This window comes from Saccostrea echinata, unplaced genomic scaffold (genome assembly GCF_033153115.1).
Source record: "Saccostrea echinata isolate AGI-Se365-2 ecotype Australia unplaced genomic scaffold, CSIRO_AGI_Sech_v1 ptg000033l, whole genome shotgun sequence".
NCBI classification, from domain to species: Eukaryota; Metazoa; Mollusca; class Bivalvia; order Ostreida; family Ostreidae; genus Saccostrea; species Saccostrea echinata.
In genome coordinates, this window is record NW_026889782.1 from 18455471 (window position 1) to 18574877 (window position 119407).

Genomic DNA, 119407 nt, shown 5'->3' on the forward strand with positions numbered 1-119407 from the left:
AGAATTGATTATCGATTTAATACGAGAATTCTAGTGAAGGACCTGATCAAGCCCGGGGCCGTGGGGTAGCCACACCGACGATTGCTATTCAAGTTTCATGTAATCATGAAATGAGGACAAATAAATAGTGATACTTAAAGAGTTCGTTTTATTTATTCAAAATACGATCATTGCTGTTGAAATCAAGTGAATTACCTGTAAAATACGAATGAAAACGTGCTATGATATTATCAACATATACTTCCTGTTTTATAATAGAACAATGATGATCGGAACTGAAAATTCCGGATTTTATTCACTTTCTATCTCTCGAACCCTTCGATCTCTCGAACTTTTTCTTGCGGTCCCTTGAACTTCGAGAGATTGAGAGTCACCTGTAGTTAGTTAATAACTTCATGTAAACTGCATTTTCTAGGTGATATGGACACAAGGAAGTAGAAAAAACATGCATTGTGAGACGAAATCTGTAATGTACCATGTGAAAATGTATTTTGTGTAATGTCTCGTATTTATGAGCTTATCATACATGAGATATGGAGAAAACGAACAATTTTCAGGCTCAAAATCCATTGTTCTGTAATTACTGATCTTAAGCTTGTAAAAGTTTAATTTACTCTTTGAAATGTTCAAAGAGAACTTATATTTTTTCCTCGTCATAGATGATTGGTTACCTTTTTAATAACATTTTATTGCATTTAATGTAAACATTTATTGCATTTAATGTAAACAATCTCTGTGATTTCTTTATACTTCCGCACATAAACTATAATTACAAAATCTTCATTTTTATTTATCAATATGAACTCAAGATACTGGTTTGTCTAAAAATAAATCCACGAATAAATTACTACAAATACTTACTTCTGAAAGCTACATTCATTATAACCCGTTTGATTTTTTTGTAACAAATTAATTAATGCTATGAATAACAATGTCATAGAAATCGCGTATTACATAAATCATACTGCGTTTACCTGTACACATTTCTGTTTAAATTTTTGCCAACTTGATTTTTTTTTATTTACTCAAAAGTCCTTAATTTGTTTAATTTACTCGAAAAACCTTAATTTGATCCGCTTAAAAAAGATGCAGTCAAGCACTCAGCCTTTGATGAACTTTTCTTTACACAATTCGTTTATGGACAAAGCAGCGTAAAACTATACCTGCTGCATGTCAATAAACTTCCTGCTTTCAAGCCTCATAAAAACAGTAAGTTTATCTCCCTACTCGATTATTTGTGACCTCTGCAGAGACGCAAAGTATGCCCTCAAGGGTAAGATTAATTATATATTTGTTAAGGCTGTTTTTTGAAATTTTTATGCTGTAGATTAGAAATCTAAAATGACACTTTATTTAAGATTAAATTTTAAAAAGCTCTCTTTTCTATATGCAGTGTCATATTCGGTACTTAAAATTTAGATTTAAAGCATTCAAATTCTATTTAATTATTCACATTACATTTATTCACATTTACTTTTAAAGTCATCATTTCGTAAGTTCTGTGGTCGATACAATGACCTTGTGAGCAAATACAATTTATCATTGAGTCAAATGCTGACTGACGTTTTTCATACTAATTGTTAGACCATTATTTACACACTGAATTGTCGACGGATTTTTCCGTTGTTTCCCGATCGTGACAAGGAGCACACGGCGGGTGTGACCGGTCGGCAGGGGATGCTCACTCCTCCATGGCACCTGATCCCGCCTCTGATGTTTGGAGGTCCGTGTTTGCTCTGCTCCTATTTTGTATTGTATAATGGACTTTTGAGCTTGAATACTGTTCGTTATCTCCATATGTTTCATTACACAATATTGGTTAATTTAAATTATCTACAGGAAGCTAATTTATACGTTTCGGCTTTTATCTGCATTCCACATAATTATGTGTGAGAGTCTCCATTTGTATAAGTATTTTAAGTAAAACTGAAAAAAAGTTTTAAAAAGCTTATTCAGAGATTCTATATACCTTGCTTAGGGAAAAAAGAAGAGGGTAGAACTGGAAAAAAATTGCAGAATGAGAAAGAACAAATTTAACATGACCTTTCAGCTTTTGGCCTTAAATTCAATAGGAGTCTTTTATTATAGTTAAAGAAATTCATGATCACAAAGCTTCATTGCAAAAGTTTGCAGAAACGGTGAAATTATTATTTAAAATATACATGTGATGTACACTGTATATTTGTAACCTTGTCCTTTGGGTTTTTTTTAAGGCCATGGGGAGTTGTGATATAAAATTTCATTACAAAATTTCAAAGTGCATGTAATATTATTAATTAAGTTTACAAAAAGTTTTACAAAGACAGGCTAAATAAATTTGTGACCTGGACCTTTGAAACTCAAAACAGATAGGGGTCTTCTTTATGCCAAAGGGGGTTATTAGTGATATTAAACATTTTCGAAGAAAACAAAGTTTATTAGGAAAGCTTTAAAGGTGCTTAGACACAGATTTGAAGTTAATATTTTCCTGAAATTTTCTGTATAATATCACGACTTATATATTGCAATAGCATTTCACACGAAAATATAATTAAAAACTTATTTTATTTAGAAATTATTGGAACTACGAATTCCTAGACGCGTTTGATTAACACATCATTGCACTTTCACAAATTTTATCTTTATCCTTAATATTTAAGAAAAGAAGCGATTTTGTTGTGTATTAATGAAAAACATTACATCTATAATTCAGAAAATTCAGAGTAGAAATGTGCGAAAGCAAACCCTCTCACTAATATCGTCAGCCCGTGCTCAGTGTTGTGTACAGAGTTTAAAAAATTGAATACACTCGTGAAACGTAAACTGTTTTTGTAAACAGGGCACGAGCTCTGTTACTGTTAATGTTTACGATTCACCGGGTGTGTTCAATTGTTAAAGTCTGCACACACCACTGAGCACGGACTGACAATACTGTGAGTGGGTTTTGCTTTCGAACATTTCTACTCTGAATTTTCTGGATTATAGTTTTAATATTTTTCATTAATACACAACAAAATTGCCACTTTTCTTAAGTATTAAAAATAAAATTAAAATTTGTGAAAGTGCAAGGATGTGTCAATCAAACGCGTCCAGAAATTTGAAGTTTCAATAACTTTTTTTATATAGATTTTTATTTTATTTTAGTATGAAATGCTATAGCAACATATAAGTCATGAAATTATACAGAAAATTTGAGAAAATATTAACTTCAAATCTGTGTCCAAGTACCTTTAGAAAACTCAAGTTATCATCTGGAAACTCTTATTTGTAATGTATGATTTTTATCCGTACCTTTGACTTTATTAAAATCAAAAGAGAACTTTATAGACCACAAAGATTTGTGTTATAAAATTTCACTGCAAAACTTTTTTTTTAAAGAAATTGCACAGAAATGAAAAAAAAATCACACACAAACATAATGAAAGAATTGATGACCTTGACCTTTGAATTGGGCTCAAAATCAATAGAGGTCTCCCTTAGGCCACATGGAGGTGTAGTTGAAAATTTAATTGCAAAAGCTTAAAGGCTGCTTTATTTTACGGAAATGAAAGTGTTATACAGCTGTACACTAAAATATGTTTGATTTTATGATCTTTACCTTTCGACTATAAAATGAAAGGTGACTTCTTTGAACCATACGGAGTTGCGGTATAAATGTCCTTGCAAAAGCCTTTTCAAAGGCTTCCTAAGATATCGTCCGGAAGCGAAAGTGTTATAGAGACGGAATGAATGAATTAATAACCTTGACCTTGATTTTTTTAAAAACTCAAAATTGAGTTTTTTTTAACCACAAAAATGCATAAATCAAAAGGGGTCTTCTGTAGTCCAAAATAAATTATGATATATAATTTCATTGCAGAAGATTTTTATGATACCATAAGGAAACGAAAGTGATACACATAAAGAGGAAGTAAGAATTTATGTCCTTGACTTCTGATATTTTGAGATGAAGATCAATAGGGTCTTCTTTAGGCCATAGGGAGTTTCAAATTTCATTGGAAAAGCTCAAATGCTTCTTTAGATCACTAACAGAAAACTATAGTAAACTATCGTCAATAATAGTTAACTATAATATTAAAGTTTTCACTACAGTAAATCATTATTAGAAAATAAAAGTATTTTACTATAATTTTAATGAAGCTTCTTATATTTTATTTATTTAAATTTCTACGAGCATTTTCTTATATTAAAAGGAAATTTTACTGGTATATTTACATATCATTTTAAAAACTTGCATCAATGGTGAATAAATTTGGGAAATATTAGGGGTCAAGATCTTCAGATATATTCTAGAGTAAAGTTTCATAGTAAATCAAAGTTTTCACTATTGTAAACTAGTTAACTAAAATAATTTTTTGTTAGGGTATATATATATATATATATATATATATATATATATATATATATATATATATATATATATATATATTGTAAACTATAGTTAACTAAAAAAATTTTGCTAGGGTATATCTATCTATCTATTTTTATCTATCTATCTATATATATATATATATATTATCTGGAAACGAAAGTGTTATATACAGAGAGATGTATGAATTTGTGACTTGGACCTTCTGATCTCAAAATCTAAGTGGGTTTTTTTTATAGGTAGTTGTGATGTATATTTTCAATGCCATATACCGGTGAAGGGCTTCAAATTTAGACCTTTACTGGCACTTAGGGCCATTGAGCAGTGAGGCTTTTTATCGTGCCAACGCCTACCGTGACACGGAGCTTCGGTTTTTAAGGTCTCATCCAAAGGACCCGCAACTTTCACTTCAAAGTGCCGAGCGCTTGGCGAAGGAACAGTTGCTACGTATTTTTTATCGACTGAAGTCAGTCGCGGCCGTGACTCGTACACACGACCTTCCGATCACGGAGCGAGTTACACAAAGACAAAATGTATGAATTTATGACCTTGATCTTTGACCTTTTTATCTTAATCAATAAGGGTCACCTTCAGGTCAAAGGGGATTGTGGTATAAAAATTTTATAGCAAATGCTCAAAGGCTCCTTGAGATATCATCAAGAAACGAGTGATTTAAACAGACATCAATGTAGACAGACGGACGGACGGATAGACATTCCCAAGTTCATATTCCCAAATTCATTGAAAGCGGAAGGCAATTACTCGGTGTTTTTATTTTCAACTAAGACTATATTATCATTGATTGCTTTATTTAATGCCGAGTCGGCAATTTTTCAGCCATATTTCGGCGATAAATAAATCTCATTATGTGTTCAGTTTTGAAAGTTTTTGCGTTTCTGTGCGGGCCCGCAGTGAACCTACCCTTTCGAAAACCAAAGAAATGATCTTTTACTTGCAAACGGGATTACAATTCTTCACACGGGGAACTATTAAACGTTCCATCCATCGAACCTTAAAAAATATGAAAAACAGTTCAATTTACAATTACGAACATATGCTTATTAAAATATACACATCTACATTTTATTGTAAAAATCATTTTTCTTGTGAGTATTGTATAAGGGAATAAGGACTAATGTTTTTAAAGAGATCATGCATTGGTTGCATATTATAAACAAGCCTACTTCGTAAAGGCAAAAAATCTGTACATTCTAAATAATGTGGTGTAAGCTTACTGCACAGTCACAAAGTACAACAGATTGGTGAACAACATCTTTAAAGCGGAAATATATGTTGAAAACAAATACTACGGAAGTTTATAGTGAAAGCTATGACTATAATACGGAAGTATATATTGTGAATACAGCGTGTGCTTCTTCATACATTGTTTTCCTATTTATGTTCACTTTTAACATAGATATGATTATTTCACCATGTCGATTACTTTGAAAGCATTACTAATGTAATTATACAAATGAGATACTATTACTTTCTTGTAATATCTTTTAAATGGTCAATACAAAGCGAAGTTAGAAACAGAGACATTGTTTTCTGCAATAAATTTTACCCGATTACTAGAAAGGCATGATCTTTTATTCCAAATTACATAATACACATATGTTTAAAGTTCCTTTTCAGGGAAATGCGATGGAGAACGGTTATTTACTTTTTTCTTGTACGATAATTTATAAATTATGCATTTATCGTCCCCAGTTTGCATTTACAGCGACGAAATAGTATTTGCCCACTGGAAGCTTGTTTAACAAAAACATTTTTTATATGGGGAAAAGTCCATAAAGTTGTACACTTAATATAAATTCAAGAGATATGAAAAACATATTTTAATTAAAAATTTCTTTTCTTTGGAAGAAGTCCATAAAGTTGTACACTCAATATAAAATTCAAGAGATATGAAAAATATCTATTAATTAAAAATTTCTTTTCTTCGAAAGAAGCTCATATGTGAAGCAATTAAAAAAAAGGTTATCATTTATGATTTTCTATGAAAATAACGGTTATCAATACATATCTCAATATGTGTTTACTTCCATGTGTTTGCTTAAGTTAATAAGTTGTTACATAAGCTCGGGTCAATCTCGTGTTTAAAATAACACCGTATTGACCACAAATCATATTTTGTAAAATATAAAGTCTTTGAGGTTCTTTACAAGTATTTATTAACAATATATACAAACACATATACAGATCCGTAGGTTCTGGTCCGGGCCGACTCCCCGCTCCGCTGCTTTCCCTGACACGTCCTGTCAGCTCGGCATCCACGTGTAGAAGAGGTCCGTGCGACTGTCCCGCCGTCTGAAGTAATACAGACAGTAAGTCGTACCACGGGACAGTCGCACAGATACTACAAATATTTGCAACTTACTCATACGCAAACATTTGCTGCATTTGAATATGTTTGAGTGATCTTTTTGATCTCATGAATCACATACGTCTTCATTTCAATCTTCACAAACGTCTCTAAATATGCAATAAATAAATAAATAAATAAATATGCAAAAAAAAAACAAAAAACAAAACAAAACAAAAACTCCACACATGGGACCTTAAACTGCATACAATTAATCACCAGCTGATTAAAGCCACACTTCATATGCGATTTCTTTAAAAAAAATCACGATCCATTGATTTTCTCGTGTTAGGCTGATAACCCTTACCCTGATTTTCTAATAACATTTTCACTCAGGGTTAATAAGAATAAAGACGTCTCTCTGATCTTAATCAAAACTATAGTTAGTTAAACCGTAACAATCATTTACTATGTACAGTTAACTATAGTTTACAACAAATTGTTGAGGACTGGTCCCCAAACACCTCTAAATGTGAAATTCGGGCATCCTTTTAATATCGTTTTCAGAGTACTTGTATGTAAAATCAGAATGATTTTAACAAAGTGATTTTGTAGAAGACCAATCACAAAATTAGAAAATTTACGAGTTTAATTTTTATTAAAGAATCAGTTGTCTTGATGCTCTCTTTTATCATCCCCTCTCAGTGGAGTTGGAGGGGATATATTAACGCCCTTTGTGTTTGTGTGTATGTTAGTTTGTCCTTGTGCGAAACGGAAGTGACGTAATTTGCATCTGGATCGATCTCAATGCTGTCTTGATTTATAGATATGCTCTTTGCGATGGGATGCTCCGCTTTGTGGTGCATCTGTTTATTTAGATCTTGAGGAATTGTTGTAAAAAGCTAAGAGTCAAATGTTGTGATGCTCTTGATGTTGAAAAAGTTTTGAGATTTTATAATTTCCTAAAGTTCTTTAAAATACTTTAGAATTTGCATTTGATTTACACCACTTCTAAAATGTTAAGTTGTTCAATACGTCATAAATTTCATCTTAAAAGCAGGTCATATTTCTGAGAGGAGTAAGGATAGGGAACATTTACTGAAGCCTTGTTTGTTTGGACTTTAGTGTCATTTTGGAATGCAGTATAGGTACGGTAAATCAAACTCACTTTCATTAACTGGAATGTAAAAAATAGTATTTAAAACTGAAAGGTGATTTTGAAGAATTTTACCTCTTGAGAGGGAGTTTCGAATAAAAGGTGGGCTATCAGATAGAGAATTAAAACAAGTTCATCTAAAATGCAGTTGTATTAATAAGACTTACAAAAACTATATTGTTGCAAGCCTTGCCAGCTTGAACAAAAATATTTATGTTGTTATGTAGTCTTCCTAATTCTTTTATAACTTCCAGTGTACTAAAAATGGAAGGATACATGTAGAAAGCTGACATTAAGCACTTTATCTTATGCAATTCTTTAATACATAACTGCTTTATCCATTCTGACAGAGTATCAAGGTCTTCCCTTTCAAATTCGGCCTATCGTCTAGGATACTCCAAAACAGAATTCATACTAGAAATGAAGTTTTTTTTCGCCGTTTTGAAGATACCCTAACAAAAAATACTATAGTTAACTATAGTTTACTTTAGTTAACTATAGTTAATCAAAGTGTCAAAGTTATCACTATAGTAAATCAAAGTTTTCAAAGTTATCACTATAGTGTCAAAGTTATCACTATAGTAAATCAAATTAAGTTTTCACCATAGTAAATCAAAGTTTTCATAGTGATCACTATAGTAAATCAAAGTGTCAAAGTTATCACTATAGTAAATCAAAGTTTTTATAGTGTCAAAGTTATCACTATAGTTAACTATAGTAAACTATAGGTAACTATAGTATTTTAGGGTATGGCCTCCCTAAATTTATGACCTTTTAAAATCTAAAAATGTTGGCTTTTTTAGGTTGTAAATTCGAATTATACTTAAATCACTAGTGTGACAAATGTAGTGACAGCGATATTATAATTACGATGTTTTAACTTATTACTATATCACTTGAATATTTTTTTTGTGAACTGTGCTTTGATATGACCCCCCGATTGCTGTCAGACGATGTGCATTGCCAAATACAAGTTATTTTCTTTGCTATTTAAGACTTTAATGCTGATATGATGTTGAACTAATTGTTATCTATAGTTTCCTATATTGTTTACGTGATCGCCTAATTAAACCGGTGTTCATTTAGCTATTATTCGGTAAATATTGTTACCTGATCTGTTTTCGCCGCATGGTTGTTATTCCGGAAGTGCGATTTCCCATAATGCATTATTTTTGAGATGTGAAAAGTTGTAAGCGGCGATTTATTTAATTAATTGTATGGAAATATTTTTTTAATTATTTCAAAATTTACTTTGTTCATAAAGTAGTTCTAATATTTTACTCGTTTTAATTTTCTGGTGAAACATGTTCACACTTTTTCGTTGCCGTGGGTATTGGGGTATCGCGCATCGCCTGTGATTGGTTGATGATCAGGTGCGCGATGTTTCTGATTGGTGAACGTATTTTACGTCATTTCGTAGTATTTAATGACGTATCTATAGTAAGAACGCGGAGTTGCAGCGTTTGAACAGTAGGCTACACCACTGTATCAAGGTGTGTGCTTAATTTAGTTTAGGTTAATAGTTTGATAATATTAAGTGATGTCGGGGAGAACGTTATTCAGAGATTGAATAATATTTATTTACCAGTATATTACTGGTTTAGATTTTCACGTTTACTGGTTTATTACCAGTTTGGGATTATACTTAGGAGTACCAGGATTTTTATTAGGTCTAAGAGAGTTAGACTTGCACATGAATTATTATTACTGGATAAGACTCCAGTTATAGAGGTTTTTATTAATTTATGAAACATCAGAGATTTTGAGAATATTGAACAGTATTGTTTTGTGCCTGTGTCCTGTGAAATAAATTCATAAACTTTCAATGGAGTTCTTGACTTGTTGAAAACAGTCCAGTTAGCGCATCCGCACGTTACAATTTGGCATCCACGGCGGGATCTGTAAAATTTACAGATCCTGTGATTGAATTCTGTACCTCTACAAAAGTTTTTCATGTACCTGTAATTTACAGGTTATTTTAAAGGAAAAAAAAAAACATTTGGTTTACAATACTGTTTATTTGCATTATCTTGGTGTTTACAAAGTAAATTTGTGTCATGGGCTCAAAGAGAAAAGCTCGAAGTCGCGCGGGAAGAAGAAGTCGAAATAAGGATTCTCCTGTAAGCAAACACATAGAAGAGGATATGCTGGTTGGTAAAAACTACAGTACTGACACATCTGTCCAGTCTGAAAAAGATGAAAGATAACTGATAGAAGCATCTGCTAATCACACAATTATTAGCTCAAACCCTACTCCACAAACATTTGTAGAGTCTGAAATATTTGCTACAAATACAAGTAAAATACCTGTTGCAGAACATACAGGTTTTGTACATGTTACAAGCAATACCCTATCACAACACAATTCAGGTGATGTACCTGTAACATGCAAAAGCTCATTTACACCAGTGAGTTTTACTGATGTAATCCAGATACCCTGCTCACATACTAGAGCTCCTAGCTCTGTAACAAATGCATATATGGTTAACACCTCAGTGCACTCACCATTTTCACATGGAGTAAGTGCTAGACCACCATTACTTTTACCAGGCACTGGTCAAGTAGCTTCACCTTTAGTGGGCTTAAGCAACACATTGCCAGAGTATTTACAAAAGCACAACACTAGTTATTTGGCAACACTCTCAACTGCATATTCTGTACCTCTGAACCATAGTCCTTCAATGACTGGCACTACATTCATGCATTTTCAAGAGCCACTTCACACAATTCAGTCAGATCATAAACCAAATAGTTCAAAACCTAGTATCATTGTTGGCACATTAGGACCAGTCAATTCAATGTCCAATGTACACAATACAGGTTATGTCATATCTCATACTGGTCAGTTTTTACCAGTTTCTTCCTCAGCAAGTACTTCACCTGCTGTTTGTATAGGTCATATTCCTGTTCTTACATCTTCAGGTAGCATACCTATTGCTTCAAATATGGGTTTCCCTTCTAATTACCCATCATCTGACGGGGTTCAGAACGCCTCTGCCACAAGTTGTGCCTTTGGAAGAAGTCAAAATATTGCTCCAAACAACAACGTCAGCCATCATTTTCCAAACTATCAGGCTCCACCTAATGATGCTCCATTGCAGATCCATAGAGTGTCATCAACCCCAAACATTGCTCCGCTAATTCAGGCCGAGGTGGAAAAAGCAGTACAGAAACTGTCAACCAAAATGCAGCACGTGAGGCCAGTGACCAAGAAATTTCAGCATGAATACAATTCTGACTCAAACCTAGAAGATATAGAGTCCAGTGATGATAGTTCTTCAGTCATATTTCATGAAACCAAATCCAGAGTAAAGTTACCTGCCTTTAATGGCAAAGAAGACTGGAAAAATTGGTTCGCAAGATTTGAGGAGACCGCAGAAAGGAAGAGATGGAGTGAAAAAAGGAAACTAGACGAGTTATTGCCACGTTTTCATTGGGTAGAAGCAGAATTTGTTTATGGCCAATTAACCAAATCAATTCGTGGAAACTACAGGAAACTAACAGAGGAATTAAACAACAGATTTCGGGTTGTGGAAACTAGAAAGACCTTCATATCCAAGTCTAGTAACCGACAACAAAAACCATGAGAAAGAGTTGAGGATTACGCTGCTGAATTGAAACGCTTGTATGACAAAGCTCACCCCAAGAGAAACTCTGAGACGCGAGAAGAAGATCTGTTACGCAGATTCTTAGATGATCTACCGTTCACGGTAGCTCAGTCGGTAGAGCGCTCGCTTCGTGATCGGGAGGTCGTGAGTTCGAATCTCGGCCGCGACTGACCCAAGTCGATAAAGATGGGTAGCAACTGTTCCTTCGCCATGCGCTCGGCACTTTGAAGTGAAAGTTGCGGGTTCTTCGGATGAGACCTTAAAAACCGAGGCCTCCGTGTCACGGCAGGCGTTGGCACGATAAAGATCCCTCACTGTTCAATGGCCCTGAGTGCCGAGTAAAGGTCAAAATTTGAAGCCCTTCACCGGTATATGGTGACGTCTCTATATGAGTGAAAAATTCTCGAATGGGACGTAAAACAACATACAATCAATCAATCAATCTTAGATGGTCTAGCAGACAGCGATGCCCAGTTTCATGTGGAATATATTAAAGAGCCGGAGAATATAGATGAGGCCGTCTTACAAGTAATAAATTTCGAAGAGACTGGTCGAGCACAGAAAACCAAGCACAAAATTGTGGGACAAATCAAAGTACAGAAAAATGAAGCCAGAAGTGAAGCCTTTAGGAAATTTCCAAAGGGAAGTCAGACAAGAAGTACAGCAAAACAGAGAGAAGAACAACAAAGAAACAATGAATTATAAGTACAGCTGCAAAAGTTAAGCAAGGAATTAGATTTTATACAAGCAGAAATATGGCCTGAAAGAGGAGACTGACATTTTAGATGACGAAGAACCACAGCAAGTGACAAACCACCTGAAAACTGAAAATGGTGACAACAGAATACCTACCACTGTCTGTTACTACTGTAAACAAAATGGACACTATGCACGGGAATGTCCCTTGAAAATACCCCACAACCACACTCAACAGCCTGTTGTGAGACCACATCCTTTAAATGTCCATTAGCCATTTCTGAGGGTCGAAGGGAGGTTATAAAAATGACTACTGAGGACCGACAGACGGGCAGTAGAGACCCTACAAAAGAAGAGAAGCTAGATTTAACTACAAAATTAAACAGATTACCGAATACCACAGGAATTATCTAGAAGGAACGATGAATGGATATTTTGTTCATTTTACTACAGATACTGGAGCTTCCACTAGTATTCTGTTTCATAGAATATACAAATTGAAGGATGATCAAAAACCTTTGTTAATGGGAAAGTCTCAACTCCGAGGTGTAGGTGGGGCTAATATACCTGTTTATGGCTGGGATCCTTTGAAATTCAAATTGGAGAAGTAAGAATAGAGAACGCAGCACAGTTAAGGCTGCAGTAAGGAGGCGGGGCCTAATTTATACTGGAAATGCTTACTATGACATCACACAAAAATGTAAGTTCTTCAAATTACCACAAAATGAAATGATTTGCTATTTTAAACTGTTGAATAGCTTTAAACTACGTCAATACTAACTAGTGCATGCATTATTGTCGTTGGTTAAATCCCACACAGCAATATAACAATTCACTGATCGCAATGCACTTGTCAATGTGACGTCTTATCGTAAAATTTGACGCAGTTTGTATGCAGTGAGAGGCGGATCAAGTTATATTTATACAATGAAAAAATGTATTTTGTAATTAAATAAAATATAAATTGTAGATATATAAAAGGCCATTAACTTGGATGCGATGCCTATTTTATGATTTTATTCATATACTTCCCGTACATTCCCTAGACAAGCGATACTGTCGTATATTTGTATGCAGATTCATTGAAGGGTAATAGAAGGGTCGTATTAAATCGATATATTGCAAGGGCATACCCTCAATGAATTATGACAAGCTTCTACACATAATCTCAAGAAGTATGAAGATATTTGAAAAGTGCTGCGAACCTGTTGAAATCTTGCAAATGAATTAATTATATCTGTATTTAATGTAATTGACCAGCAAAAAATTCAACATACGGTCTAACAAATGTAATTTTAGCAATTAGATAGTATAATCTATATAGGTTCGCAGGACTTTTCACAAACTACAAAGAGTGTTGAAAAGAATTATATGTTAAACTTAGATTTTTAACTTGGTTATGCCCTTGCAATATTAGAATTTATAGATGACCTCAATACTTCAGGTATATTTGCTAAAATCACGTATATGCCACATCAAGTGACAAGTCTAAATAAGAAATCTAATCGTCCTCAACATGTAGTTTTCAACCACATTGCATTTGTCCGACAATAGTAAAGTCCTAAAAAGAAACGCCCATCCTTGCAAAAAAAATGTATTTTCTATCTAAAGAATTCGCCGATATTTCCATTCGGCACCTTAACTGTACTGCGAAACCACTTCTGGTAGCAGAAATCGAAGATGATGCTCTGTTGGGAATGGACATTTTAATGGACAAAGATAGTAAAGCAGAGATTCTTCTGGATAGAAAGATAATCAAATTTTATGGACATGAACGTCCATGCATTTCGGCAAATGATAATGAATCGAAATTAACTTTTAGATCAGCTGACCAGTACAATGTACCCCCTATGAGTGAAATGCTGATCCAGGCATTCGTGGGACGCAACATCTTCGCTAGCCAAGGGTTTCCGATCCGAAATCTACTCTACAACCCTTGGCAGATTTAGTCCTATCAAACGGGAACTTTAATTGCGCCGCCTATCGCCGTAATTGAGTTAAGTCCCTTGAAGCTCTTTAATATTTGTCCAATGAAAATAGCTGTAACATACGTAAATCAATATGACGTTTGAAACAATATGGCGACCTACATGCAATTTGATGTGGAATATAACCCAGCAACCTCATACAGCTGTTGGCACACCTCAAAAGTGGTAGAAAATATCGTTCGTCGTGATTTTTTGTCAAGAGTTTGACAACACTTTCTACATAATTCCGTATCAATTATTATCAATAAGCCGTGACATTTGATTGGCTTAAATTGATGCACCTAAAATGCGGAACACGGACTTATGTGGTCCTTTCAATAATTCTTGAAAACGTATATAATCAAAAGAAAAAATTTCAAATTAATTACTCCCTTGTTTTTTTTTTTTTTTAGCATATATCAAGTCCTAACTTTCATCCCTTGTAAATAATACTCTTCTTTTGCATAAAACACGAACAGACTTTAATTCAGCCGAAAATCGTCGATTAGTAAAAACCTTGCGTAGACTGGGACTTCGCAGCCAATCAAATTCGTTTGCACGAGTTCTAAAATTTTCAGCCAAATCTGCCAAGGGTTGTAGAGTAGATTTCGGATCGGAAACCCTTGGCTAGCGAAGATGGGGACGCAATAATGAAGAAGCTAAAGAAAAAATTTTCTTTTTCAACCTTCACCACAATTTACAGCTAAATCTTCGTTGCTTGTGGCGCCAGCAGCGATTGATATTGTTAAGAGAGTTACAGTACCCTTGAGAATCATGAATCCTCTGGAAGAAACGAAAACAGTGTACCAAGATACAGTTCTGGGACTTGCTGAGGTCTGTTTGGAGGTTTCAAGATTGGGTTTACAGGTAGCTGGTGAAATAATGTCAGAAAAGTAGCTGAAAATAGAAAGGGGTTGGGAGGTCAAACTGAAGAGGAATCTTTAGCCCACTTAACAGATCTGTATGAGAGGTCTTTAAGCAACTTTTTCAAAGAAGAGGTAAAAATCTTCAAAAACCTGCTACAGAATTATAAAGATGTCTTCTCCAAAGATGAATATGATTTAGGCAGAACTCACCTCACAGAGCATGAAATACATGTAATAACTGAAACTCGCCATCCATTGGCTACTTATGGCGAGGAAGTTTCTTCATGTGGGGCATCTGTGGAAGAAATTAGTTCCAACCTTTATGAAGCTCATGAGATTTGCCGGAGACACTTAAAACAAGCTGCACAAAGACAAAAAGATGTTTACAACACAAAGGTTTTGACTAACAAATATACAACTGGTGATGTTTGGTTGTTAAATGAAAAACTTGGAGAAAATGAATGTCCAAAATTAAACAAGCTTATGTAGGACCTTGCATTGTCACAGAAGTTTACTCTGGATTGGTTTTCAAGATTCAGATTGATGCTAGAGTATTGTGTCGAGTTGTTAACCACAACAAGTTGTTGCCTTATCGAGGTGATAATCCACCCAAATGAATCCAAAAAGTTGCACTGGGTATGAAAAGGAAACAGAATTAAACTTACCATTTTTTTTATTCTCTGTCATGCCTTTGCAACGTACAAATAACAAGTAATTTATTATGAATACAACAAGAGTTGTTGTTTATCATGTTCATTTTACATGATGCAAGTCTTACTATTGGTTCAAATAAATGGGGTATTCTTCTCATTAAAACGGGACAAATTACCCGTTATCAACTTGCAGGATGTCGTTGATGACCACAGCCGACAGAAGAGGCAGAGTGTGGAGTTGCGTGGTTTGCCAGTACCGAGGAGAGGGACACACTGTAATGAAGCATGTTTACTCAAACACTTAACCATAGAGGAGTGGCCTTATCAATGTACCTTGTGCCAATATAGTCAATACAACTATACCAACTTCATTAGCCATATTAAGTGTATGAGATTCATCGTTCTATGGCATCATCTCTTTCTACCGACACCCTGCAGCGTCCAGAGGAGATACGGCTGGAGAGCAAGGTGGTGTTCTCGATGATGCGACAATGGTCCATTGAGGAGTTCAGGAGATACTGGGAGAGTAAGAGAAGGCCTGTGGTTCCACCACTTCCCCAGTTTCCCTGTTCATCTGCCAGTATCAGCTACCCTTCCATTGCACCACGTGCATCGCTGCCATTACCTTCTGTGCCATCAGCTCCTGTTACTCTTGTGATTTCACCTACAGCTCCTCCATCTGCTGTGCCTGTCTCATCTTCTGCTGTGCCTCTTCCATCAGTCTCCACGATCACACTTTCATCACTTAATACAGAAGAAGCATCCATCCTTGATGAGTTTCTGATCATGGAAGACACCAGTGAGTTCGATCTGGAAAATATACCTCCCAAAACCACCAGGGACATAGGAGTTAATACCTCTCCATGGAAGGATGATGTGGCAGAGCTGAAAGCCATCATCGATAGGCAGGGCAGGGCCCGCAGAGCTGAAAGCCATCATCGAGAGGCAGCGCAGGGCCCTGAGGAATAACACTCTTGCCACCAACCGGTTGGAGGATCTTCTCAAGAAATCCCAGACACAGCAGGAGATGAGGTCCAGGGGAAGGTGAGCGCCCTAATGTGTCTTACCGGAAGGTCTCCGCCACCCTCCAGATTGAAATCTATCGTGTACCAGATGCCTAGACGACAATCTGCTAGGAAGCCGGAACCCTACAGAAGACCATCTCCCCTAGATTACCTGTTCAAACTAGAGGAAAACAGTAAACATCATGGACATTAACTTTAGGCTAGGTGTATTTCTCCTTAGATTAGATAACATATTATAATAGATTATTTTATTGTTAATTGTGAAATAAGGTTAGGATTGGGATGGGTGGTGGACCTTCTGTGTAATTTTTTTTTTATTGTAGTTTGAAGCATCCATTATATTTGCTTGGATTTATTTTATCATGTTACTATATATTATACTTACAATTTAATATATATATATATATATATATATATATATATATATATATATATATATATATATATATATATATACTTGACAAGTACCTGTGCTGTATATGAGGTCGATTTCCTGCCGAAATACAAAATTTATCTGTTAAATATGTAATTGCAATACCTGAATGTGATACTGAGTAACACTGATAATACCTTTTTTTAAAGATCCCTCACTGCTCAATGGCCGTAGGTGCCGAGCATAGGACAAAATTTGCAGCTCTCCACCGGCAAGTGGTGGCGTCTCCACATGAGTGAAAAATTCTCGAGAGGGACGTTAAACAACATACAAACAAACAAAAAACCCTTTTTAGATCACCTGAGCTGAAAGCTCAAGTGAGCTTTTCTGATCACCCGTTGTCCGTCGTCCGTCCGTCTGTCCGTCCGTCCGTCTGTAAACTTTTCACATTTTCAACTTCTTCTCAAGAACCACTGGGCCAATTTTAACCAAACTTGGTACAAAGTACCCTTGGGTGACGGGGAGTTTAAATTGTTAAAATAAAGGGCCAAGTCCCCTTTCAAGGGGATATAATCAAGAAAAGACAAAAATAGGGTGGGGTCATTAAAAAATCTTCTTCTCAAGAACCACTGGGCCAGAAAAGCTGAAATTATGTGGAAGCATCCTGAGATAGTGTAGATTCTAAATTGTTAAAATCATGACCCCCGGGGGTAGGGCGGGGCCACAATAGGGAATCCAAGTTTTACATTGAAATATATAGGAAAAATCTTTAAAAATCTTCTTCTCAAGAACCACTGAGCCAGAAAAGCTGAAACTTATGTGGAATCATCCTGGGGTAGTGTAGATTTTAAATTGTTCAAATCATGACCCCCGGGGGTAGGGCGGGGCCACAATAGGGAATCCAAGTTTTACATTGAAATATATAGGAAAAATCTTTAAAAATCTTCTTCTCAAGAACCACTGAGCCAGAAAAGCTGAAACTTACGTGGAAGCATCCTGGGATAGTGTAGATTCTAAATTGTTCAAATCATGACCCCCGGGGGTAGGGGGGGGGGCACAATAGTGAATCCAAGTTTTACATTGAAATATATAGGAAAAATCTTTAAAAATCTTCTTCTCAAGAACCACTGAGCCAGAAAAGCTGAAACTTATGTGGAATCATCCTGGGGTAGTGTAGATTGTATATTGTTCAAATCATGACCCCCGGGGGTAGGGCAGGGCCACAATAGGGAATCCAAGTTTTACATTGAAATATATAGCAAAAATCTTTAAAAATCTTCTTCTCAAGAACCACTGAGCCAGAAAAGCTGAAACTTACGTGGAATCATCCTGGGATAGTGTAGATTCTAAATTGTTAAAATCATGACCCCCGGGGGTAGGGCGGGGCCACAATAGGGAATACAAGTTTTACATTGAAATATATAGGAAAAATCTTTAAAAATCTTCTTCTCAAGAACCACTGAGCCAGAAAAGCTGAAACTTATGTGGAAGCATCCTGGGATAGTGTAGATTCTAAATTGTTGAAATCATGACCCCTGGGGGTAGGGCGGGGCCACAATAGGGAATCCAAGTTTTACATTGAAATATATAGGAAAAATCTTTAAAAATCTTCTTCTCAAGAACCACTGAGCCAGAAAAGCTGAAACTTATGTGGAAGCATCCTGGGATAGTGTAGATTCTAAATTGTTAAAATCATGACCCCTGGGGGTAGGGCGGGGCCACAATAGGGAATCCAAGTTTTACATTGAAATATATAGGAAAAATCTTTAAAAATCTTCTTCTCAAGAACCACTGAGCCAGAAAAGCTGAAACTTATGTGGAAGCATCCTGGGATAGTGTAGATTCTAAATTGTTAAAATCATGACCCCTGGGGGTAGGGCGGGGCCACAATAGGGAATCCAAGTTTTACATTGAAATATATAGGAAAAATCTTTAAAAATCTTCTTCTCAAGAACCACTGAGCCAGAAAAGCTGAAACTTATGTGGAAGCATCCTGGGATAGTGTAGATTCTAAATTGTTAAAATCATGACCCCTGGGGGTAGGGCGGGGCCACAATAGGGAATCCAAGTTTTACATTGAAATATATAGGAAAAATCTTTAAAAATCTTCTTCTAAAGAACCACTGAGCCAGAAAAGCTGAAACTTAGGTGGAATCATCCTGGGATAGTGTAGATTCTAAATTGTTCAAATCATGACCCCCGGGGGTAGGGCGGGGCCACAATAGGGAATACAAGTTTTACATTGAAATATATAGGAAAAATCTTTAAAAATCGTCTTCTCAAGAACCACTGAGCCAGAAAAGCGGAAACTTATGTGGAAGCATCCTCGGGTAGTGTAGATTTTAAATTGTTCAAATCATGACCCCTGGGGGTAGGGCAGGGCCACAATAGGGAATACAAGTTTTACATTGAAATATATAGCAAAAATCTTTAAAAATCTTCTTCTCAAGAACCACTGAGCCAGAAAAGCTGAAACTTATGTGGAAGCATCCTGGGGTAGTGTAGATTCTAAATTGTTCAAATCATGACCCCGGGGGTAGAGCGGGGCCACAATAGGGAAACATTGAAATATATAGGAAAAATCTTTAAAAATCTTCTCAAGAACCACTGGACCAGAAAAACTGAAACTTATGTGGAAGCATCCTGGGATAGTGTAGATTCTAAATTGCTCAAATCATGACCCCCGGGGGTAGGGCAGGGCCACAATAGGTATTACAAGGGGGGAAGTCTGGTAATGAACAGCATGGCCAAAGTTACTCAGGTGAGCGATGTGGCCCATGGGCCTCTTGTTTTATATATAACTTGGTGTCTTTTGGGATTAGTATCATTGGAATTGGAAATTCATTAATATGTATTTAATATTCTTTTGAGGCATTTAACTGTGAAATTAGTTTGTGTACTTACCTTTAATATTTTTAACCGAGAGCTTAGTAGCATGAATTGCATCCATTATCTGTTCTGAATGACTCTGTGAGTCATAGTTAATAGTTTATAACTCTGTGAGTTATAGTTAAGCTTATGATAAATCAAAGTGTCAAACTTATCAATATAGTAAATCAAAGTTTTCAAAGTTATCACTATAGTGTCATAGTTATCACTTTAGTAAATAAAAGTTTTCAAAGTTTTCACTATAGTGAATCAAAGATTTCACCATAGTAAATCAAAGTTTTCATAGTGATCACTATAGTAAATCAAAGTATCAAACATCACTATAGTAAATCAAAGTTTTCACTATAGTAAATCAAAGTTTTCAAAGTTTTCACTATAGTAAATCAAAGTTATCATAGTGATCACTATAGTAAATCAAAGTGTCAAAGTTATCATTATAGTAAATCAAAGTTTTCATAGTGTCAAAGTTATCACTATAGTTCACTATAGTTAACTATAGTAAACTAGAGTTAATCTAGTTTAACTATAGTATTTTTATGCCCCCGTATCGAAGATTCGGGGTATATAGTTTTTGCTCTGTCCGTCCGTCTGTCTGTCTGTTTGTCCGCAAAACCTTTAACATTGTCTATAACTTTTGACTGGTTGGAGCTATGGCATTCATATTTCACATGTGTATTTCTTGTGAAAAGACCTTTCTTTGGGTACCACCATATTTGACCTTGACCTTGGAGTTTCACCCAATTTTGCAAAATTTTACCCAACTTTAACCTTGGCCATAACTTTTGAACAGTTGAGGCTAAGGCTTTTATACTTCACATATGTAATTCTTGTGACAAGACCTTACTTAAGATACTAACAACTTTGACCTTGACCTTAGAGTTTGACCTACTTTTGAAAAACTTAAACCTTGGCCATACCTTTTGAACCGTTGATGGTAGGGCTTTTATACTTCACATATACAATCCTTGCGACAAGACCTTCCTTTGGATGCCAACAACTTTGACTTGGAGATTGACCTACTTTTGGAAAACATTAACCTTGGCCATAACTTTTGAACGTTTGGTGCTAGGGCTTTCATACTTCACATATGTAATCCTTGTGACAAGACCTTCCTTTGGATGCCAACAACTTTGACCCTTTGACCTTGACATTGGAGTTTGACCTACTTTTAGAAAACTTTAACCTTGGCCATAACTTCTGAACGGTTGGCGCTAGGGCTTTCATACTTCACATATGTAATCCTTGTGACAAGACCTTCCTTTGGATACCAACAACTTTGACCTTGACCTTGGAGTTTGACCTACTTTTGGTAAACATTAACCTTAGACATAACTTTTGAAAGGTTGGTGATAGGGCTTTCATACCTCACATATGTAATCCTTGTGACAAGACCTTCCTTCGGATACCAACAACTTTGACCTTGACTTTGGAGTTTGACCTACTTTTCGGAAACTTTAACCTTGGACGCAACTTTTGAAAATTTGGTGCTAGGGCTTTCATATTTGACAGTTTTTTTCCTTGTGACAAGACCTTCCTTTGGATACCAACAATTGTAATCCATTGACCTTGACCTTGGAGTTTGACCTACTTTTGAAAAACTTTAACCTTGGTCATAACTTTTGAACGATTGGTGCTTCGGCTATCATATTTCACCTGTATATTTCTTGTGAAAAGGCCTTTCCTTGGGCACCTTTAATTTTGACCATTTGACTTTGACCTTAGAGTTTGACATACTTTTGAAAAACTTTAACCTTTTCCATATCTATTCAATGGTTGCTGATAGAGCTTTCATGTTTCACAGGTATATTTCTCGAGACAAGACCTTACTTTGGGTACCAACGTTTTTGATTTGCATTTGAGAAAGTTTAAACTTTGCTGTAAGTTGCCATACGGGGGCATCAGTGTTTCACAAACACATCTTGTATTGTTAGGGTATGGCCTCCCTAAATTTATTACCTTTTAAAATTTAAAAATGTTGGCTTTTTAGGTCGTAAATTCGAATTATACTTAAATCACTAGTGTGACAAATGTAGTGACAGCGATATTATAATCACGATGTTTCAACTTTGTTACTATATCACTTGAATACATTTTGTTTTCTAAATTGTGTTTTGATATGATCCCCGATTGCTGTCAGACGATGTGCATTGCCAAATACAAGTTATTTTCTTTGCTATTTAAGACTTTAATGCTGATAAATTATCTATAGTTTCCTATATTGTTTACGTGATCGCATAATTAAAACGGTGTTTATTTAGCTATTACTCGGTAAATATTGTTACCTGGTATGTTTTCGCCGAATGGTTGTTATTCCGGAAGTGCGATTTCCCATAATGCATTATTTTTAACATGTGAAAAGTTGTAAGCAGTAAATGTAATTAATTGTATGTCAATATTTTGTTAATTATTTCGAAATTTTCTTTGTTCATAAAGTAGTTATAATATTTTACTTGTTTCTATTTTCTGGTGAAACATGTGCACACTTTTTCGTTGCCGTGGGAATTGGGGTATCGCGCATTGCCTGTAATTGGTTGATGATCAGGTGCGCGATGTTTCTGATTGGTGAACGTATTTTACGTCATTTCGTAATATTTAATGACGTATCTATAGCAAGAACGCGGAGTTGCAGCGTTTGAACAGTAGGCTACACCACTGTATCAAGGTGTGTGCTTAATTTAGTTCTTTAGGTTAATAGTTTGATAATATTAAGTGGTGTGGGGAAGAACGTTATTCAGAGATTGAATATTTATTTACCGGTATATTACTGGTTTAGATTTTCAAGTTTACTGGTTTATTACCAGTTTGGGATTATACTTAGGATTACCAGGATTTTTATTAGGTCTAAGAGAGTTAGACTTGCACATGAATTATTATTACTGGATAAGACTCCAGTTATAGAGGTTTTTATTAATTTATGAAACACCAGAGATTTTGTGAGTATTGAACAGTATTGTTTTGATTCTGTGTCCTGAGAAATAAATTTATAAACTTTCAATGAGTTCTGGACTTGTTGAAAACAGTCCAGTTAGCGCATCCGCACGTTACAACTAGCAATGGTATGTCAGGTTGGTTTAAAGAAAAAAAAAACTTCGAAGCTTTTTTTTTCCTTCAGATATTCAATATCTGTGCAGCGTAGAGTTTGATAATTATTCTTTTTTTTTTGGATCCAAGGTTTGCGGAAAGAAAGTTTAGGCACATGAAGGACAAAGCCTCCTTTTAAAAAAAATAAAATAAGCTCCCTAGCTTATTCTAAAACAATGCTTGTCAAACGTGTCATATTTGAATATAACAATAGAACTACATATTTTGTATTCCCAAAGAAGTAAAGGAAAACAAATCCTCAAACGCTCTAAAGAACTTTTAGTAAATTTAAATTTTTCCCAGATTTTTCATAAGTTTAAAACAGCAAATCGTACGACTTTTCTGCATCTCATACAACCATTCCTCCAGATAAATTAAAATCTAGGCTTTTTGATAACATAGACAACTGCATTCTCGATAGAAAGTAAATTAACTCGGAAATTTTTACATCTTGTGATTGGTCACTAACAAAATGAGATCGTTAAAAATCACTCTTATTCTACAAACTTGCACACTGAAGGTGATATTGATATAAAAGGATGCTGGCGTTTTGACAACATTTATGGAGTTTTCGCAGACAAAGTCTTCTAGAAAACTGTTGGAATCCCAATGGGTAATTATTGTGCTTGTTTATTAGCTGTTTTCATATTCCTTTGAAACAGAATTTATTCAAAAACTTCTGTACACGGAGAGAAAAAAAAAACAATCCCCATGGCTTTCAACTCAACATTCAGATATATCGAGATCGGGAGGTTTTGAGTTCGAATCTCGGCCGCGACTGACCCAAGTCGATAAAAGTGTTCGCTATGCGCTCGGCACTTTGAAGTGAACGTTGTGGGTCCTTCGGATGGGACCTTAAAAACCGAGGCCCCGTGTCGCGGCAGGCGTTGGCACGATAAAGATTACTCACTGCTCAATGGCCCCGAGTGCCGAGTAAAGGTAAAAATTTGAAGCCCTTCACTGGTATATGGTGACGTCTCTATACGAGTGAATTTTTTTTTATCTGGACGTTAAACAACACACAATCAATCAATCAGATATATCGATTAGAAATAGTTATTTCCATTCATATGTCTACTCGATATATCCAACTGAATTTGAAATAAAATACACCACAGAGTCTGCCACATCTATTTTATATTTGGATGTTTAACTGACTATAGACGACAAAGGCCAACTAACAGCTAAATTGTATGACAAACTAGATGACTTCATCTTTTCAATCGTCAACTTGCTTTATTTATGTACAGGGTGTTTCGTAATATATGTTACATTTAGAATCGTCAATTTGACAAAAAAGAAAAAAATACAGACAAGTGATTTATCAATTTGATGCAGGTTTCCATAAGATTCATTATGTACAATTACCAACTGAAGTATTAATCACTGGACAAATCTCAGACATTAATGAAAATTAACGAAATTTCTAAATTACGTCATTTTTGTTACGTCGAATTTCACAACGTCAGAAGTCACATTACATATTCTAAATGATCTCAACTATTTCATCTACAAAAGAAAGTTGCTTCTCGAAATTTATATAACCTGGTCACAATTTTTTGCTTAGACACTCCTCATTTGAATGTGTATGTTTCTTTTTAGCTCATTCAGAATCTGCGATCTAGGATTAGAGACCCTGTTCCTAACGAACCCCTACAGAAAAATGCCCAAATATTGGCGAATGCAGATGTCAAACTCTTTTCTTTGGGTATTGCATTATTGAAAATTTGTACGCTGATACGTCATATTATTTTCAAAGTTCAATATAATTATGCCGAGAATGCTGATATTGCCAGCATCAATTTCTGAAAACATCCATCTGACACTTTTCTCAGGAGTTTTTTAAACTATCTAAGAGTCTTCGCTTCACCAACTAAATCTTCGGTTCTTGACGCCCTTAGGCTTTCTGGAGTACAGTGTCATTTATTGCATTTTGCCCGTTCCTGTCCTTTAACTTTGTTTCAGCCTTCTGATAAGCATCCTAAGAAGCTTCTATTCCTTTAATATATTTCCTTCCTGAATTAACTTCTAAATGAATGAACATTGGCGACACGTATTAAAACAAGCTAATTCGGAGAATTTGTGTCCCCCGCTTAGGGAAAAAAGAAGAGCATGCGCAGTTCCGGGGGGGGGGGCTCCCCCCCCCCCGGATTTGTGGAATTAAAAAATGTATACAAGTATATTGAAGCAAATAAATAATGCCAATATGGGTATAAAGATTTGATTGCTTATTCTTTAATATGTGTATAGAAGATTCTTTTTATATAGAATATTTATCACAGAATATTTACATCCACTGAATAATTCCTTTATTTCATATAAAAAAAAAACATTGCTGTTAATCAGTCAGTAAACAACACTAAGCAAGCCACCTGCATAGATTTCTTGAGCAACGGCTGTTCCATCAATTATGCATACAATAACATACAGATCTATAATACAATATTTAACATATTTAATTTACTTTGAATGTTTTTTTTATAGGGATATAAATATAAACAATAAAATGTCTTTCTTTGTTATTACGGGAATTAACGTCGCAGCTTTTGCAGAAAAAAAAAAATTCACACAACCCGCTCACGCAGGTTATGTATTTTTTCTGCAACAGCTGCGACGTTAATTCCCGTACTAACAACCAAAGAAAGTATTTTATTGTTTAGTAATAATGATTTTACGAATTTGTACACGCCAGGCGTCAAAACTTTTCCATTTCACATGTTGAATAATATCATTTAGTAAATCAAAAAAAAAAAATAAAAAAAAAAAAAGAAAGGATCGCCCGGGACGTCTCATTCGCTAAGCAAGAATCATACCACTAGACTACGGGGGCACTTGATTATACCGTAAATTAAATGCAAACATAAGGTCACATTTAATGTTTATATTCACGTTCGATATTGTCAAAATTTTAAACAATACATGGTGTCTAATTTAGCCTTTACTAAACAGTTCTCATAGATGCAATTAGAATATAAAGTCCGCCGACAACCTGTATTATACGTAATAACTCTCCACATGCCCCTATGCTAAAATTACTTCCAAGCGACTTTTAATACAATAAATAAAATGGGGCGGGACACTTTGAGAGGGACGAGAGAGGCCATAGGGAGTTATCGTATAAAATTTCATTGCAAAAGCTTCTTGAGATATCGCCCGAAAACGAAAGTGTTACACACAGACGGAATGTATGAATTTACGACCTTGAACTTTGACCTTTTTACCTTAAAAATTAATTGGGGTCTTTCTTAGGCCACAGGGAGTTGTTATGTAAAATTTCATTGCAAAAGCTCAAAGGATTCTCGAGACATCGCGCGGAAACGAAAGTGTTAAAACAGAGAATTTATGACCTTGACCTTTTGACCTCAAAATCAATAGGGTTCTTCTTTACACCATAGGGAGTTGTTATGCAAAATTTCATTGCGAAAGCTCAAAGGGTTCTCGAGATACCGTGCGGAAACGAAAGTGTTACAGACAGACAGAAATACGGACGGACGGACAGACAGACCCAAATTGATATCCCCCCACTTTCAGTGAAAGCGGGGAAAAAAACAGCATTATTTTGATTTTGGAAAATATTCAAATTATGACATCGGCGTTTATGAAAAATTAATCATTGTAATACAATGATTTCCTTGATTTGTTCACATAGAATCAAAATGCAGTATTTGATGTTTAAAATGATGTATAGTTTGTGATAGAAAAAAGATAAGTAAGAAAGTAATCAGACTTAGAAATTAACATACATTATGAAACACCCTGTATTATAATTCCGTTATCACCTACGAAAGCATGGTCTGAGTATGATAAATTTTTTAACGAAGGTTTGTTACTCACACTTAAGTTGATGTTACAGGAATTTCAACAACTTCGTTTCAAGTCAGCATTTCGTAAATTCTGTGGTCGTTACAATGACTTTATTAGGAAATACAACCTATCATTGGGTCGCATTTTGGCTGACTTGTTTCATACCAATTGTTAGGCCTTTGTTTTGTAATAACTTTGACTACGGAATGTTTCGTCTACTTAATTAATACATAGGGCTTTCGGAGGGTGTGACAGGGCAATAGGGGATGATTACTCCTTATAGGCACCTGATCCAACCTCTGGAATTTCCGGGAGTCCGTGTATGCCCTGTTCACATATTTATTTTGTTTGTACCTTGTAGATTTTTTAAGACGATCACTCTATTATCGCTACTTTTTTTTCATATTTCATTGTTTGTTTCTAAATTAATGAATAATTGTACCTAAATGAACTGAAACATTAGAAAAATCAAATTAATTACATCGAATTTACACCCCCTCCCCCCCCCCAAAAAAAATAAATAAATAAAAGAAAACTTGTGACAAAAGAACAGTCCGACTGGTGGTTGAAGATAAGCAATATCGTTTCCCAAATCATATAAAATTTATCAAAGGAATAGCTTGGAATCTGAGTAGATGCAAACAATGTGTCAAAGGCAATCAGTTATATCAATAAACCGATTTTAAATAGTGCAAGTCTTGCATATCTTAATAAAAGATATCATGATAACAATTTCAGAAATATGATATTTATATATTTTTCAGGTTGAAAATGATGAATTTAAGAATTTTGCAGTTTCTCTTATTTGTGACATGTACCTGTGCGTATGGTAAGAAGATTAAAACAATTTTGTTATAATTATTTAACTACTGATTCAATGGGTTTTTTTTTTCATTGAGGTATTTCCACCCTTACAATTTTTATGGTTCAAAGTAGAAATACTGCATTTATTTTCATTGAATATGGTTTAAAATAACTAATACTAGTAATTGCAAAAGACGTATTTAGGTTGTATATTCTTTAAGATACAGGACATGAATAAATAGAAGTATATGACAGTATAAAAAAGTCGAATATTTTAGTAAATAATATTATAAAAATTATGTAAAAACTGTTTCAAATACAGTATGCTGATGTTGAATGTTCTAAAATAATAGCTTCTTCATAAATATATTTGAATTATGAATAGCCGGTAATCCATTTTATGTTAGAAATACAGGAAAGAAAATGCCTGAATGACGATACAAGAAAATTATCGTCCTTAGCGACATTTTTAATGATTGAAAAATCGATTAAATGAAGAAAAAATATATTTTTAAAATTCTTTTACTTAACAATATGTTTCATTACACCTATTGAAACATAAAGCATTCTTCCAAAAAGATTTTTTTTTCGACTGGGTATGAATTAAAATTAATAACATCATTGCAAAAACCTATGACATCACAGGAGGGTTGAAATACCTTAAATTGTAACCTTTTCTGACCTTATATCTCTAAAGAGGTAAGGTAATAGAATTGCAATGTCTTAAGCCCATTTTGTGATCAATCTGCATCTCTTTCTCTTTATTGTTCAAAAATCTTGTTAATTTGTTGTAAAATGTTGTAAAGGTAACCAAAGGAAAACCAAATATCAAAACTATATTATAATTGCTAGAATAGTTGAAATTGAATTAGACCTTAATGTATGTGAGTGAAAGTGATATAGGTAGACCATGCTCATCTTGAAGTGTGCACCTCAAGAGACTAAATTTATACTTTCAAAACAGCGTGCAGAATGAAAATTGAAAATAAAAAGTAAAGTGTTCAAAGGAAGGCTTGTGTCGCCTGTTTTATAACGGCATGGAAAAAAATAAATCTCAGGGTGTCAGATATTTATTTGCTAATAGTATGAGAGCAAAGGAATACAAGCTAATTCAGAGAATTTGTGTCCCCCGCTTAGGGAAAAAAGAAGAGCGTGCACAGTTCGGGGGGGGGGGGGATCACACTGCCCCCCCTGTATTTGTAGAATTATTAAATGTATATATGTATATTGTAGCAAATTAAAAAAAGCCAATATGGATATAAAGATTTGATTGCTTATTCTTTAATATGTGTATAGAAGATTCTTCTTAATATACTATATACAGAATATTTATCGCACTGTTATAATGATTTTATGAGTTTGTACAGGCTAGACATAACTTTTTCATTTCACATGTTGAATAGTATCATTAAGTAAATCCAAAAAAAAAAACATTTAAAAAAAAAGAGAATCGTCCTGGGATTGAACCCGGGCCTCTCGCTTGCTAAGCGAGCAACATACTACTAGACCACGGAGGCATTTGATTATAGAGCAAATTAAATGAAAACATTAAGTCACATATAATGTTTATATTCACGTTTGATATTGTCAAAATTTTACACAATAAATGTTGTCTTATTTACCCTTTACTAAACAGTTATAATAGGTGTAATTAGAATATAAAGTCAGCCGACAACCTGTATTATACGTAAAAACTCTCCACATGCCCCTGTGCTAAAAATAGTGCCAAGCGACTTTTAATACAATAAATAAATTTAAAAAAAAGGGGGCGGGACACTTCGTGAGGGGCAAGAGAGGCCATAGGGAATTATGGTATAAAATTTCATTGCAAAAGCTCAAAAGCTTCTTGAGATATCGCCCGGAAATGAAAGTGTTACATACAGACGGAATTTATGAATTTACCATCTTGAACTTTGACCTTTGGACCTCAAAATCAATAGGGGTCTTCCTTAGCCCACAGTGAGTTGTTATGTAAAGTTTCATTGCAAAAGCTCAAAGAATTCGCGAGATATCGCTCGGAAACGAAAGTGTTAAAACAGACAGAATTTATTAATTTATGACCTTGACCTTTTGACCTCAAAATAAATAGCGTTCTTTTTTAGGCCATAGGGAGTTGCTATGCAAAATTTCATTTCGAAAGCTCAAAGGGTTCTCGAGATATCGCGCGGAAACGGAAGTGTTACAGACAGACAGAAAGACGAACGGACGGACGGACAGACAGACCCAAATTAATATCCCCAACTTTCAGTGAAAGCGGGGGACAAAAACATACACAGGATCGCTGCACGCAGAGAGGGGTGGATGGCACTTTTTCCGAGAATGGTTACTATGTAAATTTCCATTTGGAAGCTTGCCCTCTCCCCACTTTTTGTTCCTGTGCGGTCGAACATGCACTGGCAAAATCCAGCATTAAAAAATGAACCGAGACTCCACCTTTGGAAAACGTTGTAATGGACCTTAATTTTTATAAAGTAAAAACGACAGAGTAGCATGTAAATCATATACAGTACCAATTTCGATGCACCAGAAACTATTTCGACAAATTATATCTTTTCAGTGATGTTCATGCCAAAACGTTGGAAATCCAAAATATTGAGAGAAAAAACTTTGAAGAGCTGGAAAAAAAATTGGAGCCAAACACGTCATTTATTATGTAAAATCTGACAATCAAAAAGAAGTATGATTTCCCAACCCTCAAATCGGAAATGAATAACTAAATTGAAATGATAAGTGATTAATTCTTATACTGAAATAAGTGTTTAATCCAATTCTTTCCCAAAATAGATTTCAGTCTTTTTTATTATAATTGTCAGTCTACTTCTATCTTTCTGGTATACCGATCCCAATTCATTTTCAGTGTCTTTAAATTTCAGTTTGTGTCGTAACTGTATAGCAAACAATTTCAAAGTACAGGGCCTTGGACTCAAAAACAGGTGACATCAATGTTAAATATTAAAACTTTGTTTCTCGGAATCAAAGAGACAGTTTAATTCAACTGTCTGGAGTATTTTTGCAATGTAGGTGAAAGGTCAAGTGGACTGTAACTCTTGTATTTGTCATGATGTTTTATGACAAACAATGCACATGTTTTATAGAAGTGACGTACATCTTAAATATCAGAGGTCTACTGAAAAAAAAAAATACTTAAATTTTGCAAAAATAGGTCAACGATCAAGTTCAAAGGTCAAGCAACTGGTAACCCTGGTACTTTACAAAAGCCAAAATTCTAAGCAATATATGTGCAAAATATCAAATCCATATCTCATTTTTCTCAAGATATAGGCTTTCAAAGATGGACGGACAGACAGAAGAGAAGAAAGATTAAATTGATCAATTCAATTTACAGAACATTTTTTCTTCAAAACGCATTGTTTTTTAAATACTAGATGCCTAGGTGCTATTAAAAAAGATCGGGATTTTTTCCTTCAGTATATTAGTCATTCGTTTTTCATCAATACGAAAGCTTCGAAAAAGACTCTCATATGTCTGTATTTTTCGTTTGGTATTCAGAAGAACCAAGATATTCGTGTCTGGTGTGCCAACGTAATTTTCCATAACCAGACCGTATTTTCTTTTAGTATTCAAGACTTGAAAACGGAATAGACTAGGTTCAAAATAATTATTTTCAATTTAACCTTGACAATTGAATTTTTTGTCACAGGCAATGATAATGAAAAGCGACAGTTTTCATTGCCCCCCTCCCTTTCTCTCTCTCAAAAAAATAATCATAAACAAAGCCTAAACACCTTATGCAGGTGATGTTAAAATATTACCGCATAAATAAAGATGATTACGATGGAAAAGCTTGAGTCACCCTATTTGTGGGTGTCTTTTATTTCATCGGGATATATGAAGTCGATTTATGAACGATAGTAACTATCGTTAAATGTGAAACGTCGATAGCACACCATTCCGTCCTTTTTTGCATTAATATAGATTTGATCTATTTGTAAATGGATAAAGCAAATGTTTGGATCAGAACAACACTAATCTGGATTTTAAATGTAAAATTCATCCCATCGTTCACATGACTCTTACTTTTAGATATAGATGAGATATAAAGGAGTGTTACAGAAAAAATACAAGATAAGCAAAATAGGGATACAAGCTATCGCATTCATACAAAAAAATTGCAACATGAATGGAATCCAAATGAAACTATTTTAGTCCAATTGTGTGTAAAAATCAAACAGATTGGAAGCAGGCTTTCCACGGCATTTCTCTGATTCCCTTCGTACTTGGTATCTCCGCGGTCAAAGCCATTTTACACCATTTGTGAAAAGATACATGGGCCTCTGTTTCTGAACCAACAACTAAAATAAATAAAATAAAAGATTAAAAGTAAATATTTTCCACTATTTGATTTATCGAGGGAACGGTATGACATTGCCGATGTGCGAATATATCTTATACATAAAAGTTCACATCTATAAATTAGCGTTAACTTGTATTTTATGCATATGAAATAGTTTAAAATCATTTTGGGTATTCTATTCATATAGAAAATTTAGCTCTTGGAAAACCTGCCTGGCAGGCAAACAACTGGCCAAATGAACCTGTAAACTGGGGTGCAGCAAAGGCGGTCGATGGGAAGTATTCAGATCGCTCACATTTAGGTAACCAGTGCACTATATCAGGAGACAAAAAACAAACAGCAACTTGGAGGGTTGATTTAGGGAGAGTGGTCAGCATCAGCTACATTAATATCTTCTACAGGACGGATAATAAACAAGGTATGTATAAACTATTTAAAACTGGTTTTCACTAGATAAGAGGAAAAAAAATGGATTTATGAAATAATCTATTTTAGACTAGTAATATTGATTAAGAACTCAGATCCCTTTTATCTAATAAAGGTGTAGACCTGAATGAGCATTACACAGTTCACAGACACTTATTTTTTTCACGTATTTTGTTTTAAGTGTTTTAGAACTTACCAAGTACTGTTTTCTAAATTGAATTACTTCCTGCCGCCCGTGCATGATCAAAAAAAAATATGGGAGGGGTGGGGGTGGGTGTTCTAGCTCATACACCTCCATGTGACCAGCAATGGCGTGTCACTTAAATTGTTAAGGAAAACAGTATTCGTATGTGTACATTTTCTAATATGTTCTAAAAAATTTTCTTACTTTAATTCAATCTGCATTAAGATGTAAGAAGACATTATCTTTATTAGAGTTCGCAAGGATTCGAGGATGCCCTATTGTAATTACTCTATCAGTCTGTCGGACTCTCATTGTATGTCTGTCCGTCATTCTTCCTTCCACAATTTTTTTGTATTTCTTAATAGCTCTTTTACAATTTTCCTTTTAAGGGCAAATTTGGAATCTAGATTGAATAGGCAGCAAGACAAATTTTGATACCGATTTTGATTCTGGATCTAATCAGCTTTTGAGCTGGGGTGATGGGATATATTCCTTATTCATAGGATTATTTCCATCAGTTATCTCTCTTCGCCTATTCAATCTTATGTTGTAAACTGTGAAAACACTGTAACAAGTGAAAGCTGCAGAGTCCCCTGTTATTAGTTAATTTTCCTGCTACAGAAAATTGAGAGCCTAATTTACACCTCAGTCTGATGGTGATTACTCTGAACTTAGGTGATGTTTGCAATTCAATCTGGTTGAAACTGTATTGTATTGCAATACAATTTCATGGAAATAAAATAATTCGAAGAATTGGTTTTTCTGCCTATAATCAGTAACAAAATTTTGAAAATCAACATTAGCATTTTTGTTGATTGCAGCAAGGCTGATATAACAAAATTTTAAGTCAACATATCGGTAATCGTATTCACTGCATCAGGGCAGAAATAAATTATAAAAGTAATCAATTATACAGTGAAACTTGTTTAATTCGGACACCACTGGTTCCAAAGAAATATGCCGTATAAGACAACATTCCGGATTAGACAACATATTTAACCGAATTTACTGAAAGGGACTGAAATCCCTTACATCGTTTTAGACAAGATTTCAGAATACACAACATCTTGATAAGACAAGTTTTAATGTTGCTGCAAAGGATGGCACTTGTTTTCAGTTAGAACTCAGAAATCATTCATAATAATCGCTTCTTTAATAGATTCTCACTGATCAATTAATCAAACTGTAGCAGAGACCCAAACTGCGGTTCACATAGCTTATGACATGGAACGTATAAAAACTCAACATGCTCAATAATCAAAAACATAGTTGCAACTTTAAATTTACTTAGAATTATAAAAGTATTCTCCAAAAAAATATAAAAGAGTAAAACTGTGATTCCATTGAAAAAAAAAAATCATCTCGCAACGAAGTTGCAGAAGATATAGTAACGTATGTGTGTGTGTGTGTGTGTTGGGTTGTGTTGTTAACAGAAATTAAGCAAGAAATAATTCACGTCAGGAACGATATGTTCTTTTTTGAAAGGAAATACTCCGTTTCGTGATGGCTTTGTTTTTGTGAAATAAAATGGATGATTTTTTTTAGATACATAAACTCTTATATTTTAGGTCCCACTGTATATGTGCCAAGATTTGCTGGGTTTTTCCTCTTCATTTCAAATACGACCTCAAAAGAAGACGGTTATCTTTGTTTCCATGAGATACAGAATGTGAGTGGCACACCTATAGAGGACCAGAGGATCAACTGTTCTCTTTATGGACGATATGTGATATATTACAATGAACGGAGACCGAATGTGACTTATCCTAGTTACTACTCTACGTACGCATTCAATGAACTGTGTGAACTGGAAGTATACGGTGAGGTGCAACATGTTTCTTAATACGTGTATATTCAAAAATGACAAATATTCTGTGTTCTTAATTTCCTGATTATAAATACATGTATATTCTTTGATGTTAGAATTACTGATTAAAACCAGTAAAGGGGCTAACTGTTCAAATTGTTAAACAGGATGCTCAGATCCTGGTTATTTCGGGAAAAATTGTAACCGATTGTGTCCAGAGAAATGTCAGGGAAGGCAGTGTGATGCAGTGACCGGCTATTGTGTGAATGGTTGTTCGTCCGGGTATCATGGTCTACACTGTAGTTATTGTAAGTTTTCTCCCTAGTCATTTTGTTTTATGTTAACCTTATTATCTAATTAATAAGTAACTTTTTTTGGTTCTTTGCGATCGTTAATACTTATTTAATGACCAGCAATGAAATACTTTTCATGATGTTGTTTTGCTTCATTCTATCATGATGTCAGTATTAAAAGCTTTTACTCTCGTAAATGCTATTTAAACTTCTCAAAATGCAGAGCATTTTTAATGAAGCAATATGCAGAAAATAGAAAATTGCTGTAGAATATTGCTTATTTTTTCTGCGATTAAGCATTTTTAGGTCACATGAGTCACTCCGTACTCGTCCGTCGGCGTGCGGTGTGCGTCGTGTGTTAACATTTGAACATTTTTAGCTTCTTCTCTGAAATCGCCCAACCAATTACAACCAAATTTGGCATATAGCATCTATGGGTGAAGGGGAACAAAAATTATGAACTTCATGGTCCCTGCCCCCCTGGGGCCTGAGGGGTGGGGCTAAAACCACCAAAAATTATGCAATCCTTAAAAATCTTCTTCTTTACTCCTGGACATCAAGCAGTCAAACTGTTGGCAGCATTGTAATAAGCAATGAGCCTTCTACCAAAATTGTTAAATTCATGGCCCCAGGGTCAGGGGTTCTGGTGCTAGGGTGGGGCTATATAGATCATATACTGAAAGTGCATTATTTCTTTGAAAATCTTCTTCTCTGCTCCTGGTTATCAAATAAACTAACTAAGTACATAGTTATGAAGATCAAGAGTGCCTCTTCCAAAATTATGAATTTCATGGCCCCAGGGTCAGGGGTTCTGGTGTTAGGGCAGGGCTCTATTGATTATATAGTGAATATGCATTAATTCTTTAAAAATCTTCTTCTCTGCTCCTGGGTATTAAATAAAGTAACTAATGACATAGTTATGATGAGCAAGAGTGCCTCTTCCAAAATTGTGAATTTCATGGCCCCTGGGCAGGGGTTCTCGTATTTGGGCAAGGCTCTATTGATTATATAGTCAAATTGCATTAATTCTTTGAAAATCTTTTTGTCTGCTCCTGGGTATTAAGTACATAATTATGAAGATCAAGAGTGCCTCTTTCCAATTTGTGAATTTAATGGCCCCAGGGTCATGAGTTCTGGTGTTAGGGCGGAGCTCTATTGATTATATAGTGAAGATGCATTAATTCTTTCAAAATCTTCTTCTCTGCTCCTGGGCTATAAAATAAAGTAACTTAGTACATAGTTATGATGAACAAGAGTGCCTCTTTCAAAATTGTGAATTTCATGGCCCCAGCGTCAGGGGTTCTGGTGTTAGGGCGGGGCTCTATTGATTATATAGTGAAAATACATTAATTCTTTGAAAATTTTCTTCTCTGTTCCTGGGTATTAAATAAACTAACTTAGTACATAGTTATAATGAGCAAGAGTGCCACTTCCAAAATTATGAATTTCATGGCCCCAGGGTCAGGGGTTCTGGTGTTAGGGTGGGGCTCTATTGATTATATAGTGAAGATGCATTAATTCTTTGAAAATCTTCTTCTCTGCTCCTGGGTATTAAATAAAGTAACTTTGTACATCGTATGATGAGCAAGAGTGCCTCTTCCAAAATTGTGAATTTCATGGCCCCTGGGTTAGGGGTTCTTGTATTTGGGCAAGGCTCTATTGATTATATAGTAGAATTGCATTAATTCTTTGAAAATCTTTTTGTCTGCTCCTGGGTATTAAGTACATAATTATGAAGATCAAGAGCGCCTCTTTCAAAATTGCGAATTACATGCCCTCAGGGTAAGGGGTTCTGGTGTTAGGGTTGGACTCTATTGATTATATATTTCAAATACATTAATTCTTTGAAAATCTTCTTCTCTGCTCCTGGGTATTAAATAAAGTAATTTAGTACATAGTTATGATGAGCAAGAGTGCCACTTCCAAAATTGTGAATTTCATGGCCCCTGGGCAGGGGTTCTCGTATTTGGGCAAGGCTCTATTGATTATATAGTAGAATTGCATTAATTCTTTGAAAATCTTTTTGTCTGCTCCTGGGTATTAAGTACATAATTATGAAGATCAAGAGTGCCTATTTCCAAATTGTGAATTTGATGGCCCCAGGGTCAGGGGTTCTGGTGTTAGGGCGGGGCTGTATTGATTATATAGTGAAGATGCATTAATTCTTTCAAAATCTTCTTCTCTGCTGCTGGGCATTAAATAAAGTAACTTAGTACATAGTTATGATGAACAAGAGTGCCTCTTTCAAAATTGTGAATTTCATGGCCCCAGGGTCAGGGGTTCTGGTGTTAGGGCCTGGCTCTATTGATTATATAGTGAAAATGCATTAATTCTTTGAAAATTTTCTTCTCTGCTCCTGGGTATTAAATAAACTAACTTAGTATATAGTTAAAATGAGCAAGAGTGCCACTTCCAAAATTATGAATTTCATGGCCCCAGGGTCAGGGGTTCTGGTGTTAGGGTGGGGCTCTATTGATTATATAGTGAAGATGCATTAATTCTTTGAAAATCTTCTCTGCTCCTGGGTATTAAATAAAGTAACTTTGTACATAGTATGATGAGGAAGAGTGCCTCTTCCAAAATTGTGAATTTCATGGCCCCTGGGTTAGGGGTTCTGGTATTTGGGCAAGGTTCTATTGTTTATATAGTAGAATTGCATTAATTCTTTGAAAATCTTTCTGTCTGCTCCTGGATATTAAGTACATAACTATGAAGATCAAGAGTGCCTCTTTCAAAATTGTGAATTTTATGCCCCCAGGGTAAGGGGTTCTGGTGTTAGGGTGGGGCTCTATTGATTATATATTGCAAATACATTAATTCTTTGAAAATCTTCTTCTCTGCTCCTGGGCATTAAATAAAGTAACTTAGTATATAGTTATGATAAACAAGAGTGCCTCTTTCAAAATTGTGAATTTCACACAGGGGTTCTGGTGTTAGGGCAGTGCTCTATCGATTATATAGTGAAAATGCATTAATTCTTTGAAAATCTTCTACTACTGGTTATAAAGTAAAGAAACAAGTATATAGTTATCATGAGAAAGGGTGCTTCTTCCAGAATTGTGAGTTCGTGGCCAATTGGTCAGATGTTCTGGTGTAAGGATGGGGCTTTATTTATTTAATAATATTGTGAAAATGCATTTCTTTGGAAAATCTTCTATGCTTCTGGGGATGTTCAAGGCAAACAGAGGAAAAGTTTTAATATACAAGGGTATTTTTACCACAATTTTGAAGACTGGATCATTTAGTCAAGTGTTCTGGTCCTGGCCAGGGCTTTATTAACTTGTATTCTGCTGAGCAAAGTTATTCCCCTTTGTCATTCACCTTTGATAATAAATCAATGTAAATAATGTATTTGAAAGCTTAATAGAATAAGAGAATTATACAAGAAAATTTACTGTATAATTAAAAAAAAAGTACTTTCATAGATTTAATGACTTGGAAATAATAGATGAATTAAAATGAGACAAAAATTAGTTATCTTTTTAAATGTTCTTCAAAGGCCAAGAGAGGCCATTGTGAGAAGTAATAATATGGGGTTAAATAATAGACATTTTGTTAATAGTCTGCATGGGAATACATGTAGTGATAGATGGGGGGAGATAGATACTAGACCAATTATTTTGATGATGCTAATCATACTATTTTTCTTGCTTTTGGGCAACAAAGCTTCATTCATCAGTTTATGGATCCTATAAATTGTTGTACTGTACTCAGGTGACCTTTAAGGCCGTTGGGCCCCTTGTCTTTAAAGGAGAAGATGATTTTATTTGACATACGGCATTAAAACAAAAATACTTTGGAAGAGTTAAAATTTGTACATAGATTTGAATAAACTGTAATAAAAAATGCGAACTTAAAACGCACCAGTTCAATTGTATGTCTGTTAATATGAAATACAACACTAAGTGATGTTGAATACCATGAAGTATGATACACGTATAAGTAGAATATTTATGTTCTTATAACTCAAATTGCACCTTTTTTTTCAAAAGCAAATTTAGCATTAGGTAAACAAGCTTGGCAGAAATACAACTATTCAAATGAAATCTGGGGAGCGGAAAAGGCAATTGATGGACTATATACTAATCGATCAGCAGGAGGAAACCGTTGTACAATATCGGCAGATAAAAAAGAAACAGCTGAGTTGAGAGTAGCTCTACAGAAAGTGGTCAGCATAAGTCATATCAACATCTACTACAGGACTGATGATAAACCTAGTATGTAGTCACTAAGTTTCTATCTTTCAAATGTATTACTACGCATTTATAGAGTCGCGGCTTAAGGAGTTGATCCTTACGTCGCGGGTTCGAATCCCACTGGGGGACGTGGAGACCGGTCCTTCGGATGAGACCGTATAAACCGAGGTCCCGTGTCGCAGTAGGTGCTGCCACGAAAAAGATCCCTCACTGCTCAATGGCCGTAAGTGCCGAGTATAGGACAAAATTTGCAGCTCTCCACCGGCAAGTGGTGGCGTCTCCATATGAGTGAAAAATTCTCGAGAGGGACGTTAAACAACATACAAACAAACTACGTATTTGTTTCATTACCTTTATTGCGTTTGGGCTGATCTTCATGTAATTAGATAAAACAGGAAGCAACTATTACTTCGCCAAGCGCTCGGTTTAGAAGTGAAACTCGCTGGTATTTTGGAGGAGAACCTAAAAACTGAAACTCCGTGAGTAGTATAAGGAGCCTAGATAGCCGGGTCAACTGAGTGCACTTTTGGGCCCCTGGGGGGATGGCCGGGTCAACTGAGTGCACTTTTGGGCCCTGGGGGGATGGGGGGGTCAACTGAGTGCACTTTTGGGGCCCCTGGGGGGATGGCCGGGTCAACGGAGTGCACTTTTGGGGCCCCTGGGGGGATGGCCGGATCAACGGAGTGCACTTTTGGTGCCCTTAAAGTGCCTGAAAAAAAAAAAATCCATGTGAGATCCTACCTAGCCCTAAACTTGGCAGTGATTCAAATCTTGATTATGATGTCATTCTAGTCCTTCATCGCCTCTCTGGCTGCTTTAATTTTGATACTTTAAAAACACAGCTGATCTCCAGCTGTTATTCTAAAAAAAAAAAAAAAAAAGAAAAACAAGTCAATGTTAAAGTTTAAAAAAACTCTTTTTATTTAAGTATGATACAAAATCAATTCTTCTTTTGAAGTTTCAGAGACTTCTTGACCTCTTCCTTGTGTTTTCTTTTCTTAGGCTGGTCCAGTGGAATCAGATTTTCTTTGTTCTCCTGATGTACAATAGCTTCTACAGGAATGTTTAATAAATTATCCTGTTTGTCCCCGAGACTCATGTTTTCCTGCGTCTTTTTTTTTCCTTGGGCTTGGATGGTTTCTTCTTCTTCTCAGACAGTTTGTTTTGGTCACACTTATCGGCCCAATGTCCAAATTTTCCACATTTGTAGCATAGGTCTTTCTTGGGACATTCAGGGGCCCAGTGTCCTAACTCTTTGCAGATGAAACAGGGGTTGGTCTCTCTGGTTTTCTTTGGAGCTTCTGTGTCTGTGTTGGGACATTCAGGGGCCCAGTGTCCTAACTCTTTGCAGATGAAACAGGGGTTGGTCTCTCTGGTTTTCTTTGGAGCTTCTGTGTCTGTGGGTTCTCTACCTTTTTCTTCTTCTATTTTCCACACTTTATCCTCCAGTTGGGCCATTATTTCTCTCAGGTCAACGAATTCACTCATGACTTTCTCTTCAAACTTATTTGCATTCACTTGCATCTGGTTTAGCATGTTGACTATCCCCTCTAACCTGGTGGTTAAAATACCAAAGTCCTCTTTGGTCATGGGCTCTGGGAAATTATACAATCCCAAGTCCAGTCCTACAGGATCCTGAGTCTCTGGCATGGGGGCTATGACATAGCCTTCAGGTGTCGCATAATTGGGGTTGTCTTTGGTATTCATCATTGCTTGTGCCATGGTATACACCTTCTGACTGAAAATGATGACCCATACACTCTCTGCGCTGGTTTTTATACTTTTTTTAAAAAGGAAGGGGTCCTGGAAAAACCCACACGCGCTCAGCACCTTCTGAGATCTGGAAATTCCTGAGATGTGAGATGTGAGATTGGTTTTTCCAAAGTCTAAAAATAGATTTAAAAAAAAATTTAAGTCTATTGGTTTTTCCAAAGTCTAAAAATAGATTAAAAAAAAAAATTTTTTTAAAAAAATTAAGTCTATTGGTTTTTCCAAAGTCTAAAAATAAATTTTAAAAAAACAGGGGGTATAAATAAGACAAAATATCATGTCTTCTGTTCATAATCAATTGTCATGTCCAAGCAATACCACTCTTTGATTTTAGAAGGCTATGATTTGTTAATGCAATGGATAGAACAACACCAACAACCTCTTCCTCCCGAGGCAGAACAAGTGTTTCAGAGAGCCACTACCATCATAGAAACCATTCAAGACTTATGGTTACAATGCCTGGCCCTGTTACATCCTCCCAACCTGGGGAGACTAGCTACACTGCATTTTCTATGTCAACGCATGAAAGAAACTCTGCCCCAGAAATGGTATGGGTTAAGCCTGACCCACTATCTAGGAAAGCCTTACACTTTTTTATGCTATCCCCAAGCAAGGAAAGTGATTTTACTCTACCAGGAAATAGAATCCATGGAGAAAATATGCATTCAATACGGGATGAAATATCTGGAAATTTCAGAGAGACTAAGAAATGTGTGACTTTCAATACAGACTTGAATGAAACTCATTATTTACCACCCGAAGATCGGAAAAGTGAATGGATGACTCTAGTAGCCGATCGAATGAGATTTCAACGCAGAATTCAACATTTGGAACAATTGTTAAACCAAAAAGAAAAATAAAAGAATGAAAAGACACTAAGCTTTTTTGTTTGTTATTGTTGTTGTTTAGTAATGACGTCATCATGTATCCGTTAGACGCTGAGTCTATAAAATCTTGGTTTATTTAAAAATCTAAACCTTCCCACTGCAAATAAAGGGTATACAATTTGTTTTTAGATCAATCTGATTCTATTCATCTCAAAATTTTTATCTGAAAAGGTCTGGATCGAAAAGATTCTTATATTCCCTATACAAGTCTATACATTTAGACGCTGGGATGTTTTGTTCTTATTTATAAAAATCTAAACTTTCCCACTGCAAATAAAGTGTATACAATTTGTTTTTAGATCAATCTGATTCTATTCATCTCAAAATTTTTATCTGAAAAGGTCAGGATCGAAAAGATTCTTATATTCCCTATACAAAAGTCTTATACATTGATTTTCTGAAAATGGCTGACCTTTGACCTCCCTTGTGTTTATCCCGAAACCGACGCTAAGTTTATTTTTACACTCCTAACGATTCTTTTGATCTGAAAACTACATAGACACTCTTCCCTAAGTTCAATCTTATTGCCTGCCATAAGTTTTCTTTGTGTTACACTCTCAAAAGTCTAAAACGACTTATTTTATGTATTCAGGTCAGTCAAGGTTAGCCCTTCGCTTCGGCATGAATGAGCCTGTTCTAAACAAGGGAACAATGTCATGTATGAAAAATACTGTGAAATCATTCTCGAAACTTACCTTCATTCTTTTACTATAAGGTTTGAATGTATATATGATCCCATAATATGTTATTTACTCCAATAGAGGTATTCACAAAACACAAATAACACAATTTTGATGTTTCCATGATTTTCTGAGCTCTTCGTCATCCGGGCTTTTAGGGTGCTCTCTTTTCGGCTCGCGCTGTGTGTATAAATACCGACGCTGATCAGCTGTTAACTGTCATTCGTTAGTCAGCTGTTCAAGCTACACTACAACTCGACATGTCTATTTTTACCGAGAACGTGGCCATTCAGCCGGGAGTGGAGGTGATCCTTCAGATGGTGGTGCGCAACCAAGACACCGGGGAGGAGTATGCCATCTTCAACATGGGGAGGATCAGAGTCGGAGACCTCAGGACTTTCGTGGCAAGTAACATCGCCCGAAGAGCCGCCAGAGCCACCCCCTATGACAGGCCTTCGCCAGCAAGGAGAGGAGAGGAGCCACCACGCCCCGTCTACCATCCGCGGCCGGAGGAGGAGGGCAGGAACTTCGGCCTGCCGGACAGTCCTGAGTCCCCCCCTTCGTCTCCGGCCGGAGCAGCAGTCCACCGCCTCCTCGACGGGACACAGCCAGCATCACCTCCCCAGGATCGAGCCCTATTCCAGGGGTGCATTCCGCTGTGGGGAATCCAGGCTTCCGTGGCACAAGGTTACTGCTGTCTCTGCCTTTGCGAGGATGAGTTATCAAACTTCCTGTGCGGTCGGTGCCGCCAGAGGCCGGCTTGCTTTCTCTGTGCGGCCCGCCTGATCGACAGAGGAGAGGGCTGCCCCCTTTGTCGCTATGGGACCCCGGAGCCCGTTCCTCCCACCCCTCCTACCCGTCGTCCCTCGACACCCAGGGTGGGCCGAGGCCGTGGAGTGACGATCGAAGGAACAACACCAGACAATGGAATTTCAACAGGCCGTGGACGAGGGCGACGTCCCAGGGAGTAAACCCTGAACAGGAAAAAAAACAACAACGGTCCTTTTAAGGACCAAGTCCCAGGGAGTAAACCCTGAAGAAAAAAAAACAACAACGGCCCTTTTAAGGGCCAACCCAAATTTTACGAAAAGATACCTTTTTTGATACACGGTTATAAAAAGAAACGTATAATAAACACCAGAGGTCACTGTTTTTTTGGGTTTTTTTTTGTTTTTTGTTTTTTTTTTTTTTTTGTCAACTCATATTATTTATTTATTATAACAACAACAAAAAAATTTATAGACTTTCTCTCTCCCCCCATGTCCAATTAAAAAAAAAAATACACACATGAAAGACAGTGATTTTTCTCAAATCATTAGGGAATGTGTTTAAGTACGACTTAATTTTCTGTGTTTATGCCGCCATGATACTCTCGAGGCAAGGTTTTTTTAATTCCTCCTGTTCAAGGCGTGTAATCCACGCTGTAAGTCGTTTTTAAAGTTTTTTTTTTAACACATTGTTGTGATTATGTTATCCCTCACCTATATGTTTTTAATGTCAGCTAATGAACCCAGTTCTGCATGATTTTTGAGATAATGGTTTGTCATGTGCTTTAAAGTATGGCCTGCTATTCATGTCATCATTTATGGTCCATAGTAAATAAAAGTCTGTATCTTTTGTCTTAAATATATATATATATATTTTTATGAATGAAATTTCATTGATTCCAGTATAAGTTAAGTCTTGATATATATATATATATATATTACTCTTTTTTTTTTTTTTATTGCATTACATTTTAAAAACATACATTGTTTCATGTAGTATTTTTTGTCATCATAACAACATGGATTTTATTTCTACAGTCCTCAACATTGGAAGATATGTTTTTTTTAGGTTCCTAACCATCTATATAATCCAGTCTCTATGAAGTGAAGCCTGGGCTGTACTCTTCCTTTGGAAAAAAACACAGTTAATCATCCAACATATAGAAACAAAACAAAACTTTTGAAGTTTTTCAATGAGATACAAAATTTTTAATTCTTTTTTTTTTTTACTATACATGTTTATATATATATATATATATATTTTATAAAAAATGGATAAAAAAATGGATAAGTCAAAGATAATTGATAATGTAAATTATAATACCATAGTTGGTTAAAAAGATAACAAGGGTTTTTTTTTATATCTCCAAGTGCTGATGATTTTTTTCTGATTTTTTTTTTTTTAATATTGACAATATATTACAGGGGAAAAAAAACTGTACTGTGAGCCAAAACTGGATGATCTCATGGAATTTAAAAAAAAAAATTCCTAGTGTTTTCTACTGGGCTCCCCACCCACCCACCCACAAGGATCTGCTTATGAGTGCATCAGACTGCTGTGGAGGCTGTAAGCATGGCACTTCATATTCCTTTAAAAAAAAGGTACTTTTTCAAAAAAAAAAAAGATTTATTTTATATCACATAAAAAAACACACACACAGTTAATGTTTATGAAGAATGTACACATGTTTGTCATAAGTGTGTACAAATTGTTTAATATAATGTCTATAATGAGTCCAATTTCCTCCAGCTAAGCCACATCCAATCTTGTAAGGAAAAGCAAGAGTTTTATAAGGTAAACTTCCCAATTCTTGTAAACAGGCTTGAAACCATTGCTCTCTATTTTGTGGGGTGTCCTGATAAGTGGAGATTCTTTTAGGTCTGTGACTTGCTCTGCCATAATCCCATTGAGCTAATAAACAAATGACCACAGGTGTTTGTGAGGAAAACACCCTAATGGTTCCTGGCTTATCCCTGTCCTCTTCTAAGGCTAAATTTCTAGACCCTAAAGGTCTGCGGGTGGCATACAAATTCGCTTGAGGATATTTATCTGCTATACTTTGACTCAATCCATGAGCTCTGACTGTTAAACAGTTACATTGATGTACGATAGCTTCTACAGGAATGTTTAATAAATCACCCTGTATCTCCTGGAGACTCATGATCAACAAATGAGGCTATTTTTTTCTTTTTCTTTTATATACCTTTTTTTCTATCTATATTTAGTATCATGGGGAAAACCCCTTTTTTTAAAAAAAAAAAAACAACAAGAACACAGATTTTTTTTTTTTTCAAATTCTTTTTTTATTGATAACAACAACAATTAATTACATGACATTTTGATAGAAACATTGACAAGTTTGTCCATGACCCGTAGGTCTTTTATGATAAGTGTCTTTAAACCATTGAGCTACATAATGATCTCTTTGTAAAGCTGTACTATGGTCAAAGGGAAATAACCACTCGTCTGCTTTCTTTCTCAACTTGTGTCTTTGATGTAAATAATACACGCAATATTGTCCACACACATCGGTCTTCCAATCTTGATATCGATACGGATTATAAATCCATTGGTGAGCATGACGCTGGATAAAGTCTTGAATTTCTTTCTGTAAGGGAGGAAATCCATAAGAGTCAAAATATTCCACCACTGGACTGCTCACGTACAGACACACCCAGTGTTCTCCAGGTTGATCTTGAGGATCCGTATTCACCACGATGGCTTTTTCTCCAAGTCTTAATTGATCCGGTAATATATCCAAAGGGTACACTCCACCAAAAGAACTCTTTAATTCTCTGGATAAGACTTCTCTCAACTGTCCCGTATCCATTAGTAATCAATACTGACTTCTCTCTGTTTGTTAATTTCTAACAGGTTATCGAATTCTGCATACACCACACAATTTAAGGTGTTCACCGTATTGTTCGTAAATTGGACTTCTATTCTCAGATTTCCGGTTTCTATGATGTGGAATTTGTCCGATTGCGCTTCTTGATCTTTGGTGAAATCCCAGCCCCACAGAGTGTATCCGTTTTTATACTCTTCTAGGGTGATGTCCGGAGCCCAATCTTCTCCTAATTTTCCCAAAGCTTGATATAGACTCAGATAAGATCTCAGATATAAATCTTCATTGAAATTGGGCTCGAAACAACGAGTACTCATGGTCTCTCCGTTGATACTGACATCTAATTTCTTAATTCCAAAGTTTTGAAAATGAAACGGATTTTTAGTTTTATCTCCGTTAAAAGCCGCATTTTCCACAAAGCCTAAAATGAGACGTTTAGGCATCTGGCCTTGAAACAGATGATCCGTAATCTTAGAGTGAGTTCCTGTCAGTATGGTAAAGGTTTTCACTTCCACTCTTCTCAAAGGATATTTGGCTCTATGAGTGTTCAAACTTTGATTAATGCCATTCATCATGACGGCCGTGGGTTTGACTTTTCTCACCCACAAGACCATGTTCAATATTTTCACTTTTCCCGTACTTAGTGCTTTGATCATCATATAGAACTGAGGTCTGGCTCGATTAAATCTCAAACGGACGTCTACTCCATTGGGTAGAAATCGGTCTTGTTGAAATAGATCCAGATGTAAACGATCAAACAAGGCTATTTTCTTACTATCTTTGATGGCCTGGTGACGTTTTCTAAATCCTTCGTTTCTAGAATTGGCCGGTAACTCTGGGACGATGGGTTCGTCAATGACCACAGTATCGCCAGCACCACTTCCACCTTTGGTTACATCAAATGTCTTATTTTGAGCCACTCCAAGGTCTGCTACCCCCACTTCGTCCATGTGTCCTGCCGTATCTTTTTCCCACAGACTACAGGCTCTCATCTGTGTCATTAAAGTTCTGGGTTTGTAAGAAAGTAATTTCTCCAGATAAGCTTTGTAAGGATAAGTATCGGTTCCCGGAGACACTATTTTTCCATTGACACTGAGATCGATTTCCGTAAACAAGGAATGAAAGATATTATTCACCGGGGCGCAAGTGGTGCCAGCTCCAGTCAGATCAGTACCATCGTCTTTGGTGAATTTACACACCATTTGAACATACGTTTGAGATAAATCCAGATATTGATCTCCTTGTCCTTTAATTTCAAATTCAATGGGAGCCGTATCCGAATCTAAAGTACTAGAAATGGGGTAATATTCTTCCCATTTGGAGTCTTCTAAAGCAATATTAGTCGGGGGGACTTGGAACAATTGTAAATTGTTCATCCCACACGCACAGGAATCTGGTTGCAACATAATGTCTGTCTACTAGGATGGATTTTTCACAAATGAAGGTCAATCTCACTCGACTTTCCTATTTATAGTGTCTCTCTCAATCAAAGATATCTAAAGGACGTGTTTTCTTAGTCTGAATTCCTCCTTGTTTTTTTCTTTTTCTCTTAGGACCTCCTCGGGCTAACACAGGTGTCTTTTTTCTTCTTTTCTTAGTACCTCCTAGATTCATTCTTTGTTTCACCATTCCCGAAGTGTTTTTCAGGGCTTGTACTCCGTGAGTTTTGACAGCGTCTTTTAAAGATCTCTTATTTTCTAACACGTCTAACCCCGTTCTAGCAGCAGCGGTCAAGGCGTGTTTGGCTCCCGTTTTCAGTAAATCCGTAAAAAATCCTCTGCCTCTCTGTCGTCTTTTTCTTCTTATTATTTTAATCACCATTCCCGATCCCCTCTGTTTTTTCATTCTCTTTCTTCTTCTTTTCTTAGTACCTCCTAGATTCATTCTTTGTTTCACCATTCCCGAAGTGTTTTTCAGGGCTTGTACTCCGTGAGTTTTGACAGCGTCTTTTAAAGATCTCTTATTTTCTAACACGTCTAACCCCGTTCTAGCAGCAGCGGTCAAGGCGTGTTTGGCTCCCGTTTTCAGTAAATCCGTAAAAAATCCTTCCCCTCTTTGATAGTTTTGGGGTGGATAATAATAGGGTGGGGGTGGGGGTGGTTGCTGTTGGCCTCCTCCAAATAATCCTCCTATTAAGGGAGCTGCTACTTTAAACAAGGATCCTAAAATACCGTGTCCTTTTTGACGTAATAAACCTCTATGATAGACAAACTGTCCGTGTCCTCTTTGTCTCAATAATCCGGGATGATACTGCATGTTTTCATGACTCGTGTCAGACTGACCTAAATGCACTCCGGGGACTCCTTTTTATACCCCTTCCTGTCTTAGGGTTGAATACAATACAGACAGCATATCAGACAAGTCATCACTCCCAATAGGATGTAACAAAAAAGATGTACACTCATCTCAGTACACTTTTCTGAAATGAAGTTTCACGACCGATTTTCCACTTAAAAAAGGCATGGGAGTCCCTAAAGGAGTCATGATATGAATCTCAATGCTATCGAAATGTTTTTTACTCAGTTTCAAATATTCCGCTCTAACGGGTTCCCATTTAGCTTGTTTTTTATCTTCCAGATTGAGTGTACAAGGAACCACTCTTAATAATTTCAAGGCATTGGATCCTACCGTCTGGGGTTCAATCAAGTCACAATACACGTACATGGATTTCAGATTTTCATATAAATCTACGGTATTGTTACCCATGTAACTCACGTTGATCCATTTGGTTTCTGTATCGTTCTGAAGCATCACCTTCTTACTTTCTATTCCTAACTTATAAGCTAAGGCTGTGGGAAAACGAATGCATAAGGGATATTTTCTAAGTTCTCTCCCGTTCAAGTGATACATCACTTTATCATATTTGTCATGATAGGCTAATTTCATCTCACTCTTTTTTTTAGAATCAACAGAATCACCCAAAAACTTCCATAATTTTTTCAAAGTTCTTTCCAGTCCAAGACTGATTTCACTTGTTAAAGCCATGGGATGAATGTAAGGCCCCGGTCTAAAGTGAATTCGCTTAATTTCCATCTTCTGGTCTTTCGTTATGAGATTAGCAAATTCAGTATGGTCCCAATCTAACAGTACAGGACATTGGCTTAATGGCATCACCTCTATGGTTTTCATTTTAAATCTGTCCCATCTAAACACATTAGGTTCTTCGACTTTTTTAGCATAAAACTGAGGAAGCAGGATGTCAAAATAAGCTTCCTCTTCTGTGATGTTTTTCAATGAAATGGGATACATCAATTCTGTTAAAGCCACTTCCCATTGTCCATCTGTTAAATCTACTGTTTGTGGTAATAAGGTTTTAAATTGAGCCGTCGTATTACTCGGAAAAGATTGCATGGACCCATCACTTGGTAAAGTCATGTAAAAACCACTGCTCTCGGCCATGTTCAGTGAGATACTGAGACAAAATAACTTAGGACCCTTCTATTTATAACAACACTTTTTTTTTTTTTTTTTAAATTTTTATTGAGTCTATTTTTTTTTTTTTTTTACACTTCTTCTTCTTCTTCTTCTTCTTCTGATCTGTAATCAATCACTCTGTCCAAAACACCAGGTCCTTCCTTTTCCATATTGTCTTTGATCTGGGCAAGGGGGATGCGACAATACACGTACTGTTTAACGTCGTGATAATCTGAAAAGGTCAGTTCTTTTTTCTTCATCTTGAAAAAATGTCTCACACACTCTGCTATGTCGGAGTACCAGAGACTTTCGTTCAGAACCAGGGTCATCGGTGTCGAACGATTCATAGGATGAGTACAGCTGACCCATTTATATTGCTCGTAATGCTGGTTGAATTTCACCCTCACTCTAGTTCCTTTAGGATGCGGGATTTTGACTCTTTTTTCCAGCCACACGTTTTCCAGGGAATGTCCTGGATGATTTTCAAAGAAATCCAGGATCGCTCCTAGTTTAGTTTTCATCCACCCTCCTTCCATGTAAATAAACCGAGTGATGGGGCTCTCACAATACCAACGATACTGCATCTTTTTTAAAAAACACGTCTGACTTGGACACTGAACTTTTTCAGAATGAATGATTTTTTTTGGGGGGTCATACCTCTTTATATAACCTTATCCAATCTATTTTTAGCATCTCAGGAAAAACCCAACAACAGTTTTTTTTTTGATTTTATGATTTATTTCCTTCATATCTACATAATGGACAAAGTCTGTAGCAAATCTTGACGAAGTTCTCGACACATTTCACACAGCATGGATACTGTCGGCATTGTTGGCACTTCCATCTCCCCTCCGTATTTTCCTCCCAGCAGGTCAGGCATTTCTTTAAGGCTCTCTTCCTGGTGACTTTGACCCATAGGGGCACCATATTCTCTGCCCCGTACTTCCATGTGAAATATTTCACGCACCATCTACATCCACAGGTCTCCATGGAAGGGGGATCATCCACAAACCAGTGAGGAAAAGCCATTTCACAATGCTCGCAAAATTGATAAGTTCTGTGATGCCATCCGGGATGATCATACACCGTAAATGTACGCTCATGGATCATCTCCCTATCACAGTAATGACAGTAATACTTTTCTACCTCAAACAAATACTTCAGTCTCCACATAAAAATCATGATGAAATGTGGTGGTGGTGGTGGTGGTGAATTTTTTTTTTTCCACAAAAAAGCTCAGCTTTAAAAATACCTTTGGATCTGACTATTTACAGTCGCTTTGTGAATTTTTTTTAAAAAAGCTCAGCTTTAAATACCTTTGGATCTGACTATTTATAGTCGCTTTGAAAAAACCCACACGTGCTTCACACGTTCTTACTCTATTTAAGTCTATTGGTTTTTCCAAAGTCAAAAAATAGATTTTTTTTAAGTCTATTGGTTTTTCCAAAGTCAAAAAAATAGATTTTTTTTAAGTCTATCGGTTTTTCCAAAATCAAAAAAATAGATTTTTTTTAAGTCTATTGGTTTTTCCAAAGTCAAAAAAATAGATTTTTTTTAAGTCTATTGGTTTTTCCAAAGTCAAAAAAATAGATTTTTTTTAAGTCTATTGGTTTTTCCAAAGTCAAAAAAATAGATTTTTTTTAAGTCTATTGGTTTTTCCAAAGTCAAAAAATAGATTTTTTTTAAGTCTATTGGTTTTTCCAAAGTCAAAAAAATAGATTTTTTTTAAGTCTATTGGTTTTTCCAAAGTCAAAAAATAGATTTTTTTTAAGTCTATTGGTTTTTCCAAAGTCTAAAAATAGATTTAAAAAAAAAAAAAAAAAAAAAACCTCAGGTTTTTTTACCTAGGGCATAAACTTGGCACCGATTCAAGTCATCAAGCTGCCTATTGTGACGTCATCACATGTATTCAGCTGAGAAAAATAAGACCTGGTTTGGTTTTATAGTTTTTTTTATTATTATTGTTCAAATCGACACAAGGGACAATTTCTGTAAGAAAGCCGTATAATGGACTTGTAACACTTTTCACAGCAGGGATATTTCATACACTGTTGACATTTCCATTTTCCTTGGGTGTTTTCTTCCCAGCAGGAGGGGCATCTCTCGATCTTGGTATTTCTTCTCATGCGCTTAGCCCAACGTGGCATCATAAAATCAACCCCATATTTCCACAGGTAATATTTCAGGCACCAATCACAGCGACAATGCCACAAACTAGGGGGATCGTCTACTTCCCAGTGAGGTATACGTTCTCCACATTCATTACATCCCCAATACCAACCAATAAGGTCGTCGTCGTCACTGTCATACTCAGGTAATCTGCTGATCTCTCTCAACTGGTTATGGCAATGAGGACAGGCACTATTTTCTTGGTGAAGAAAATACGACATTCTCCACACAGAAGGCATGATTGAAAAAAATGAGCACAGTGAACTCAAAGCTAAGATTTATATATACCTTGGGATATCTATTTTTAGTCGAAGCGGAAAAACCAACAAAACCAGAATTTTTTTTCTTCTTAGGTTTTTAATTCACAACAACAACAACAACATTAAATTAACAAACATGGAATACTTTTGCATAGTTCTTTTTGAATAGGAAAAGTTCTCCTCATGTACAAATATTCTGTTTCACAAGCACAGTCCATGATGTCGTATCCTTCTCTGAGCACTTTGTTTACATAATCTTTGATACAATCTCGGACTTCTTCCATCCATTTTCCTTGAATCCAGGTCCTTACTGGTGCCTCTGTTTTGTGAGCCAAAAAGTATTTGACTTTCCATTTGAATTCCTGATACTGGGGTCGCCATGACCCTAATAATAATACTATGAGTGGTGCACATTCATGGTCCGGTAATTTGAATCTCTTATACAGGTACACATCATTGAGTCCTGTTTCTCCCGGATTCTTATCCATGAAATCTTGGATGCATTCCTCTTTGTTTTTCATCCATTCTCCTTTTTTAGTGGAACCTGTGGGCTCTTGCATTTTCCAACGATACTCGGAGCTTAAAAATTCCATGTTGTGCTCTGTCCTCAGTCAGATCAGAAATGAAAAAAATCTTTGTTGTTTCCCCATTTTATATACACTCTGTGGTGTATCTATATTTTTTTTTAAAAAAGACATTACCCCTGTGCATTCGTGGTCTTCTTAGGGGTAGGTGTATGATGCATCATCGTAGGACTAGGCATGATATAACCCACTGAGGAACTGACACATACCATCCAATATTCTCGATTAGGATCCTGTAAAGCTAACATGACCACACTGGTGACGATGAGAGATACACAGATCAATAATTGTGCGAAATAAACGATTTCTTCTCGGGGAACATTCTCTCCACAAAATTTCCAATGAGGAGTTATTGGATGAGATCCGTTTGGGGAATCCATGAATCGAAACTAGGGGGATATCCTTTCCACCGAACTTTGACTTCTTGAATGATTTTTTTCCCTACGCGTCGCTTTTTATACCCCAAGATTTCCTTCACTTCGTACACGTCGTCTTTTTTAATGATCTTTTGTAATTCTTTCTCGTAAAAGGTCCCTTCTAATTCCTCTCCGTTATAATCTTGCACTCTATACACGTAAGGATACCTTCCAGGAACTCTTTTAGAAATGGTAAACAGTTCTGTGGTCCAGTTAGGTAAATATCCTTTTTCAAATGTGCGTTTGGCTTTACTGATGCGTACCCGATCTCCTTCCTTAAACTGAGGTTTAGGAAACTGTTTCCGATTGGATTTCCCATATAAAGTTTTCCAGACTTTTAACACATTAGAAGCATTCACTTGAGCTGGTGCTCTTTGGATACTGCGATGATAAGTGTGATTGTAAGCATACACTAAATCCGGTAAGATCTCTAAATACCGTCTGGTTTTATGACGGGTGAAATAACGCCACATGCGTGCTTTGAGAGTTCTCTGAAATCGTTCCACGATACTGGCTTTGGTGTCCGTATTACGAGTGGTAAAAAAATGAATGGATTTAAAAGCCTGTAAGAATTCTCGATTGGTAAATTCTTTTCCTTGATCGGATTGAATGCGGACGGGACGTCGACCGTCTTGTTGAAAAATCTCTCGTAATCCTCGAATCATTTCTTTTCCCGTTTTCTGTTTTAAAGGCACCACCCAGGCATATTTAGATAAGACGTCAATGGCACACAATAAAAAAGTATAACCGTCATTGTGTTTCTTTAAACTGGACACATCTGCTAAATCTAATTGCCATTGTTCGTCTATATCCGTCACTCTAGTCTGTTGTCTCCGGAATTTTCTGTGAATGGGTTTATGTAAGGTATACGCATCTTGCTCTTTTAACCATTCTCCTATCTTTTTCAAGGAAATCTTATGTCCCAGACTTCTGACCTGACGATACAAAGCTTGTAGTCCTCCGTACCCTCTTTTAGGATCATAATAAATCTCTTTTAAAATGTCTTCCACTGGTTTCTTTTTCATATCTTAGGTAATGAAAGCCAATTTTCGTCGATCTGTTCTAATCTCTTTTTCGGTAAACTTGGACTGAATTTAGATTTTTTGATGGCCTTCGCTAAATTTAACAGAGGTCTAGGAGTGGATTTTTTTATTCCTCTATCTCCTACAGGTCTACTAACAGGGGTCAAAAATGAAGAAGCATCTTTAAATCCACTATCGCCCTCGTCCTCACTATCACTGAAGATACTTTTAGGAGTACTGATTTTTCCAGGTCTCTGCATGGCTTTTATAAGGTTTCCATTGCTCAGGTATTCCAGAGGAGTACGCGTCTCTTTTAAAGCTTGAGCAAATTCATCTAATCCTTTAGGAAGGGGATGGTTTTTACGAGAACGAGATCTCATACTATCAGCCATTAAATCCACAATGTTAGAATCGGGAACTTTTTGACCTCGATAACTAATTTCACCTTCCTTATTCCAACTCAACACCTTGGTTTTCTTTAAATGATTTAATAATAATCCAGCTTTTCTTTTCATGTTTTTATTCACTGTTTCAAGAATTTCATCTTCAATCTCAGCTGGGGCTGCTGGTGATGCTGCTGCTGCTGCTGCTGCTGGGGCTGGAGCTGCTCCTGCTGCTGGAGCTGCTGCTGCTGCTGGGGGTTTAGAAATAGGTTCCTGTCTAGCTTGTTGTAAATAATTCCTATATCGATGAAGTTCCTGGCCATATAAAGCGACTTTTTCTTCTGGGGTTAAATCTTCACGTCTTGTAATCTCGTCCAATTCCTGACCTAAACTGATGGTGGATTGAAATTCCGGAGGTTTGGGTAATTTTGCCTTGAGATCGTTCAATAAGACCTCGGGAACTAACACCATTTTACGACTCATTTTCCTAGGAGGGAAGAAGCTGCTCCCAAAAGTAAAGGAGCGGCTGCTGCTAAGAGAGGGAAGAAGCCTCCTTTTTGCTGGACTAACAAAGCTCGTCGTCTACGGATAGATTGAGGTTTGACCAGTCTCCTGAAGATGTGTTTCTTAGGAGCTAGTTTTCTTTTATGAGCCGAACTGAGAGGTAACACTCCTTTTAATAGGTTATACACGATCTCGCAGATTTTGAGAATACAATCTCCAGAACAATGTTTTAAAATACCCGTCTTTAATGGAGAGGAATAGTGAGGGTCAGATAACACTCTTAAAAGAGGCCAGTGAGGTTTTAATCGTGTAGAACAGCAAGTCCTTCTTTTCTTCTTCTTCTTCTTAGCCATCCTGGGGTTAAAATGAGGACATGTCCCAGGTTTCTCTCCTTTTTATACTCTCAAGGAGGAGGAGCATACATGTCGTGTTTGTCCTTCTCGTGTTTGTCTCTATTTTTCTCGGTGACGTAGATTTTGGAACAATATCGACATTTATATCTCATTCCTTTAGGAAGTGTAGGTGTAGAGGCGGTCAGAGGTTGAAAGCGTGCTATTTTAGGGGTGTGAATGGGGACTTTAATTCTAGGAGAGGGAATTCCCACATTGACTCGAGGAAACACTTCTAAATCCGTAGCTCTTTGACTGCCTATGGGCCCCATAGGACGATCCATTCTCATTTCAGCTTGTTTCTTTAATAACTCCCCGATAGTTTTTTGTCTTTGTTCCTTATAATACTGATTGATTTCGTTTTTCAGACTTTCGGGCATGGCTTTTCGTTGAGCTGGAGTCTTGGGAGTCGTTTTTTTTCTTTTCTTTCTACCACCAGGGGCTTTTCTTTTAGCAGTAGGTTTTCTCTTTTGAGGTTTTCTCTTAGGAGGTTTTCTCTTCTTTCTGGTCTTTTGAGCTGCTCCTCCTACTCGCACCATCCAATCGGGAAACACTCTTTGTTTCTTATTATCGACTCTGACTACCACACTTTTCAAACGACGGACACGTCGTTTCTTAGGTGCATTCCATTTAAATAAATGACGAATGATGACTCCGCCTAGAAATCCGGCTCCTCCGCGTTTTAAAATGGCATTTTTTCTGTCTTGATCACTCGCCGACTTATCGGCTATGATGGTTAAATCTTGACGATGATTATTAATAAACTTTTGAGTCTGTTTATTGATGGGTAAGACCCCACGTATCAAATTTCGAGCTCCCATAGCAAACCAATTCAATAAGGCTTTACGCCCTAATTCGATTAAATGAGCTCGCTTGGCAGGATCTCGTTCCCGCTGTAAACGTCGTAACGTTTTCACTAATTTACTCTTGGCCGAGAGAGGTCGACCCATGACGACTGTATAATGATGAATGACAAGTGTAATGTTGGTACATTTTTATTTATACTCTTGTGGCATGTGTATAGTCAACCATTCAAACAATCGACTTCTCAATCTGTATTCGTCTGGGGTCTGTGGATTCAAGTCCACCAGGAGATACCCGTGAGGAACACTGGTGGCTTCTTGATAGGCCGACATCAAATGAGGTAAGGCTAACTGTCGACTCAAGACACTGATTTGAGATTTGTCTCTGGGATTTTTAAACAACACTAAATAATGAGCATTCAAACTAATGGTGCGATGCTGTGGTGCTCGATCAAATAAGTTCTGAGTGATGTAAATCACACTGGTATTCCGATGATGCGCTTTACGGGTAAACCAATCCACGATCGATTCGATGGCTTTTCCTCCCATCATGTCGTCAAAAATGAGTAAGTGAGGAATAGTTAAATTGGCCACTAATTTCTCATCGTCTTCTGGAATATTTCGAATGAAGGAGACCCGATCTGTTAAAGTAGTGTAAGCAGGTTGCCATTCCCGATAACACCAGACAATTTTTTGTGGCATGGGGGTAATCCAATGTAAATTTTCCACCAATTTCTTGACAAATTCCGTTTTCCCCGATTTAGAAGGTCCTGCTACCACCATGGTAAATTCGTGTTTCAATTGAAAAGACGGGAGTGTCTCCTCAGGTTGCATGATGACAAATGAAGAGAAAAATAGGGTTTCAATCCTTTTTATTCAACACAGAAATATACGTTGGGTTCTCTTCACATCGGCTCGACAGATGGGGCAATACCGGAAGGTGGGAGCACATAAATAACAGCAACATACGTGTCCGCAAGGGAGTAAAGCCATTTGTAATTCTCTCTCTAAACAAATGTGACATTTTCCTGTGGCCTGGATCTCTGTAGAGGTTTGGTCTAGTAGAGGTTTGATTTCAGGTGAAGGTTTGTATCCCGCCCGGAGTAAATGGTTAATGAATACATTCATCACCCACTCACGTCCTTCATAGGTATTGATGTAGGGACAATTAGGGTTCCAATAAGCATGTTCTACATAAGGATCGTCTGTAGGTTCCCAGAGGTTTAAAGTCATACCACAATGAAAACAGATGGTCTTATCACTCACTCCTCTGTAATAAAATCCGGCTTTGGCTAGGTCGGGTATTAATCCTTTTAAAGAATCGGGCCATCGATCATCAAAGGTAGCTTCTCTCTTTAAGAGCAGAGCATATTTAGGGTAAACAGGAAGGTAGTCTGGCTCCTTATCAACACCAGCCATGACTGAAGTGTAATATTATTTTCCCCCCCCCTTTTTATAACCCCTCATTTTTAGGGGGTTTTCCCCATAAAATAACAACAACATTTAAAATACAGTTTTGTTTTTAATAACCATAAGGTAAAGTGTTATAATCTTCCATCAATTGTCTCTTATCATAGACAATTCTATATTGTTTTTCTAAAGGTATTGTCTTGACTTCATGTTGACGAGTCCTCTGTATTTTGTAGGGATACGAGACTTGGATTTCGTCAATTTCTTTCTGGAGCATTTTTTCTAAAGTCTCTGGTGACACGATCTGAGAGGCCCGATAATTGAGAGTCAATCCTTTGACTTTACACATGGATTTTCCCTTGGCGGTGAGGTAAGCATAATTTTTGGGGCCTCCTGACATGAATTTGATAATGTGGTCCCCGTCTAATTCGTCTGTCCATTCTCCTAAACTGTGGCCAAGGGTAGGATTAAATTGTCCCTCCTCATGTTGGTATATGATACTGTCCGTGTCGAAATAAAGGACCCGATCTCCCAAAGGTTGTAAAGTCTCGTAGAGGTGTAATCGGGCATGGGCGGTAGTGAAACAGGCCAGTACCACGTTTCCGAAGGGACACTCTTCCACGAATTCCTGTTTCTCTTGATAATTGACCAGCATCATGTCGGATTCGGCCTGCTCTTTATTTTCTAAGAGTTCTATCCCTTTGATGTCAATGGTCGAATCTTGTAAGAGTTGCTGTAGTTCCTCTTCTTCGGTCAAGTATCGAGTTTTAGGTAATAACAGGCGTTGAGCGAATTTTCCCCACAAGCAATTTAAAAAGAGTTTGGCTATCGTTCTTAGCACCGGATTTTTTTCTATACTTAACAGGTCCATCCTGATCCCTTCTCTGTCTAAGACTTTACGAATGTAATCTAGTTTCTGTTCCTCCGTCTGACAATCAGGTGGGAATCCAGAAGCTTCCTGTTTGATCTTTAAGAAGGTATCGATGTAAGATCTGAATAAATCTCGACTGCTTTGTGAAAAATGCCAAACTTCGTAAATCCGCTCTAAGGTATATCCCATGTCCAGGGCTTTATGTAATTCTGTAGTCACCCAGGTACCCGTAAGACTGCGTTCCTGGTCTGCGTGTTGACATCGATGTTTAGAGGTAGAGTCCTGTCGTTCCGCACACGTTCGACATAAGGGAAACAATAACTTGCCTCCCGTGCGATAAGGTAAAACGGGGTGATAGAGGCCTCGGGGGGGTAAGACCCGACAGTGAATGAGGCCGAAATAAGTTCTCACGTCCTGGAATTGGTCTGTTATGATCTGAGGATGGCCTAGGGGAAAAGGTCTGTGTTTTAATACGTAAGGGTATAAGGAACAGACGTCCACGTATCTCATGTCCCCCTCCTCACAATATAATTTAGTGGCATTGGTCCGACCTCCGTACAGGGCGTCTCGGGGGTTCAAAGGATCTGGAATGTCCAGGTCTCGTACATAATTCTGTAGAGTTACCTCTCTTTGTACCTGTTGATCGAATTCGTGCTCCCAGATGCTACGGAGGGAGTACCCCATTTCCTCTAAAACAGAACTCCGTCTTAAAGTTTCCTGGTGTAATTGTTCATAGGTAAATTGGGTCCGGTGAGGATGACTTTCGGTCTGTAAATTCGGATAGCAGGTGGGGCATCCGTGCCAATAGCATCCGTAAAATTCGTAGACGGTGCGAGTGGCTTCCTGGTATCCGTCGACGGTATAACTTCCGATCTTGACTTCTCCCCCGTTTCTAGCATGTTGGATGTGAGATCCGGTCTGGTGACTCATCCAGCTTAACCACCGACAGGCTTTGGCGGAATATCGACGCGCAGGCTGATACCCCAGGTTGGGAATGATGGCAATGGTCTCTTTGGGCATGAATCCTCGACGGTAGGCTAAATTGGCCGCACTGGCAAAAGTAATGGATTCCTGGAAGGGGTCTACATGGACCAAGCTCTTGAGGGTGGCTCTAAACTGAGCACAGCATCGTCGTAAAATATCGACGTCCGAGACACAGTACTCTAAAAATTCCTTCTGGAAGTCAAACACTTTTCCGGCTTGTTGTTCGTACCATCGGTAAAAAGCCTGTCGTCCACTTATAGACATGTCGTCGGGATTGTAGTAAGCTGCCGGTGGATAAGGCCCCACGTAATTCTGGTTGTGTTCCGTATTAAAAAAGTGTGGAAAATATCCTTTCTTCAGTTCGGTGAATCCGAAAGCAGAGGGCATCTTGGACAGGGCAAAAGGTAAAAAATTATAGGAATCGATGAATTTCAGTCCGCAGATTTGCATGGATAAGATTTTACTGCCGTTCATGATGACGGTAGGTTTCAGGCAGGCGGAATGAACTAGGTAATTTAAAATGAACTGTCCGTCGTATCCTTTGAAATTGTGGGCGATGATGATGGCCTCGTCGTGTAATAAAGCGGAATTCTTATTGCCTGTAGTGGGTTGTAATAACCAGTCCATGAACTGCCTTAAGGTCTCTGGCCCTCGGAACACGTGTTGACGGGGTCCCATGTGTCGACAGTGAGGACAGGGATCTTCTATGGGTAAGTGACCGCAATGTTGACATACGCGGTGTGCCACACACAGGTTAGGGACGTGGATGCCGGTTTCCTGCGTGCATTCGAAATCGAAATAGATGTAGAACTGTAAGGTCTCTTTGCCTTTCTTTTTCTTTTTCTCGGGCTTGAGTTGAACGTAGCACTGATGATCCGTGTCTACGGTTTTCTTACAGATCTTACACTGTTTCTGTCCTCCGCAATGATGATGAGGGAGTAAATTTTTAGACATCCAATTGTGACAGTGCTCACATCGCCCCATTAAACTGCATACGGTGGTGGCCGTATTGTTACTGTGAGGTTGCAGATGATTTTCGTAGCAAGTCCTACTCTGAAAAAATCCCTGGCACTGGCTACATTGAATGCGGCTCCCGTCTGGAGGGCAGGGCGTGTCGGTTAAACAAAAGGAACATCGGTGAGGACACTGGGTACGATGGTCTGTGATTTTCCTGTAGCCCACGTCGCAATGATCACAGTAGTATTGATTGCCCGTCACACCAGGCATAGATATGATGGCATCGTAATGATGGTCGTTTAACAGGACATTCAAACAAGTTCCCTCTCCGCAGCCTTTGTAAACGGGTTCTAAGGTGAGTTTAGAGGAGGTGGACTTGAACTGGAATATTTTCAATCGATAGCGAGGGGTTAACACCTGTTGTAATTTCCCCCATTCTTCGGGTCCACAAGGCCGATGGATATCACACCCGGCTTGTTCCATGAGGGCTAGGGCTTCGTTTTTCTGGTCATTAGCTCTTACATCTCCTAACCTCATGCGTTTCCATCGTTTTTCCCATTCAGGGTCTGGATGTTCAGGTTTTTCACTGTATAACCGGGTGACTACGATGGCCCTAGCTAAACAAAACTGATCCCAGGGATTGTCGATCTGAACGATACTTCTTTTTTCCTTCTTAAAACTCTCCTTGTTGACCATCAGATGTTTGGTTTTGTCTCCACCACTCCCTTCCGGATACTTGACCCGAAACATGTCGAATTCCATGGCCCCGTCTCCCAGTTTAAAATCCTTCTTGGATTGTTGCACGGCTTCTATTTTGTCTAAAATGACGTCCTCGTTTAAATGTTCACATTGCGTAAACTCGTACCAAATGTCGGAATCCAGAGAAGGATGGCGTATGTTCAGGCGTAGGTAATCGTTAGGATTACACTGCATTTGATATTTGACATTTTGCAGCATGTCTCTAAATAATCGCCGAACAAAGCCTCTGTTTTCCTCCTCTGGAAATTCCTTAAAATTCACACTGTAGACATCTTCATGCGCTTTAAATTTTCTGGAATGCTTGGCTTGTTTCAGTCTCACTTGATAATATTGGGAAATGGCCTTTGGCTTATGGGGTGGTGAATGGGCTGATGAGTGCGGTTCTTCATCCGACACAGTCCTTTGTTGTTCTTGTTGGACTTGGGCTCTCTGCATTCTCTCTAATATTCTCGCATTTCTTTTTCTGAGCGCTAATTCTCTGTGTTTATTGTTGTAAATAATTCTTTCTAACTCTTTCGCCCGTCTTCTCCATCTCATCAGTTGCTGGGCATGTAACAGTTTTTTCATAGCAGAATCCATGTCGACAGCTGATGGAACTGACAAGAGAATGAGCTTCAAGTCAGACACATGCAATACTTATACAGTGTATGAGGTCATAATGGCTAGGTTTTTCCAGGTGAGTGCTGAGCGCGTGTGGGTTTTTCCAGATCTCACATCTCAGGAATTTCCATATCTCAGAACGTGCAGAGCGCGTGCAGGTTTTTCCAGATCTCTGACCTTGACCCCGGGGGTGCACTCAGTTGACCCGGCCATCCCCCCAGGGGCCCAAAAGTGCACTCAGTTGACCCGGCTATCTAGGCTCCTTATACTACTTCCGTGTCACGACAGAGGTATGCACTGCTCCATGTCTAAACTTGAATCTTTTCGACGGTATATAGTAACTCTTTATGAGCGAAGTATTCTCAAACGGGTCATAAAGCAAAATACAATCGATCAATTATTTATCTATCGTTAACTTCATTTGTTGAAAGCATAGTAGCACGTAGGACAACATTTATAATATATATCTTATCAACAGTTTCCTCTATGTTTTTTCTTTAAGTAAATTAAATCGCCTTTATTCTAAAAGACAAAATCAAAACCGGCGTTGACATCTATATTGAAGTATCTGCAGGCTAATGTATCTGTATTTATGTAAAACTAACGGTTTAAAAAAAAACTACTGATTAACTTGTTTCGTTTTATATAGTTTTTTTTAGGTCACCTGAGTCACTCAAGTGACCTATTGCTATCCGTTTTCGTTAGTCGGCGTGCGTCGTGCGTTAACATTTGAACATTTTTTAGCTTCTTTCTGAAACCGCATAACCAATTTCAACCCAGTTTGGCATATAGCATCTATGGGTAAAAGGGAACAAAAATTGTGAATTTCATGATCAAACTGTTGGCATGATTGTAATAAGCATTGAGCCCTCTACCAAAATTGTGAAATACATGGCCCCGGGTCAGGGGTTCTGGTGCTAGGGTGGGGCTATATAGATCATATAGTGAAAGTGCATTATTCCTTTGAAAATCTTCTCTGCTCCTGGGTATTAGATAAAGTAACTAAGTACATAGTTATGATGAGCAAGAGTGCCTCTTCCAAAATTGTGAATTTCATTGCCCCAGGGTCAGGGGTTCTGGTGTAAGGGCGGGGCTCTATTGGTTATATAGTGAAAATGCATGAATTCATTGAAAATCTTCTTCTCTGCTCATGGGTATTAAATAAAGTCACTAAGTACATAGTTATGATGAGGAAGAGTGCTTCTTCGACAATTGTGGATTTCATGGCCCCAGGATCAAGGGTTCTGGTGTTAGGGCAGGGCTCTATTGATTATATAGTGAAAAGGCATTAATTAATGTGAAAAATCTTCTTCTCTACTCATGGGTATTAAATAAAGTAACAAAGTACATAGTTAGGATAAGCAAGAGTGCCTCTTCCAAAATTATGAATTTCATGGCCCCTGGGTCACGGGTTCTGGTGTTAGGGCGGGGCTCTATTGACTTTATAGTGAAAATGCATTAATTCTTTGAAAATCTTTTTCTCTGTTCATGGGTATTGAATAAAGTAACCAAGTACGTAGTTATGATGAGCAAGAGCGCCTCTTCCAAAATTGGGAATTTCATGGCCCCAGGGTCAGTGGTTCGGGTGTTAGGGCGGGGCTCTATTGATTATATAGGAAAATTGCATTAATTCTTTGAAAATCTTCTTCTCTGCTCCTGGGTATTTAATAAACTAAGTTCATAGTTATGATGAGCATGGTTGCCTATTCCAAAATTGTGAATTTTATGGCCCCAAGGTCAGGGGTTCTGGTGTTAGGGCGGGGCTTATTATTTAGAAAAAATGCATAAATTCTTTCGAAATCTTCTTCTCTGCTTCTGGATATTATTCAAACAAAGGAAGTACATGGTTATGATAAGGAAGAATGCCTCTTCCAAAATTGTGAAATTCATGGCTACTCGGACATTGGTTCTGGTGAAGAAGGGGGGGGGGGACTATTGATTATATTATGAAAATGCATAATTCCTTTCAAAATATTTTTTCTACTACTGGTGTCAGGGTTGGGCTTTATTTAATAATAAAGTGAAAATGAAAGGTTAACAGAATAAGAGAATTATGCAAGAATATTTATTGTATAATACAAAAAGGACTTTGAATTCATAGGAAATAATAGATGAATAAAAACAAGACAAAAATAACTTTTCTTTTTAAATGTTTTTCAAAGGCCAAGAGAGGCCAATGTGAGAAGTAATATCATAGGGTTAAAAATAGACATTTCGTTAATAGTCAGCATAGTAATAGTGATAAATGGGGGACAGATAGATACTAGACCAATTATTTTGTTGATGCTGATCATACTATTTTTCTTGCTTTTGGGCAACAAAGCTTCATTTATCAGTTTATGGATCCTCTAAACTGTTGTATTGTACTCAGGTGACCGTTAAAGCCTTGGGCCTCTTGTTTAAATTGGCATGATTTCTTATTTTAATTAAACGGAAAGGGCTAAAAGACTATAATAAGTTATATAAACATCTGCAATACAAGTTCTTTTTGTAGCTATGTTAATGTATCCGGAAGCTTTAAAAGGCATTCTAAACACACAAATGTCATTACAAGGTCGGTTTTGATTTAAATTTATACGCAAGTATTTCTAAGCTCAGCAAATTTATTTATAGAATTAATATCTGCTATTTATTAACTTAACAATTATTTAATTATTTGTTATATCATATGACGTCCCCCCCCCCCCCCCCCCGAATTCGCAGCCTTTTGTAACCTTTCCTGATCACCTCTCCGCTGTCTGTCATATTTTCTACTCTTCTAGAACAAATAGGCCAATTTTAAGTGGTTCAAAGCATCCTTAGGTAAAGGGGAGCTAAAATGAAGGACCAAGTACCTTTCAAACCTTACGACTGAGACCAAAGTATAATTCTGTTTTTCACCAGTATATTTTACATTAATTTAGAAATAGTTGTAACCTTTTAAAATAAGCATTTAGAAGTACATTTATGTACTACCAATTTCAAATGGAATCATTCATTTTAAAAAATTTTAAAATCAAAAGTCTTTCTGCCTGATCTGATCTGACATATACTTCGTGTCGCATTGATGTATATAAATTTTAACATCACAAGTTTATATTCTTATTATAGATCAGATTTTTATTGAGAAATCACATCCTTTAGTTTCTAAAAGTAATGGCTTAAATTTAAAATCTCATTTAATGGGGTTTAGTCCAATCAATGGACTGAAATGGAAATAAGTGTGACTCCTCGATCCCTGGTTTTCGAAGTCCCTGTTTATATATGTCCTATTCCCATATTTGTATTGTTTTTAAATTTTTTTTAGATCGATCACTGTTCGTTTTCTGTACCTTTTTCGCTTTTCGAACAAAGACATATTTCATTTCACATAGTGAGAAGTAGTTTATTTGCCCCTATAGAAAGAGGTCTAAAGGTTGTTTAAACAGCTGCAAAAAGATGTATTCTTTGATTCTGTATTCTACTGTTAAAACACCTTTTAAACTACGAAGATTATGGTGACAAATGTATTGCAATCAGTTATAATTACATGTTTACGGTATGCTTTGGGTGCTTTTCTAGAATCATAATAGAATGCAGTGAATATTATTGCAGCTTTACACTCTTGACTGATTGTTTAAAATGGCAGGTAACCCCATTTTGTGGTATTTTTAATTTAAAAAAAAAGGATTTGTAGTTAGGTTTAGGATTCTCATATCTACATCAGCCTCTGCAGAGGTTTGGGAAATATCATGACTCAAGGAAAGACAATTTTACAAATGAATCTTGATGAATACTTGCTAATGTTATTTTTCAAACACACTGAAATACCGTGTTTCTCGTAAATAATGTAGAGATAAATCGACGCGTAACTTATCTTGCCATAATAACACCAGGTAGAATGTAAATTGAGCTTAATCTCGTTGCAGTGATTTTAATGACATCACTGAATAATTTGTCACGCAGTTTCTTTGTACTTGAGGCGCTGATCAAGCTATTATCATATATTGTGAATATAAATTAAAACGAATTTAGCCTAATCTGACTAAAGTGAAGACGAATTCTTCAATATACCAATCAATATTTTACAGTCCAATTAAATTGATAATGTATAGACCTTAAATAAAGCAGTAGTAAGGCGCACTTGTACAGAAACGTACTAGAATGACAAGCACAGGCCCCTCGAAAAATCTCAAAAATTCACCATAATTATGACATTTTATCCCTCCTATTATAAAAGGGGATTAGATATGGTTGTGCTCCGTTGCTTTATTCCTTAATTTAACATTTATTCAAATGGTATTAGGTCCATATACAAAGTTTATAACAAGACAATCACATAGTTCTTGAGTATGAGGAAGTTCCTCGCAAATCAAAATCGACAAAGATATCCGTATATCGTTAAACTTTTACAATCTTTGTAGCCGTACATATTCTTTCCTGATTTTACTCTTCAGATACCTGATGTAAGTAACTTCGCTTTAACGAAATTTCAGAAGAGATCCGATATAAAATTACACACGCATATAGCAGATTTCCTATCCATCAAGACTCATGCTGTTCAAAAAAAAAAACAACAACAAAAAAAAAAAAACAACAAACACACACACATTCATATTGTCGGAATATTTTAGGCGTAGTTCCTATGGGCGAACTGAAGGGTCTTTCACACACACCCAGCTTATGTTTTCATATTACTGAGCATTACTTTTGACAAGCATAAATTTATACCGATTTATTTCAATTTTTAATATAAGTTTCAAGATATTTTTCCCATCGAGTTTTGATATGTAACATGACAAATTTTGTTGTTAATAAGCTGAAAAACAACCATAGAAAATTAATTTTATAAGTCAACATATTTTTTAAAGAAATTAATAGAAGTATAGAATATAAATAAAACTAATTTCCTCTGAAATACATGGAGAAAAAATTAAGATAAACTCGTGATTGTATAAGAGACACATCAATAAAAAAGGTGAAGATAACGAACAGCGTTCATCTCATAAAATCTACAAACAATCCAATTCTGTGAACAGGGCAAAAACACGAAATAAATTTCAACAAGAAAGAAATAAAATTAAAATCAAATTTATTGATGTAGAAACAAGATGTGTTTGTGAAACACTGATGCCCCCGTATGGCAACTTATAGGAGAGGTTAAACTTCTCCAAATGCAATTCAAATATGTTGGTACCCAAAGTAAGGTCTTGTCTCGAGGAAATATGAGAGCCCTAGCAGCAACCATTGAATAGATATGGAAAAGGTTAAAGTTTTTCAAAAGTAAGTCAAACATCAAGGTCAAGGTCAAATAGTAAAAAATAATGGTGCCTAAGGAAAAGCCTTCTCACAAGAAATATACTGGTGAAATATGAAATATGAAATACTGGTGAAATATGAAAGCTGAAGCACCAACGGTTCACAAGTTATGACCAAGGTTTAAGTTTTCCAAAAGTAGGTCAAACTCCAAGGTCAAAGGGTCAAAGTTGTTGGTATCCAAATGAAGGTCTTGTCACAAGGATTACATATGTGAAGTATGAAATCCCTAGCACCAATTGTTCTAAAGTTATGGCCAAGGTTAAAGTTTTTCAAAAGTAGGTAAATCTCTAAGGTCAAAGGGTAAAAGTTGTTGGTATCCAAAGGATTGATTGATTGATTGTATATTGTTTTACGTCCCATTCGAGAATCTTTCACTCATATAGAGACGTCACCATATGCCGGTGAAGGGCTTCAAATTTTGACCTTTACTCGGCACTCAGGGCCATTGAGCAGTGAGGGATCTTTATCGTGCCAACGCCTGCCGTGACACGGGGCCTCGGTCTTTAAGGTCTCATCCGAAGGACCTGCAACTTTCACTTCAAAGTGCCGAGCGCATGGCGAAGGAACAGTTGCTGCCTATTTTTTACCGACTTAGGTCTGTCGCGGCCGAGATTCGAACTCACGACCTCCCGATCACGGAGCGAGCGCTCTACCGACTGAGCTACCGTGAACGGTCGGTATCCAAAGGAAGGTCTTGTCATAAGGACTATATATGTGAAGTATGAAAGCCTTAGCACCAATCTTTCAAATGTTATGGCCAATGTTAAAGTTTTTCAAAGGTAGGTCAAACGTCAAGGTCAAAGGGTCAAAGTTGTTGGTATCCAAAGGAAGGTCTTGTCACAAGAATTACACATGTGAAGTATGAAAGCCCTACCTCCAACTGTTCAAAAGTTATGGCCAAGGTTAAAGTTGGGTAAAATTTTGTAAAACTAGGTCAAACTCCAAGGTCAAGGTCAAATATGGTGGTACCCAAAGAAAGGTCTTCTCAGAAGGAATACACATTTGAAATATGAAAGCCGTAGCTCCAACCAATCAAAAGTTTACGGGCAATGTTAAAGTTTTGGCGGACAAACAGACAGACAGGCAGACAGATAGACGGACGGACAGGGCAAAAACTATATACTCCCGAATCTTCGATACGGGGGCATAAAAATAGTTTCAGAATCTTTGGTATCGAAGTTTCCTTTTAGAGTTATCCTTCCTGTTCCCAAGGACTCGAAAACTGGTTTGTCTCCGCATACGTTATCAAACAAATAACACAGACTGGTAACTGATCTGGACGACTATAAATGAGCAAAACTGGAAATGCACACTATTTTTCAAAATTAAAGGTGCATAGACACAGATTTGATGTTTATATTTTCTCAAATTTTCTGTATAATATCACAACTTATATGTTGCTATAGCATTTCACACGAAAATAAAATTAAAAACTTATTTAATCTGGAAATTATTGAAACTATGAATTTTGGGAGGCATTTGATTAACACATTCTTGCACTTTCACAATTTTTAACTTTATCCGTAATACTTAAGAAAAGTAGCAATCTTGTTGTGTATTATTGAATATTATGCTTCCTGTCAGTTTGTTTCTATATAGTCAATACCTGACTATTTTCGTTTAGTGGTCTAGGGATTTATATAGCGTAAGCATACTACGCCGAAATAGAGCACGGCTTCTTTTGTGAAGAAAATCCGACGGCGCCCACGCCGGGGAGCGAACTCACGACCCCGAGATTATCAGTCCGACGCGCTACCTATTACGCCACAGACGCCGTTATCTAAAACTTTGTTGTATAATATATATAAAACAATCTTCAAATATCTACACAAATAAACAAAATATTTTTTTCTAAAATAGTTTCTTGCAATTTTCCCCCCTTCACTCAACTAAAATTTTCTTAAATTATCTGTACATTATACATAAATGCATGAAGCATTCAAAATTAAAGAAAAAAGATTATGACGTACATGAAGCACAACGTGACTTCATAATAGAGGTGTACTAGCTAACATGAATGTAAGAGGAGATGAAACATTGGAAATGGAGAAAATATTGTCGTTTTTATACAACAGTCAGCATAATAATAACAATAGTGTTGTACTTTACATGCCTCCGGCTCGTGCACCATGTGTCAAACCCTGACTACTATTTAGGCATTGTGCATGCAAAGTACAATCCAGAAAATTCAGAGTAAAAATGTGCGAAAGCAAAACCCACTCGCTTAAGTATTGTCAGCCCGTGCTCAGTGTTGTGTTGTTGTATACAGAGTTTAACAAATTGAATACACCCGTGAAACGTAAACTGTTTTTGTAAACTGGGCACGAGCTCTGTTGTTAATGTTTACGTTTCACCGGATGTGTTCAATTGTTAAACTCTGCACACACCACTGAGCACGGACTGACAATACTGGTGAGAGGATTTTGATTTCTACATTTCTACTCTGAAATTTCTGCATTATAGTTTTAATATTTTTATTAATAAAGAACAGAATTGCTACTTTTCTAAAGTAATAAGGATAAAGTTATAGTTTGTGTAAGTGCAAGGATGTGTCTATCAAACGCGTCCAGAAATTCGAAATTCGAAGTTTCAATAACTTCCAGATAAAGTAAGATTTTTGTCAAATTTTCGTATGAAATGTTATAGCAACATGAAATTATACAGAAAATTTGAGTAAATATTAACTTCAAATCTGTGTATAAGCACCTTTAATAAACGCACAAAGAGATGTGTATTATTGAAACGCACAATTCAGTGTGAAAAAATATCAACTTTCTCAACAGACTTTGTGACGATATCCAATAGATTGATTATCCTGAAAGTATAAATAAACTAAAACTTTTTTCTCGTTCATATACTTGTTATTTACGAATTACAAAAACTCAAAGGTCTGCTGTTCTTTTATTGGAGAAATCGACACCTTTTTCTTTCGGTCACGCCGTGATCATGCCATCTGTTCATTGTTTATCATAAGGATGTCGCTGTCAGTTTACTGCATACCTTTCCCTTGACAAAACCTTCATCTAAAGTCTTTGTAAGACTCTCTTACATGCGGTGGCAGGAAAATCGTGAGTCACAAACAACACATGCAACAAAATCTGAGAAAAGGTTAGAAAACACTGACCCTAAGAATTCCACAGGTAGAACTAGGTGTCCAGAAGGGGAGAGCATCTCCTGTTGATCGATAAATTCCGTCATGAGCCCATTGTTTTAATCAGGTAGACTGAGGACTGAATATTACATAAAAAAAATAGTCTAAAAACAAAGGTCTCAATATTCGTATAAAACACGGCAGCAAAGTAAAACTAAGTTTAGGTGATTTTTGCTAACAAGGGCATTATAGCAACCATAAAATTTACGAAATACTGACTTTCAACAAGATTGATGAATCCCTGTAGCATCCACTTATCTGTCAATAATTTGTTCCGGTTCCAAAATTCATCGTACTCAAAATAAAATTCCTGTTCGTAGAATAAGTTTGGAGATGTAAACACCGTACACAGTTGATGACGGAATATAACTACATAAATAATTAAACTACTTTGACGATAGAAATATCGAAGTCAATTCTCAATTCGTTCGTCATACAACTTAGCTGTAACTTGGCCCTTCTTTAAATAAAATACACTAAATGAATGACACCACTTAAAAAACATTTTTGCTACAAAAGGTAGAAAATCTTGCGTAATTGTGCGGATTGTTTTATGAATTTTTATGTCTGATATAATGTCTAGTCATCTTTTCTGTCGTAGGTCCAATCCTTAAAATTGAAATACTAAGTAAACCAAAATACAATATGAAACAAAGAAAAAGTTTGAGAACCGTTTTCTCAAATAGAATGTAGACAGTAACAGAGAACCTGACAATAAATTTCCCTGTGCAAGGTCATAATATGATATGCTATAAAAGAAGGAGATCATTATCATTAGAACGAACCTAGTTAATTACCAGCCTAAAACAAATAATCATGAATTTTCTTTTAAGGTCCTAGCAGATACACCGAGCGATTTGCTGGATTTTTCGTCTACGTTTCAAATACTACGGCAAAGGTCGACGGTTACCTGTGTTTCCATAAGATACAAAACAAGACAGGCACACCAACAGAGAACCAGACAATACGCTGTCCTGTACATGGACGTTATGTCATTTACTACAATGAGAGGAAACCAAATGTTACATACCCAAGTTATTATTCTACATATGCGTTCAATGAGATTTGTGAATTTGAAGTGTACGGTAAGTTTGTAAGATTTTTTTTTTTAATTAGAATACGGAAAGACATCAATTATATGACCTCTCCTTGACTTTTAAATTCCCCTTATATTTCGGACTTTACAATCTATAATTTGCCCCGCTTTATAAAACAGGATGCCTTGATCCAGGATTTTTCGGACACAATTGTGAACACTTATGTCCAGAAAACTGCCAGGAACAGAGATGTAACATCACAACAGGAGACTGCCTGGGTTGTTTACCCGGCTACAAAGGTCTTCGTTGTAGTGAAGGTGATTTCATATGTTCTTTACTATTTGTGATACTTTATTGAAAATTGTCCAAAAAACAAACAAACTCACAGCATCTATATTCTATGCATCAATGTCTGATGACTTAAAAATGTTTTAGAGTTTAGTAAAGAATTATTCATATTTTGCTTGGAATGTATTGTTTTAGTGTTTCCTTTAGAAAATTGTATATAATGTAATGCATTGTATAAAAATATAACAGCTATAAAAATATTTTTTTTTCCATCCATATGAATTTTAAGTATGAAGAGAAAGAATTATGCACCACCAATATGTATGTGAGTTAACTAAATTCAATGTCCCTTTTCTATTTCGGATTTCGATGAAATTCAGATCAGTCCTAGACTTCAAATTAATAGGTATACCACTTAGATTTTTTTAATAACACTTAAATAATATAACTTGTACAACATGTATTCCTCTTATAGGTGTAATTAAAGTTTAAAAGGATGTGATAACAAATACGCCACAGATAGGTTTAATCCAAGTGTGTCGATTTTTAATTTCAAAGATATGTATGGAAATGAATTATTTAGATATGAAGTTTCTTCAAAATTCCTTCAGAACACTTTTACAGGTTTCATCCTATTTCAAAACAGATTGATAACAAAAAATAAAATTACTGAGTATTTTATTATTATTATTATTTCACGGTGTGGACACAACTCCTTATTATAGAAATTTAGATTTTTTTCTTCTTCACTCTTTAACTATTGTCCTGCTTGACACGTTATTAATGGTGACGTATATAATTCATAATGAGGACCTTTAATCACTTATTTTAAAAGGGCAAAAATTTATGGATCTCCCGATCTTTCAACTGGCGTCATAACTTCATAAATATGAATTCTGTGGAAGTTTTTTGACTTTTGATGGAAAAAAAACTATTGAGAAATCCTTAATCGACAGTTTAAAGGACTCCCATTTATCAATAGATGGGCCTTTTCTTTTAATAGTATCTTTGATTTATTTATTAACTTGTGATTTATATCCATTAAAACTCTAAAAGTGAAGTATTAAGTTTCCAGTTTCCCCTTCCTCGCTCATAATCATGAATTGAAAATTCAAATTTTAACGTTTTACGATCTGACGTTCTGGTGCCGTTATTATGAGTACAAGGGATTCTACGAAGACAAAGTTGGTTTTTCGTCAATAGAGATGAATAAAGAAATATAAAATCTTTGCGACCCTTTGGGACGTTGTTTGCATCACATCATGTGTATTCATTAAGATTGACGAATTTTTCTTTCCATTAATCTGTCAATTCCATGTGTTTAACAATTTCTTCTAAAACCTTTGAAATTTTATTATTGTTAATTCCGTCCAAGATTCGTAAAAGGAATTCGTCCGCCATATTCGATTATTCGCTCGCTATATCTGAAGGTCCCGATATAAGCCGCTCCCTTAGTCACTGTTCAGTATAATCAGTTGTCACCGGTGTAGAAGGACGCATGATACACAGCACTCGGTAGCGAAAAAAAATAACTGTGTATTTCTTCTACGGAGGAATAGTAAAATACCAAAGAAACTTACAACAGTTGCACAGGTCAGTGCAGTTTACAAACAAACACAAATAGCCGTTACTGCAATAAAATAAATAAACAAAGGCAAGGCGAAATAACCAGTACGAACACGTCACCATTCCACGCCGATATCCGTGACAATAAAACAGTCAGATGTACTGAAAGCGAAGGGTATATCCAGGTGCTGATATCGTATATAGTATAATCGAATATGGCGTATGCCTATTTACGAATCGTGTTCAGCTTTAATGTGGAATTCCGTTGATCATATAGAAAAATGAACTATGTCTTTACAAATCTTTTCTCTGTCTGGGAATAAGCAAACAAACAAATTGAATGATTATGATGAGCAAGGATGCCTCTTTTTATATTGAGGAATGCATGGGCCTAGGGTCAAGGTTCTGATTTTACGATCTTATTGAACATATAGTAAAATTGAATAAATTATTTTGAAAATCTTCTCTTCCTCTAGGTATTTAGTAAATGGCCTTGAGTGCCGAGTGAGGGTCTAAATTTGAAGCCCTTCACTGGTATATTGTAACGTCTCTTTATAAGTGACAGATTCTCTTAGGGACGTGATACAATATACAATCAATGAACCATCGATTAATGGCCTTGTTTTCAAATACAGTCTATCGGTAAGTAAAAGTGTAGACGATTTCTTTCATAAGAATGTTAGAACTATTTAGTCAGCCGCTCATGTCAACGTGCACACGGTTTGACCGGTCGAGAGAGGATGCTGTCTTCTTCACGGCACCTGTTCCTACCTCTGATTTTGCCCTGCTCAACATTTTTATTCTTTTTATGTTCCCCAAACTTAAGTTTGGGAACATATTGTTTTTACTCTGTTTCTTCTTCTTCTTCTTATTTTTTTTGGACTTCTGAACAAGATTACTGTTCATTGTCTCCTTTTTTTAAACATTTTAAAAAGAAGACAATCAAACAAAAAAAAAAACAGAAACTTACCATGAAGCTAATTTCTGATGTGAGAAAACATTTTTTTGGTTGAGATTGTTTCACTTTGTCGTTAATATTTAGACATTGAAATATATGATAGCTTAAGAACCCTCTATACACTGCACACTAGAGAGTTCTGATTTTGTGGTATTTTTATGCAGATTGAGTGATCTGCCCTTTGATCAAGAATAAAAGAAATTGAAATGTACAGTTTATTACTTAATTTGTGATCAAATCAAACATTTACAATACTTTAATAGGCCAAGATGAATAGGTAGAACACTTCATGTGCAGGTATTTTGCCCACTTAAAAAAAAACAACAACAGTGATTTATGCTCATCAGTACTTCATTGTCTTTGAACATTTTTCCTGGGGGTAAATGCAAGGCACCCTATGCGGAAAATGTGGTAGATAAGCTCAATGCTTACACCTTTAAACACTATAATTTTCCCAAAAAATATTTTCCTGTAGTGTATAGAGGGTCCTTAAATAGGCTACCTTACATGTTTTTAAGAGTGTGACGGTAGTAGATATGGCGTTAACTGCAGTCAAATTTGTGGTCACTGTCTTCATGATGAACAATGTCACCATATCAACGGAAAATGTTTAAGTGGGTGTTCTACAGGATATAAGGGGCCATTCTGCAAAACTGGTAAGATATTATTTCACTACTTGCAATAAGAAATAAATTGTTGATTTTGAATAAGTTAATGTTAAGGACTTTCCACTACTTTTTTGAAGTTCAGCATATTTTAAATTTTATGATAGTTTAATTGACCTTTTTAGCCGACCTTCTTTGTATTCCTTATTACAGAATTCATTAAAGCGTCATCATTAGAAGAATAAAACTTGCTTTGGGTCATAAGAGAATACTCTGATATACTGATGACGTTTTATCAATTAACAAGTATTATAGTGACATAAATTCCTATATCAATTCGTTATACCCCACTGAACTGGAAATAAAAAATACCACTTATTCTGCCATAAATGTTCCATATTTGGATGTTTAACGACCTGAAGACGATAACTACAATCTCATTACTAAGGTGTTTGTCAAATGTGCTTACTAAATGTTCTCAATCCTTAACTTCCCTTATTTATGAAGAAATATTTTAACATATCCTGCACGTAATATTTATGTCCTGAGCTGATTCGATATGCAAGAGCATACACTGAGTACGATCATCTTTTAAACAGAGGCAAGCTACTGACAAATATGTTTAGGTGACAAGGATTTCAACAACCCGTTTAAAGTCAGCTTTTCGTACATTTTTATATTTACAAATGACATTGTTTGCAAATGCAAGCTAACATCAGGTAGGATTTTCTCTGATACATTTAATACCATTTGATAGCTATTGTTTTATACCTAATTACTACGGAATGCTCCATCTACGTGATAAATACGAAGGGCTAACGGAGGATGGTTACAAGGGAATACAAATTCCTTCTCGTAAACATCTGATCCATCTTTGAGATTCCAGGTGTCCATGTTTTTTTTACACTCTGTACTGTTCATTTTGTACTTATGAGATTTCTGATCGATGTCTTAAACTTTTACGCGCAAACACTACTTATTATTTGGTAGCATTTCATCTGAAGTTTTTTATATCGATTGGTCGAAAGTGGTCGATAAAATGACCTTATCAACAAAAACAATCTATCTTTAAGTGGAATGCTGACTGACGTTTTTCATAGTAATTGTTAGGCTATTCTTTACAACTGAATTGAACACAGAGTTTTCCATTTTCCCGATCCTGACAAGATTCATCCGGAGGATTTGCCGGTCGGCGGGGGATGCTTACTCCTCCATGGCACCTGATCCCACCTCTGATGTGTTTGGAGGTCTGTTTTTGCTCTGTTACCGATCTGTATGGTTTAATGGACTTTTAAGGTTGATTACTGTTCGTAATCTCCATATTTTAGTTGAACATAAAATTTGAATACAAAATCTCTGTTTAACTGATAAATGTATTTTTTATTCAATATCAAAATTGTGTTTGGAAAATTTGTACCTAAAACGATTTTAGAAATATCTAGCATTTACAAAAGTTTCATTGAAATTTTAAGCATTTGTATGCATTTTCTCGTATGCTTCTAAATGTAAAAACGCTTGGAGACATGTCGTTTTTTTTTTATTAAAAGTAATCTATTTAAACAGAGTTTTATATACTGAAAAAAAACTTGACTTTCCATTCTTTGACGTGTAAATCTTCTAATTTTTAACTAAAAACCTGTAGTTTTATCTATTGCTAAAATCTGAAGATTCAGAAATCAATGAATGTCTAAGCTGTACAACTTCCACTTAAATTAAGCATACAATTTTGTAAATGTATGTACCCCTAGCTTAAAGAATACTCCAGGTATCTTTCGTTCACAATATTAACATGCTTATGATCCTATACTGTTATATGAGGCATTCAGATACGATGTACATTAATGTGCTAGGATTTTTATTATATAGGTCTCATATTATTACAGTTCCGAGATATATATCTATCTCCGCTATGTCAAAATACGCTGCATTTTAAACTAAAAATATTGAATTTATTTCAGAATGTGACGGTGGAATGTATGGCCTCAACTGCAGTAAGAGGTGTGGGAACTGTTTTAGTGATTCGCAGTGTCACCACATCAACGGAATATGTTTTAATGGATGTTCTACAGGATACAAAGAAGAGCTTTGTATCATTGGTAGGAATATTCATTCATTCTTAAGCAACACAGGTTACAGTATCATATAAAAATGGGATCTATATCTGTTGTAGTGATAACATATAGCAACATAAATTTCCTCTTTATTCCCCATTTCATATTAAAAAGGAAAAAAAACTATAAAAGAAAAAAGAAAGAAAAAGAAATAAAAACTTAATAATGAAAAGAATTTCATTTTTAAAGAATGTGGCGGCGACATGTTCGGTTTTAACTGCAGTCAGAGTTGTGGAAATTGCCTTAATGACACACAATGTAATCATATCAACGGAACTTGTTTAGAAGGCTGTTCTACAGGGTACAAAGGATCCATTTGTGACGAACGTAATGATTTTCTGGTTATGATATCTTCTTTTATAATACCTGATAGTCACCCTCATTCTTTTACGAAAGATCTTCAATTCTTATTATTTAAAGGCAATGGAGATGAATATAGTACACTTGATTCATACATGATCTGATTTTTCTAAGGAACAAATCGATTATATCTAATCTCTTTATAGCGTTCTAAGATTAGAATATTATATTCTATTTATTCTTTGTAAAAGAATGTGACAATGGAATGTATGGTGATAACTGTGGTAAGATGTGTGGTCAATGTATAAATGAGACACAGTGTCACTATATGAATGGTACATGTGACGAAGGATGCTCTGCGGGATACAAGGGGCCTCTGTGTGATAAAGGTATATATACATGTTTATTTTGTGATATAGATATTCTAATCCTCTGCAGATATTCAATATATTTCCCTTTAGCACATTAGTTAAAATAATTGAAACTTCGATGAGTAGAAAGAACTTATCCTTCTATAAAATAAGCTTTAATAAAAGAGATAAGGAACAGAATTCACTTTTTCTCTTTGCTTTACGTTTTGCTGCTTGATAATTAGAAAATCATATTTCATATTTCTTAACCGCAAATTTATGCCAAATGAAACGATCATGTATCAGGTAATCCTTCTTTAAGAATGTGACAGTGGAATGTTTGGTGTGAAATGTAATCATAGTTGCGGGCACTGTCTAAATGGCACTCAGTGCCATCATATCAACGGCACTTGTTTTGAAGGATGTTCAACAGGGTACAAGGGATTTCTTTGTCGAGAAGGTATTTATTTTTCTATGCCTACAAAGGCAGAATATTTCATTTATTTTCATTCAAAAAAATATTTTGTAAATAAACAGAATAGACTAGTGACATGCATTAGTTATTGAATCTTGCATTTACACAATATACTGAATATATATTCGTCATGAAATTAGTTAAAAAGTACCATTATATTCTTTAGATTGTAAAATTCATCTGTTACGTCATTGCTACCCTTTAATGTGTTTGAATAAAAAAAATTAAAATGAAATTTCAGCAGAAATATATATTGTGTAGAAGTATAAAACTACCGGGCATCATTTTAGTTTAAAAACATTGTGCTGATAATCATGAGAAAAGAAAGAAAACAATCAACGTATTTTTTGAATATATTCTAACATCATTATAAATAATAAAAATTTGAAAACATAAAAGGATTCCCACTTTGAAAATCTGCATAAATTATGCAATATACCTGGAACTTATTGTCTTCAAGTTTAAAGTCTTCAGTGCTTTTTTTTTTTCTTTTAGATGAAAATTTCATTTCTGATAAAGTATATATTGCTAAAGATAAGATTATAATACAGTTTTTAATCAATTTTCGTTTACATCTCTCCTTCTCTCTCTTTCTCATGCCCTGTGCCATAAAGCGTTTTTCACCTAATCAATTATTGTTAAAGCCAAATATGGAGTTATTTAAGAATTTCTTTATATAAACGAATTTCTGAGTACTACATAATATAAATATTATACCTCTTCATTTTCTATTTCTGTACTGTATCGTTCAATTAATCTTGTTAAAATTAATCTGATAGTAACAAATCTAGAAGTTGAATTCTTATTCTTCAAAATTGCTGAAATGTTCTATTTTAAGAATGTAACGAAGGAATGTACGGTGAAATGTGCAGACAGATCTGTGGTAAATGTTTCGGTAATTCTCAATGTCACCATATCAACGGAACATGCGCAGAGGGATGCTCTGTTGGATATAAAGGACCATTGTGTGACAAGGGTAGGTTATTATTACCAATCCTTAATTAATAAAAAGCTTGGTGCTTTAAGATTAATTGTTACTTCTCTAGACGTTTTTACATGTGTTTTGCACAATTTGTTACATGTGTAATAAATGTGAAAAATAAAAGGGTCAGGATCTTTGTATTAAATTAAAATTAAGGTTATTTTTTTTTCATTTATTATATTAATTGCTCCGATCCTCACAAGAGCCTGTGAATCATTTGATAATTAAACTGCTATTCAAACAGTCATTTTAATTTTTTCTGAGTATTTTGTGAATCCTATTTTTGTACTATCTACATCTTATTTTATCATGTAATATTATTACGGTTTCCCGACTATTTCCCGAGGGTTTTTTTTAAATCGTGGTCAAGAGAAACTGGGAACTTGATTCATTGTTTTAATATACCTTTCAAAAAGCCAACGGGGAGTCGCTCTTAAACCAGGGATTAGATTATTATCATTAGATAAATAGACGGGAAAATGATCTTGGAATAAAACCGTATCTAAATATCCAATCTTCCCTATGTAAAAAAAAAAATCTGCATAGAATAATAAAGTTCATAAGCGATCGCGTTTTGAAAATTAAAAATCATTTAATTTTTTCATATTTTAATTTTTATAACTTCATAGATATGATAAAATGTCTTCAAAAAGAAAACAGCTAAAATTTAATCTTTATGTTGGCTCATTTAAAGGTGATGTTAATGTTTTCCATCTTAAAATAAACAATTGATAATGTATTAGGTGTTGGTATAACACAAACTAAAACATTTCCTTTCCCCCCTTTTTTATAGTAAGAAAGAACTTTTATAATTAAAAAGAAAATCGAATTTTAAATATCATTATTCGTAGTAATTGTTTCCTTCCAGAATGTGATAACAGAACGTTTGGTGATAAATGCAATGAAACGTGCGGTAACTGTATAAATGAAACACAATGTCACCATGTCAACAGTTCATGCATGAATGGTTGTTCTGTGCGATATGATGGATCCCTTTGTGTTGAAAGTAAGGAATCATTTGAATTGCATTAAACTTCCTCACATTTTCAACAATTTTTGGTTAACCGTTAAAAAAATTTAAGAATAGACATGTCTCGGTTAAAAAGGAAAAAGGAAAGGTTTCATCTTAGATAATAAGATAAGCTTTCAATTAGTGACAACTACAAATACACTGATAGATATTATTTACTCAGTAATTCAAATTTCTTTTGAATATTAACTATATGTAGGTTATATTGTTTGTTGTTAATGTTAAGGAATTTAAGGTATATTATGAAATTATAAACAAATAATTTGTGAAAATATTATAAAGAAAACAATTGTTTATTGAACTAACATTGTCAATTAAAATTTGTTCAATCATATTATGTGATTGTAATTATGATTTTAAAAGCACAGCAAAATGTAAATAAAACCTTTCCCTTCTCGTAGCATGCAGCGATAAAAGCTCGGAAACCATCTCGTGTCCAAAATCGGAACAGGTTAGTTTTTTTTCTTCAGAATGGGAACATATAAATTTTAAATCTTAAAGGGAGCCCGTTCGTCAGAAATGTTAACTTGGCATTTTTTTAATCTTATAGTTAAAAGAAAGCGAGGATTCATCATCGATTCCAGTCATTGGCGGAGTCCTCGCTGCTGTTATCGTTCTGTCAATTATAATCTTGTCCGTCATCTTAATCAGACGGTATGTAGTATACAATTATTGAAAAAAATACATATAACTAAAGTAATTGAAATTTAACCAAATCTATCTTTTGAAAAGTATGAAAGAAATTTTCCCTCTTCGCTTTTGATATTTTTAATTGTTTAAATAAATGGTATCGTGAATAGTATGAAGAGTCTTTCTAATTGCAGATCAAGAACTTCAAAAAACAGTGACCAGCAAACAATTGTTGACAGTGCTGATAGGGAATACGTCACACCAAATGTGCATAGTAAGTCTAACATTATTGAATGTCCATCTTTGTTTTCCGATCGTTAATATTGAGATATATACATGTATTTGATTGTCAAGGATATAAAAGATGTTCAATGCATGTTAATTTCATTTTTTTCCAATTATACTTTATAAATAATTTTACGAAGCATGACTTAATTTCAGTTAAAAAGAACCAGTCATACATAATTTTGTTATTTCTTTCTATTAAGGTACCTCAGAGCAAACAACATCAAATTTCACAAATATTTATAGTAACACGGAAGAAACTACACGGTTCATGGAGAAAAAAGTTACCAAACTTACACCAAGTAAAGGTAAACAGAGTCGTGAATTGAACACAAAAATTAATGAACGTGAAGATGAAATCGACAATGATGAGAAAATACATGAAGAAAATCCATATGGAGATTTCTATATGAATGAGGAGACAATTCCAGATATTGAGGTAGAGAAATTGGGGAGCGCTATAAAGGAAAAACGGAAAAATGAAGATGATGGCTTTAAGCGGGAGTATGCGGTAAGGAAATATATTTTCTCTTTAAAATAAGAAATTTAGGAAAGACTTATTATTGATTCAAGGATTTTTATTTGTTCAAAAGGCCATGCCATATGGTGAGAAGTACCCATGCGACGCTGGAAAACAACCAGAAAACGTACCGAAAAACAGATTCAAAACCACATTTCCATGTAAGTTCTGCCTTCTCTTATGATAATTCTAGAGAAGAATATATATATATATATATATATATATATATATATATATATATATATATATATATATATATATATATATATATAATTAAAAGTACAATAGAATGAAACATCTGCAATTTAGTTAACTGAAAGGTGGCTAAATGATTGCTGAAGGGTGACTGAAGTCGGAGCTCTGCCATTCAGTCACATATCCAGACCTTTCATTGATCATTCAGATGACTGAAAGGTGCAGTTTCATCCTGTGAGTGATAAAAAATTCTGAAAATTGCATCTATTATGAATAACACGTTGACAATATTTGAACATCAATATCAAGATAATCTATCTAAAATATGCATACATACAGTCCAATGATCTGCATTATGTATTGTACTTTATTTTCAACAACTGAAAATAACGAATACATGTACTTTCAGATGACCATTCCAGAATCAAACTACTGAATAACCAGTCAGACTACATTAATGCAAATTACGTAGACGTAAGTGGTTTCAAAGAGAATTGTGTCCGATTCAATGTAATTATTATGAAGGATATTTTTGATACTTTAGGGATAATAAATATAAAGGGCATTTTTGATACTAAAGAAAAGTGATTACATGTATTCTGATTTCTTCCTGTTTAAATATCACCGAGTTTTTTAATTGAAGATATATTTAGATAGGTCTTTGAAAAAAGTCCAGATTATTTTTGTCCAACAACCGTAACTGAACGCAAGTTCACCATAACTGCAGAATCAATTCCGATTCTCTACTATCAATTATGTGTCTTACATAAAGAAGAAACAAATGCAAAGCGATACATGTTATATATCATTACTTTTTTCATCTGTTATTTTCAGGGCATCGACAAGTCAAATCAGTATATTGCAACACAAGGTACCAATGTTCTGATTATTTTTTGTTACATTCCTTGTCTTCATAAACACAATATAAATCTAAACGATAGTAATATGATCATACAAACAGAATTGTCTTCTCTTTTACAGGACCTCGACAGAACACAGTTAAAGATTTCTGGACCATGATTTGGCAGGAAAACGTTAACCAAATAATAATGCTGACCAACCTCAAAGAAGGAAACAAGGTGATTAAATGACTGTTTATTTTGCAGTGAAATAAATTTAAAGTAAAAATTTTGCGGAGATGAAGTCTTATAAAAAATAATTAAACCTCGCTATTTTTGAACTCGATGACACACAGGAGTACTTTGCAATTTTCGATAGATATTAATGAGGTCGAGATACTGAGGTTAAAATACATATAAAGACTGAATCATATGGACTTCCAACTCCATGATATCCAGAGATCGCCTTTCGAGACGTTTAGGCCTGAACGTTTTCGAGACGTTTGGGCCTGAACGTTAAATGAGAATCCATTCAATTATTCAATCTTAACTAATTCTTCATTTTCTAAAAAGGCGAAATGTTCCAAGTACTGGCCAAGTCTGTATCAATCTACTACATTGGGTGTTATCTCCTTGCTGGCGGAGGAGGAGCAAACTTACGCCAACTATACAATCAGGAGATTTAGAGTAACCCATAAAGTGGTAAGTACTTATTTATTATGTTTAAAAGTTCTAATTGCACAATCAGATAAAAAATGTATAATTCAAAACATGTCTGTTATTTTTTTATAAGGACTGACAGCTCTTACTGGAATTATTTCGTATAAGACAAGGGATCAAACTGTCCATACTAAAAAAAAAATCATCCATACGTGTACCATTTTTTCATTATCAATACCGGTCTGGTACTATTGATGTTTGCAAATTATATGTTCATGTTATAAAAGTCAAATACTTTGCATCTTATGATGGAAGAAACCTGTATTGCATAAAGCAACATAAAAGAAAAACATTTAAAATAAACAAAATTGAAATTCAGTGATTTCGCTTCACAGTGTTGAGAAGTACTGCAAAGCATAGAAGCAATAATAAATTACATTTTCAAAGAGCTTGAAAACCATCCATGCTTAAACGAAAATTACGCATTTATTAAATATGCATGCTACATTTCTTGGTAAGGAATGGACGTCATCAATTGTTTAATGGCAAAAACGTACCGAATATCCTTCTTTATTACCAGCATAACAAATCTCGCATAGTAACCCAGTACCACTACACTGCCTGGCCGGACCACGGGATACCGGAACAGCTCTGTCTTGTAATTTTTCATGATCACGTGACAAGGACAACTGATCAACAGAATACTGGTCCCACAGTAGTACACTGCAGGTAAAATTTAATTGATATTGTATATCGTTCATTTATTTCGTGCTGAAGAAAAAAAAGCTTCTTTGAAATTTCTAAGTGAGTGCTTATAATTCTTGTAATTCTAGAAAGATTTTATGGCTCTTCTTTAAGTCATCAAGCTAGAAAAAAAGAGCTTGCCTATTTTAACCTTTTGGAATAGATGCTAAAGTATCTTTGAAAAGTGAACACCGTTTAATATTGTTTTTTTGTTTAACTCTAATGACCTCAGCGCAGGAATAGGGCGCACTGGTACTTATATTGCTTTAGACGCCTTATACAAGGCGGGAAAAACAGAAAGGAAAATCAACATCGCGAAATACGTGAAGAAAATGAGAGAAAACAGGATGAACATGGTTCAGACTTATGTAAGTAAATATCTTATTTACAGATACAGGTTGTTTCGTTTTATCTGTCCCCATAACAGTGGTCTAAAAATCGCTAATTTTAACCATAACTTTAAATACAAAACATTCTTCTAAAACAAACTCGGTAGAGCGCTCGCTCCGTGACCGGGAGGTCGTGAGTTCGAATCTCGGCCGCGACTGACCTAAGTCGATAAAAAAATGGGTAGCAACTGTTCCTTCGCCATGCGCTCGGCACTTTGAAGCGAAAGTTGCGGGTCCTTCGGATGAGACCATAAAAACTGAGGCCCCGTGTCACGGCAGGCGTTGGCACGATAAAAATCCCTCACTGCTGAATGGCTGTAAGTGCCGAGTGAAAGTCAAAATTTGAAACCCTTCACTGGTATATGGTGACGTCTCTATATGAATGAAAAATTCTCGAATGGGACGTAAAACAACATACAATCAATCAATCAATCTAAAGCCAACATGAATCAATCTTATAACTTAGAAAAGTTTTAGGATTCCTTTCATATTTATGTCAAATTACGTGAAAAGCACTTCATTTAAATGTCCTTGTCTTAAGAGAAAGCATTGAAACGAACGCATATACCAAGCAAAATTGCTGAATTCGAAACATTGTATATTTATAAAAGCATGAAAGACACATCATTCTATTCAATTTCTCTATCGGTTTGTAATAGATCATATACTCCGAAACACCTTGTACAAATACATTGTATATGAATATCAAATCTACTTAAGGAACTCTAGTATTTAAATCTTGCAAAACAAAATATAATTTGTGTTTTGGATTATTATGAAAAAAGGAGCCTTATCATACTTCATACCCGAGAGCGCATCCTTTAAATATAAAGGAAATTATATCTCATTACAATGCATGTAGCTAATTCATGAAATAGGTCAATCTCTGATTCGGTTTTTGAATACTTCAGGAGCAGTACAAGATTATTTTCCTCGCACTTGAAGCCGTTTTCAAAGCTCCAACATGTGTACACACCAAACCTGAATTCATAAGAAAGGCTGAGTTAATGACACTGGATAAACCAGCCAATGAAAGTGAACTTAGAAAGGAGTTCCAGGTACATTTTTAAATTATGATTTTGAAAAGATTGCGACAAAATACGTCATATTTCATATATATTTATGCTGGGACAAACTTGACATTAACTTATTTTAATACATTTGTTACTGGGTTCCATGTATCGCAATATGTCAATAAATAAAAAAAAGTTTACATTAAATATTTAGAATCTCTTAAGAGTGAGACCAACGTACACAGAAGCGGCTTACAAATTTGCTTTAGAAAGCGGCGAAAGTAAATCATCTGTTCTTCCACGTAAGTCAATCAATTCAAAAATTAAAATACTACATAAAAATTAACTGATCATAAAGTGAAGGGTGTTCTTTGATTAAACTGCTAGATTATGTGACTGTGGAAATGTTGTACCACCAAAATGACTCTCCCCTATTTCATCGCATCCTGGATTATACTCTGCATATGAACGTTATAATGGAATATTGCGTAAATATGAAAACTTGACGATAGAAAAACTAAAGTTTTCTTTTTCATACAGTTTATGATAGGAAGTCGCATTTTATTATGCATCCAGGGCTATAAGTCAATGCTAATGCATTAAGAGAATGTCCTTTCCTCTGTGTAAATGAAAGAATATTCCTCCTTATCTTGATCAGAACAAATGATGTTGTCAAGGTTATTTAAAAAAAATTGTTCAAATTTTACAGAAGATAGGTGCACATGTAAACTTAATCATTAAAAATATTTTTAACGTCGCCATTACAGTATTTCCACAAGGTTGAAAGCAAAGGTGTTGCTTTACTTATATATATATATATATATATATATATATGTGTGTGTGTGTGTGTGTGTACAATCATTTGAGCCATAGTCCAGTCAGTGACTTGTACAGAATAAAGTTTTCTCTTCTCTAGTTGACAAGTATAGCCTCTTCCTGTCCTCAAGTGTACCAAAACGCGGGAATTACGTCAATGCCATTACACTTCCTGTATGTAACTTTTAAAAAAAATCACTTTTTATGCTTAGTTATCAGTTGTAATGATTTTCCTTTTACTAGGAAAAAAGAACATAGAGATAATTTCACTTGGATATATGAATGAAAGTTTTTCAAATTAATGGATATTGTAGAAAAAAAGAAGTAGATTATAATCAGTATAAATGTAAAGAAATAACAAATATTTACAATGCAGAAAAATTGACACCATATTTGTAATTAATGTCGCCAACTATACATAATGACTTAAAACTCTTCCTTTGCGTCATCGTATATTGCGCTTTAAATATCTTTTTTTGCTTTCATTTTGACTTTAGTCTTACATTAAGAACAAGGCATTCATAATAACACACTACCCCCCGCCAGAGGAAGCTGTAGATTTTCTGCGCCTGCTCACTGATCACGAATCAGACGTAGTCATTTGTATGGATCCCCTAACCAAAGTGGAATCAGTGAGTACATTAATCCTAGTATTGGATTTCAGTTCAGCGAATGTTTATAGATAATGAAAAAAATGTTTATCATGATATTTTTGTGATTTATAGACGAAGATATGGCTTCCCGCTGCCAATAGTATAAAAACCGTCTCTCCATTCACGGTAAATTGTGGACAAGAGCAAGTCACAGATATTAAATGTACAACAATCAGCATTATCCAAGATGGGGTAGGTACTATATATGGAACAGATAAGGTAAAATAGATTAGTTTTTCTGATTTCAGATATTTTTGTTGCTAAAATAATCTTCGCTGTATATTTCTACACTCCAGTCCATTATGAAAAACCGTAATATTACAGTTTTCCGCAATATAAGATTTTATATTACAATTTTTCATAATATATTATGAAAAATTGTAATATTACGGAAAACTGTAATATAGATAATGTTGTGCAAAATATTAAAATTAAGCCTTACAAATGTTTCATTATGCTATATTATGGTTACAAACATCTGTTTTAATTGTTTTCATGGTGCACGGTAAGAAATATTCCAAAATTATTCTTTTTTTTTCACTTTCTTTGACATAGTGCACACTTTGGATGTCAATATCTCCCAAAGAGAATTTTTCTGGGATTGGCACTAATGTTCTTCTATAGTTTGAAGTTGACCCAGTGACCCAATACTGGTCTTATGTCTCCGTCCTTCCTAGTTTTGCTCCGACCATCATGGTGCTTTCTTATTGTAACTAATGCACTAATGATTATCCAGCTGATAATTTTGTATAAAACCAATCTTAAGGCTTAGATAAGATACATGATACTCCTAAGGTATCTACTTTACTTCTTATTCTTAGAGTAAGTGACAGTACTGGTCCTGCTGTGAGCTAGATGCAGATTTGATCAAGCATTAGATTTATTTTTACAATGGGGGAGATAACTCTTACAGTACCAACCAGACCCAACCTGACACAAAGCAGTCCCGGGGACTGCTAAAGCAGTCCCAGAGCGGTCCCAGAGCAGTCCCAGCGGTCCCAGAAAGCAGTCCCAGCAGTCCAAGAAAGCAGTCCCAGTGGGCGGGGTTAATTAATTTAATGGGCGGAGCTTACTCAGAATGAGATTACCAATAAACAATGTAACTATATAAAAGGCAGTTGAAATTGATGAGCAATTCTTTCTGAGTAGTATCAACAAATATTTACAATTCTTACGCGACAGTCATTTCTGAACTGTTAAGAAAATATAGTACGCGTATAGAAACAAATTATATTTATTGAATGAAGAAGACGTTCACACCTATTAATAACATGAATATTTAAACACAATTATTTGGTATATTAATTATTAACCAAAATAAACCAATTTCTTTATTTTTTGTGATTGATATTGGTTTTCATATTTATTTTTTTTTTGTATAGAAAATTAAACTTGAATTGTTTATTTTATACCAGAATTAGCTTTAAATAGATAATAATAATTATAGAGCAAGGCCGATTCCCATACTATACTCTGAATGCATTTTTCTTAAGTATTGGGGCTTTTGAAAAATTCTTTGTTAAACATTGCAGAGTATTATATTTCAGTCATGATTATTTTCAATGACTTCCCAATTTAATTATCTTTAGATTCTCAGTTTTAAGTGTTTTATTATTTAAATGTTCGAGTGTACATCTGTAAATCACGCAAATGGAACCCTCAGATTATGTTCAAAATTAATTAATCCCGAAATAAATTTATACACAATTATTGATATAGCATCTATGGGTGAAGGGGAACAAAATTTGTGAATTTCATGGTCCCTGCCCCCCTGGGGCCTGAGGGGTGGGGCTAAAACCACCAAAATGAATGCAATCTTTAAAAATCTTCTTCTTTACTCCTGGACATCAAGCAGTCAAACTGTTGGCATCATTGTAATAAGCATTGAGTCCTCTACCAAAATTGTGAAATTCATGGCCCCAGGGTCAGGGGTTCTGGTGTTAGGGCGGGGCTCTATTGATCATATAGTGAAGGTGCATTATTTCTTTGAAAATCTTCTTCTCTGCTCCTGGGTATTAAATTGATTAACTAAGTACATATTTATGATGAGCAAGAGTGCCTCTTCCAAAATTATGAATTTCATGGCCCCATGGGCAGGGGTTCTGGTGTTAGGGCGGGGCTCTATTGATTATATAGTGAAAATGCATTAATTCTTTGAAAATCTTCTTCTCTACTCCTGGGTATTATTGAAACAAATTAAATACATAGTTATGATAATCAAGGATGCCTCTTCCAAAATTGTGAAATTCGTGGCCCCTGGATCAGAGGTTCTGGTGTTAGGGCGGGGCTCTATTGATAATAAAGTGAAAATGTTTTAATTCTTTAAAAATCTTTTTCTCTGCACCTGGGTATTATTTAAACAAACTAAGTACATTGTTATGTTAAGCAAGGATACCTTTTCCAAAATTGTGAAATTCATGGCCCTGGGGACAGGAGTTCTGGTGCTAGGGCGGGGCTATATAGATCCTATAGTGTAGGTGAATTATTTCTTTGAAAATCTTCTTCTCTGCCCCTGGGTATTGTTTAAACAGATTAAGTACATTGTTATGGTATGCAAGGATGCCTCTTCCAAAATTGTGAATTTTATGACCCCAGGTTTGAGGGTTCTGGTGAGAGGGGGGGTGAGGGGGCTTCTATTGATTATAAAGTGAAAAATTAAAATTTCTTTGAAAATATTCTTTTCTGCTTCTGGTTAAAAAAGCAAAGAAGCTAAGTGTATAGTTATGATGAGCAGGAGTGCTTCTTTCAGAGTAGTGAATTTCATGACCCCTGGGTCAGATGTGCTGGTGTGAGGGTGGGGCTCTTGATAATATAGCGAAAATGCATTAATTCTATTAAATAATCCTGTTTGCTCCTTAGTGTTAAGCAGATAAACAAAGTGATTAGTTATGATGAGCACTTATGGTCCCAGGGTCAGAAGCTCTGGTGTTTTTTGTTTTTTTTTTTTGAGGGGGGGGGGTCTATTGATAATATAGTGAATCTGTAGTAAAAATGCATTATTTCTTTAAAAATCTTCTCCGCACCTGGGCATATCTGAGGCAAATAGAGTAAAAAAATTTATAAGGAAGGGAATTTTTACCAGATTTTTGAACATCTGGACCATTTGGTCAAGTGTTCTGGTCCTGGCCAGGGCTCTATTAGTTTGTATTCTACTGAGAGGAGTTATTCCCCTTTGCCATTTACTTTTGATAATTTATCACTGTTAATAATGTACTTGAAAGGTAAATAGAATAAGAGAATTATGCAAAAACTTTTATTGTATAATACAAAAAGTACTTTCATTGTTTTAATGATCAGGTAGACTTGTAAGTAGTAGATAAATAAAAATTAGACAAAAATAACTTGTCTTATTAAATGTTCATCAAAGACCAAGAGAGGCCAATGTAAGAGATTTCAACAAGGGATTAAAATAGTACAGAAGCATTGATAATTTGTTAATATACTGTATGGTGATAGTGATAAATGGGGAACAGATTAGAACCTAATTTATGAACTGTTAATGAATATTAAGACCAATTATTTTGTTGACCATGATCACCCTATTTTTTTTTCTTTTGGGCAACAAAGCTTCACCTTTCAGTTCATTTTATACTCTATGCATAATGCAAATTATTGTAACATACTCAGGTGACCGTTAAGGCCCTTGGGCCTCTTGTTTAAGCATGGTATTAGCTTTTTCAATTAAGAAAAAAATCCAGTACAATACGTTCCTCTGAATACATGTATCTTACTGAAATGACAAGTTTGTTTGTTTTTTTAAAATAGTGCTAATGCAAACTTTGAGTACATATGTAATTTGACAGCATTAATTTATTAAATAGGCCTAGATAATTTTTTTTTCAAACACCTGTTTTGAAGTTTAATTTAAAGGATAAAAATCATCCCCTGACTTCCCTTTTTAACTACTTTTATTTTCTTAAAATTAATTCTAGACTACAATAGTGTAAACTTACAGCCCTCTGATGACATTTAGTAATTACATGTATAACTATCTCTATTTAATTTTTGTAAGAAATTAATACTTGTTTTTTTTAATATTTGCCTTTATCTTAAACACCTCTCTGCAGAAGGTAAACAAAACAACAACAAGGAGCTGCAAATTCAGAATACAAAAGGGGCGGAGCTATCATGTCACTCAGAACCTTTTTCACGCATGAGTGAACAAAGCAGTCCCAAGGACTGCTGGGACTGCTGTGTCTGCTTTCTAGAGCAGTCCCACAGCAGTCCCAGAGCAGTGCCATAGCGGTCCCAGAGCAGTCCCACAGCGGTTCCGGGGACTGCTTTCTGGGACTGCTTTGGTGTCAGGTTGGGTGTGGTTGGTACTGTACTTAGACTATATTATGGAAAATTGTAATATTACAGTTTTTCGTAATGTACTGGACTGTTCTATGCAATTTTTGCTTCATTTTGTAAACCAGGCGAATGATGAAGGATGCTCGGTGACCATTATACAGCCAAAAGATAGCTTGAAAATAACAGAAAACTCTCAGGTGACAATGCAAATGTTACATTTGGTTTCCTGTGCACTTCAAAGTGAAACCGAGGGTCCCATTACAGTAGTCAGCAGGTAATAAAGAAGATAAAGCGTTAAAATACATGAAAGTAACTGATTTAAATATAGCAGAATAACACAATATGACCTAAACAGAATTCTGATTCTTCACAAATCATTTTTTTTAAATTATTGGTTTTGTGTCCATTCTATCTTAACAAACTCATGGTTGCCTGGGCGAGGACTCGCTTGATTTGAAAGAACTATTAGCATACATTCATCTAATGGAATAACGAATTGATGCTTTTTGACATTTGCAATGGAAATTATATGACCTTCCTGGTAACTTACTTTCAGTGTCTATTTTTTAAAGGAAACACACAATTTCATCTATTTCTAAAGCAAATCTGTACCCTGCATTGATATTTGAATTTCAAATGAGATGTGTGTAATATACATGTATTTGGCAGTTGTCTATGGATATTAATGTTATTTTCATTACCAGTGATGGATCAGCCCTGTGTGGTGTATTTTGTGCTGTATATAACACACTACAACAGTTGTCTATGGACGGGGAGGTGGACATTTTCTCTGCTGTCCAACAGTTACAGATAAGACGTCCAGAACTGTGCTCTACTATGGTAATGTCTATCATAAATTCATCTCATCCATACATTTGATGCAATTAATCAATAATTATGTTCCCCAAACGAAGTTTGGGAACATATTGTTTTTACTCTGTTTCTTATTATTATTATTATTATTATTATTATTATTCTTTTTTTCTACTTTCTTCTCCGGTACTTTTTTGTCCGCGAGTGTTCTCATAGAACCACTCATCCGATTGACATGAAACCTTTTTAGGGTTAATAGGCATGTTGTGTAGGTGTTCGGAACGAAGGTCATTTTGCGCGCACATGCATGCACGTGCGCGCGCGTGCAATGAGTGAAATGACTGATATACTTGATGAAGCCGTAACTTTGATATTTCTTGATGAATTGCTTTGAAACTCAAAATATAAAGATACATTAGTATTCTAGACAAGATAACATGGTCAAATTAGCGTGAACTCACGCGCATGCACGTGCGCTCTTCTCTGATTGGCTGATACAAAAATCTCAATAATTTCCTTGTTTTTTGACAAAATACTTTGAAATTTAGAATATAAGTATATATTATAAGGTGCTACAACATGTTATATAGGAAATTTCTTGAAAACACGCGCATGCAGGTGTGCTGCAATCTGATTGGTTGAAACTTTAAATGTCTATAACTCCCTTGGTTTTCAACAAAACAGGATGAAATTTATGACATTATGACATGGATAGGCACATAGAGCTCCTACATTATAATACTATCAAAATTGAATGCAAGGACCTGCATGTGCGTATGCTGAATTCTGATTGGCTAATACTTAAAGGGTTACATCTCTCTTATTTTTCAATGAAATTCTTTAATATTTAACACAACTGTATGTATTGTGAGACACTATAAGAAAATTAAAGTGAAAAATGTAGAAAACATGTGCAAGCACATGCGCTGAAATTTGATTGGCTAATACCCATATGGCTATATCGGAGTAGTTTTCCAATGAAATACCCTTAAAAATGAAGTGTCCATCTATATTACAAAAGTATTGTCTAATTTATTGAAGCTTGTAGAAAATGGGGCATCATAAGGGATTTGGGGAGCCGTTTGGGGAACATCTGTAACGGTTCCCGTTACAATTAGCACTAGTTTTCTATGTGATATTACTTTCTGCAATAATAAATGTTTGTCACTTTCAGACCTGTTTATGATTTCTGTTGTTTTTTTAGGAGGAGTACATGATGATCTACAATGTTGTTCTGGACTACATCCACACACAAGAGGAAACATCAGAGGAAAATATTTACAGCAACCAATGATTACATTCTCTTATGAAAGTGTGTATAACATTGTGGAAAAAAAATCTGGAAGAAAGAACCTAAAATATGATTTGATTTGAAATATAAAAGTTGTCATATCTCCATCTTACATCGATAACATCTGTGTTCATAAAAGTACTAAAGTTCATAAACATAAATGTGTTTATCTGTCCTTTATAAGAATTTATTGTTTATGATTTCGTTTTAATGTTTGGTGAATCTTGTTAAGGATAGGGACAAATAAATCTCTGAGAGGGGAAATGTCAAAATGACTTTAATCTCATGTATATGTGTATTATATTACTATTTTTTAATATATGATTAATTGATATAGTTCTTGTAGTTCTATACCTTAACTGAAGTATATTATTAAGAGGAAAACTTCAGTAACTTTTCATATTGCTTACTCTTTCAACTGCGTAACAAAAACATGTAATTTTTTTGGTAATGAGAATAAATTGTAATTAATAGATGTAATTTTTTATTTTACTACATAATAAACGTAAAAAATATAATTTTACCATTCCATTGAATAAGAGTTAATATTTACATTGCAAATGTTTTCCCTTGTATAACACTATTTGAACAAGGCGTTTTTACATCTGTGTAAAACACGTTCGTCATGTGATCATAAATTGATTGTTCAGTCATAAACGATCTACGTAATTTCATAGTGACGTCATAAGTGATCGACGTGTTCCAACACGTTCAATTTATACCGTTGAGTTTTGAAAAAAAAAATAAATCACTTATGGGTTTAAAACTTTAGTACCTTACTATTTGTAATAAATCAGTCACAAATGTAAATATAAGTAATAATGTATCATACGAGTTGGCATGTGATCAAATCTACCATAAAGCCCTTCGGGCTTTACGGGATTTGATCACATGACCAACCCGTATTTACATTCCGATAAAACTTTTAAAATGATACCTTATTTCTTAAATATATTCAACATTGTTTGTTTGTTTATTGTTGTTTAACGTCCCTCTCGAGCATTTTTCACTCATATGGAGACGCCACCACTTGCCGATGGAGAGCTACAAATTTTGACCTATACTCGGCATTCAGGGCCATTGAGCAGTGAGGGATCTTTTTCGTGCCAGCACTTACTGCGACACCGGACCTCGGTTTATACGGTTACATCCGAAGGTCGGGGTCCGGAATGCCCCCCCCCCCCCTGGAATTTGCAGAGCTACTAAAGCATACACTGATGCAAATAAAAATGACTTTGCCCCCCCCCCCTCAAAAAAAAAAAAAAAGTGGACCCCACTATCACCATCACGGAGGTGAGGTTCACGTGTTGGAAATGGATTTTACGTTGTTTTTTTTTTTTTGTTTTCGTTTTTTGTTGTTTTTTTTTTATTTTTGCTCGTGAAAGAATTTTTGGGTTAGAAATTTTTTTTTGACTGAGGTGGACCCCCTTGATCCGCGCCTGATTTAAATATATTGCAATATTTTATTACAAGTATAGAATGAAAAATTAATACGCATTCATACGAAAGCAGTTTGTACCCATTTGCACTGTACAAAATATACATATGTAAATAGATCGCGAGTTCTTCTTTACCATGCCTTTACGCAGGTTTATTTTTCATTGCCAATCCGGATATGGCTTTGATGCATGCAATACGTCTTTCATTTTGACAGCAATGTAAAATGAACTGGTTCACATATTGATTAGACGAATTTGTAACCTACAACAAACGACAAGCGCCGAAATATCACCATTTTCGACGTCACACTTGGATAAATTTATTCAAGTCATTGGAATATACAGCAAAAGAATGCTATAAAATCAGTGCGTTTAACACATTCTGACATAAATATTGTTCTTTCTTCCCTGTTGAATATAAAGAAAGCACACTGTTAAGTACCTTATTCATTTTTTTAAAGTGACAGTACGGCACATCTCATCAAAAAACAGACTTAATAAAATTTTCCAATAGGATTTGGAATTTTCTTACTACTCATATATTTATGCACTTTCAGAAAATTACAAGTTTCATAATTAAATAATTTTGATTATTTCATTAAAATTAATAATTATTTATGGACCATAAATATCCACATTGCAACGTGTTCGGGGTTCCACATTCCATGCTATACACGCATGCATAGTTTTCATAAACAAAACAGCATGGTAAGAGAAGGTATCCCCGTAGGCCTGCTACACTGACAAAGTCGACCAAGAAGAAAAAAAAAAGAAACTGAAAATAGAGCTTGAAAAAGCACCTTTCCTGACTAAAATTTAGTTGTGGGATTAATATAAACATTGGATGAAGAAGAAACGGGATCTCGGCGACACTCACGCTGGGCTCGCGAAGGTTCAACTCTACAGGTTTGTTGATACATATTATCATTTCTCATATCTCCATGGCTTTCAAAGAAAAAAAATCAGTGTAAACTCAACATAAAAATGTACCTATGATATATAAAAATTGTTGCCATTTGAAGTGCAAATTTTAGTGGAACTGCGCAAAAAATATTTATTTGACGTTTTGCCGCGATAACTTGCTTTTTCCTTTCTCCGAATCTCGGACCCCAATACACAAAACGTCAACATTTGTACTTATAATTCTCTTAAATTCGTCTGAATGCAGACTAAAATGTTCACGGTTGTTAATTTTTCGGAAAGTTATTATATTTTGCTTTTGAGAATTACGTTTACCTCATATTCTATTATAATTGTGAACTCTACAGTGTAGGCACGTGCCATTTTAGAATTCACGTGGTACAAATAAACAGACCTAAGATTGCTCTAGTTTGTACGACCCGTGACTTTCCGGCAGATTCTAATTACGTTAACTTTGTATGAGGAGAGAATATTTGTTTCTCAAACTGCTGACTTCAACTATATACCTTATTACTTAATGATATATTGGGTAAATTTGAATGAAAAAAGCACGCGTTTTGCAGCTGTACTGTCGCTTTAAATCTGGTTTTGCAGTCTTTCTCAAATTAATTCATAAATAAGAAAAGATTACTTTTTCTGACTAACCTTTGACGATCACTACTCATTGGTCATTAAATCAACATATTTCCCGATATTTGATGCTAAAATCAGTAAAAACTTTCAAATGAAGAAGAGATGGAACTACATGGCATGTTTTTCTCTCTAGCAGAGGCATATAGTGTCAACATTTTATAGTCTGTCTTTTAAAGACATACTCATGAAGCAAAAAAAAAAAAACAATTTTTAAAAAATTATACGCTGAAGACATGAAATATCTTTAGTTGCAGACATACACTAAATTTAAAAAAAATCTATTCTAATGAAAATATGGAGATAATGAGGAATATTCAAGCTTAAAATTCCATTTAAATAAAACAAATCAGGAGAAGAGCAAAAACACGGACCTCTAAAACATCGGGGGTGGAATCAGGTACCATGGAGGAGTGAGCATCTCCTGTCAATTGGTCACACCCGCCGTGTGATACTCGTCATGATCGGGAAATAACGTTAAAATCCGTAAACAATTCAGTGTGAAAATAATTGGCCTAACAATTAGTATGAGAAACGCCAGTCAGCATTTGACTTAATGATGAGATTGTATTTGCTGAAAAGGTATCCACCATAGATCTTAGGAAATGACGACTTTAAACGAGACTGTTCATATTGTTTCATCAACTTGTTTGTCAATAACTTACCTCGTTTATCTAGCAATACTTCGCGGTGTAATTACATAGTTCAGAAGAATATTCCACACAAATGGATAACAAATTTTGAGCATGTATACAGTTATCATTTATAATAATTAACATTAACGTACATAAAACTCGTCTCATGAGTATATATATAAAATGAATAGTCAAAGCTATCGAGAACAAGTTTTGAGAAATGAAAACGCAGGACATGATCTGTTTATTCGATTATGAATAATATAAATGGATGGAATTTTATTGTTTTTTTTTAATATCTGTGACTTGTTTGTATATCTTATTCACGTTATTGTCAATTAATTCTCAATAAAAAAAAATGGAAAGAATTTGAGGTGGCATGTGATTACGGGTTGTGGGTAAAATTTGCTGTGGGCGATTAGATATTAAAAATCTGGTCGCCCACATGGCGAACGATTTTTTTTCCAGAACATAATTACATTTCAGTTATATATTTTTGTACTTTCAGTTTTTAAGAAAACGCTCTACTAACCTAGATTATTTGTGATTTGCGTACAAGCATATTATTCAAACACGTATATAACTAAGATCAAACATGGCGATTTATCGGAGCCGTTAAATCTCCGTTAAATCTGATGATACGCGAGCAAATGTTTGAAATTGTTCTAATAGAAATATTGTAATAATCGTCTATGGTTGTCATACACTCCATCCGACTAGTTATTCACAGTTATTCACAGATAGAATTTGAATTAACTTGTCAAATTAGCATATATATCAACGAAATCTAGCAGACTACAAAAAAAAGATGAATTTTTTAAATGTTTCCTTTTTGAGGTCACCTGAGTCACTCAGGTGACCACTGCCATCCTTTTTTGTCTGTCGTCGTGCGTCGTCCGTCGCGCATTAACATTTGAACATTTTCAACTTCTTCTCTTCAACCGCTAGACCAACTTCAACTAATTTTGGCATATAGCATCTTTGGGTGAAGGGGAACAAGAATTGTAACTTCATGGTCACTGCCCCACTGGGGCCTGAGGGGTTGGGCTTAAACCACCCAAATTAATGACTCCTGGACTCTAACCACTGCGCCACGCGGGCGATGGGGGCTCTATTGATTGCATAGCGAAAATTAATTCTGTTAAATAATATTGTCTGCTCCTTAGTGTTGAGCAGGAATACAAAGTGCATAGTTATGATGAACAAGGTTGCTTCTTACAAAAGTTTTAAAACTTGTGCTCCCAGGGTCAGAGGTTTTAGTGTTTGTCCGGGGGGGGGGGGGGGGGGTGTTCTAATAATTTTTTAGTGAAAAAGTGCTAGTTTTTTGTAATCCTTCAACTAAGTGCAGAGTTACGATGATGAGGGGTCGCCCGCGTGGCGCAGTGGTTAGAGCGTTTAAATAAGATTATTCAAATATTTTTTTTTGTTTATCAACTTAATTAAATACAATTTCATCAAAATATTTTTTGTCAGAACGGCTGATTTTGCTCTACTATGATTTTCAAGCGTTTGTTTGAAACAAAATGCTCCAACAACATGTGATCACAGAGGGTTAGTTCGTTTCATAAAACAACGGCGACGTATCAACCTTATTATCTGTCTTTAACTTATTAGAATCCTACATTCTTGAAATAGTTCAACTAATGTTGAGTGTTTCTGTAGTATTTTACAAACGTATCTTTTTAAACTTAAAGCATAGTAAGGCCCGCCTCATGAGCAGATGAGGGGCCCATCTTGTGTACACTACAATCAATTTCACTGAATTTTATTTCATTTGAGTTTTGATTTAAAAAACAGTTTATCTATGTTCCTATATTTACTACATGTATATGGGACCACAGGAGCGGTTGTAAATATGTCTGCATATTTCATCCAGATGAATATATTAATTCAAACGTTGTTTCTTAATTCCTTTTATTGATGGAATAAATTTCGTGACTAAAACATTCGTTATGGCATTTTTAGATATGGTTTGATTCAATTAAATATTGTTTTTATACGCTTTCCAAATAGTTTTGAAATCTTTAAAAGTGATTTTATGGTACAGCTTCCTGAGACGTCCATTGTATTTTTCTTTAATTATGCTCTTGAAGATTGGTTATTTCCTTGCTGTAAATCCCTTTGAGAACTGTTGGGAGGACAAATTTAATATTTGCCTGATTGAGGGTACCAAATTTTGACTTGTTCTCGGCACATATGACCATTTAGCAGCGAGGAATCTTTTTCGTGAAAGCATCTATTGCGACATTGGACCTAGGTTTTTACGGTCTCATTTGAAGGACCAGTCTCTACTTCCCGCATTGGAATTTGAACCTGTGATTTAGAATTTACCTCCTTACTTAAATTTTGCCTGTGTACAGTGTATACGTAAGCACTGGAAGCTGGTAGTAGCTAGGTTTGAAAAATATACTCGGATATCCGACCGGTGAGTATCTAAGAATCTTGTCTATTTGTAAATATTCGATTTCAATAAATTTACACTACATGGCGTGAGATATTTCACAAATTTTATTGAATAATAGCTGTGAATTAATTTACCATAAAACTTGCTTTTGAAATTGCATTTTTTTTATATTCTGTTTAAAATCTCTTTCTTTTGTACTTTTCGTATCCATAAAGGTATTTTTAAATCAATTTTAAGAATGTATTTTCAAACCTGCTGTAAGAAAAAAATTACTTGCCTACCTACCTACCCAACTTGAGATTTTAAGGTCGGGTTAGGGGAGACAAAGATATTTTTAATGATGGCCCAGTCACTGATCATTTAGATAAAACCTTAAGATTACATTCAGTTTCCATATTAAGCGGTAAAAGCTGTAAAGTACATTCGGAACACCTCGGACGAGTACAATAAATTAACTGCACCCGAAGTTCCTGGCTATTTTAAGTTATGGCGCCAAATCGTCATACATTGGACGTCATAGAAGGTTTAACTGGTATAAATACGAGCTCCGCGGGCTCTGACAGACAGACGTCTGCAGTCTCACCTACAGAAAGGTTCTGCACTGAGGCTAACTGGATAATGACGCTCGCAGAGCATGGTACTTAAGAATATAGATGGGTAATTATAATAAACCCTATCTAATACTAAATTTGTTAGCAACTTTTGACTGCTTTATTATTTGTTTCTGCATTTTACAATTTTACTCTGATACAAGTAGGGTCTGAACTCACCGTTGTTGATTACATGTACTATTGACTCAGGCACAAGAAGTGACCAAACTTGATATTTATAATTTCTGACAACGTTAGTAGCATATGCATGGTGCATTGTATTAAATTTTGCTGAGAAATTAGCATACCTTTTTGTCCCTATACAAATAGTTGTTTGCTGTACCCTTCGATATTTTATACTTCCTGGTGAAGAAATCACTGGTTCAATCTATTATCTCAGACCTTAAGATATTAGGTCTATTCATGTTTACTAAAGGACTTATTCAAGGGTGGTTTAAGAGCTAACGTTTGGTGGAAAAGGTGGTTGATTTACTTTTATTTCAGATGCAGACTGCTGAGCCAAAGAAGAGTTTTGTGTATATTTATGTGAATAAAATGTAATCAAATATAAAATTAATTACACCCTGTTGTCTTTGTTCAACTTTCAGATTAAGGAGCCCAACAATGTTACGCCGCTAAACACAGACAGCTGTAAGTCGTAACAATTGGTGTCAAAAGTGGGATAAAGTCTTCCTTTTATTCTGGTTGATGGAAAGTTTACATCAGGATCTTAAGATATTGACTTGTCTTTTTTGTTGACATCATATATAAATACATAAAATTTGTGTAGCAATAACAAAAAGTCAAAATGTTAAATAAAGACAGCCAATTTGAAGCCTCTGGGGAGAATGGGTGCAGGTCCCGCGATCTCGATGATTACATCACTTGTGATGAGACTCGGAGTATCAACGGTCAGGTACCTCTTCTCCCAAACATAAATCAGGTTATGACATGGCTGAAAATATAAATGAACTTATATCAAGAGTTGTTGAAACTATGAACAAATATCAAGAGTTGTTGAAACTATGAACAAAGAAGTCTTAAACATGAGACTAGACATAGATGAACAATTGTCAAACATAAGACGATATTCTCGTAAATTACAAGAAAAAGAAGATAAGTTAAAACAAAAGGGGACCTCCAAAGATAATGAATTCAGATATCAAATGCATGGGTGTAGGAAGTCTTTGGGTTTTCATGATCAGTCCCCTGTCATTGGGGCTGGGAAAAGCATCAGTCATATAAATATTCCTGCAAGGGAGCTAAATTACAATGAAAATATAATTACCTCCCCTTTCAATTCCAAACCTATTGTACCTATCAAGCTCCCTACATTTGATGGGTCATTAGATTTTGGAGAATATCTAGCCCAGTTTGAAAACTTGGTTGAGGTTGATTTATATGGTTAGATTTACAGGGTAAAATCACTTAACTTAGCCAGCAGTTTAGTTGGAGGGGCTCGTGCACTTTTAAGTGAACTTAGTGAAATTCAGCGAAGAGATTTTGATTCCTTAATCAAAATTCCCCAAAGGCGTTATGGTTCAGTTGAACGATATTAAATGTTCAGAGCAAAGTTGAAAACATAAACTAAGGGTGTCTGAGTTTGCACAATCTCTTACGAAATTAACTTGGCAAGCATACCCCGCTGTCGATTCCAACTTGATAAACGTTCTGTCATTAGATCACTTTATATATATGCACTTCCTGATCCGGATATTAATGACATTAATGAGGCAGAGATATTGGCGATAAGACTTGAAACCCACAAACTGGCTGATGCACAAAGGATAAAACTTGTCAGTGAAATATGTGGAGTTAACGAACAGTATTCGAGCTCAGAAGTCCATTAAAGAATACAAATTTTGGAGCAGAGCAAACACGGACCTCTAAAACATCAGAGGTGGGATCATGTGCCATGGAGGAGTGAGCATCCCCTGCCGACCGGTCACAACCGCAGTGTGCTCATTGTCATGATCGGGAAATAATGGAAAAATCCGTCGACATTTCAGTGTGTAAATAATGGCCTAACAATTAGATTGAAAAAAGTCAGTCAACATTTGACTTAATGATAGATTGTATTTGCTGACAAGGTCATTGTATCGACCATAGAACGTACGAAATGATGACTTTTAACGAGACTGCTGATATTCTTGTTTGTCTATATCTTACCTCCCTCGTTTTATAATTTATGCATACGTAGAGCATGCTCTGGCATATCGAATCATCTGAGAGATATAAACCCAGTATGTAGGTGATAAGGGAAAATTGCTGCCAAGGTAAGGGAAGTTGACGATTGAAAAGTTAAAGTCATCACGTATATCATAAAGTTTTGTTGTTAGATCACCATTAACGTCTTTTTCTAATAAAATATCCAAATACGAAACAGATGTGTCAGACTCTGTGGCACCTTTTATCTCAAGCTCACCGGGATATATCATGTCGACATAAGGATGGAAATAACCATTGTTTATTGACAATACGTCCTCAATATATCTAAATGTCGAGTTGAAGGCCACAGCAAGTGTTTTCTTCTTTTCACGTAAAAGATTTTGAACAAATTCTGCTTCATATGAATACAAAAATAGATCTGCTAATAACGGTTGGAAGACCTGGTCTCCAAAAACTACATAGCAATCAATGCCATACATCAAGATATGGATACCAATCTCTTTGCCTCAATCAAACAAGAAAATAAGGTTTTAAGAGATGATCTTCAATCCCTGACAAAAGAGATAAGATCACTCTTAAAAGATGTAATGACTGAAGACCATCTTTTTCTCGTTCAAGCAAGGTGCATCCTCTGTTCAGGAGTGTACAAAATGATCAACAGAACAATTACTTTCAGGTTCATAGACATCCATTAATGCAAACACTTTTGATACACGAAATGATTACCAAAACAGACAGTCTCAAAATAGTCGATTTCGATCCTCAAACCAGGGAAACTTCCCAGTGTCGAATTCAGGGGGCGGAAGTCGACTAAGGGCAGGGATAGTCCCCAGTCATTACTAAATAAAGCCATAACAAGAGGACCTCTTCATACAGGAAGGAACGAATTTATTAAAGAGAGTCCTCAAAAGACAGTTAATATAACTGAGAATGACAATTTAATGAATAATAAATCGGAAATCGATGTTGAGAAAACTGCAAAGTCAGAAAATTTACTCAAAAATGAGAATGTAGGAGACATAAAGGGTTGTGGTGAAGGAATGTTTATGGTATGCAAAATTGAGAACATACAGACTACAATGCTGGTCGACACAGGAGCTAGTGTAACAATTATTAGCTCCAATCTTGCAGAAAGGGAAAATTAAATATGAATCCTTCCTTTGTCTATTCGACATGCTAGTGGGGAGAAACATTCTGTTCTAGGGGAATGCCCATTGAAAATATCTGTGGGAGATTTTATTGTCAATCATAATGTGTTAGTGGCTTATATCCAAAACAAATGCATCTTAGGTTTAGATTCCATGAAAAACCAAAACTGTGATGTATTATTGAACAAAATGAAGCTTAGAATAAAGGAAACGGACGTTTCTTGCTTTACACATGAAATTTTGAATATGCAAAGCTGCAAGGTACTTTTAGCAGAAACTATAGAGACCCCCCTCGCAGTGAATTTATTGCCCCGGCTAAGGTAGATAACCCTTTGATTAATGACAAAGTCACTTTGTTAGAGCCTGTGGCAAAACGTTAAACAGTCATGGTATATTAGTTCCAAAGATTTTGGAAAAAGTTGAATCTGATGAAGTACCTGTTCGTTATATGAATTTAAGTGATAAGAATGTCAAAATTTTTAAAGGGACAGTTGTGGCTAACTTAGAAGATACTATTGGGATCATTGAAAATACTCCTCAATCTATAAATGTTTTGACCAAACAAGAAATTGAAACAAATGAACATTTTCCTGAACATTTGAAGTCAGAAATCTTACTAAATAGATTTAGAATGCGGATACTGGCAAGTCGAAATGGCTCCAGAAGATATTCCTAAAACAGCATTTTCAATACTCGTGGCGGGCACTAGCAATTTCGTAAAATGCCTTTTGACTTGTGCAATGCCGGTTTAACTTTTGAGAGGCTCATGGGAAAAAAGTTTTATCTATTTTGTTATGGAAAATCTGTTTAGTATAGTATACTTTGACGTAATTACAGTCCTCTCAAAAAGTTTTGGTGAACATTTAAACAATTTGCGACAAGTCTACACATTTGCATGAGGCAAACAAAGATAAATACTAAAAAGTGTACTCTTTTACAAAACGAGGTCTCAATCTTAGGACATATAGTTGGGGAAAATGGTATTTCTACTGATCCTTCAAAAATTGAATGGTAAAGAATTGGCCCATCCCATCCAATGTTAAACAAGCAAGAAGTTTTCTTGGATTGTGTTCCTACTATCGGAAATTTGAATATAAACTTTCTGATTTAGCTAGGCCCTTACACAAATTGACAGAGTTAAACCATAAATTTGTTTGGGATGAAAACTGTCAGAATTTTTGCGACAAGCTAAAGCGTGCTCTAACGAGTTCACCAAAATTATCTTACCCAGATGTTAATGGCACATTTATCTCAGTATAGCGTTTCTCTACTACACTACTTTTAATACCCAAGTACGGTGATGGCGGAACAGAAAAAACACTATGGTAAAATTAATCCGCGATTTATTGGTGCCCGCTATATACTATATATAAATGTACAAATACAGTAATGACGAAGCTGACAGAGACTTGTCCGTACTCTGCAACAGATAACAGAAAAGGAGAGCGAGGATGGTACACGTCACAGCAGGTGCGTGTCGTGTACCACGTGGTAGGAGGTAGCAGGGCAATCCGTGCCCAGCACCTCCGAGACCACTACACTCCTCCCCATTTTAAAAAAGGGCGTCCAAGCCCGCTCCAATGGGACAAATTATAATGGACATAAAATATTACAATTAAATCCTAGCAGGCAGGGCATTACACATGGAAAAGCAATTATACATAATCAATTACACATTAATGTCCATAATAAAACTATGAAATTAATAAAAAAAATTAACAGTTAATAATCACAGTTCACAGGATACATCACGTCAGTCTGGTCCTGGGCATCCCTCTTCCGAGTCCGCTCGGGTCCACCACTGGGTCCATCGTTGTGTCCCTCATCAGGTGGTCCTCCGGTGACATCTTCGGTCGGCACTTCCGGATCCGGACATCCGAGCCCAGGACAAACATGATATCTAGCATGATATCACGTCCGCGACTCCGTCGCGAACGACCTATCCTGGAACTGGCTCCAATACATCTTCCCTGGAACATCGGGGTAAATAAATCTCAAGAACATCACGTTAAGTGAATCTATTATAACATCAGGACAATAACCCTTTATAATTAAAAAGATCTGCTTCCTCAGCAGTAAGATCAAACATATATACAATCACGCTAGCAAACAGCTTCACATGTTTCCGCACCCTTGCGGGATTCTAACCTAGGGATTGCCAACACTGACAGGACTGCATTCGGGGCAAGTATATTGAGGTACTGATTTATCATAATCCCCACTTATACCCAAGAACAGTCCCGGCAACTGTCGCACTGGACCATCAAACCTTTAGGGTTAGATTAGAGGCACACACAATATTGTTTCGAATTAGTCTTCTTAGTAGCTTTAGGTTTCTTGGGCGTACTGGGCCTATTTGGTTGGTTTGAAATTTCCCTTACCCGTTTCAGGGTACCCAGATATGGACCTACTTGTTCCGCTGGCTGCGGGTCTACTCTAGTTTTTTCCTTACTCCCTGGGTCCCCAGGACCTACCCTTGAACCTGTGGCCCCCAGCGGCTTAGCTACATCACTCGTAGGAGAACTCGGTCTCGGTCTGCGGATTCTCCAGATAACCTACTTTTATATACTAGCCATTTCGGGAGTTGTCTAGACTCGCATATTTTTAACTTGTCATGTTGCATGACCTTGACTTCTCTCCGAGACTTGACAACAAATACTGTGACGGATTTGGCTTCGGTAATGATACATGGACCCTTCCAGATAGACTCGACATTCTTTCCCGCATTGCGGCGCCAATACACCAAATCTCCGACCTTGAACTTGTGGGTACGGATCTTCATGTCGTGCGACCTTTTCATTGCCTTTTGCGCGACCTTCGGTTTCTTGCGCGCAATGTCATGCACGCACTGCACGTTCTGTTCCAGATCAAGTACATACCTGTCAACTTCACCCTCCTCCCCATTTTGAAAAGACTCCGAAGGGAATGGGAAAAACATCAAGGTTGCTGGTATGTCAACTTCTCTACCCAGCATTAGACGATTTGGAGTATATCCGGTGTGGCGATTCACCGCCGACCGCAATGCCCCAGCCAGTGGACCCAAAAACATATCCCATGTCTTAGGCTGACCATCAATGTAGCAAGCAACGGACCGCGTCCATTAAGGTGCGGTTGTACCGTTCTACTTGGCCATTCCCAGAAGGTCTGTATAGCGTGGTCCGGGCCTTATGAATACCTAACATTGTACAGATTTTACAGAAAAGCTCACTTTCAAAATTACGGCCCTGATCTGTAAAAATTTTATAAGGATAGCCAAATCGCGAAAAGAAATCATTTATGGCTGACCTGGCCGTGACCTCCGCTCTTTGAGACGGGAGCGGAATGCACTCAACCCACTTGGTAAAGTTATCTACCATCATGAGTATATACTCATTTCCGCTATCTGTTCGGGGTAGCGGCCTAAGAAATTCTAAGTGCACTCTCTCCATGAGGCTTCCGGCCTGGTAGCTTTTCATTTCCGATTTATTCGGCAAAGAACCCTTCTTATTCCGGGCACAAATGTCGCATGTCCTGACATATAACTTAATGTCCTTGACCATCCACCACCAATAGAACTGTTGTTTAAATCTCTCTTTAGTTCTTTGTATACCCTGGTGACCGGACGACGGAATGTCATGACAAAAGTGCATGACCTCGGATCTAAGACTCCTCGGTTCCCTCCAAATAACACCTGTCTCGTCCAGTGTAAAGCAGTCTCTTTTTAGAAGATAACATTTCTCTTCTGGACTACAGATAATCATATCACTTTCGGTAGGTAAACTCCCTGACTCTAAGTACTGTCTGAGGTAAAACATGGCCTCACCTGATTTCTGCTTATGAGCCATCTCTGCAGGACTATATGAGCATAGGGAAATTCCCGCAGTGTCACCCTGAGATACCCGACAAACTTGAGGCTTCACTTCCTCAATCTCGGGACATAAACTCGATACCCCATTGACAGCGATTTCAAAACTCGGAAGTTCAAGGGCACCTGCTGTCAACGGAACCTCTTCCAAAGTACTCGTCACATTGGCCTGACGGAGAGTAGGATCTAACATCTCATAATTACCCCCCTCAGCGGACTGATTCTCTGCTCTAACAGGCGATTCCTCAAAGAGGTGGGATAGTGGAATTACATCGTCAATTTCGGTATTAAAGTCATGCCACCGCTCATGTGCTCGGCGGCAGTACCTGCATCCGCCACATGGCAAATCTTCGACTCTGATTTTAGTAGAGTAACTCTGACACGTGTCTGGTACGTCTCTAGACAGCGCATCGGTGTTCACATGCTTCTTGCCTGGGCGATGGACTATCCGCATATTGTACTGGCTCAGCTCTTCTAACCAGCGGCAATCTGGTTCTACGGATGCTTAAAGTTCATTAGCCAGATCAGGCTATGGTGGTCTGTCCGGACTGTGAACTCCCCGCCCAGCAGGTAATGGCAGAATTGTCTGGTAAACTTGATTTAGATTACCGCCAGTAACTCCTTTCTAGTAGTGAAATACCTGCGTTGTTCAGATGACAGCACGGCGCTGCCATACCCAACTGTTCACTCTCTTCCATTCTTGACTTGGGTAAGTTCCCCGCCTACAGCATGATCCGAGGCGTCAGTATCCAGAATAAAGCGACCTGTACTGTTCGGAATAGCAAGTACTGTGGGTTTGGTCATTAATTGGATGAGTTCCTCGAAGGCACTTTGTTGTTAGCCCCCACCGGAACCCACTCTTCCCGGTAACCACGTACAGTGGAGCCGCAATTCTGGAGAACTGGGGAATGAAACTACGGTGATAGTTTGCGAAGCCTAAGAAACGCTAAATGCCCTTCACGTCGCAAGGAACAGGCCAGACAGGTACTGCCTCAATGTACTGATCCCCCATCTCGACTCCGTGCTCGCTCACGGTTCTACCAAGGAACTCAACTTTAGATTTAAATAACTCGCATTTCCGAGGCTTAAACTTAAGCATATGCCCGGAATCGCTCAAACACTTGTCTCAGGCTATGAAGGTGAGCATGTACTGATACCCCCAGCACTAATACATCATCGAGAAAAGCTAATGCAATTTTCCAGTCAAGTCTGTGCAATACCAGATTGATGGCCCTAGCGAAGGTCGCAGGGGCATTGTACAGACCGAACCTCATTCTTGTCAATTCGAATATTCCGTATTTGGTAATAAAGGCAGTTTGGAAAACCAGCGGTTTCCCGCTAGCGTGTCCATGCACTCTTCGATGAGCGGTAGAGGGTACCTGTCCTTGACTGTCACCTTATTCAGGGCTCTAGTCCACGCATCAGCGGACACTACCATCCTTCTTCCTGACTAGGACCGGGGCAGACGCCCAGTCTGAAGATGGCTGGATTACTCCGGCCTCTAACATTTTTGTCTAGATGACCCTCTTCCTCCCCCTGGAACACAGTAGGAGTGCGGCGCATCCTCTGTTTAAGGGGGAATTGCATCGCCAGTATCTATCCGATGCTCTATCTCGGAAAAAATTCCGAGGTCAAGGTCATCTACAGCAAAGACATCAGCAAATTCTTTAACTAGCTCCACAGCCTGAGACTTCACCTCCACAGGCGCACTCTTTCCTAACTGACCAAGGAGTGGGGCTATATGTTTATAACTGGACTCCCCCTCTGCTGACATGCGGCGCACTGTGGGATCGGTACTCTTAACAGACATAGCAGGGGCAGCTTCCCCTACTTTAGTACCAGTTTTGATTATAAGACGTCTGTCAGTAAGGTTTAGTATACACAGTTTGGCCTTATTTCCTGGGGCATTATATGTCCGCGAAGCTACTATACCAGGCGGAAATATGCTGGCTGGTTCCAGCTTAAACTCTGGCATATCGGAACTAAGGGTGCACTCGATAACTTGGGCAGTGTGCGGAGGGACCCGCACTCTGCGGACTGAAACCGCATCGAGTACTGGCACTGTCTCATCAGCACTCAGGGCGAAAATAGTGTCAATGCCCTTGGCCCTTAATGTACCGGCTTCACAGGAAACTTCTCCACCATGTGCACGCAGGAAATCTATTCCCAGAAGCATTTCGTCTTGTAAGGGGCCAACATAAATCGGGTGAGCAAAATCATAATCCCCGATGCGAAGATTTAAATTTCCGAGGTACTAGGCGGTCATACCAGCCCCCTCGCCTCACATTAGTGTCCCTAACAATCTCGGGCTGCGGCCTCAATGAGTTGTACACCTTCCCCGAGATTATCGTGATGTCAGCTGCAGTATCAATAGTTGCCTTTATTTGCTGGCCTTCTATCTGTATAGGGACGCACCTAAGCCTATACTTTGACTACCTGACCTTATAAAGGGAATAACATAAGTAGCCTTGACATTTGGAGTATCAGAAAAGATCACCCTATAAGCACTAGACGAACGCTCCCTAGCCCTAGTCTCGGCAGACTTTTTTCAGACACGAGCACAGGGACTCTGGGTTGCTCCTACGCGGACAATTCCGCCGTATGTGTCCCGGTTCTTTGCATTCATAACAAAACTACTGTCCCTGAACTCCTTGACTCGCTGATTTCCCCCTCATAGGTCTACGGCCCCTACTACTCTCCCTAGAGTCGAAAGTGGAACCAGTTCTCCGCTTCTCTGACTTATCTCGGCACTCGGAGTCTGAGAGCTTACGCCGGTGAGCAGGGGGCGAGCGAGAATCTCTCCGCCCTTCACGCTCCCGATCTGATGAAAAGGACCTTACGACACGTGGACGAAGAACCACTGCTCGGCGGCTTAACTGGTAAGTTTTTCCTCTTTTTATTGCCTCCGCCAGAGTATATGGGGGATTGTTGATCAACTGTTGACCCGCCTCACCATCACTGCAGCCAAGAGCAAATCTAACAATGAGCTGCTCCTGGAATATTTCTGGCGAGGTTCCGCCACCAAAGGCCTTCTGGGCAGTGTCCATGACTCTATCTGCCCATTGTTCCATGGTTACTTCTGGCTTTTGGGCTATCGAGGTTAATTCCAGCTGTGAGGCTGCCCTTAAGGAACTTTTCCTAAACCTCTCCTCCATCCGGAGGACAACTTCTCGGAAACTTAACAGCCCCCCCCCCCCCCCCCCCCGCGAAGAAGGATATCGAAGTACTCGAGCGCTGTTCCCTCCAATGTCAAACAGACGATCGGAGTCACCCCACTGATGGTATTCAGCGATTGTAGAGAACTTTGAATAGAATGGTCCCCACTGTACATCCCCATTGTACTTCATCCACTTTATTACATTTTCAACAGTGAAATACTGTGTTTTATTCATTGAATAAAAGTGATATTCTCCCACAGTGTGAAAGGATATCAAAGTAAGTAAAATATAATTTCTGGCATGTAACAAGATTGAGATAGAAACTCAACCATCTTGACAGAGATCAAAACTGCCAATTTCTTCCCAGATATGTTGCTAAAATCTATGTTACAATGTTTTCAATCTCACAACTGCCAAGCTATGACTTCTTAACTGCTACAACTATGACGCCACAGCCTATGAAACTGTGTTAAGAAAAGAGAAAGGCAAAGGGAAAAATCAAAGAAAATGTAATAAACAGAAAATTCAATGTTTTGTAGTTGGATACAGAATTTATTTCACTCGTGAGACAGGATTTTTTGACATTTTCACTCGTGCTTCGCACTCGTGAAAATATTAAAAATCCTGTCCCACTCGTGAAATAAATTCCATATCTAACTACAAAACATTGAATATCCTCTATTTATTTCAGCTTAAATATTTCTGCTCACGCTACTCCGAGTACCAGGAGGAATTGAACTCGGATATTGGGAGGTATCTGCAGTAGTCATTAAAGCGTGACCTTCGGGTACCCAAGACCAACCTCCTATTCCAGGTACAAATGACTGCCCAACCAATCCACCATAGTAGCCAGAGCCCTGACTACCCAAGTTAGCTGCCCTAGAATACACAGATGCAGTGGGTGCTAAAAGTGGCATGCCCATACCCCCAGCAACATGACCCGGGACGGATGGGCCCATGCTGGGATGTATAGGATACCCCCCACTCATTGTGTCCCCCGATAAGAACGAGCCAAATGTAATAGTACTCGGCAAGGCCGAGCCAAGACTACTGTAGCCTATTGAAGTAGCTGACCTTGAGATGCGGAAACAGACGTGACCTCAGAATTATGGATAGAAACGGGTCCGGGACTCGACAAACTAGCTATGGGCTGCTCAACGGGAAGGCACTGCTCTGGCAATGAGTTAGAAACCCAGGGACTCCCCTGGCTACTAGTCATTACAGACGGACTAGCAGTGACCTTGAGCTCCTGCGGTTTGTCAGATTTCATCATTCCCGCAAGCATTTGAGTTATTTTTCACTTAACTGAGTCCCCATGTTTGATTCCATAGAACCCATTTGAGACGTCACGTCGGTTTTCAGGGTCCCCATCTGAAAAGTAACATTGGCTTCTAATGAACCTATATCGCCCCGCAGAGCTCCTACATCCTGACCAAGGCTGTCTACTCTGCTGACATACAGACCGCACCAAGGTCACTCTGAATTGGACCAATTTCCCCTTAAATTCGATCAACGACCTCCTCCAGGATAGTCTGTCGTTCCTGAAGCAGGGAATAAAACTGCTGGAAACCGGGTGTCTCCAAAGACCCATCAGAATCAGCCCCCCGTGTAAACATGTCTCCGCCCCCATACCGGGTGACATTATCCGGGGCACCCTCCCCCTGGGCATCGGTGTGCTACACACACCCGGAGCAAACCTCACGCTTCCGGAAGGCGGGACTTCCCGCGGACTGCGCCCTCCCGGGGTACTCCCCAGACCCTCTTGGTCATTTTCCCCAACACGAGCGTCCCAGTCCCCACTAGGCCTCAAAGTCCCCCTCCCCAAATCAAAGGAACTGAAATCACGGTCCATTATGCCCGACAACCACTAACACGGCTCAAATATAACTTTACATGAGGCGGTTAATCCGCTAAACAAGAGACGCAAGTATAAACGTATATAAAAAATAAAAATATAACAAATACTGCTACCTTACATCTCGGAAAATATCCAAGATGGCGACGGACACTTACACGTGCAGGCCAGGAATTACCCCGCAGTTAACTAAAATACCCGGGTACGCCGTGCCAATATAGCGTTTCTCTACTATACTACTATTAATGACCAAGTACGGTGTTGGCGGAGTAGAGAAAACACTATGGTAAAATTAATCCGCGGTTTATTAGTGCCCGCTATATACTATACATGCATGTACAAATACAATAATGACGGAGCTGACATACAGACGTCCGTACTCTACAGCAGATAACGGAAAAAGAGAGCGAGGACAGGTACACGTCACAGTAGGTGCGTAGTCGGAGGTAGCAGGGCAATCCGTGCCCAGCACCTCCGAGACCACTACATTAGACACAGATGCTTCCAATATTGGGATGGGGGCGGTTTTATCACGGAATCAAGATTGCGAAGAAAGAATTATGTTGTTATAGTAAAACTTTTAGCGCATCTGAACGCCACTACTGTGTCACAAGTAGAGATCATCATCTGTTAGCCATAGTTAGCTGCAATAATGTAGCCCTCTCCGATTTTTTTTAATCTGATATTTTCAGGAGAGGGCTACAATTCCACTGCATCTCCGTTATGGTGCAAATATATCTTTTAGATACGGGCGAATGCAGGCAAAATAAATTGTTTTTGCATTCAACTTACTTCCAATGAGACGGAATTTTTATTCACTATCAACATCATAGCCCTTTATACGCGAAAACCAAGTAAAATAAATCTGCGTGTTTACCAGTCGTTCACTTCAGCAGCCATGCCAGTTCTCGCGTGATGTACGGAGACTTGCGCTTGATATTTAGAATCACTTGATAAAGTAAATGTCGGTGTTGATAAATGTTTGTGTTGTATGATATCACTAAACATCGATAAATAAAAGCATTCCATGGGACATTTTTTTCATAAACAGTGATATTTATGCTTAAAATAAGGGAAATCCTATACGATCCGCTCCCCTAGATCCCGAATTCTCATTGGTTGTCCCAAAATAAAATCGATCAAGGTCAGTAAACATGGCGGAGAAATTTAAGTTGTTAAGTTGACATACACGAAAAATAACTGATATACCGATTGTTCTGTATATTTTTGGATCAACTCATGTCTTACATAATTACATTTTATGAGATCGGGTAAGATATGTCAATAAAATAGCCACTTACTACTAATTTGAGCCGAAATCTGTGCGGTAGTGAATCACTCCCGCACTTGCACCATTACGGAGATCCTAAGGAGTTGTAGCCCTCTCCCCCCAAAAAAAAAAAAAAAAAAAAAAAAAAAATTGGAGAGGGCTACATTATTGCAGCCAAGCCATAGTTTATTCCATCAAAGATTTTCATCACTATTTATATGGGAGACGCTTTGAGGTCACGACAGACCACGGATCACTGACCTGGTTACTTAATTTCAAGAACCCTGAGGGTTCCTATCCTCATATCATATGAGTCATATGACTTGGACATAGAACATAGGGCAGGCCATTCTCATAATGCAGACGCATTATTTCATAGGCCATGTACTGAATGTAACTGTAAATACTGTAGCTCGGCAGAAGGATGATACAAGGTAAATTCATATTGTGTTCATGATAAAATTGTTTATTCCGATGAGTCTAAAACTGGGACTATGGGCACAGACAAGGAATTGAACAAAATTGTTAGGTAAGAGACTAACAAAAATACTTATAGCTTAAAAACACCTGCAAACTGTTCTGCTGCATGCAACCAGATCTGGCTTTCAATCTGCTCTCCCCCTTGATATCCCTACAAAACAAACGGAAAATAAAATACAACAAAAATGAAACAGTTAAAAGTGAAAATAATGATATCAGTTCTTTACAACAAAAAGACTGATTTAAAAGAAATTATCAAATGGGTAAAGTCAGGTCAAAAACCCACTTGGGAGGAAATTTCACATACAAGTAAGTCCTGTAAATATAACTGAAATAGTTTTGACTCACTCTCAATCATGGGAGGAACCCTGTATCGCAAATGGGAAGATGTTAATCCCAAGTTTCAAACTGTTTTACCAAAACCCCTAATTAATGAAGTAATTAAGGGGATTCGTGATGATGTGTCTGAGGGTCATTTAGGTTTTAAAACATCTCTAGTCAAAAGCTAGAGATGGGTACTTTTGGCACAAGATGCGTCAAAATATACAATTCCATTGTAAAATGTGCAACGTTTGTGCATCGAGAAAATCTCCTAATAAGCATCCAAAAACTTCTTTACAAACTTACCATGTAGGTGCTCCTATGGAGCGATGGGCTGTAGATATTTTAGGACCCCTTTCCATTACATAGAAAAAAAGCATATCTTTCAGTGGCGGGGGATTATTTTACGAAATGGATTGATGCCATACCAATCTAAAATAAAAAAAGTTTACAACAGTAGCACAGAGAATTGTTGATTATGTTATTATATTTGGAACACCAATGCAAAAACATTCTGACCAAGGTCAAACTTTCGAGTCAGAAGTATTTCAAGAGATGTGCGAAATACTTGGTATAGAAAAGACAAGGATCACTCCTTATCGTCCTCAATCGGACGGCATGATTGAGAGGACAAACCGAACTATTGAAAACATGTTATCGGTTTATGTAGATGAAAACCAGAAAAACTGGGATGAATTGATGCCCCTCTTAATGCTCGCCTATAGATCCTCGGTCCATGAGTCTACAGGTGTTAAACCTTGTGAAATGGTGTTTGGTCGCCCAATAAACTTTCCTGTTGATTTAATGTTGGGGAAACCTAAACCTGAAACAAATCAGAACGTTACTGAGTGTGCTTGTAATTTAGCAAGAAAGATTAACAAGACTCGCAATTTTGCAAAAAAAATAGCATCAACTTAAGTTTTAGTAAAATCCTACGAGAATACAATACAAAAGTGCATCAACACATTTATTCTGAAGGTGATGCAGTTTGGGTGTTTACCCCAACCCTAAACCAGGCCTATCAAGAAAACTTTTTAAGAACTGGGCTGGCCCATATGTAGTCACGCAAAAAATAAACGATGTTTTATACAAAGTTAAAAAAAATCTCACCAGCACAAGGGGATACTTTGCACCACAACCGACTGAAATTGTATGTTGGTGAAAATAAACCAACATGGTATAAAAATAGATGCTAATTATATGATTATTTAACAATATAATTTTTCGCTTTTTTTCTTGACAAATATGCCAAAAAATAAAAGATATTTAAGTTTTGATTTCATAAAATGTTGATGATCTGTATATATTTGATTTGTATATTTTTAATCCTCTGTATCCTATGCAACAAATAGTCAGGTTCTAAATTTAATGCATTGCAGATGCAAAGGTTCAAGTGCACGTTGTGTGATGGCAGGGAGTTCAGCCACCAACAGCAAGCAGAACAACACTTAACTCCTACGCATTCAGGCTTTGGATTTCAGTGCTCGGTTTGCAAATACATGCTGCCTCGGAAAAAAACAGAACAACTGCGAGGGATACGTGATTCTAACTATTAAGAAATCTACGATGACATTCTACGATGAGGTTAAGAGAGAGTTTGCAGAGTTCCAAAAAAAAATACGCAAGTATAAAGAACCTTTCATGAACAAAGCTACGCCCAACGGGGAAGCGAACGATTATGTTGAACCACCCACAGAATCTTCCTATTGAGAAACAAAGAAAAGTAAGCAATGGAAGTTTGGAGCGAACCCTGTAGTACAATCTTAACAAACCTTAGTTACCAAAGCAAGCAGAGATGCCACCTCCAGGGGCAGAAAGAGTGACGAACCGCAGGCTTTTCGACATTTCGTCTAGCTCCTCATCTTCATCTAAAAGCACTGCATAAAAGAATTCTTTGGAAAGCCATTAATCTTAGTGCACGCTGGAAACAAGCTGGTGACAAGGAATATCAAGTGTCCAACATCTCAGCGCCGGAATACTGCCCGATTGAGGGAAATAATAATAAGAAAAGGGCAAAAATCAGGAAAGGGAAAGAGTCATTTAAACGTAGGAGGACGTAAATTTGAAAGTAGTATGCAAACATTACAAGCTGACCCCAGTTCCATCATATCCGCAGTAATTTTTAAAGACTTGTGCTCCCCAAATAATCAAAATGTATCCGTGATCAAAACAAACTTTCTAGACAGAAACCCGTCATATTTTTATTTCGTGTTGGATTACCTTAGCTACGGACTACAACCCAAAGCTACTTTCTACAGACAAATGCATTCGCATCTGAGGCAGCTTCACATTGAAGCTTCGTATTAGGGACTGGCTGGATTGGGCGAAGGGGAAAGATGTCCCCTTTGGCTTGTCGGATGATTAGCAGTTACTTCCCCAATTCTAAATTAACACATAATCAATTTAATATGTGTGCATACATTGTTGCTATGAACCTGTTGCTAGTGTAATGAATTTTTTTCTCATTCCACAACAACACATGTACATCATAAATGTAAATATGTTTAAAATATTTATTATTGTTGCCCATTACATTTGAAATAAGAGGCCAAAAATTTGTGTGAATTATTTCTATAAATTCACACGTCTTGAAATATTATGAAGTCGTACATTTTGATAGTATGGGATTGTTGAATCTTGTTGAATCGATAGTAATATCATTGTAAAGACTGTACATACTGATTTTATTACAATTATTTGATTCGATATTTATGCATAAATGAAATTGTTGAAGTCACCTATGACTTTTTGTACGTTTCAAGATGTTGAAAGTTCTTCAGAGTAGAAGGATCCTATAAAGAATACGGATCAGTGATTATATTTACACACTGGTAATTCATTGAACGTTTGAGTGACGCTTATTGGAATTTTAACTGCGCAGCTGTTGTTTTCACAATAATTTCACTTACTGACAGCTGGAATATCTGGATTTTGAACAATGTAGGCTGTCAGTAGAAACTACAATATATATATGATTGGAATTTTTTGTCGGTAGTGGTATAAATTCAATTCCCCGCGCTTGCGCGGGATTTCATCTAGTGTACCAAGAGTATTATAAGTCTGAATTTTGCAGTTTTAGAACAACCTAATTAAATAATAAATACGATACCCAGAGGAAGGAATAATTTATATCGTAAGTGATATAAAATGATATTGTAAAAGTAATGGTATGAAAAGAAAAGTTATAGTAAATTGCTTAACCGAAAACCAGGAAGGGTTGTATATGTGCACATATATTACAGTACAAAGCATGGCCGTAGGAACCGGGGGGGGGGGGGGGGCACTGGGGGGAAATAATTTTTCCGATATATAAATTACTATAGAAAACATAGAGCTATGTGCTTGTGCCCTCTCAATAATAACGTTTTTTTTTTGTTTTTTTTTTTTTTTTTTTGCTTGTCAAGGAATTTTTGAAGTTGATAGTGCCCCCTCAACTAGAAAATGTATGGTAGTGCCCCCTCAAAGTGAAATTGCTTCCTACGGGCCTGCAAAGGAAACGTACATATCAAACTATGTCTGCCAGTCAATGCATGGGGGATATTTCTACATTTTGAGGATGAAATCAATCCTCAACACTTAAAACGGTGACATTTAATTAAATGCATTTTCCTCTTATTTATTATTATTATCATTTTTTGTTTATTGTGTATCTAAATCTCGTGTTGTCGCAATGTATATGCACGCTAGTAAGTTGTGAAATGCATTAAAATTTATACAAACGTCCGGGCGATCGGACATATATGACAAAAAATATGAAATATACATGTATCAAGTACAATTTTTGTATATATCAAAAGTTGTCTATGTTTAAGCTAAATGCAAGTATTTTACATTTTGCGTATGAAAATTTGATAAAGAAAAATTAACAAATTTTTAAGATTTAGGGCAATATACTGGCTTGCGACTGATATAAAAAGAATATTGCCGGTTACCCTTCCCCCACATCAGTAATGGGGTGTTTCTTCTTTACCCTTTTCGTATGAAGTGATCAAATTCATGTGTTATGCCTGATCGAAATCTTAATGAACATGAATATCCTGAAAATACATGAATTAATATATTATCATTCGCGGTGTTGTCGCTGCATGTTGATTTAAAGCTGAACATGATTCGTAAACGGCATTTGTCCGCCATATTCGATTGGGGTCTCGCTATATTTGAGGGCCCCTACATAAAGCCGCTCACTTAGTCACTGTTCAGTGTAATCAGTCGTCACCGGTGTAGACAGACGTATGCTACACAGCACTGGGTAGCGACAAAATATAACTGTGTACTTCTTCTAATGCAAGAGAGTAAGATATACCAAAGAAACATACAGCAGTTGCACAGGTCAGTGCAGTATACAAACACACAACTACACAAATGCAATGAAATGTAAACAAAGGTAAAATAAGACAACCAGCACGAACACGTGTCGCCATTCCACGCCGATACCCGTGACAATAAAGCTAACAGGTGTAACGAATGCGAAGGGTATACCCTGGTGCTGATATCGTAGATAGTTGTATCAAAAATGGCGTATGCCTATTTACAAGTCGTGTTCAGCTTTAATAATGTTTAATTTAGGAATGTTTATATCGTTATACCCTTCATTCTGACTTCGTGGCCTGAATATGGATTTCACAATACTAGTGAAGATAAATTGCTGGCCGTCCTAACATGTTTCTGCAATAAGTGAAATGATGAATAACATCATATTTTGCATCTATTTTTCCTTTTAGATCTTGCATATGCCAAATATAAAGATATTTATATGTTACCGCGAATACGTTCAACATAATTATTTCAATAGTAAAGCTAAAAATTAGTACTAAAAACTATACAGAGTTTACACTAATAACTAAAAACTACGTAGACAAATTTGATAAAAATTACAGATAACATGCTGCAAATTCTAGGGAACATTTTATCAAATTTTCAGGTTGTATTTTTTCGTAAGAATTTTTATGCAGTAAACCTGCGACCTACCTTACATAGAACCAATCCCAATCTTATGACGCATTTTTTTTTTTTTTTTTTTTTTTTTTTTGCTGTTTGAGGGAAATGACATACACAAGTTTAGTAGTTCCAAGAATAGCTGGAGGCGTTAACTATACTGCTTCTTCATTGACTTAATATCAAGGCAATGCAATTTAGATTCGCATATAAAATACTTAAGCATGTGTTTTAGTTTATGTTTGAAATCTCAGGGCAAAATACAATTAAGAAACTAGAAAACTGACCAGTCAGCAAGGGCCCCGCCAAGGTTTAAAAATATAAGGATGCAGCTTACAGAGTGAGAATTTTACTTGATAACAAAAACTAAAAAGTATATGAAGTAGAATATGCAACAACAATTTTTATAAAATTTCAAGATAATTCTTAAATATCCAATAACCTGTAAATAGTATCCTTGTATTTACATAAGGCAATTAAATGTATATTCAAACAAGAATAAAGCACGTGTATTATAAGATGCAAGCCTTTGGTGAATGCAATTATCATCCAGGCTTGACTTTGACTTCAAAACAAACATCAGTAACAGACAAAGGTGTTAACCTACCGTATCTTAAAGTGACAGATAAAGATAAGCCTCTAAAATTTTCTGCACCAAGCAAAATAATTAATCCCTGGGTTTTATTTGTACTGCTCTCTCTCATCCTTTTCTTCTAAGTTTACAAAAAGAACTTTTCAGTAATGATACAATGAGGTTATTATCGGACTGCCTGTTAAAATTAATAGTATTCTTGAATTTACATAAGACAGCAAAATAAATTAATAATAATAATAAAAATATGTTTAAGCATATCTTGTTTTTAGAATTTAATAAAATCATAATTCATTGTGCATTTTACCAAAATAAAGTATGAATATTATCTAAATCCACATTTCAGAGAATGTAAACATCATTCACAACTGACCTTCAAAACAAACTTCATTTGCAGACAGGGGCGTTAATTAATCACAATTTGACAGAAACAGATAATGCTTTGGATTTTCTTCAAGAGGAAAGTTAATT

General features: G+C 36.3%; 1 protein-coding gene across 1 annotated transcript; it reads left to right on the plus strand.

Annotated features, from left to right (window-relative positions):
• Window positions 1-16715: 16715 nt before the first annotated feature.
• On the plus strand, window positions 16716-92610 carry LOC133198222 (receptor-type tyrosine-protein phosphatase mu-like). The gene is made up of 27 exons (XM_061334347.1): window positions 16716-16800; window positions 32081-32311; window positions 34072-34323; window positions 70919-71056; window positions 76115-76252; window positions 76819-76956; window positions 78231-78368; window positions 79243-79380; window positions 79806-79855; window positions 79955-80058; window positions 80229-80308; window positions 80523-80830; window positions 80913-81000; window positions 81444-81508; window positions 81869-81905; window positions 82016-82113; window positions 82447-82575; window positions 83114-83262; window positions 83510-83645; window positions 84578-84724; window positions 84894-84981; window positions 85596-85669; window positions 85993-86127; window positions 86221-86340; window positions 90567-90715; window positions 91146-91281; window positions 92459-92610. Exons 1-27 carry the CDS (start codon window positions 16716-16718, stop codon window positions 92546-92548), a joined length of 3441 nt encoding a protein of 1146 aa, XP_061190331.1. The 3' UTR covers window positions 92549-92610.
• The last annotated feature ends 26797 nt before the right edge of the window (window positions 92611-119407 follow it).

Bases quoted from the DNA above. Each gene is read 5' to 3' on its own strand.
- LOC133198222 (XM_061334347.1), top strand. From the start codon at position 16,716: ATGCCTAGACGACAATCTGCTAGGAAGCCGGAACCCTACAGAAGACCA. The intron at 82,114-82,446 runs GTGATTAAATGA...TTTTCTAAAAAG, and splicing joins ACCTCAAAGAAGGAAACAAG to GCGAAATGTTCCAAGTACTG. The intron at 90,716-91,145 runs GTAATAAAGAAG...TTTCATTACCAG, and splicing joins CCCATTACAGTAGTCAGCAG to TGATGGATCAGCCCTGTGTG.